Source organism: Primulina tabacum, chromosome 11 (assembly GCF_025594145.1).
Source record: "Primulina tabacum isolate GXHZ01 chromosome 11, ASM2559414v2, whole genome shotgun sequence".
In the NCBI taxonomy this organism is placed as follows: Eukaryota; Viridiplantae; Streptophyta; class Magnoliopsida; order Lamiales; family Gesneriaceae; genus Primulina; species Primulina tabacum.
In genome coordinates, this window is record NC_134560.1 from 33,444,232 (window position 1) to 33,588,410 (window position 144,179).

Genomic DNA, 144,179 nt, shown 5'->3' on the forward strand with positions numbered 1-144,179 from the left:
AAGGTGGTTATCCTCATTCATTCTCCTCCTCGGTTTGATGGGCTCTTGAGGGACATTTCGACTTCGACCTTCTCCTCTCTGCTCCCCAATCCTCTGATTTATCCATGGAGGGCCTCGATCATGCTTAAGGGACGGGCGAGACCTCAGTCGACTCCCGGATGAGGATCCTTCTTGTCTGTCCCGCGGAGGCAATCTAGCACTTCTCTCAACTCTTTGCGACTTCTCCCACCTCCCCTCGGGCTCCTTCACCTCCATCACCTTGTCACGATTCCTATTCAGAGAACATGTGATGAGAATTGTCCTCTACCTCTAGTTTTGTCATCCTCCTCACCTACACCCCTTTTCCTTCCTCATTTCTCCACTCCCTCAACTCTTCCTCCCCCAGGCCGCTGCTCCATCCTCTTGTGCCGCTGGGCATCCTCTAGATTTATATATTTTTTATCCGAGCTAACATATCATCATAGCTCGACAGAGGTTTCTTGACCAGCGATTTGAAAAATTCTCCTCCCCTCAGTCCTTGTGTGAATGCACTTATCATGATGTCGGGGATAGTTGCGGGTATCTCCAGCGTTGCACCATTGAAACGCTGGATAAATTTTCGCAAAGTTTCAACTTCTTGTTGTTTCATCACAAACAAGCTCAAATAGTTTTTCTGATGCCTCTTGCAGCTAGCGAATCGGTGCAAGAAAGCCGTAGAAAAATCCTCGAAAGACTGTATGTAATTGGGCAGCAAGTTGTTAAACCATTGTTGGGCTGATCTCACCAGCGTGCCCAAAAACACCCTGCACCTGACCGAGTTCTCAAACCTCCCCAAGTGTTCCTTGGGGTCAGTACGCCGGTCATACTCCCCTACGTTTGACTGTCGAAAACTTGGAGGAAGCCTTCTTCCAAAATGGCGAGGGAAAAAGGATTTTCTTTCTTGGGCGCTGTAGATATGTTCCCCAATCGCTGCCTTAACATCCATATCTCCCTCGACATCTCTTCCATCTCCGGATTCTCCTTCCTTGGAAGGGTCTGCGTCTCTTCAACCCTGCTCTGATAGCCCTCAACATTCTCCTCTCGCTCCTGGCGAGTGGCTTGTCCCTCAGCAAACATAGACTCTTGGTTCCTCTTCATAGTCTCGTCTACTGTCTTGGTGATGAACTGACCCATTTGTTCAAGGGTCAAGTTCCCCACATTCTCATCGGGGCGAAGCTGTTTGGCCCTCGTTTCAGGACGAGGTTGTTCGGCTCTCGTCTCAGGGCGAGGTTGTTCACGTCCCGTCTCATCAATAAGAGGCTGCTCGGGCCTCATAGGAGGACGCGACGACACTGAATTAGTTCTTCTGCTCCCTCTCCGACCTATCATCTCTACGTCTCAAATCAAGATCCCACAGACTGTACCAAGTGATGCTCACTGAAAATTTAGGGTCCGATTCAGCATGTGACATTAGTCCAGATGCACGCTTCGAATTTTCTCTGAGCCTGAAATCATGAAGAAGATCGTTAGAAGGGGGCCGGGAGGGTATCCTGGCGTAGCCCGTCTGATGCTCAAGTCAGAGACTGAGGATATAAGGGGAGAGCAGCTAAGAGTGCTGCTGAAAAAACAATATAATGAATGCCTGAATTAAACACTCAAACCTGATATTTATAGGAGAATACATGGGCCTGTCATGGGTTTTCCACCTGTGTTTGGGATAGGCCTGGAGTTTGGGCCTGATCTCTATGGGTCCATTCCTTGGGTATCAAATGAGGTAAGTGGTAATTAACAAAGAAAACATTTTTTGACAGTGACTTTGAAATATGCATTCAGACGAGGAATGAATTCCTTCATAATTTAAGTATCCCTTCATCGAGTTCTTTATGTCATCTTATAGCATTTTAGTGCTTAGTTTTATAATATTTGCGAAGATGTTTGTTCTCATGTATTAAAAAAGTGTGTGTTCTTTTTGAAACACGGTGAGTAATTGTACACCATAAAATATTATAGTGGAATTCTTTTTATCTTATCCGTGGTTTTTATCCTAATAATTTTTAGGGGGTTTCTACGTAAATCTCGATTTCCAGATTTATATTTTATTTTAATATTATTATTTCAAGTTGCTGCATGTGGGAGCAACAATGAAAAGGTTTAAAAAGGAGTGTCGATGTTTGGACGCTAAATGCAAAGAGAAGTCATCTTATTTCCAGACCAGGTTTGATGCTAAGACTGAAGAGTTCAGGGTCTTGAGACAGTATTTTAGGACGCTTGAGGGGAAGTATTCCACGAAGATATCTTCCAAGAATCGGTTTCTTAGCTCCTCTGCAGGAGCGGACTTTCTGATGACTGAGAAAGATAAGGACCTCGATTCTTTTCGAGCTTCGGAGGCTTTTTCTGATGAGGTGTATGAGGGCACCATTGTCTCTTCATGATTTTGAATTTTGCCATTTCTTGTTGTTTATGTATTTGATTGTGAGTGCTAGATGTTGATTTTTTTTTTTTTGTAGGTGAAAGAAAATTAATTAGCTTTGTAGTGGATTTTGAATCATATCAATTTTAAAACCATTTAAATTATGGGATTTTGGATTTTGGATGTTGAATTATATATGTTTTAGTGAATTTAAGTGCATTATGAGATATTTATATTATAATAAGACCATTTAAACTTTATTATTCAAATTATTTGTCTGAGTTGACATTTCCAAGATTTTCTTGATGATTTAAATTATTGTAGATGTACGTAGAGATAAGTTATTTTCACGATATCTGACAGAGACATATGATGATCATGTGTATGATTTATTTGTTGATTTATCTGATATTGTATGTTGACTTGCATATTATCAGTGGGTAATGCATATGCAAAATAAAATAAAATATTTTTTTGTAAACACATTTTTATTTTAGTTAGACACATCAGTATCACTGAACTTATCATGTTGAGCTTTTCGTCATTGAAATCTAATTATATTTCGGTTGAGATTCATTATATATATGATATGATATTGTGTCATGGGAATGTTTGACTACTGATAAACCCAAATCTTATAGAGATTTTAGGGATTTTATTTTATAATATTTGCGCTTATATAGAATTTTTATCTTTAATTTTGTGCTTATCTGAATTAATTTTATAATGATTGTAAATTTGAATAAAAGATGAAAAAAGCCTAATTTGGGAGATAAAATGATTTTAAAGACTTCAAATGTAACAAAATTGAAATGACCTCGATTTTTTTTTCTAATCTTAAATCATGAATTTAATAGAATAATTTACCATAATCATGAATCATAATAAATTAACAATTTAAATATCAAGTGCATAAAATAAAATCCTAAATCATCGACTAACCAAAATTCCTAAATCGACCTTTAAAAAGATCGGCTAACAATAAAATTAAGCATAAAAATATCTCTTATAAAAATCATTAACATAGTCTTTAAATCCTTAATCTATCTAGCTAGTGCGAAAACATAAAGGCCCTCGGGTGTGTATTACTGCACTCGATCTACTCAATTGTCAGCACCTCCCATAAATCATCAAATCATGCATCATACAAACCCAGTGAGTCTAAAGACTCAGCACGTTCTAAACATGGATAACAAATAATACATATACCAGCACATACATTTAAAAATCATATTTTTATTTAAAATAGCTTTTGGACATAAATATGTAGAGGCCCGAAATTCGTATTTGAAAAATTGCGAAAAATTTAAATTTTTTTTTAAAATAAATAAAATGCCTCATTCATGAAATAAACTGAATAAAAGTTTTAAGGTTTAATGTAACAGCGGAATAATAGTTTTAAATATCGAAATAGCAGCGGAAGTAAATGTTTGTTTCAAAGTAACAACTTAAAATAATTCAACAAAATAAAATATGAGTTTGAAATAAAAATGTAAGTGCTGAAAATGAGGTCCTCGGGTTCCTACTACTGCCGACCCAAGATGGCTCACTGGTCCCCGCCCTCGGTCCCGACCTCATCAGTACCTACAACAATCAAGTCTAGTGAGTCTAAAGACTCAGCATGCATATATCGTAAATAACAAGTAAATATATCATAAAAATTTCATGCCGTGTAAAGATATCATGTCGTAAAGCGTAACGTGAAAATATCTTGTCATGGGTAATTATAAATACGTGCATAATTGAACTGAAAATCATAAGTGAAATGTTGATCGATAGAGCCCTGTCATGAAATAGCATATAATAATTTTCTGTTGAGAATATGTTCTACGCTAGTGGCCCCTGAACTGAACTGAACTGAATCGCCTGATCAGACTAAACCACAGTATACTGGGCGGTAGAGATCTACCAATACATGAACATGAACTGAACCGGTCAGTGACCACCGGATGAAGTAATAATCCCATGATAAGCTGTTATCCCATGAACGTGAGGTGGCCACAAGCAATATCGCATATATCTAAAAAATAAACTTTTATATTTTTGCACGTACGATAATTAAATAACATAATTAAATATCCTATATTATTTTACCAAATGGGTTGGATCGTTTCCAGGCTCGCTGCGACCTAATTCTAACATGAAAAATATGCAAATGATTTTTCCTAGAAAATAACTTAGTCATTGAACCCAAAAATGGGGCTAACTAGACCAATGACTCAAATTATAACCATGACTCCGTACCAACCCGAACCAACATCGAACCATCATTTAGTCATGATTAAAATACACCTAAAATGATGAAATAATGCTCCTAAAATTTCAGTACTCGAAATTTGGTGAATGGAGGCCAAAAATGCGAAACGCTCTTTCGAGAGTCACTTTGGCACATTGCACCGTAAATTCTTGTACGAACTCTAAACTTAACCAAATCACGAACGGCCAAAAACATGACCTTCCTAACTTGATGAGGTACTATTCAGTCCAAGGCCATGGGCTAAAAGCCAACCAAGAACTCGAAACACATCTCTGAACCGCGGGTACAGTTGCTGTCAAAAATACAGCAGCTGTTGGTGCGTTTCCTTGTGTCGTTTGCAAGGCTAATGGCCATTGGGGCTTGAACCACCAACCAGAGCCTCTTCCCAACATCTTAAGGGTTGGCTTGAACCATGGCTAAGGGCCCTAGGCCAGCCACAATCCAAGCAACACCAGAAACAAATCACACGTTCCACCCGAGAGCCAAGCTGCACGCGTGGGACACCTTGCTTGTTCTTGCTGTCATGTGTCATTCCAGTGGCCATGTGATCAACCGTGACATGATCTAGACACCATGGGGTATTGAGTGAACCATGGCTAAGGGATAGAAGCCAACCAAGATCCACCCAACACCACAAAAACCGAACACCAACTCACACACCCGAAAATCTGAAGACAGAAGAAATCGAAGGGGATGTTCTTGTTTTATTTTAAAAACTGAGGGGGCCATGAACTAAGCCATGAAAGGCCAACTTGGTCATGTTCTAGACATGTCAAGGAGGGATTCTAACCGTGGCTACAGCCCCTAGGGCAACCAAGATCAGATCTCTCCCTTAGACAACCCAAACAAGCAAAAATCGAAACATAAAAAAATTACAGCATGGTGTGTTGCTGTCAAAGTGGTTTCTTTGGGGTGCATGGACCGCAACCAATGGACCAACATGATCCTAATACACCCTAGTATGTGTCTAGAAGCAGCCTTGAGCCCCTGGAATTCGATCCATACCCTGAACCATCAAAACAGTAGAAAACGTGAAGTGCACAAGGAAAGCCGAAAGAAATCTGTACATGTTTCGAATATGTTGCTGTCATGAAATTTTGGTTTTCTTGCATTTAAATCATGTACATGTGATGTTTAAAAATACCTATATGGCTTGATTGAAGAGTGAAAGAAAATATAAACATGCCTTGGATTTGTTTGAAACGAAAACAAATCGATTACGACGACACGGCGCGGAGGAGACGGAGTTGCTTTGCTTTTTCTACTTTTCTCTCTTGATTTTCCTTGAACTCTCACGATTTATCTCTACTGAAATGCTCTGAAATTTTCGAAATTATGGAGAGGGAAAATGGCTAGGAGAAATGAAGGGAAGTGTACTAATTAAATGAGGATAGAATGGCAAGGTCAAATCTTTCTATCCTAGAGTTTGAGAGATAAGAGAATTGATTTGATTTGAGGGAGATACAATGAGGTGGTGACCGATTTCTTGCTTACAAATATGGGTAGGAAAATTGCTTAATTAATAATTATTGAAGATTAAATGGTTAGGGAATTATCTCCCAAGAAAAGATAAGGAAATGAATTAAAGATGGAGGGTTGCCAAATATTTTAAATTCTATCCAAGGAATCGCCGATTTCTACAAAAAAAAATGAAGGGGAAATATTACTTAAATCATTAATTATTGTTGATTAAAAATGAAGGGATTATATACCAAGGATGGATAAGGAAAGAATCAAAGTTTGTGAGTTGTCAACTAAATTAAAATCTCCTACAAAGGGGTGACTGAAAATCTTTTAAATAAATGAGGTGAAATATTACTTAAATATTGTATTTTAAATCTTTAAAGTTTTATCTACCAATTAGGTATTTTAGCGAATTAATAAATTAGTTTAGGATGGTAATTATCTTGCATGCATGGCTAATTCTTTAAGTTAAATTACTAACATGTTAAGTTGAAATTCCTTAATTAAAATAAGCCTAGATTAACTTATCTCAATTGGTCACATATTTTAATTTAGGCTTTTAAATTAAATTATTGGACATAAAGGAATTTATTTACTACTTATCTCAAGTTAATTAAATAAATCCTTAAACATTCTTTTATTTTAAAATGACTTATTATTTATCTTAAATAAATTCTAGGAATGTTTTCTTAATATTAAATTTTATCTCAATACTCCAACTCCAGTCCGGCCTCGCTTATTTAACCGAAAATATAAGACTACACTTATGCGATTTAAAATAAATAATCATGACTAACAACTTTAAAAATGCTTTAAATAATAAAGAAATCATTTTTAATTTAAATACTAGAAATTATGCATGGCTTATACGTAGTCTGATTTAACGGGTTCTACAAAATATCATTAAATTCATTTAAGCATAATTAAATCATAAATCGTAAAATCATTTAAAAATAAGCTTGGAGCATAAATAAATCATTTTAAAAATCATTTAAAAATATCTTTAATCTTCATCATGAATCATATATCTTAAAATCATTTTAATCATAAGCTTTCAATCATATATCATTTTGGGTGAAGTTTGATCCTTGAAAGTGACTAGTGTTATCCTCGGTCGACTGATCAGTCTTCAGCTCCACATGGCCCAGTGTGCACTAGGCTCTACCATGAAAATACGATCGTCGAGGTCCATCTGCGGCCTTTTTCCATGCACAGGGTCCCTCTGGGCCTTGGCCCGTATATGGGTTCCCTCTAGTGCCTTGCCCTCACGTCATCCCCACAAAATCATTTATCATATATCATATATTTTGTCACAGTCAATTCACATCACTCAAAATATTTTTCTTTTTTAAAAAAAATCATAAAATAAGACATCTTTCCAAAAATAATATTTTAAACGATATAAATTGCACAGCTTTACCATAAATCATAAAAATACATATTATCATCAAAATCATCATTTTAAATCATAGAATATCATTTTACAAGCATTATGATACTTCGGGACGCTGCCAAGCGTTTACGTATTTCCTAGGTGTAAAATTACCGTTTTGCCCCTGGACGTAAAAATTCTCGATTTTATCTTTTTCTAACTTTTAAAGACATGGGATTATTATAAATAATTATTTAATATTTAATATAATTTTCCACGATTTTATGAAGCTTAAAACTAGGCGTTTCAATTAATTCTTTAATTAACGTTTCGTACGGCGATTAAATCACGGATAATTTCAAAACTCATTATTTTGATCCCAAATTTTAAACATAACATTTTTAGTATTTATTCTACCCTTCCAAGCTATGAGCCACACCCGTGGACCCATGGATTCAATTTTAGTTCTTTAATTTTCGAAATTGACACATAATCGAACACACCGAGCCATGTCTCAAAATACTCAAGCCACTCCCAAGCCACATCAAGCCAAACCCTTGACAACCCACATAGGGACCCTACTGACCAAGCCCATCCCAAATAACCAGCCCCTAAGTCGCTCAAACCCACCTGGACAGTAGACCAAATTCTGAACATAGAAGAGAACTCACGCTTATGGACTCCTAGCTAGACAGGGCTCTTCCAGCCGAGCCACAACCGAGCCCACCTGACCCTAACCATCCCTGGACCACACCCAGCCCCTACCCAGGCCATCCCAAGCCCTGGAACCCCAAGCACAAAGCTCTTAACCAAGAACCACCACCCTGCGCGCTAAGGCTCTCTCACGTTTCCATCTTTTCCCTCGAGCCAGCAGAAACCCAGCCGCACCAGACCCTGGCCCAGCCCTTTACCCAACTTCCTTAGACCCTATAGGACCCACCTGGCTTGCCCCCAGGCCATCCGCGAGCCCCCTTTATCAGCCACACCAGAAACATGCGCTTTGTGCTTCCCTCACGAGCTCTCGAGCCAGCGCCCAGCCCAACCACTCTAGCCCCTAGCCCGACCCCTGACCATCACCTTAGGATCCTGATGGACCTACCCTGAGCCACCCAGCCCCAGCAGCAAGCCCCCATGGCTGCTGTCAAACCCACAGCTCGCGTGAGGAGTCCATGCTCCACGGGACTCCTCCAAAGCTGCGAGCAAGGGGTCCTAGCCATACTAGGACCCTTCTTGACCCTGACCCACGCCTAGCCCAGGCCCCAACCCAAGCCTTGGCTAACCCTTGAGCCCCCATGCAAAGAAACGAGTCCATGAACCACAACATGCACACACCACCTACGATTCCTTCTTTCTGATTTTAGCCCACGATTCCAGCATGTTCCCTTGATTATTTTATCATGTTTTGTCCCTAATATATTCATATTTTTATCATGTATTGGCAGCTTAACCCTTGGATTCATAACGTTTTTCGAATAAATGCAAAATCGTCGCGCTTTGAAAATATACGATCTACCGTAAAAATAATTCAACAATCATATTTTTCATGCATAAACAATTAAATCAAGAATATTATGATTTATATGATGTTTTAAAAGAGTTTAGAAACGTGCCTTTGCATTTATAACGCTCGAATATACGATTTTCGGCGAGGGTGCGACGTTGGACGACCGGACAACGAAGAACACAAGCTTTTCTCTCCTCCTAAATTTCGAAAATTATGTTGTGTGTGTGAGTGTGTTTCAGCTGGTTTAGGTGAAGAATTATGAGGTTTGCAAACCTAGATAGCATATTTATAATTAATTAAGGCTTTGGTTTTGAGCTGGCAAACTTAAGGGTAATTGGGCCTACTTAAATTAATTAAATTGGGCCCAATAAAACTTAATTATTTAAATAATAAAAGTTTATAAAATTAATTTCCATAAAATAATATTTTTGATATTTTAAAAGTACTTGTTTGCCCAAAACCGGATTCCCGGGAAAAATCGATCTCGTCTTGTAAAATAATTCGAACTCCCACATTTTTAGAAAAATTAAATCATTTTTAATCATATTAGAAAGCCTTGCCATTATTTAAATAAAAATATATATTCTTGTCTTGGTCGTTCCCGGTCTCTTTTTTCCTGCCTATTATCGAATATTCGGGTAAAATCCTTAATTTCATGAAATCATGTATTTTTATCATTTAATTATGCAATCGTACATTTAATCATTAATAAATATCATGCTAGCATTTAAGAACAATTAAATAAAACAATTAAGCAATTAAAATAATTTTGCATGTATGCTGTTTACGCAGATTGGTTTTTCGAACGTTACAAAAATAAACGAAATAAAACATTCTTATATTTTATTCCTTGAGAATATTGAAGTTTTGTAAGAAAATATGTGCAGATCTTGATAAAATGAAGCGTCATATTTGAAAAACAAAATCTCTACAATTTTTGAACTTTACACGAGCTTTAAACATTTGGAGTAGTAAACCCATGAAGTGAAGAGAAAAAGAGACGTGAAAGGGGAGAACAGAAGTGAGGCAGAGAAGACTAGGGAGGAAACAGATAAGCAAAGGAAAAGAGAACACTACATGTGAACAACCATGAAAGAGAGGAGAGAGGAAGAAGACTTCATGCAGAAGATAGAAGCAGAGATGAAGAGTGATTTGGAGGAAAATGGAAGCTGCTAGGGTTTGACAGAGAAGAGAAAGACAACTTCAAAAGAGGAATAATGCCAAAATCTATGGGATTTTCTTATTTCTTCCTAAATTTTATTTTTATGAATTCAAAAATTGTCTTTGCTTTATTTTAATTTTATGAAATAAATTTCTTTATACTAAGATCATAATAGAGTCAAACAATATTTTGTTTGATATTTGATTTATTTTCAGTATATTATTTGATGGGAAAAGTTGACATTTTGAAGGAAAATTTGTTTGTAATCGTTGGCATTCAAGAATATTACTCGGGCATATCACAGCTTGGCTCTTGCAAGGCTTTTCTAACGTAATACACCGGTTTATGCTTGCACCCTTCTTACCACACTAACCGCCTCAACCAACACCGTTAGATAGAGTAACAAGGTATTGCCTTCCTGGGGTTTCAAAGTAATGGCGAAGTGGTTGTGTATTTGTTTAAGCTGTCAGAAGCTGCCTGAAACTCTTCGGTCCAGTTGAAACCTCTTCCTTATCTCAAAACTTTAAAAAATAATAACCCTTTATCCGCTGACCTCGAAATGAATCAATTTAGTGCGACCAATCTCCTTGTTAGCTTTCGGATTCCTTTTAAGCTTTTTGGAGGAGCCCATGTTCAAGACCGCTCTTATTTTTTTTGGGTACCCTTGAAACTTTCCTCCACGCACTCCGAAAGTACACTTTTATCAAAGTGTAGAAACATTCTTTGAGGTCCTTTGTGTGACTGATTACTAGCATGTAATCTATATGAACTTCCTTGTTTCGACCAACCATATTTTTAAAAAATTTATTTAATAATGGATGGTAAGTGGATCCCGAATTATTTAGCCCAACGACGTCAGTCCATATCAATAGATCCCTCGTTCAGTGATGAAACTCGCTTTCTCTTAATCTTCATGGACTAACCCTAATTGGTTATAGCCTTGATATGAATCCAAGAAACTCAACATCTTTCATCCTGCATTGGATTCGATCAATAGATTGATCTGAGGTAAGGGGAAGATATCCTTTAGACATGTCTTGTTCAGATCTGTAAAGTCAATGAACAAACACCATTTTCCTCTAGGTTTAGGCACCATGACTACATTGGCCAACCATTCTGGGTAGATACATGTCATACATATTTTCTACCAGTAATTTCTCCACTTCCTCTTCTATATATGTGTTAGCTTTTGTCTGGTCCATATGCCTTTTTATTTTGCTTAATCCCTCATATATTCGGATCCACGTGGAGGTCATGATGGAGATCATACTCCAGGGATATGTTGGACATCGAATTCTCACACTCAAGACACAATAGAAGTTTAAAATTTTGCGTTTCGACAATCAAAACAGTGCTTGGGTGTCGTGTGTTTTAAAAAAAACCATTCATAGGGTGTAATGAATTTTATACCTGCACGTATTATACGCTGAACTCCAAACTATTTCGGGTTTTAAGCGGAGATAGCCCTTCTTGTAATTTCCTACGAACAAATCTCTCCTTTGATCGTCTAATAAGGTCCACGATTAGAAACTGTCTTCCTTCGCTTGAATTCAACTAGTAATCACAAGTGATTTTGGATTGAGACTGTGACATCCGAATTTCTGAAATCTGGAGATGGTGCAGTGACGACGGCGCGAAGTTGGAATAAACAAAATTATCGATCAGATAATAAATCACAATTTTATTATTTTTCAAATTTCTTTAATTAATTAATAAATATAGATAAAATAGTGAGTAACAATATTGACACGTAATAAATAATTAACGATTTGACTGATTGTGATAAAATGATCAAGACATAAAAATGCGACCAAACATTTGATTGGATTAGATTATTAAAATAATATAATCCTATCAACATAACCAAGAATGACCTAAGAGGATATTTCTTAGAACTGTGAAAAATTAATATTAAAAGCAGTAATTATATTAAAAATATAAAAAAAATGTTTCAGCTTGAAAAATAAAATATTTATGTAACGCTCAACCGGTGAAATGACTTCTTCCCATGGTCCCAAATCATATCACATTAGATTAGATTATATTATATAAAGATTTATTTTTAAGAAAATCAAATATTATATTCTAAAACTGAGATGGAAAAAATAGGTGTATGTGTATGTGTATGTATAAAAACGTGTGCCTATTGGCAAGGGCAAAAATTTCTGTGAGACGGTCTCACGGGTCGTATTTTATAAGACTGATATCTTATTTGGGTCATTGATAAAAAAATATTAATTTTATGCTAAAGAATATTACTTTTTATTGTAAATACCGGTAGGGTTGACGTGTCTACAGATAAAAATTCGTGAGACCGTCTCACAAAAGACCTATTCATTGGCAAGTGGGTCTCTCCCAAGTTACACAACTTTGTTTGGTTTCCAGATTTGTCTCCACGATTATTAATTTCCTGTGTGTAAAATATTTTTTTTAATTAAATTGTTATATATTTAAATAAAAGTAATAGCATAGTTGTAAAAATTAATGAATGTTGATATTTTCATTTGAATTGATTATATTGATATAAGGGTCATATTATAATTTTAAAAATTATCGAATGACTAAAGTGCAATTTGAAATGTTAGATAACAAGTATGATATGTACATCGTATAAGGTGCGAACCATCGTTCTCTTCAATAGCATTTCGAGCATGCGAATGTATGTTCATTATCAATGGCAAACCAAATTTCTCACGAACGACACCAAGCTAATCTAGCCAAAATAATACGTCACTAGAAGTAGGATAAGTCTAGAGGACGCGGGATACCAGATCCACGTGTGCAAATGCCACTTGTGTGAACCCTAAAAAAAGAGTGGATCGTCATATGTGTCACGAACAGAACAGTTAGAGACATCAGAGACAGTTAGACGAAAACCTTTTGACGCTCAAGTCAGCGTTACCCGACCTAATATCTTAAAGTAAAGCTTTTAATAATTTTTATTTTATATAACAAACCCATTTTAATTTAATTCGATGTGTTCATACCTATCAAAGATAAAATTATTCCGATTCTAAAATATTATGAGCTAAAATTATGGATTAATGTACACATTATTCAATAAATAAAAAATATAAATAAATTCTCAATAATATATGTACATGTATATGTGTTTGTATATATTTGTAATTTTAATATGATGAGCGTTCAGGTAAACACCTACATAAGCACGATGAGATGTTATGTACCTCAAATAGATGGACACCACCTAAACCAACACAAATATTGATGTTCACAGTAGATACTTACAATATCAAAATTATATATATATTCATAATGGCGGGACATCGCTTGTGGATCCATTTAATCGAGTCTAACCCTACCCGACAAAACAGATTAATATCGAATCGGATTAGACTCGAGCTAAACTCGACCATTGCCATTGAACCATTCTTATAGTGCACTTGGGGATCATTACTCGACGGTTGACACGCACAACGATAATGTTGTTTTTTGATGGGCCTTGAAAATTAAATACCGGTCCAAAAGTAAATGATAGGTCAATTTAATTTAATAAAAACAAATAATATAAGAAAATTCTAAAACCCTAGATATCATCACGCGTAACTCACGTGACAAATAAATTTGGCGCCGCACTCACGAGAAATTCCCCTCCCCCATTTTTAAACCGTAAGATTATGCGCCACATCATCGATCCTCGTCGTTTCTAGATTCAACGGTCCAGATCAAACCTCAGCCCTCCCAGAGAAAACACACCTCCCACCAGTTACCACCCTTCTTCCCCCTTTGTCTCTCCACAATTTTTTTTTCCAAAAATAAAAATAAAAAATAAGTAAATTTCTGGAAAAAATGGCCTGTGTTTGAAGAGGCGAAGAAATTTGAGCAAGAAATTGACGGTGAAGACGATGATGAATTTGAGGGGAGTGACGAGGAGGAAGAGCAGGAAGAGGAAGAGGAGGAAGTGTTGAACAGTAGCGGCGGTGGCGGGGCTCCGGTGGCTGTGATAGACATCGACGATGATGATGACGAAGACGGAGAGAATGAAGATGACGAAGATGACGGTGACGACGACGACGATGACGACGACGACGATGACGAAGACGACGACGATGAAGGAGAAGAGGACGAGGTATTGATATAATTTTTAATATATTTCGCAAGTCTGTTGCTTTGGTGAGTTTACTTGTTTTTTTTCGATGATTTCTGTTACTTGCTCATTTTGGTGGAGTTTTTGGATTATTTGGTTAAAATGTTTTGTGGGTTTCTCGGATCTGGATTATTTTTCGGAAATCACCAAGGTCAAGCTAGTGTATTTTCCCTTTTCGATTTCTTTGTTTTCAGTGGTATCTACTTGTTGATTTGGTTGAATTTCCGTTGAAAACAGTCAGATCTAGAATTTTTGAAGAATTTTTTCAGGGTTGTTTAGCTTAACTCGAAATATATTTATTTACTTTTGTGAATTTTTATCTTGTTCTTGGAGTAACTTGAATAGATTTATCATACTTTTTTGCTGAAAAATGTTATATTGCAAGTTCGAGTCTTTTATATGTATATGATGTATGGTACGACAAAGTACTTGTATTCTCATGACATGGTTTTTTTCTCTCGTACTTCTAGATCCAATGTTAATTTCTTCTCTGGATTCATAGGTGTGTTTATGTAGGCATAAACGAAATTTTCTTAAATGTTTTTTTGTCCCTTGTGAAACTCCTGTGGACTACTTGTACTTGAATCCGTGTTTATATATTTTTTTTCTCAGTTTTCTTGTGACTTGAGTCGAGAGTGCTGCCAGTATCCATTGTTTGATCTTTTCTTGAAATTTGGTAGCCCGGAAAATGAGTTGCAGTTGACTTATTTTTTTGCGTTTTTTTTACGGGTTGATAAGCGCCACAGCGTGTGTTGATCTTTATATGTGAAACGGAAACAGCTGCGCTCTTCTCTGATTGATCTGTGTGTGTGGCCAGGATGATTTAGGCACTGAATACCTAGTTAGACCCATTGCTAATGCTGAGGATGAGGAAGATGCTAGCGACTTCGAACCACAAGAAAATGGCGCTGATGATTTTGACCATGAAGACGAGGAGGGAGATGACAAGGCTGGTGGTGGTAAAGTGGAGGCTCCGCCAAAGAGGAAGCGCTTGGGCAAAGATGATTCAGATGATAGCGATGATGGTGGAGAGGACGACGATAGACCATCAAAAAGGTAGTGGAATGGTTCGCCTGTCTCGATCCGGATCATCTCCATCTATCCCTTTTCCACCATATCTTCAATCCATCTTCTACATATAATGTTAGGGATGATAGTGGGGAATTTGGTTGCTTATCTTCTCCCTTCCTTTATCATCGTAGGGTTAATTTTCATTTTCAATCCATATATGAGTTGTCAGGGTAGAGTTTTCAGACTTTGTTGGTGAACTTTTAGTATCAGTGTAAGCTTATGGAGTTCTTAGTTTATTTCTGCTTGTTGAGTTTGTTACTTTGTTGCATCTTTGAATTTTCAGTCAATTGGACATCTTTTGGGATAATATCTCATTTCATTTTGATTGAAATATTTAAAAGTTTGTAACTTAAATGATAGCTATTTTAATCGACAAAACTTCTGATATAGTTTTGTATACGAATTTTTATTTTTTAAATTAAAAAAAAATATTACTCAATTTCTAAATATTGATCATATTAGCTGATTAGTTAAATTATTTCACATGAGACTTATTATAAATTTAAATTGATCGTATAAAATGAAGGTATACTGTCCTCTAAAATAAAGTTAATTTGAATAGGTATTTTGTGAGATGGTTTCACGAATTTTTATATGTGAGACGGATCAATTTTACCGATATTTACAGTAAAAAGTAATAATATTAACATAAAAAGTAATATTTTTTCATGAATGATCCAAATAAGAGATCTTTATCGAGAGAATACGAGTTTCACACGAATTTTTATCATCTTATATAGGGAATTTTCATATTTTAACTAGGTTTTTTAAACAGTGGTTGCCCGTAAATTGTGGACAAAATCCAAAATCCGGAAATAATTGTGGATAAACAAAACTTCTATCCGTTTTGGTACAGTTTGTTAAATCTATCCATATATAAACATCTATGTTACGTTATTTTTAGAAAACGATATAAAATACAGAAATTTCTACATGAATAAATAGTAAACCATAAATTTTCATCTTATTTTGAAGGTATTTTTTTTATGTTTCATTCGAACTTAATGATAATATTAATTTTGATATGAATTTCAAAGAATTTACAACTTCCATTTTCGTTCAATAATAATTTAAAGAATTGTTTTTTATTTTGCATATTTGATTTTTGAGATCTACTTTTATAGTTGTCATGAATATTGAACAATTCTTTGTTCAATAATAATTTAATTTTCTATTTAGGATGTTGTTGAATATTTAATTTTAAAATAATTTATTTCGTGAGATTTAAATTTAAATATTTAGATGTTATGTTTGATTATTTTATTTTAATAATTCATTTTGTATTCATTAACAGTAGTTAATTAATTATATAAGAGTTTATGTAGTTTATAAAACACAAATATATAATTGAAATGATATAAAAAAATATATGATAAAATTAATTTTAATTTTCAGTTTTTTAATACTGTGAATAATATCTTTTAAATATTGATTTATATAAAATATAATTAAAGTTATTTTAGTATAATTTTAATTTTCAAATTCAAATCTTATTTTTTCCAAACAAGAAATGAATTCTAAATACAATTTCTAAATTTCAAAACAAACACAAGATGATATTCCAAATCAAATTCCAAATCCAATTCTATTTCTAAATTTAAATCCAAAATTTTTAGCCTCCAAGCACACTATTAGGATTTGGATCGCATTTCAACCATAATCTTTCCACATATAATGTGGAATGCTTGCCCCAATTATATTTTTTTTTACGTGACTCTAATTGTATAATTCCACCTAAACAATTTCATGTAGAAACAACTAAAATTGCAAATCAAATGATCAAATTTACCAAATACATATATCGTGCATAGGAATACTAAAACTTAGCACCTCTCCTGTGAGAAAAAACACCGCCTCAAGGAAGTAGTTGAGTTGGTGGAGCAAGTGAACCTTTGACCAATAGTCAGTAGTTCGATTCCCAATGCAAAAACCTTATTGGGCGAATCCGTTGCATATGACGTGTCCTGTACGGTTTATCTGACTAGCATGACTAACAAACTATTACGTTATTCCAGAGATTTATCAAATACGCATCGAAAGATAACTACTATGAATTATCCTTTCATAAAAAAAGATACTGTGTAATCTAGCTAATTCTATTTCGAAGATACATAAATTAATGATTGGGTTTTTTTTAATAAATAATTTAAAAATATAAATTTATTTCAAATTAATTTAAAAAAAGTTCACATATACTTTAATCTATGCTTACGAAGCACAGACGCTGCTCAGCGGCGGTGATTCGTAAGCACGGACTATGCTCCACGTTGGAGTGTCCGCGCTTGAAAGCACGGACGCTCGACGTGTCCTCCCCTTACACCCCTTATCTCTCCGTCAATCCCTGTCTCTTCTCTTTTCATTCTCTCTTACTTCCTCTTTCTTTTGCCCTTCCATTTTCATTTCTTCATTTCTCTGTATATCGCAATTTCTCCCTTCGTCACCGAACAACTTTTGAGATCGTTGCTTACCGTAGAATGAAGTTTAGAAGATCGACAACTTATTTCAGAATGACAGATAATCGAGGTCCAGAAGATCTCAGCGTCCTCTATTTACAAGCGACACATATGTCATCAACAGTTTCTTCATTAATTGTTGATGATATTGTCAAAGTGAATAGGTCAAACAATTTGATTGATTTGGAAGTTATATACTGATAATTATATACACAATCATGTACTTGCATATTTAAATCATATGAGTTTCTATGGAGTTTTAGAATGTGGTTCACAAGTTTTTGATAATCATTTGATTACTGCTCTTGTTGAACGTTGGGGACGCGAGACACACATGTTTCATTTTACATGTGGTGAAGCAAAAGTCACGTTACAAGATGTTTCAATAATTTGGGGTCTAACAATTGATGGTGAAGCAGTCACTGGAATAGATGTGTCACATAAAGTTGAAGAATGACAACACATCTGTTTGGATTTGTTGGGATTTGTACCATCATCAAAACATTTGAAAGGTGGTCATTTGTTTATGACTGCACTACACGATCATTGAATGTCTAACCTTGTTAATGATGATACTTAAGAAGTAGATGTTGTGAAATATACCCGTTGTGTAGCGTTAATGATTATTGGAGGAATAATGTTTCCTAACTATTTGATATGAATCTGGCTGGGCATGACATGCTAAATCTTGCGATTCGAAGCTTCAAATAATTTGGCATGCATAGCAATGAAGTTGGGAGATATTTCAATGTTATTCGAGTGCTAAATTATGAAGATGAAGCCAAAACAAGACTCCTGACCTGAGAGCTCCGCGCTAGGACGGTAAAAAGTCGCGCCCGAGCGTGTGCCCCGCGCCCGAGCGGTAAAACATTACCGCCCGAGCGCGAACAGTCCAGAAGACCCCGCGCCCGAGCGGAAGAATCTCACGTCCGAGCGCGCCCTGCTGCGAGGAAAATATTCCTTTCCTTATTTTAGAGTCCTAATTGTTTAGATAATTAGATTTTCATATCTTTCTGATTTTGTAACAATATATGGACGAAAATTTATGTTTGTAAAGGAGATTAGAAAATTATTATTGAGTTTAATCAAATTGATTGAGTTTTTCTCTCAACTTTTCAAAGCTTGGCTTTGTATATACCTTGTGTGTTTCTCAAATCAAACTTATCAAAGTTTAACACTTTGTGGCGTTTGTTGATTGTCCTTCACTCGGATTGTCAAAGATGAGTTCTTTGAAGGTTCGCTTGAATTTCGATTGTTTATCTTTCGTTAATATTTGTTGCTAAATTCTTGTAATTTAGAGGTGAATATTACAACCTTACTTGTTCAAAAAGATCGGGACAACACAACCATTTCTTTGTTTCATCGAATCGAGGGCGTGACTCCGTTTTTGAGCGCGTTTGCTTTTCGTGGTTCGAAGGATCGCATCATTTGGTATCAGAGCTTTAGGTTCCTTTTGATTCAAGTAAGTTTATCTCTTTTATTATATGATATGTGTTTATCCTTCGTTTGTTATCAGATCTGTTTTATCTTGTCGTTATTTGTCTTTCGCGAATCTTTGATTCTCGAAATCTTGTGATTTTTTTCTTTTTTCGAGTGCACAAAAATATCCTTGTGCAATTCAAAAAAAAAAAAAAGATTACAAAAAAATCCGAAAATTTGCCATTATTTCTTTTTTATATTTTGTTCTATTTTCTTTGGAGAGTCATATCCAATTGTCTCTCACAATCAAAAAAAAATTATTGTGCTATTATTTAGCATTGTATCTTGTTCCCTTTTGTGAGTCATATTCAAGCAACTCTCACAGTCAAAAAAAATATTATTATTTCAAATTTCTTGTTTTACACAGTCCGTGTAAGTCATTTTGCAAGTGTCGTGAAGTTTGAACTTGTGGGTTTGATGCACACAAGCTACAGAGCTTGAAACTGTACCCTACGAGAGAACTCTCAAAATCGAGTGATATACTTGAGAGCGAGCATTTATTTCTTGGAGTGACGTGCGAGGTTTTGTAGTGAGGACAAAAAAAAAAGAGAAAAAAAAGAGAGAGCTGAGTGAATTTTCATTGGAGTGACTAGTGAGGATTTGTGGTGAAAAACTTTATTCTTTATTGTTTTATACTAACCTTTTCTTGCAGATATAATGATTGACGATCGCCAATTTCAAATAATGTTAGGAGGGTTGGATAGAATGTGGGAGAAGGAGTTTAAGCCTCTACGAAAAAAATATATGAGGTGTGAAGAAGATGAGACATGTAATGCGTATGTTGATGGGAATAGACGAGGTAGTAGATTTGGAAGGAATAGAGCGTCGCATTTGGATTGAGATGATGATAGGCGATGTGAGGAGGATAGAGGCGTTGGCAGAAAAAGTGAACGTGATGTGCCTAGGGAGTCTTTGACATCCACTTGGCGAAGGAGCGTGGGAGAGAAAATTAGTGCTAGGCCAAAGAAGGAGTCGAGATGTGAAGCTAGCATATATGAATATCAAGGTACATTTAAAAACTCAAATTCTAGTACTTGTGATATTATATGTTGTTGGTGTTTAGCCGTTGGGCGTGATATTAGCCAATGTCCACGTGAGGAGGTGACCGTAGTAAAATCACCAGTTGAGCTTAAATCTCAAATGATGGTTGAGGTTGAGATTGAGGTTGAGGTTGAGAGTGTAGTTAAAACTGAATCTCAAGTTGAGGCCGTAGTTGCACTTAAATCTGAAGTTGAGGCTAGATTTGATGATGATGGTATTCCACTAGTTGGCGAGTCGAATGATGTTGAACAATATATAGTGGAGGTTGAATCATTAGGTGGGGATGAAGTGCCTAATTTGTCTACTATGGAGGAGGAGAGTAGGCAAGAATAAACTTTGTTGATCAAAACATTTGAAGAAAAATATATTTCCTTTGATCAATTGAAACGAAAAGAACTTCTTGGTGATCAATTGAAAGTTATTGAAATGTGTGGAAAAAGATGTGATATGGTCGAAAGAATGTGTGAACAAAAGAGTGAGATGACTATAGAAAGAAAAAAAGAGGAGAATGATGAGATGAGAGAAAAAGAAAAGGAAAAAGAGGTCAAAGAAAAAAAAAATAAATTAAAGGATCCAAAAGAGTGACAAGAGTGAGATAGAGAGTTACTTGTTTTTGCATAAACATCTTCATGTACCTTTGTACAAAGTGGTTTATTCTCATTGTGATGATATAGCCGGTTCAATCCCGAGCATTGTTATTTCTCCTTTGCAGGATTCTGATGAAGTCATGATGAGGAGGCGAGCAAGTGTTGATGGTGTGAGAATGCAATGGGATAAACCATATGAATTCAAGAGCAATAGCGACGAGGTAAGGTTAGTTTCCAACGCAACATTTGAGAGATATGATTTGCTTCTTTACCTTAAGTCATTGTTGTTTTGTTTTCATGAATTGGGAGAACGCGTTGAAAATGTGATATTTAGGAGGTATGATTGTGATTTAACCTTGTTGCCTAAGTGTCATAGATTTGATAATGATGACATATTGAATAGATCAAATTTAAATGTTAGTCATTCTGAATTTTCAAGAGTTGTCAAATTGATGAGTTTTTGTCATGACAATGAATTGTATGCATTATGTTCAAATCTTTGTAATGAGTTAAATATTTACATGGGTAGTACATCTAGTTTGTTCTATTTCCATGATTTATATTTGATTGGTGATGGTTGTGAATATTACATGGATAGTATATTTAGTGTGTTCTATTTCCATGATTTATATTTGATTGGTGATGGTTGTGAAGATTACATGGATAGTACATTTAGTGTGTTTTATTTGCATGATTTATATTTGTGTGGGGATGGTTTTGAGAGATTGTTGGTTGAATGTGATAATTTCTTCATTAATGATGAATATATGTGCAAAGAGAGTAAATTTTTCATTCTATATTCATTACATGAGTTACGTGCTAGTAAGGCGTATTGTAGTGGTTTAATAATTGACATATTGCATGACTATATGTGTTGGTTGCATATGAAGAGGTATGTTAAGTGGTGTAGTCAAACGTGCATTGCATGTAGGGAGAGGGCACCTGAACTTGATTGCTATGAGTTGCATGAAGTAATTCATATTCCTAGTGAACTATGGTCGTACATTGGTATGGATTTTGTTATGCTGCTAACTAGGTCTAAGAAGGGGAGGAACTTAATCTTTGTGATACTTAATGGTATGTTATCATTTGGTGTCATTTCTTGTTTGGTGTATGTTGAGATTGATGAGTTGATAGTGAAGGCAACCAAGGAGTTGGGATTCCAAACAGTGATGGACCTCGCGGGTGACGGTGCCTACTACCTAGTGTTGAAAGGTAAGCATGTTGATAATTTAATTCTTTTTATTACTAACTTGCTTCGTTTTTGCGTAGGTAGCCAAGATTTGAGGACAAATATTTTTGAAGAAGGGGAGTATGATATGAATCTGGCTGGGCATGACGTGCTAAATCTTGCGATTCGAAGCTTCAAAGAATTTGGCAAGCATAGCAATGAAGTTGGGAGATATTTCAATGTTATTCGAGTGCTAAATTATGAAGAGAAAGCCAAAACAAGACTCCTGATCCGAGAGATCCGCGCTAGGGTGGTAAAAAGTCGCGCCCGAGCGGTAAAACATTACCGGCCGAGCACGAACAGTCCAGAAGACCCCGCGCCCGAGCGGTAGAATCTCGCGCCCGAGCGCGCCCTGCTGCGAGGAAAATATTCCTTTCCCTATTTTAGAGTCCTAATTGTTTAGGTAATTAGATTTTCATATCTTTCTGATTTTGTAACAATATATGGACGAAAATTTATGTTTGTAAAGGAGATTAGAACATTATTATTGAGTTTAATCAAATTGATTGAGTTTTTCTCTCAACTTTTCAAAGTTTGGTTTTGTATACACCTTGTGTGTTTCTCAAATCAAACTTATCAAAGTTTAACACTTTGTGGCGTTTGTCGATTGTCCTTCACTCGGATTGTCAAAGGCGAGTTCTTTGAAGGTTCGCTTGAATTTCGATTGTTTATCTTTCGTTAATATTTGTTGCTAAATTCTTGTAATTTAGAGGTGAATATTACAACCTTACTTGTTCAAAAAGATTGGGACAACACAACCGTTTCTTTGTTTCATCGAATCGAGGGCGTGACTCCGTTTTTGAGCGCGTTTGCTTTTCGTGGTTCGAAGGATCGCATCACTATCAAGGAGGGTCTGCTAGACTAATATTTTTGCAACTGCTACGGGATATTGATAATGTGAAGTTTTATAGTTGGGGTAGTGCAGTTTTAGCATTTCTATACCGTGAGTTGTGTAACGCGTCACGTATAGAGAAGACTACAATGGCTGGAACTTTTTATATCCTGCATGTATAATTAATGTAATGTGATTATTTCACGCAATGTTTTTGTTAATTTTGTTGATCTGTTTTTATTATTACAAGCAGATATGGGCATGGAGCAGAATTAAATGTGTTAACCCCGACCGAGATGAGTTAACATTAGTTGTACCTCACATTGATCCAGATGCTATTCTTCCAATTTCTCCATATGGTGAACGGTAATATTTAAAAATTATTGTGGTAATATCATATATATCTCTTACAAATTTTTGTTATGTAATTGTTTTTGCTAAATTGTAGGTGAAAAATTTGATTTAGTTACATACATTCGCCAACACATGCTGTAAGAATTATAAGTGATTCTCTGGATCGTATGAATTATAATGAGGTATTATAGAATTTTAATATTTAATAGTGATTAAATGAAGATTATTTTTGTTTTGATTAAATGAATTTTTAATTTGATCATTTCTATTTTTTACAGTTTAATTGGATCGTTTACCAGAAGAATGAAATAGATGTAAAGACGATTATTGATTCATACGACAACAAAATATGGCGATGTGTTTGTCCCCTTATTTGCTTTGACATCGTGGAGATGCATCGTCCTAATTGGATGATGTGACAATTCCGAAGACGACAATCAATTCCAGTGTCTGCCGTCGACAATGATGATATGCACAATATCACGAGAATAGATAATCGAAACACCAATTGGAGAGATTATCATAAAAATTCAATTGAGTTGTGGAATAATAGGTTGAGGTATGTTGCTAAAGGGGTACGACACGGGCGATCGATGCAAACTGACGAAGACTACTTCCAATGGTATAATCGAATAAATGTACGCATCATATCACCTACAGTTAATGTCGTTGGTTTTCAACCATACCCGTACAATGCTTTTGCTGGACACTTTAATGTCCAACAAAATTTCAGTACGCCTTCTCATTTTTCGCATCAGTCATCATTCAGGTGGGGAAGTGATATGGTTAGGCAACCAAGTGGGTTTGCAGGAACCTCTACTACTATTCCGTCAACTGATTTGAATATTGCAGGAACCTCTACTACTCAACCTAGTTTTTTCAGTGATTCAGGGATTGCTGACTTTCGTTTGTTTGGTCAGCAGGATTATCAAACTCCGTCTTGGTCGAACATACAAAGTTTTACAAATTTGCTTAATGTTGGTCCTCAGCATCTTGTGCATGACATTCGACCACAGAGGAATGTTATTTCACCTGTCACTTTTCCTAGGTTACTCGAATAAGGAAAATCCTGAAGATGTAGGATTGCGTAGAGGGACGAGAAGACGCAATCCACCTGATTGTGGAACATGGAGCCATTTGTATCATTGTAATTATGACGATGATTCTTCTATTTAATTATAACTATATCATTTCTATTGTTGTACCGTTTGCATTGTTGCATCGTCTAAATTGTATTATTTCTACAATATAGTGATCATAAGCGAAAGATAAGATGAAAAAAATCAGAAGTGCCGAATAAAAACAAAGATACACAATTAAACAAAGCTGAAATCAAACATATAAACAAACACGTCCAAAAAATGTTTTAACATTTACACATCTTAACACAAGAAAATACACAAGCGAAAGATAAGATGATAGGAGATGGAGGTGGTCAAGTGTGTTGGAGAAGATGACTGGAGAGTGGAAGGTTCTTGATTCTTAAGGAAGAGTGCGAGCCGTTGCTTGAATCGTGATTTGGAAGGGATTGCTGAAGAAAAAAGGAGAAGAGGGCGATTTTTGAGTTAGGGATTTGAGAGAAGGGGAAGGGGAATTTGTGTGCAGAATGAGAGAAGGGGAAGGGGAGGGGTGCGACTGCCGAGCGGTAATATTTTACCACTCGAGCGTGACCTGCACTGGAAAAATTTTCCTGTGTAGAAATGTTCGCGCTCGAGCGGTACAATTTGACCGCTCGGTCTCGACCATTTTCCGCCTTATTTTTATTAAAAAAAAACAACCAATTTAATTTTAAAAACACTTCAACAAATAAAAGAAAAAAACGAACAACGAGGTAAAGAAATTAGTTCTCAGTTAACATATCAAGCGTTATTACAATTTAACAAAAGACTTCATCGATGTTGTCTCTCTCTAAAAACCGATGTGTCCATATCATTTCTCAATTGAGTTGTTCTGTCTTTACCAACTCTTCTTCTTTCACGTCTAACCGGGTTGTGGTGCAACTCGAAAGTTGGAGGATCCCAGTATCGCTCATCTGCAAGAGGTTGAAATTTGTCCTCGTACGTTGCTAAGTACTCAGATATGTTATACCATGGCTGCACAAGTGTCGAGAGATCCAAGGAGTGCCACTTGGCGGTGCAAATAGCATGAGAACATGGGATGCCAAAAATCGTCCATTTACTACATGAACAATCACTCGTGGATAACTTGACCACCTGCATATGTTGGCCACGACTTGGTCTACCTACAGTTGCAACCGAAGCAGTTTGCTCACGTACATCATATTTGGCAACACAATGTTCAATAGATTTTCTCGCCCATTTCTCATACTTCCGACATGCATAATCTGACCACAGCTGATTTTCCTGAACCATACGACCACCTCTTGTCACACGTTCAATGAAATATTGTACGCACCTCAGAAGTGTCAAGTGTACTATGGCATATATAGGAAGTCTACGAGCACCCTTCAACACACTATTTAAACACTCCGACATTTTGGTTGTAATCAACCCACGATGCCAACCACCGTCATGAGCCAAACTCCATTTTTCTTTCGCAATTCCAGCCAAATATCGGTGCGTCATAATGTTTCTTTGCTTGATTGCCTCAATTATTGCTTCAAACTTACAAAATTGATTTTGTGTGCCTGCCGCCCAGCGTAAATCTTTCAAATGCACGTCTTTGAATTTAATGTTAAAGTTTGAACACACATGTCTCAAACAAAAACGATGCACACCATAAGGAAATTGAAAATATGGTAGATCTTTAATTACTCGCACGATTCCCTTATGCCTATCAGATATAAGACACATACAATTTTCACCACTAACAACATGTCTTCCTAGGTTCTCCAAGAACCATTTCCAAGAATATGATGTTTCTTCATCCACAATAGCAAATGCTAGCGGTAGAACCTGATTGTTCGCATCCAGAGTGACACCGATAAACATTTTGTGCTTGTATTTGGTATACAAGTGTGTACCATTGACACTAATTATTTTTCGACAATGCCGAAACCCATCAACACACGGTATGAATGCCCAGAAAACATAGTTCAGTGTCTTACTCATTTTAGTATTGGCTCTGAGATGCTTCCACTCCACAGCTGTTCCCGGATTATATTTGGACAAAGCACACATATATTTTGGAAGTAATTGAACGGAGCTCTCCCATGTACCATAAGCAATTTCCATAGCACGTTTCAAATTTCGCCATGCTTTCGTATATGAGATTTGATATCCATTTTTATCTTTCACATTTTCGATGATATACTTAATCTCGTATGAAGGATCACAACGAACAACTCCCAATAGCGTATGTGCCACCATATCATTGTTCAAATTCTTATGGTCTATACCAACATAGGTAGATATACATGTGTGAGGCCCGTCATATTTTGTTATTTTCCAATAACTAGTTTTGGCCTTCAAAGAAGCGCGAAGTCCCCATTGACAAATGACCATAGAAGAATTATTTCTGCAACGTAATTTCCACAAACTGCGTGTGCTATCCACGACACGGTACTTACGCCTGATCAGTCTAACTGAATAATCATTCACAGATGCAATAAGATCATTCTTATCTTTAAATAATATATTAACACATAATTCACTTCTATCCGGATTGTAATAGCTTGTTTGCATCAAGAAGGTACATCGACAGAATCAGGAGGCTCTTCCCCAAAAAATTTATTGAAAAATGATGGCATTTCAGAAGTGTTTAAATGAAATGGTACGGTCTGCCTCTGTAAAGTGTTACGAGGTGGTTGCCGAGATGATGTCCCCTCATCAAGATTTGAAAATGTATTCACTTCATCATCATCATCATTCACTTCTTCTTCTTCAGACTCGCTATATGACATATCGAGTTCAGAATCACTCCTCCAATATCATCATTAGTGGCCAGATCCGGACAACGAGCACTCGTATCTAATGTTGGATTCGGCCAATATGGAGTAAGATTTTGTTCCGACGAGACATTGATATATTGATCCCAAGACCCACTTACATCGTCGAAATTTATATTACCGAGTCTTTCAGTAACCTGTGGAACATAAGATTCTACATCCTAGAAACCACCATATGTAGAAGTACCGAGTTGGTTATTGAACCCTGAATCGGATGCATGTGGAACGTAAGATTCATGATCATCAAATCCAATATGATGCTCAATTGAATTTGCTTCTACGTATAAATGCAACATATGCATATTGTCACATTGCATTATAAACTGTAAAGTATCATCATCAACGAAATTGACTTGAACTTCATGCCAATATGATCTCTCCATGAATGAATATTTTGTTGACAATTTCAGAGAAAAATTCGTTGGATCGATTCCTAAAATTTTATGGACAACTTCAACCAACTCCAACAAATTAATAGATCGTAATATTCGTATCTGTTTAACAAATGGAATGCTATATTCAACCGATCCATTATCGATAACTACATGACCACCAAAATATAAGAATACATCGATGTTAGATATTTTGCCGATAAAATTTGAGAGAAAATTTATGTAGATTCAAAGAGGAAATTGATAACTCATTCGTCGAAGTTCAGAACAATTATATAGACGAAAAATGCTGAAGAATATTTAGATTTCAATTATTGAACTTCACGTGAACATTCAGAAATTCAAAATTCACGTGAAAGATTCAGGAAATGAACGGATAGAAAAGAAAAAAAAAAGGAAAAAGACAAAAAAAAAAGAAAATGGACAAAATAAAGTACGGGAAAAGAATATAATATACAGAGTCCGTGCATACAAAGCACGGACTCTCGCACACGTGGAGCGCACGGACGCCTCTACGTGTCAGCGCGGACGCTCCAACGTGGAGCATGGTCCGTGCTTACGAAGCACGGCCGCTGACATATTAAAATATATGTGAATTTTTTTTAAAATTAATTTTGAAATAAATTTATATTTTTAAATTATTTATAAAAAAACCCTTAATGATTGTATAGAAAATGTAAAATTAGATTAAAATATATTTTTGAAAAGAACTTATCGAATTGTATATTCTATATATTTTTAAAATAAAAATAATTACACAAAAATTTTTGTAAGACTTAAGTCAATTTTGTAAAATATATTTTAAATATCGTTATATTAGTTAGCATTTATTACAATAATTGCTATTAAATATAATTGTAAATTACTAACTCTAAATAACAAAAGGGACCCACTGGTGCCGACAATACTTTATTTCAAAAAAACTATTTTTTTTTTATATAAAAAACATAAATACAATCTGCCAACTATCTGAAGTCTTTTAATTATATATATATATATATATATATTATCAATTGCAAAAATCCCAAATCTCGTTTAAAGCTCCAAGCGGTTGCTTTGTCACCCACCGCCAAAAATTCACCCATTTTCCATTCAGATCTGATTTTTTCACCTTCAATTTCAACAATATCCCCTGTGTATGTGTGCATGCGCACATACATTCACGAATTCATAGCCGTGAACTGCGAAAAATGGTGATCTACGGGCCACTGTCTCCTGGTCAGGTCAGTCGGTGAATACTTGCTCACCTTTGCTAAGTTCTAGCTTATTGTTATAATATGAAGTGTGATTGTGTATTGGAAAGTTGTGCAAGTTTTGGCTTTTTGTTATAGTATTAAGTGTGATTAGTAGTGTTGTACAAGTTTTTGGTTCGATTGCATTGTGGGTTTTAAAAGTTGAGATTGGTTGTCTGTTAGTGATAATTTATAGTGTTTCTGTCGCAAACGACTACGGGATTTTGTATAATCTGTCAAATTGTACGTTTATATGTAAATTCAGTGTTGATCATTTAATTAATATAAAAATAATGACATGTGCGGTTGATGGCTTTATCTAATTATTATTATCTTATTGATGTTATCAATATCTTTATGTTATTTTAAATTTCGATTTGCAGGTGTCATTTTTCCTTGGAATAGTACCGGTGCTTGCTGCTTGGTTATACTCGGAATATTTGGAGCACAGGAAGCATTCATCATTTCCTAAACCGTAAGCCCATAGTTAAAACGTGCTAAGCAACTCTCTTTGACCTAAAGCAACAAACACTATTTGTTGAGAAACGCCTGAAATGTTGTTTCTCTAGTGATATGCGGTCGTTAACAAATATGCTTTCATTGAATCATATGAAAACGAGAATCTTGTTCAGGGAAACTGTTGGCTCTCAGACTTCACTTTGTTATGGAGATTTGTTTTTCTTTTGTTAGTAATAATGCATCAATAACACAAAACCATTAAGTGGTTCGGCTAGAAGATTTACACTGATACCAATCCTTAAGGCTAGAACTTTAATCGTTCCCTCTAAAACTTGGATTACAATCATCACACTTTATATTGGTAGGAAAAATAGGTGATGCATTTGCAATAATCTCAATAAAATTGTTTATAATATTAATTACTATGATACCGAATTTGGTTATATTATCTAACAATTAAACCCAACAATCTTGTTTTTTCATGTCGACTCTTATTTTACCAACAACATCCCCCTTATCATGAAGTGTTCTCTATCAGAAAATCTCTACATTTTTCGAGGGAACACATGAGGTTGCACAAGGAATTAGGAGTTCAATTTGTGTTTTTCAAACTTATAAATCCAGAGTGGCTCCGTCCTCCTCAGACGTTTTAATGGGGAAACTAATGATTCCATCAAGTTGATTGTCCGCAATTCAAACGATAAACATGTACATGGTGTGATTTGAGCTCATGTACTATGTTGGAAACACAAATTCTCCAATGAGTCTATTGGTAACAATGGGGATTGTGTTAACCAATTTGTCGTTGAGTGTTACCAAATCCACCAAACCATCTACACGTGTCTCTGATAACTGTACAAATATATGAAAAATCGAAATATATATCTGATTGATCCATTGAACTAGGCCCTGATTGCACTTGGTGGAAACTTGTTGGTTCTATGATCCCAATTTAACTTATTTTTTAAATCAAAGAATAAGAGAATGGAAAGGGAAATCAACAAAACATTTATTTTGTTGTGCCCAGAGGCCCCAGACCAACGTTTAATATCTGATCACTGATTTAACAAAAATCACTATGTAATAGAATTTGATTATATTATCGGAACTTCTGAACCCAACAAGACCCTTTGTCTTTTGTGATTATAAATCGTCACTGAATCGAATGAGCTATATTGCTCTCCATTGGCTTCAAATGACATGGAAACAATAGCAGAGGATAGTTCTAACCCTTAGTTGACCATTCTTCTACGGCTTCTTAAATCTGAATCATAATGTGTCATTATTGAGAAAAGGGATGCGTATATTGTCTGCCATTTTGAGTTTTTCTTCTCTAAAGGTTGTGCACTTTAGTGGCAGGAATTCTGATATCAATTTGGTTGAGTTGACTTTGACTGGTGCTGTTAAAGAAGATGACAGGGCTGTTCTTTTGGAAGGAGGTGTCCTACAGTCAGCCCCTTCAGGACTTCGAAATTCGTCCGTAGCATCCAATCTCATCAGGTTTGTGGAGAAATGAGGTCAAATAAAGTCAGACTTGCATTGTAGCATAATGCGTTTGGGCTCACTGTGTTATCAGGTTTCTTACATTGGACGAGTCATTCTTGCTGGAAAACCGGGCGACTTTGAGAGCCATGTACTGCAGTTTCTGTTTTTTCATCTGTAGTCATTTTGATTTAGGATGCATGTTTTTTTTTTTATATAATACCTTCTTTTGGCTTGTCTCAACTCTCATGTAGGTCAGAGTTTGGTGCCCTTTTGATCCACTTTTATATCTGTGACCGCACAAATCTTTTTGGTGAATCAAAAAAGGTTGGAATCAGGTTATTTTTGTTGGTACCGAGAGTTTGGTTTTTCTATCAGAGAAAGATGGTGATGCACAAATGGATTCAAATTGATGTCATTTTTATGTGCGAATGTAAGAATGGAAACTGTCAAACTAAAATAAGAAACATGCGATAGTCAGCCATTTAACATCACGGGATGTGCATATAGCAAAAAAACATCTGTGCCCATGCTTTCATGCGCACAAACACCAACGCACTTTGCTATAGTGCTTTACCATATGATATGACAGTGAAGGAAATGTTTTTGTTGGATTATGAAATTATATATTTTTCTTGGATTATTGAAATAAAATTAAAGAGCTTGGTATCTCACATGTTGGATGATACAAATCAAAGAACTGTAGATACTTTTTATTCCATTTGTGGGTTTGAATACATACGAAAACACAAAAAATGAATTGATTGAAATTACATGGAGAATACATGAATGACTCATTGTGATTTTGTTTGCAATATCGTTAACGTGCTGACATGGGTGTTTGATGTTTTTCCTGCTTGTGTACCGATTTACTTGATATAGTTTATGTATTTTTTGATAAACTTTTTGTTACATTACTGACAGAATTATAACCGGGATCTTTTCTTGTTCCTGTACTTCCTTCTCATCATGGTTTCGGCCATCACTTCTTTCAAGATACATAATGACAAATCACCATTCTCTGGGAAGACAATAATGTATCTGAACAGGCATCAGACTGAGGAGTGGAAGGGTTGGATGCAGGTGTCTTTCTAATCTCTTATTTCCACTGATTAAATGTTATATTTAACTTGTAGAGTTTAGTAGGGATATTATCTGTTTTCCTTCCTTTTTTTTCCTTTTATGAAAGTGGATTTGGATCATTATTTTTTCAATCTTGTATTTTTCGTCACCCTTTCATTTCTTGTCAAGTGACATTGAATTGATCTGCAGAATCATTGAAGAATTACAACTTCTCGTTTCAGTATAAATAGTTGGATCCTGATTGCTAATGGACCGCTGCAGGATGGAGACGAACTATGGATAGTGAGTTACATTAAGTGAGGTGTTGTGTGAACATCAAGGTGGACGCGGGGGATAGCTTGACTAATTAATTATATGGAGAGACTAGAAATGACTATAATCCAGGACTTATTATCTAGAATGATCTAAGCAAATTCATATTTCAATTTTCATGTTTTCGTCATAAAATTGGTATGCGATTGGGTAATTCCCTACCTGGCCAAAACTGAAGGTGAAGAAATTTGTCTTCTAACCTTAAACCCTTGCAGAAGTCCTAATTGCCTGATCTGAGCTCCTAAGAAATGATGGGGTTGGGCAAGCACTAAAATGATGACCTGTGGCAGGCCCATATGGTGCGACACACTTAGAACACTGTCTAACCAAAGCGAATGTTCCTCATACTACAATGTGTTGAGCTCCCCCTTACTGTATTTGGTACTTAATTGGCAATTTAATAACATGCTCATGGTTGAAGAATCAAAAACAATCTCATCAATCTTTTCTGACATGTTCAGGTCTTGTTTCTCATGTATCATTATTTCGCTGCGACCGAAATTTACAATGCCATAAGAGTCTTCATTGCTGCCTATGTGTGGATGACTGGATTTGGAAACTTCTCTTATTATTACATCCGCAAAGATTTTAGCCTTGCCAGGTTTATTCAGGTACACTCGTTTTTATATTTCAAGAAAATTAATATGTTGTCGCTCTGGTTCTGCTCCTAAAAGATTTACCTTGATTGGTAGATGATGTGGCGGCTTAATTTCTTGGTGTTATTTTGCTGCATTGTGCTTAATAACGACTACATGCTATACTACATATGCCCCATGCATACTCTTTTCACTCTCATGGTGTATGGAGCCCTTGGTATCTTCAGCAAACATAACGAGCAGGGCACCGTCATAGCTGCAAAAATACTTGCCTGCTTCTTGGTGGTCATTCTGATATGGGAAGTGCCTGGGGTATTTGATATGGTCTGGAGTCCATTCACTTTTGTGCTTGGTTAGTGGCTTGTTGAACTTAACGTTTGCCCTTGTCAATGCAAAGTCATGTCTCAACTTCCAAGTATACATTTGGATTTGTCTCAGGGTACACTGATCCAGCTTCAAAAGTGAAATTCCCTCTTCTGCGTGAATGGCATTTCCGTTCAGGCCTTGATCGATACATTTGGATTATTGGGATGATATATGCATATTACCATCCAATGGTAAATATTTCTTGCTTAATCATTTGTCTCATTCACCTATATTTTTTGATTTTATGTTGGTTTATTGGGTGGCCACCAGTTGTCTTTTCTGATCATTACAAATTTCTATTTTTGTTGATTTTTCTCCTTTAAACCAATGAAATTGTTTTTCAGGTTGAGAGATGGATGGAAAAGCTGGAGGAAGCTGAAACAAAGCGCAGGATTTTCATCAAATCAATTGTTGTCATAATTTCCTTGACAGTAAGCTTGTATCAGTCATCTCAGTTTTGAAAGAAACATTACTATCCAATGTAAATAAATTTGTGATTTCAGGTTGGGTATCTGTGGGTGGAATTTATATACAAGCTTCCAAAGATGACATACAACAAATATCATCCTTATACATCGTGGATTCCAATAACGTATTATCATTCCCAAGTCTTTGTTATACAAGCTAAGTAGAGATGTAATTTTTGCCAGTGAGATGGTGAATTTAGCTTTGATCAGGCTGTTTCTTCATGTGCTTTCTTCTTCGCAGTGTATACATATGCCTACGAAATGTCACCCAGCATTTACGCTGCTACTCATTGACACTTTTTGCGTAAGTATCCTTAAACTGGCCATGAATTATCATGTATTCCAGAGTTCGGAATTTATTAAATTAAGTTTGGAATTTATTAAATTACGTTACAGTTCTGCTTTAATATGATCACCTGACCCGACATTATTCTTCTTATCAATTAGTTGGCTTGGGAAAGTCACTTTGGAGACTTACATCTCACAGATCCACATATGGTTGAGGTAAGTAGATTCCCATCTTAGGGCTGTTTCTTGGAATGAAATTCTACAAGGTGGAAAATATCTGATTTAACTGATATTTATCCTCCAACATTTAGATATTAGGTGGAACAAATATGATATATCAATTCTTTGTAATAATATCAGTTGAATTTGAATCCAACTGGTTGAACACAGGTCTGGAGTGCCCGATGGTCAGCCAAAGTTGTTACTTTCTTTGATTCCAAATTACCCAATGTTAAACTTCATGCTCACCACTGCCATATACATAGCGGTGCTGTATATTTTTTCTCTCTCAATTGTTTCCATCCTAAATTAAAATTTCCTCGAAACCGAGATATTTTGGGTTTCAATTTATTTTTAATCTTGCAGGTGTCTTATAGGCTTTTTGAACTAACAAACACGTTGAAATCCACATTTATTCCGTCCAAGGACAACAAACGTCTTGGGAAGAACTTAGCTGCGGGCATGGCGATAGCAAGCGTTTTATACGTACTGGCACTTGTGTTATTGAAAGTTCCTCAAATGATGGTTAGTATACGTATCATTCGAACTCGTGAGCTACAATATTTGTCTGCCAACATGTGCTACAGTAAGAGTCTGCTTGGCTAAGATTATCTTTAAAAATGACGTAAGTTTTTAAAAATGCCGTGTTGCAGGTGTGAATCTTTGTAAAGGTATATAAAAAATACAAGTGTATCAAAGGAACCATCATCAGATCATTGAACTCAGGTAAGTTCCAAATGTAAAGGTGTGGTTTGTATAGCATTGACAATTTTGATTGTATTTCAGAAATTAGAAAATATGAAATTTAAATTCATTATTCATTGCTCCAATCAAGCTGTAGAGAATTTAAGATTGGGTTGAAGACCCCACGACGTCCAGAAGATTATACATACTGTTCCTTCGAACCGGTTACTTGTATTAATCAAGTTAAGAGCTCATACGCGAATTATTCTTTGTATAGTAAAGATGGGAACATCATATCATATGTATATGAGAACATCAACTAGTAGTCCTTGCACACCTAGGTTTCTATGAAATGTGGACCGTTTATTCACCGTATGAGAAGATAGACAAAAGACCAAAGTTATTGTCTCATAATTGCTTAAGCATGATTGAAGCGGTTTTGGGAAGTCGGATTTTAACATCCAACAACAGAACATAGAATGGGAATCACCCCTAGTTTGGACTAGGTATAGTGGCGCAGCCAGAAATATTTTCTTCGGTAGACAAAATGTTTTTAAATATTAATTTGAACTTCATATAATAGAAATAAAAGAAAATACAGAAACATACCGAATTTTTATAAATATTAGTTTAAACTTCACATAATAGAAATAAAAAAGAAGTTAAAAGGAATATATCAAATTCTTTTTTAAGCCGAATTTTGCGATTTTTCAATACATTAAACTTATTTATGATAAATTTTGTATCAATACCCAGATCAATATCATCTTCTATATAAACAACCATGAAAGGTCATTTTCCATTGTATTACGAAGTGATGTCTTAGTGAGTTTCTTTCCTGAAAAAGCTTTTTTTGTAGTTGCTGTAGAAACTGGAGGAGTCAAAACCAATCGAACCAACCTATCAATCAAAGGATAGATAATTGACTTCATTGTTCTGGCCAATGTTTGGCACAAATGATGCAAAGAATCAAACTTGCGCATGACGTGGTACATCAAACTTATAATGATATAATTCTCTCACCAAATCTTCTATTTCTTCTTGATTGAAATCATGGTAGTAAAAGTTATTAACAAGAGACTAAATGTCACATAGAGAATGATCTGAATCCATCAACAGGACTCAAAGCATTACTAAGAGTAAGAAGTTTCATTGTGCTCTCTGTAAATCTCTCGTTCAATTCCATCAACTGAAAATTTATTACTACGTTGAATATTTCAAAATGATAGTGATTATGGACTATTATATTTTTTTTCACTTGCAATATTTCACCTGTAAATTGTAATCAAAATGAAATTGACAAGTTATAATTCGATTTAAATTGCGAATTCTGTATTTTTTATTCATAAAATTTTAATCTTAAAATTTCAGCATAATTCAATAAATATAAAAAACATGTAGATTTTGAATATGAAGATAAAAAACTTCACAAATTTTTCTTCTTTGAACAAATAAAAAATAGATACTAATTTCAATGTTTATACATTTTCAACCCTAAATATTAGAAATCTTGAAATCCCCAATATTTTTTATTCACATATTAGCTCCAATCAAAGAGACACACAGAACATGTCCGACATTAAAATATATGCATATTGTTTGAAGTTTGCGTTATTATTTATTAAACTAATCTTGACATAATATTTACAAATCGTAGTCTATATCATTGATATATATAAATTTGAAATACAAACAAATTCTGTTTCTTCAATTTTTATCAAAGCTGTTTTCGTGTGTGCACCGCACCATTCTACTTCAATCTTCAGTAGTCGACTTGTTTTTTTTTTTTTTTTTTTTTTTAAGTAATGATCTTACAATCTACACATAATAACCTTTTGAATACATTGGTCTTTAAAATTCAATCCATTATTTTCTTGTTTTTTGTGAGATAATGTTCTACACATTTAATAATTACTTCTAAATAAATTGGGCTTTATATATGCATATCCAGGCCTAAAATTAAAAAAAAATATCTGCTGGGCTTATGCCCAGCTTTGCCCACATTGTTCTCAGCCCGACTGTGTAGTAGAAGAGGAGGTTGTGCCTCGTTATGGTAGCGCAGCTGAAGTGTCGTCATAACTAAGAAATAGGATATGAAACCCGTCAAGCTGCAGTCAATTACATCCCAAGTTTCTCGCAATGACCCATGGATGATGGACATAAATTTGTCTGAATAACAGAAAAAATTTCCACGTTTAGCACGATTCATAAATTTTAAATGAGGGATATTAACAAACATAATATCCTAGTATTAAGATACATAAACAGGATTATATCAAGTGATTATGTATTTTTTGAAGCTACTAATCAACATAAAATGCTGTAAACTAAAAATAAATGACTATCAAATTGCTGTTCGTGTTGAATTGTGTCTTTAATCTATAGTAATCTTAACATGGCCCGAGCCTTCGAAATCCCAAAATGGGTACCGCCGTGCCTCGACTCGTGGCCTGGTCGAAGGTCTAAGAGGCCTTGGTCCTTGAATCAAGGTGCACCTCATGGGCTTTTGGTAACTATGAATGTTCCAAATGATGAAAAACTGCTTATCAAGTTCTTGAAAGATTCATTCGCTAAATTTGTTTAAAAAGCTAATCTGGAATTGCTCAATGACCATTTCAATAATGACAGCAACAAAATTTTGGGAGATGACCTGTAATTGATGATTCTTGCGCGTTGTTCTCCATGTTTTCAATAACGAAAGTCGGTAACTTGGCCTATCCATATCCGCGATCCTGTGTTTGTGAAATGCCGTCGCCTTCTCTGGTTTTATTTTTAGCAACCCTTCTAAAGTTAGGAATCACAAAATGGAGTACAAATGGGTTCACAATATTAAAATTATTGTTCGAGGCCAAGTCCAAATTCAGTCTTCATATATACGTAACAACAACTAACGCCGAAATCTTTTTAGAAATTTAATCAAAAATTTGGATGATGAGGTTTTCTAGAAGGAGAGACTGGTAAGAATACGAGAATATGATGAATTCGCGATATGGATGATCGTCTTTTTATATTTAGAGATCTTGAGTTTTATAATGTATACACGGCTTTTATATTTTTGTAGGACTGAAATCTTTCTTCACTCTTCAGTGTTAACGGACATATGACATTGAACATTTGCAATGAAACGATGGAATGTCAATTCTCACTCCTTCAATTAGATATCTTTTATTAAATGTCAGGTTCTCTTGCACGCGATACATGTATATGTATTTAATTTTTTTTTTTATGTAAAATAATAGTTTTATGAAATATTTAGAGATTATATTAAAATTGAATTTTTTAAAAATATTTCTCTGTAATAGTATTTTATGTAAGATAGGGTGATATGATCATTTAAATTAAAAAATTCAAAATTAATTAATTTTTTTTAAAGATATATTAGTTATATACATAAAGTTTTTATGATATTTTTTCAATTAAATAGAGATGAAATATTTTTGGCATATCATAGGGACACTTTTGGTTTATAAAAAATAAATATGACACTTAAAAGTAATTACTCTAAGTATCTCATGTACCATAATGTAGTATGAAATTATATATATGAAATTTTTTATTTATATTTATTCAATATATTTATCTTTATTCAGTATTAATAATAATAGTGATAATAATATTTATCTTTATTTAATACACATTACTAACCTTGTAAATTAGTTAATCTTTTCATTAATATTTTTTTATTTTAAGTAATTTTTTTTTTTATTTTTTAAGTTGGAGATAATACGAAGACTAAGAACTTAAGAGATTTTGTTTATAATAGAATTTTGGTGATTAATCAGAATAATTATTTAAATAAAATATTTTTTTTATTTTTGAAATTTATAAAATTTTATAATAATGTTTTTAGATTGTTTAATATTAGATCATCTTGTTATCTGTCACACCGGACCATATATAACTCTGAATTTTATTAAAATCCCTTCATCATACAATTCCTATAGGATGCATAGTATCTAGAAGATTTTAACGTTGAAATCTCTATCAAATATTTGGCGTTATAAATTTATGTACATTTCACTTACATTGTTATTTATTATGTTATTTGATACGAATGATTCTGGATTTATATTTATGTTTGCATATGAATTAAATTTCTAACAATATATTTTTAATATGAGTTACTTGCCAACAAACATAAGTTGCGTGAATGTAATAGTTATACATATAAAATATTTTGTTATCACAATTTTTTAAATCATATATAATCAATTTCATTTGAAATGAAAGAAAAAATAATATAAATAAATAACAGTATCGAGCTGTTACAGGAAATCAACCACTGCATTGTTTTGTAATTTCAGGTTTTCGACTGCTGATAAAGAAGTCAAATCGCTCAAGTTATTTAATATTTTCAAGCTGAATATCACTCAAAATTCTGACAGGAACAAGCTTTTAAATAAGCATTCAATGTAGTGTCAGTATCCAACCATCGGTCTGAAATGTGCAAAGCATAGTGGATACTTGTTTTCAACCGTTCTGAAACTACCTGTTTGCTATAAGACTACAGTAAACCATCAACTCCCGATGTAACAGGAAGTTTTCTAGTATGTCTAAAGTCAAGTTACTTTTCACGGGCTATTCAAGCTAAAAAAGAAAAAACAAAATGAACATTAAATGACATTTATTGCAGTGTATGATGTCGGTAGAGACAAGGCCATTATGTCGGAAATTGCTACAAGTGATCGTTGAAAAGCATATCCGACCATTGGAACTTTTAAACTATATATAGATGTAGATTCAGATCAAAGAATGCATAGACGCTCTTGCTCTTGAACTCACATATTATCTTATTTGCATCTTAAAAATCTTTGAGCACTCTTAAAGCGTTACACTTTCAAGCCGCTCACTAAGCACACACTTGCACAGTTCATATCAGGTCTTCTAAGGATCATCATTGTGCTATTTCACCAACTCAAAGTGTTACAAGCTATCCGTTTGTTTTGTTACTAAGTATCTGGTGAATCAAAGATTCTCAATGTTGGAACATTTCATGTTCGCAATCTTGATTTGATGTTAACAAAACTTGTTATTTTGTTTCTAATGAATTTACCTAAGTGCGCAGAAAGCTACCGAGCCTAAACTGAAGCTATTGAGACGCAAACTGAAAGCGCCAACTGATTGTCCAAACTGAAACAGTTCAACTGATATATCAAAGACCAATTTAACTGATTGTCCAGCTGATAGGTAGTTCAGCAGAAGACCTTCAGAAGCCCGATCAATCTGATGAAAAGCTCAACTGATGAAGAGCCCAGCTGATCAATTCAACTGAAGCAGTGAAATCAATTCAATTGACGAGCCAACTGATTTCACCAAACCGGTTCTAGACCAGTTCAACTGAACAGTTCATGACATCAGTTAGGAGCTGACTAGTTTGCAGAACACGACAAGCTTATCTAAGTTGAATCCAGCTGTGCGCATTAAAGAAAGCAATTGTCCAGTTAAAGGACAATAATGAACGTTGCAGTAGAGTTTAAACTTAAGATGTTCCAGAATGACTGTCAGTAAGGACAAGACACAAATATCGAGGAACAGATTCAAACTGCAACAGACATATTTGATGAGTCTTGAAGAACGGTCACGAAACCTCTATAAAGACAAGATAAAGACCATCAAAAAACAAGTGTGTGTGAAAATCAGAAAACAAGAGAAAAATAGGGCATGCCATTAGCTTAATGTAGAAGCAAAATTCTCAGTGTGTGAGAACACTTTCGTGTTGTATTCATAAGATCAGTTCTCACACACGTACACACAATCACTCACATATACATAAAATTGAGCATATTGATAAGTTGAGTGAGTCTTGCACAAATACGTTAAACTTGTGTATGTAGTTTTTGACACATAGACGTTAAACAAGTGTTGGCTGAAAGGTGCTGCCTTCAGCCTAGGCTAAGAGTTCAGTTAGACAGTAGCGTAAATCCTAAGCTGAATATGTTTGTATAAGGTGTTGTATAAATCAAAATCTTCTAATGGAACCTACCCGAGGTGGTATAAGGGGTGATGTATGAGTAGTTGAAGTCTCCGAACATCCATAAACATATCTTGTGTACTTAACTGTTTAATTATTATTTTCAAATTGATTTGATCAGTTCGAGCTGATATCTGTTTAGTTCTCATCATAACTGAACTGATACAAGCAATAACTGACCCTTCATTTTAGTTATTCAGTTCACACAAGGTAAAAGGCTTTCAAATTAATCAGCTTTCTTAACGAAGAATTATTTCGAGTATTTTTCGCTTGGTTTAAAATCAAATTCAATCTAATTCATCGGTGTTTATATTTTTAGAACACGAGCTATTGCAGCTCATTGAGAATATTGTGTTTGAAGCACCATCAAAAGTGTAAGAACCGATCCATCACTTAAATAGTTAGAGTTGTAAAGTGATCACTAAGAGTTTCAACGTAAAGCCAAAGTTTTTAATAGAAGTCTTCCTAAGTGGAAGAAGAGGTGACGTAGGAGCTCGAGTCTCCGAGTATCCATAAATCATTTATATTATGCATTTACTTTCAATTATTTATATTTTCCAGTCGTTGGTCCATTGGTACTTATTGAGCTAATATTTTAAATATATATTTATCCACTAGCATTATTAGACAATTTTTGCATTTTTCACCTTTTAATGGTCCAGTAAACTACTGTTCAATGATAATTGTTTTAACAACCTGAAAGCTGTTGGAACAACCAACTTTTAAGAATTTTTTTTTACAAATTTTGTTCATACCCCTCTGAATTCTGTTCCGATCCCAACAAGTGGTGTCAGAGCGGGGTTTTTTTTAACTTTAATAACTATTTTTTTAAAATGACGTCATTTAACAATATTACTATGTTTTCCAAAGAAGAACATGATGACTGAAAAATACGTATGCATGCACAATTAACAACTCAAGATGATGACATGTGGTATGTTATCACAGACTGTCTAATGAAGATCTTAAAAGCCAATCCAGTCGTTGCAGTATCTGAAGGTTCTCCACAGATGGTGGAAAAGCACCGGTCCGAATGGACGACTGAGGATAAAAAGAAGACCAACATACAAGAATTTGGACAAGGACATGTCTAGAAAATCAGGACTTGTTCTACAACCAAAGATACTTGGGAAAAGGTGACCCAACTCTCTGAGGACAATGATCAGACGCAGGAGAACAAGCTAACTGGTAATGCCAAAATGAAGCTCGACAAAACTCTGAATTAGTTTGATGAATGGTTTAATAGTATCATTATTGAACTTTCATATATCGGTAATGAATATTCTAATGGTGAGATTTATTCGAAGGTACTGAGAGCACTTTCCAGAGAGTGAGATGTTAAGACGGTGGCCATGAGGGAGTCCAAAGATCTTAACAAACTAGACCTACCTGATTTATTTGCTGACCTGAAAGCTTACAAGTTTGAGCTGGGGATCAGGACAGAAGAAGAGCCATCCACTCCTCAATCCACAAAATCTCTGGTGGTCACAATATCAACTTCAACCATTAGTGAAGAAGTCTCTAGCAGAAAATATGATGACCAGATAAGTAATGAGACTATATCTTTAATTGTTAAGAAATTTGGCAAATTTATGAAGAAGAATCAATCCAAATTCAATTCTTATCGATGACATGGTATTTAATTTTGATTCAATTGAATCACACAACACTGCACGACATGATAGATGAGAACAGAAGAATCATAATTATTATATGAAGCCAATTCAGAAAAACCTGAAGGATAAGTCAACCAATTCTAGCTGTTTACAGCGAAAAGTGGCTGACAGTCTGAAAGTAAAAGTTAATATGTTAGTGGTTGAGGGACCAAGGAAGAAGCACCACACAAGAAGTTTTGAAGGAGGGGTGAGAAAGCAACCAATAGAACAAGTCAAGAACAAGAATTTCATAGCGTTTTTCTCTTTTTCTTTTCTTTTAGTTAGGATTTAGGGGATCCTACCCTCCAAATATTTATGTTTTGATTTATTTTTAAAAATTGAATTTTTTTTCTTGAGCATTCTTGATTAAATTATTGATTTTTATTGCATCTTTGGAGCATGATCAACTTCGAAGCAATTCTTTGTGTTATAATTGAGATCGAAAGGAGATTTTATAACGTAACATGACAACATAATCCATGAATACCACAACTTGTATAGATATATGAGATTGGATACATGTCGATAGCCATATTATTCAAAGTCATGTTTAGTCGAGGAGACGAGCTTACAATGTGTACATTTAGCCAGACTTGAGGGCACAGAGTGAAAGGGGATCGGTTACGGTGACCGTATGCGCAACGGAAGTTAAAAATTTTAAATTTTACAAGAAAATTTCGGTCACCTTGCATTGTGTGTAGCAAATACAATAAAACACCAAAATGTCATACATAAGGTGTTTAGAAATAGTTATCTATCAATCTTAAAAGATTGATGATGACTCCAACTAAGGTGTAAACACCTTAGCTCTTTAATGGCAAGACAATCTTCAAGCTTCCCTTTGAGCCCACTTTGCTCAAATATTAAGCCCACCACCAACAAGCTAGAACCATTCTAATTTTGCACTAGAAAAATTAGAGCATTTTTCTTTTGAGAAGTGTTTTCTTTCCTTAACTATTGAAGAAGAAAAATGAGAGAAAAACTTGGAGAGAATCCCTTTGCAATTTTCGGCCATGCCCTTCAAAAATAGGAGGAGAGAAGACTAGTCTTGGTTGTGGGAAAATGTATGAATTCCAAAGGCATGCCATGCCTTGGATGTTGCAAAAGTTGTCTCCCAACTTTTCACCTCCCATGCATGCAAGTCTTATTTGATTTTTAACAATTAAAAATCCATGGACTTATTTTAATTATCTCAAACATATTTGAGACTAATTAAACATTACTTGAATTCACTCAAGTCACTAGTTGAATAATTATTTCTAATTGGGCTCTACAAGGCCCAATATTGTTTAACTAATCCAACACTTGAATTAATTTAATTATTTGGACTCTACTAGGTCCACTAGTGTTTAATTAATTCAACACTTGAATTAATTTAATTTAGTCCATAATAATGTTTATGAAAATCACAATTTTCAAATACATTATTTATTTGGCCAACTTTTAATCTAGGAACACTTCCACAAATTAAAAGTCACATTTCTCTCATAGAAGTCATACTTCTATTTTATTTATGATCCCGAATAATGATTCCGAATAATATCAGCCAATCACAATTAGCGAATTATGATCCCGAATAATATCAGCCAATCACAATTCCTAAAAGGTAGTTTCCAATTGCATCACAATGCAACCCTCTACGTAAACTTTTGTCTCACGTTTGATTAGGACCCAATAATATGACGTCGTTCATCTTCACGTGTCAAGCCTTACCCATCGATGTTGAACCTTAATGGACGGTCGTCATGAGTTCCCCCAATAATATGAGCCGAAATCATGGGAGTTCCACGTAGTTCACATCACCATGTCAATGGATGTCACAGCTTTCCGGCACCCAAGGCCCCCCCAATAATATGAGCCGAGCCCCGAGTATGGGTAGCGTTCATCATTCACCCATTGTCGATGGAAGACATGAAAATTATAAACAAATTTATAATTCCCCTTTTCGGGCTTGATATTAATTTTGAATCTTATTCAAAAATGAGGGTTTTTAATTTTGAAAGGTCTCATCATTAATTTTATTTAAAAGCTCGCCATGTTTGATCGTATGTTTGCCGGATTCATGCAACTTTGTTATTATCATAATAATAACGCACATACTCATTATTTATAACATATCATGCATATATTATAAACAGTAAACAAAACAAGGATGATCAATCGCCCCAATACTAATGGCCCTTGTGAGCTAAACACGGGCCTAGGTCCAATCCTAGGGAAATGCATGGATGCAAATGCAACTATTACATTAGCTTCCAATATTTACATGTCTTCGATCTTCATAATCATCATGGCCACCATCTTCCAATCTTGATCATCCACTATACTAATATTTACAAATAAATATCCATGGCAAATAGGGATACATCTCATGGGGTGGGAACGGGCCATAAACCAAGCCCACTTTATAAATTGATAATTATTACAATCATTCAACACAAAATATCCTAGCATACACCTAGCAAATTGGGCTTGGGCTTTTGATCATCCTTCATGCACAATATCACATATCATACACCATCAATTAATTATCACAATAATTAACTGATCCAATATTATATATCTTGATTCAATCACTAACCGCCACGATTATAAACTAAATTAACAAAGTATACAAACACCTTTTGTCTACTTTCAAATTAATTTATTTATAACCGAATTTCTTGTAAATAACCATTTACTATAAATATTTAAAGTCCAACTCAAAATATTTATTTCATGAGAAAATATTTGCAACTTTTGTAATTTTAAACTTAAGGGCCCAAAAACTTATTTTTCACCAAAAACATTTTGACCCATTTAAAATTCACAAATATGTTAGCCATCCAATGGCCCAACAACTCAAGGCCCATGGCACTTTGATAATCCAAAACACTTTTTGAAACCCTAGTCGTCATCGCCGTCGCTAGAGCTCCGTCGTCGGATTCCGCAACAAAATTTTTTTTATTTTATTTTTAAAGGGGGTTTCGGGCAGCCCCTTGGGCTGCCCTTGCTGCCCGTTTCGGGAAGTCCATCGGGCAGCTTGGGCTGCCCGAAATGGGCAGCAACAAGCTGCCGAAATATGCCCCAAAAAGGCCTTGACATTGTTGCAAAATTTTGTTCTCATGCGGTTAGAAATCAATCTCAATATAATATCTTGTAATTGCTACACAAAATCGTAACTTTAGCTCGGATACCACTTGAAAGGGGATCGGTTACGGTGACCGTATGCGCAACGGAAGTTAAAAATTTTAAATTTTACAAGAAAATTTCGGTCACCTTGCATTGTGTGTAGCAAATACAATAAAACACCAAAATGTCATACATAAGGTGTTTAGAAATAGTTACATATCAATCTTAAAAGATTGATGATGACTCCAACTAAGGTGTAAACACCTTAGCTCTTGAATGACAAGACAATCTTCAAGCTTCCCTTTGAGCCCACCTTGCTCAAATATTAAGCCCACCACCAACAAGCTAGAACAACTCTAATTTTGCACTAGAAAAATTAGAGCATTTTTCTTTTGAGAAGTGTTTTCTTTCCTTAACTATTGAAGAAGAAAAATGAGAGAAAAACTTGGAGAGAATGCCTTTGCAATTTTCGGCCATGCCCTTCAAAAATAGGAGGAGAGAAGACTAGTCTTGGTTGTGGGAAAATGTATGAATTCCAAAGGCATGCCATGCCTTGGATGTTGCAAAAGTTGTCTCCCAACTTTTCACCTCCCATGCATGCAAGTCTTATTTGATTTTTAACAATTAAAAATCCATGGACTTATTTTAATTATCTCAAACATATTTGAGACTAATTAAACATTACTTGAATTCACTCAAGTCACTAGTTGAATAATTATTTCTAATTAGGCTCTACAAGGCCCAATATTGTTTAACTAATCCAACACTTGAATTAATTTAATTATTTGGACTCTACTAGGTCCACTAGTGTTTAATTAATTCAACACTTGAATTAATTTAATTTAGTCCATAATAATGTTTATGAAAATCACAATTTTCAAATACATTATTTATTTGGCCAACTTTTAATCTAGGAACACTTCCACAAATTAAAAGTCACATTTCTCTCATAGAAGTCATACTTCTATTTTATTTATGCTTATAAACTCATTTACAAGCCGTTCAACACATTGAACAATTTTACTTCTCAACGGGATCTAGAAAGCTAGTACTTGTGTGGCCCTCAATGGTTCATTGATACAACTAGCCGTGGGTTCACATCTCCATGTGATTCGGACTAAACATGTCCTTATATGAGCATACCCCAATTGCTCCATTCTTAATTATCAACTCTTTTGATAATAAGAACGTCAGAACTCAAGTCTGATAGTACCCAACGAATCATGTTAAACGCCTAGCAGCATCGCTTACATGATTCCCTAGGTATCAAATGATAGTGCCTGCAAGAACCATTCAATTATGGTTAGCGTACAGTACGGTCCCTTCAACTCATATATCACGACCGATTCGACAACCATTGGTTTATCGAGAGTTGTCAATGAATCGATACTATGTGTCATGTCGTAGTTGCATCGATGGTGTAATCTATGAAACCCTTTTCATAATTACCACCATACTCTGATCAGAGATTTCAACCTACATACACACGAGAACACATAGGATATCCATACCCGAAGGTAAGCGGTGAATCCCCGACTACAATGCATCGACTCCTATATGTTTCGACAGAACACCCAACCTTGTCACCTGATGACCCCATGAGAGTCGGTAAACAAGTCAAAGTGTAATTCTAGCACATAGAGTCTCAATGTTGTCCCGGGTCATAAGGACTAATGGTGTACAACTATAAACTAGGACTTTTGCACTCGATAAGTGAGAACCACTTGGAAAGTACTTTATGGAGGGTTGTTCAGTGCATTCTACCAGGAGCACCTATCTGCATGCTCGGACATCACAATGTCCCCTACCAATGAAACATGGTACTCACATCGCAGATACTAGTCTCTAACTCGAGCGGCCTATATCCTTCTTAGCGGCGGCTGAATCGACTAGGAACTGTTTAGAATATACAGTATTCCAAATATGAGTTTCATGATACTCATCATATGAGCATCTCATATTCTTTCTACTATTTATATATTCAAGGACGTTATCTATGCAACTAGCATGGGTATACAGATAAAGAAGTGCCAAAATAATAATTTCAAATATTATTAAAATAAAGATCGTTTACACACAGAGTTTCATTGTGAACACTCGGCCAACACTTGGCTCGACGGGCACCTACTCTAACACAGAGAACCAAGACCCATACGTGGTGTCATATGACACTTAATTTGGGCATCAACTGTCCTTTGATGAGTTCTTCTGAGGTCAAGAAGAAGACTAAAAATCAGACGCTACTTGAAAGACATACCAAATGTTTTATTTTTGTTTATTTATTTAAATAAAATTTAGTTTTTGCATTGAGTTCTTATTTCTTATTGCTTGATCATATTTAATCCCTAAAAATATTTGTGCAAGGTGTGCATAATGGAAGAAATGAAAAATGGGTGGCCTTTGTAGAAGAAGATCGATGTCCATTGATAGTCTTCAAGCCCATTGCCTTACAATCAACCGAGGAGTCTTCTTATTTTTCTTTATTTTGTTTAATTTTTGTTCAATTATTATTTTCAATATTTTGCATTGTGTGATTAGTTTTATTGTATATATATATATATATATATATATATATTCCCAATAAAAATTATTGAAAAGTTCAAGCTAAAAATGATTGCAAGTGCACGATGTCATTTATAGTATATTGTATAAAAAAACAAATGTTGATCTGTATTACACGAATATTATTTTCAGTTATGTATTTCTTTAGCCAACGATATTGTGAATGGATTTGATGACTACTAGATTGAAATAACTAAATGTTCAAGTATCAAATAAATTATGCAAATCAATATTAAAAATCAAGCAAGATTGAAATTACTCCATTAGGAATGACGCCCAACTCTTGGACGAAATTCCTTATCTAAACAGCCTCCTTTGCTGCAGCTGATGCAGCAATGTATTCTGCTTCAGTGGTGGAATCCGTTGTACTGTCTTGCTTGGAACTCTTCCAAGAGACAGCAGCACCATTGAGCATGAATATGAATCAAGAGGTTGACTTTGAGTCATCAATATCGCTTTGGAAGCTAGAGTCGCTATAGCCTTCCAATTTCAGATCTCCACCCCCATAGACCAAGAACAATTTATCGGTCCTCCTCAAATACTTGAGGATGTCTTTCACAGCTTTCCAATGTGGAGGACCAGGGTTCGATTGATATCTACTCACTACACTTAGTGCGAAAGCCACGTCAGGACGTGTAGATATTATCCCATACATGATGCTACCAATTGTAGATGCATATGGATTGCGTGTCATCGCCGCTATCTCTGCATCAGTCTTGGGAGACATAGACTTGGATAGGGACACGCCATGACACATTGGTAGATGTCCTCTCTTGGACTCATCCATCGAGAACCGCTTCACGATGGTATCAATGTATGTGGACTGGGTGAGATCATGCAATCTTTTTGATCTATCTCTATAGATCTGTATTCCCAATACAAAAGATGCTTCACCCAAGTCCTGCATCGAGAAATTACTCGCTAACCATATCTTAGTTGATTGCAACATCCCTACATCATTCCCAATGAGTAGAATGTCATCAACATAAAGCACAAGGAATGTCACAGCACTCCCACTGACCTTCTTATACACACAGGATTCCTCAGGATTCTTAGTGAAACCAAACTCTTTGATTGTACTATCGAATCTAAGGTTCCAACTCCTAGATGCCTGATTTAGACCATAAATAGATCTATGAAGTTTGCATACCATATGCTCACTTCCGACAGATGTAAACCCTTCAGGTTGAGACATGTAAATCTCTTCCTTAATATCCCTATTAAGAAAACCTGTCTTGACATCCATCTGCCATATCTCATAGTCATACCATGCAGCTATGGCTAGCAATATCCTTATGGACTTGAACATTGCAACTGGAGAAAAGGTTTCCTCAAAATCAACTCCTTGTCTTTGAGTATATCCTTTTGCCACCAATTGCGCCTTGAAGGTCAATACCTTCCCATCCACCCCAAGTTTCCTCTTGTAAATCCATTTACACCCTATGGGAACAATTCCATCAGGTGGATCCACAAGATTCCACACTTGGTTCGAATGCATGGAATTCATCTCAGATTCCATTGCTTCAAGCCACTTGGATGAATTGGCATCAGATAACGCTTCCTTGAAGGTCCTTGGATCACATCCATGGTTAGGCTCATCATGACCCTCTTCAAGAAGCAGACCATACCTCATAGGTGGTCTCGAGACTCTCTCGGATCTTCTAGGAGCTTGTATCTCCTCTCTTGGCTCCTCGGGTGTGGGTTCTACAACTGTGGGTGTCTCTTGAACCTCTTCGAGTTCTATCATCTCGCCTTTTCTATCTAATAGAAATTTCTTTTCCAAAAAGGTTGCATTCCTAGAAACAAACACATTTGTTTCTTGGGGATGATAGAAATGATATCCAACTGAATTCCTTGGATATCCCACAAAGTAACATAAAATGGATCGACAATCCAATTTATCTCCTACTACCTGCTTCACATAAGCAGGGCACCCCCATATTCTTAAGACAAGAATATTTGGGTGACTTACCCATCCATATCTCATATGGTGTCTGCCTTTGAATGGACATTTAATGGAATATCTTTCAATTTTAAGTTATAGAGATCGTTTTCAAGTTCACCAGTACCAATCAAACATTCATTCATGTAAATGTTGCAAACACCTTTGCAAAATAAACAAGAATATTCATTTTTATCAGCATAGAAATGAAACAATGTTTTTCACAAAATTACGTACAAACAAAACATCTCATAAAATTAACTTAAAACTATTGTTCAACAATAAGTAAACATCGTCAACAGCCTTGGCAGCAACTCTTGCCCCATTGCCCATCCTTAAGAAGGTCATACCTTCCCTAAGCTTTCTACTTCTTTCCATCGCCTGCAAATCATTACAGAGATGTGAGCCACATCCGGTATCCAATACCCAAGAAGTAGAGTTAATTGAAATGTTTACTTCGATATAGAACATACCGTTTCCAGAACTCTTCTGGACCAGATATTCCTTGCAATTTCGCCTCCAATGTCCAGGCTTCTTGCAGTGATGACAAACATCACTAGTCTTGTCAGCCTTAACTGGTGTGGCTGCCACAACGGGATTCGGAGATTGCCTCAACAAGGGCATGTTCTTCTTGGGACGTTGGAAAGAACGCTTCTTTCCCTTCCCATGTGGATCAATCTTCGTACCAGATGAAGAACCCACATAAAGAACCAACTTCTCTTTCTTGATGGTTGATTCAAACGTAACAAGCATATTCACCAACTCCTCAAGGGTCGGCTCCATCTTGTTCATGTTGAAGTTCAACACAAAAGGATCAAATGAGCTAGGCAATGATAACAGCAACACGTCGGTGGTCAACTCCGAAGGCAAGATCAGATCCATGCCAACGAGCTTGTCCACGAGCCCAATCAACTTCAGGCCATGCTCATGGACCGAGGCCCCATCTCGCATGCGCAAAGTGATCAGCTCCTTGACGGTAGCATGCCTAAGAGGCCGTGTTTGCTCACCAAAGAGCTCCTTGAGATGCAAATGAATGTCAGCAGCACTCTTTGCATCCTCAAAACGCCTCTGCAGCTCATCATTCATAGAAGTCAGCAAATAACACCTGGCTATCAAGTCATGGTCACACCATTCCTTGTAAGCCTGCAATTCCTCAGGAGTGCAGTCAGTCGGAGCCTCAACAGGGGACGACTCAGTCAGTGTATATGCTACCCTTTCCGAATTCAAGACGATTTTCAGGTTTCTTAGCCAAGTGAGGTAATTAGGTCCAATTAATATGTGTTTGTCGAGTATTGCAGATATCGGATTGCGAATCGAAGACATTGTCAATTTGTACTGAAAAGTAAAAACAGATAAATGTTGATGACTATTTTAAAATATTTAGTAAGATATGAAGTTTGGACTTTTACTTCATAAATATTTGCTCCCACTGTTTTGACATCTTTCACTACCCTCTAGTGAAAACGGGAAACTCCTTTCCTCAGTAGGTACGCAAGGTCCAATTAGCGAATCATGATCCCGAATAATATCAGCCAATCACAATTCCTAAAAGGTAGTTTCCAATTGCATCACAATGCAACCCTCTACGTAAACTTTTGTCTCACGTTTGATTAGGACCCAATAATATGACGTCGTTCATCTTCACGTGTCAAGCCTTACCCATCGATGTTGAACCTTAATGGACGGTCGTCATGAGTTCCCCCAATAATATGAGCCGAAATCATGGGAGTTCCACGTAGTTCACATCACCATGTCAATGGATGTCACAGCTTTCCGGCACCCAGGGTCCCCCGAATAATATGAGCCGAGCCCCGAGTACGGGTAGCGTTCATCATGCACCCATTGTCGATGGAAGACATGAAAATTATAAACAAATTTATAATTCCCTTTTCGGGCTTGATATTAATTTTGAATCTTATTCAAAATGAGGGTTTTTAATTTTGAAAGGTCTCATCATTAATTTTATTTAAAAGCTCGCCATGTTTGATCGTATGTTTGCCGGATTCATGCAACTTTGTTATTATCATAATAATAACGCACATACTCATTATTTATAACATATCATGCATATATTATAAACAGTAAACAAAACAAGGATGATCAATCGCCCCAATACTAATGGCCCTTGTGAGCTAAACACGGGCCTAGGTCCAATCCTAGGGAAATGCATGGATGCAAATGCAACTATTACATTAGCTTCCAATATTTACATGTCTTCGATCTTCATAATCATCATGGCCACCATCTTCCAATCTTGATCATCCACTATACTAATATTTACAAATAAATATCCATGGCAAATAGGGATACATCTCATGGGGTGGGAACGGGCCATAAACCAAGCCCACTTTATAAATTGATAATTATTACAATCATTCAACACAAAATATCCTAGCATACACCTAGCAAATTGGGCTTGGGCTTTTGATCATCCTTCATGCACAATATCACATATCATACACCATCAATTAATTATCACAATAATTAACTGATCCAATATTATATATCTTGATCCAATCACTAACCGCCACGATTATAAACTAAATTAACAAAGTATACAAACACCTTTTGTCTACTTTCAAATTAATTTATTTATAACCGAATTTCTTGTAAATAACCATTTACTATAAATATTTAAAGTCCAACTCAAAATATTTATTTCATGAGAAAATATTTGCAACTTTTGTAATTTTAAACTTAAGGGCCCAAAAACTTATTTTTCACCAAAAACATTTTGACCCATTTAAAATTCACAAATATGTTCTGCGTATGTGTTCTTTGTGTATCTGATTCACAAATATGTTAGCCATCCAATGGCCCAACAACTCAAGGCCCATGACACTTTGATAATCCAAAACACTTTTTGAAACCCTAGTCGTCATCGCCGTCGCTAGAGCTCCGTCGTCGGATTCCGCAACAAAATTTTTTTTATTTTATTTTTAAAGGGGGTTTCGGGCAGCCCCTTGGGCTGCCCTTGCTGCCCGTTTCGGGCAGTCCCTCGGGTAGCTTGGGCTGCCCGAAATGGGCAGCAACAAGATGCCGAAATATGCCCCAAAAAGGCCTTGACATTGTTGCAAAATTTTGTTCTCATGCGGTTAGAAATCAATCTCAATATAATATCTTGTAATTGCTACACAAAATCGTAACTTTAGCTCGGATACCACTTGAAAGGGGATCGGTTACGGTGACCGTATGCGCAACGGAAGTTAAAAATTTTAAATTTTACAAGAAAATTTCGGTCACCTTGCATTGTGTGTAGCAAATACAATAAAACATCAAAATGACATACATAAGGTGTTTAGAAATAGTTACATATCAATCTTAAAAGATTGATGATGGCTCCAACTAAGGTGTAAACACCTTAGCTCTTGAATGGCAAGACAATCTTCAAGCTTCCCTTTGAGCCCACCTTGCTCAAATATTAAGCCCACCACCAACAAGCTAGAACCACTCTAATTTTGCACTAGAAAAATTAGAGCATTTTTCTTTTGAGAAGTGTTTTCTTTCCTTAACTATTGAAGAAGAAAAATGAGGAGAAAAACTTGGAGAGAATCCCTTTGCAATTTTCGGCCATGCCCTTCAAAAATAGGAGGAGAGAAGACTAGTCTTGGTTGTGGGAAAAGGTATGAATTCCAAAGGCATGCCATGCCTTGGATGTTGCAAAAGTTGTCTCCCAACTTTTCACCTCCCATGCATGCAAGTCTTATTTGATTTTTAACAATTAAAAATCCATGGACTTATTTTAATTATCTCAAACATATTTGAGACTAATTAAACATTACTTGAATTCACTCAAGTCACTAGTTGAATAATTATTTCTAATTGGGCTCTACAAGGCCCAATATTGTTTAACTAATCCAACACTTGAATTAATTTAATTATTTGGACTCTACTAGGTCCACTAGTGTTTAATTAATTCAACACTTGAATTAATTTAATTTAGTCCATAATAATGTTTATGAAAATCACAATTTTCAAATACGTTATTTATTTGGCCAACTTTTAATCCAGGAACACTTCCACAAATTAAAAGTCACATTTCTCTCATAGAAGTCATACTTCTATTTTATTTATGCTTATAAACTCATTTACAAGCCGTTCAACACATTGAACAATTTTACTTCTCAACGGGATCTAGAAAGCTAGTACTTGTGTGGCCCTCAATGGTTCACTGATACAACTAGCCGTGGGTTCACATCTCCATGTGATTCGGACTAAACATGTCCTTATATGAGCATACCCCAATTGCTCCATTCTTAATTATCAACTCTTTTGATAATAAGAACGTCAGAACTCAAGTCTGATAGTACCCAACGAATCATGTTAAACGCCTAGCAGCATCGCTTACATGATTCCCTAGGTATCAAATGATAGTGCCTGCAAGAACCATTCAATTATGGTTAGCGTACAGTACGGTCCCTTCAACTCATATATCCCGACCGATTCGACAACCATTGGTTTATCGAGAGTTGTCAATGAATCGATACTATGTGTCATGTCGTAGTTGCATCGATGGTGTAATCTATGAAACCCTTTTCATAATTACCACCATACTCTGATCAGAGATTTCAACCTACATACACACGAGAACACATAGGATATCCATACCCGAAGGTAAGCGGTGAATCCCCGACTACAATGCATCGACTCCTATATGTTTCGACAGAACACCCAACCTTGTCACCTGATGACCCCATGAGAGTCGGTAAACAAGTCAAAGTGTAATTCTAGCACATAGAGTCTCAATGTTGTCCCGGATCATAAGGACTAATGGTGTACAACCATAAACTAGGACTTTTGCACTCGATAAGTGAGAACCACTTGGAAAGTCCTTTATGGAGGGTTGTTCAGTGCATTCTACCAGGAGCACCTATCTGCATGCTCGGACATCACAATGTCCCCTACCAATGAAACATGGTACTCACATCGCAGATACTAGTCTCTAACTCGAGCGGCCTATATCCTTCTTAGCGGCGGCTGAATCGACTAGGAACTGTTTAGAATATACAGTATTCCAAATATGAGTTTCATGATACTCATCATATGAGCATCTCATATTCTTTCTACTATTTATATATTCAAGGACGTTATCTATGCAACTAGCATGGGTATACAGATAAAGAAGTGCCAAAATAATAATTTCAAATATTATTAAAATAAAGATCGTTTATACATAGAGTTTCATTGTGAACACTCGGCCAACATTTGGCTCGACGGGCACCTACTCTAACACAGAGAACCAAGACCCATACGTGGTGTCATATGACACTTAATTTGGGCATCAACTGTCCTTTGATGGGTTCTTCTGAGGTCAAGAAGAAGACTAAAAATCAGACGCTACTTGAAAGACATACCAAATGTTTTATTTTTGTTTATTTATTTAAATAAAATTTAGTTTTTGCATTGAGTTCTTATTTCTTATTGCTTGATCATATTTAATCCCTAAAAATATTTGTGCAAGGTGTGCATAATGGAAGAAATGAAAAATGGGTGGCCTTTGTAGAAGAAGATCGATGTCCATTGATAGTCTTCAAGCCCATTGCCTTACAATCAACCGAGGAGTCTTCTTATTTTTCTTTATTTTGTTTAATTTTTGTTCAATTATTATTTTCAATATTTTGCATTGTGTGATTAGTTTTATTGTTATATATATATATACATATATATATATATACACACATATATATATATATTCCCAATAAAAATTGTTGAAAAGTTCAAGCTAAAAATGATTGCAAGTGCACGATGTCATTTATAGTATATTGTATAAAAAAAAAATGTTGATCTGTATTACACGAATATTATTTTCAGTTATGTATTTCTTTAGCCAACGATATTGTGAATGGATTTGTTGACTACTAGATTGAAATAACTAAATGTTCAAGTATCAAATAAATTATGCAAATCAATATTAAAAATCAAGCAAGATGTTAAGTTGTTGGGAATCTCGGTTCACCTATCTCTCGTTATCTTCAATAATTAATCTCGACTGTTTTTCGTTTCCTTTGACAAGACTCCCCAAATCATTAACATAATTTCTCAATCTATGTTAAACTAATTCGATACGCTGAAACAATTAAATGTCTTTAATCATTTATCAAAGATGAATTGCATGCACGATCTATGGAATCTCCTAACTTTCGATCTATTAGACTATGGTTATCAACATGTATTCAATTTCATATATCTATGAAAATTATAAATCCACGGATTATATAATAGTTCTATTGCAAATCATTCGTTCGAACTCACTCACAATATGAAATATTATAAAAGTTAGCTAGACTTCGATAATTAAAGTAAAAGTGATAATATAATCAAGAACGAAACACAATCGAATATTAAATTAGTTCAAACAACCGTTCGGGTCGGATCCCCTTGAATCCAAAAAAGCACAAAGTTTAGCTGCTTGAATTCATAATAATAAATGCAACACACAATTAACTAAAAGTTCGTAAACTAAATAGACTAGCGTAGATGAAAAATGGTCGACACACTACTCGAAAATCCCGAGTCTTCAAGTTTCTTTTACTCCAGCTTTGTCACCTTGCGTGTAGCAGTTCCTCCTCTTCTCTAAAACTGATGTTTCTCCCCCAAAATACGTGTGCTAGGGTTTCTATGTAGGCATCATTTAGAAAACATGGAAGGAAATCAAGGGAATTTTTTTCTTTCTATATCGCGCTAGGGCGTGTGAAATTTTCCGCCCCAATGCGAGTCTTGAACAAAGATTTTTACCCGGACGTGCTAGGGCGGGGAAATTCTTCCGCCCCAGTGAGCCTGCCTCAATATTTTTTCATTCGGGCGTGCTAGGGCGGGGAAATTCTTCCGGCTCAGCGTGCTACCTCGGTTCCGATGCATTTTTCTTCATGTGCACGCTGAGGCGGACTTTTTGACCAGTCCTAGCGCGTTTCTCTCGACTTTCGTCTTCAATCCCTCGTTTTTCCTCAATATCCCACAAATCAACACACACACACATGCAAAACACTTATTAGACATAACAAATAAGACAACAACGAAATATAAATGAAATCTCACTAAACATGCATGAATGTTTCTCGAAATGACACAATAAAAATACGCAAGAACGATACTTATCAACCCCACACACTGACCTGCAAAATATGTTGAACGATAGAACAAAACAAGAAGAAGCTCAACGGTGCGTTCATGGTTCTGATTTACCTCAGTGAAATTCCAACACATCCTTTGTGATAAACTGTGTCTTAAAATACTACTACTTTAATATTTGCGAAATTTTTTGAAAATTTCTTATTAAATAATTTATTATAAACATAAATTGTAAAATAAATAACAGTCATTACGCATACCAAAAAAAAGTTAAAATTAAAACTCCATCATTTTTAAATACCACAACCATAAAAATCCCAAGTTAAAACATCCACCATAATTTGAAAAGGTCGAACATAATATAAAAAGTTTCAATCTGCTAGTCGCCAAAACCAATGCAATAAAGTCAGAGTAAATAGTTTTAAAATGTGTATAATAACTCTTGTGAAATACAAGGTCATCGGGTTTGCAACCACTGACCCGACCCTGCTCACTGGTCACCACCTCCCGTCTCCTCAACTACATCATCTCCATAGATTAAGTATAGTGAGTCTAATGACTCAGCATGCATAAACCGTGAATAACAAGTAATACGTAATAAAATTCATGCAGTTTAAACATATCTCATACATAGCATAATATAAGCATAAATATGTATCATGCAACTTCGCTGCATAAACATTTTCATAAAAATCATATTTTCATGTTCATCATAGTAATCGTAATAGAAAATCATTTTGCGTAGAGTTTTGTTCAATGCAAGTAGCCCATAACATAAATCATTTGATCAAACTAACCACAGTACTAGGCCGACAGGGATCACCTCAGCCCTTGGACTGAATATCCATTCCCTAACATAACATAATTCCTCCGAAGAGGTTGGAGAGGTCCCAAAAACATTCTCTGGCTTCCAAACCCGTAACATAATTTGGCCACAAGACAAATCGCATACCTCAAAAAATAAATATTTTGCACGTCACACATAGTTACGAACATCGTTAAACTCGTTGAATCGTCCCTGGACATACTGATACCACATCCTAAAATAATACCCCAAAACAGCCCCTTAAAGTGCATTCGGACACGTACTACTCCCGAATTAAATAGAACCACTTAGGACGTACCAATCGACTCGAGACTCGACCCACACATAAAATACTTCCTAACCTAGTGCCCAAGGCCCTAAACCAGCATCGAACCATGCCCGAATCCCATACCATACACAACAAGCCATGAAGACACAAGCTGCACAAAGAGTGACGCTATGGCACTTACGTGTACCGTACAACTTCCTATCAATTTCAACTCGAACCAAGACGTAGACTCGACCCTTAGATATAACTTAAGACCCTGGTTCAGTCTGTTCCAGTCTATACACATGCACAACCCCTTATCCTCACAAAACCGCAAGCCCTAAGTCGCGCCCCTCTTTCATGCACGTAACCTATACTCACGGTTCCAGCAGCTTTGCCACCCAACCATACCCTAACCAACCCATACCAGGCCTATCCTGGGACTCTAAGACCCCGCCTAGACCCTAGCCATGAGCCCTGGTCCAGCCTACAACCAAAACCCGACGCCCATGCCGCGGCCCTGGCCTTATGCGCGTCCATGCACTCTATTCGTCAACTGAACCAGTTGACCAGTTTAAGCTCGGAAAAATATCCAGCAAGGTGAATTTGACCGTTGCAATATCAGAAACAATACAAAAATTTCCAAATGGTCATATTCTTGTGTCTAACATATATATCATTGTTGGGACCTATAAATACAACATCTTGAAGATCAAACAAAAGTTTTTGAAAATGATTCAAAGCATGGGCACTTAGCTGTGAGAATACATTTGAGATGTACATTGTAAAGGATAAATTCATCACATATATACAAGAGAGTTGAACTTCAATGTTTAGTTGAGTGAGTCTTCACACAAAGAAATTAAATATTGTGTTTGTAGTCTTGGTATAAGAGACGTTAAAAATTATATGGATTGTGAGGTTGCGGCGTACAATCGATGTGTGCTAGGAGTTTCAATTAGGCAAGAGATAAGTCCTAAGTTGAAATATGTTTGTACAATGTGTTGTATAAATCAAAGTCTTTTAGTGGATCCTTCAAAAGGGGAATAAGTGGTGACGTAGGAGCTGTTAATCTCCAAACATCCAAAACAAATTTATGCTTATTTATTTATTGCATTTCCTTATCATTTCCATTGTTTTTAAAGATGCATTGTTGAAGCATTTTATGCGTTCTTCAAATACAAAAATATTGCATGCCAAGTGTTTGATAAAATGCTTCAACCAAATTATTTTTACTCATTCAACTTGCATATATTTGAAATGCATTACAAAATATATAATCGGTTTCTACGAAGGATTATTTTGTGAGTTTTCGCTTGATTTGAAAACCAAACTCGATTTAATTAATCGGTGTTCAATATTTCAAGAACCGAGCCATTATAGCTCAATGATGATCTCACTAATCGATCATGTCTTAAATGTAAAACTTGAGAGAGGAAATTCATGGCGGAAGCAATAAAAATTTTTTAACAAAAAAACTAAATACACATGTATGTCAGAAATTGAAAATGTAGTAAAACAATTATTTAGCAAAATAATACTAATTGATCAAATATATTTTGATTCAATTATTTATTTTTATTTAAACCCACTGATAGTGGATAAAGGTGTGAAACATATATATTGCATCAACTATTTATTTGGATATAGTAGAATACCTTGATGAACAAAATCGGCAATGGTAGACACGTGCTAGTACTTCCACACTCGAAATTTGATGTCAAAGTATGAAAAGATATTGGCTCTGAGCGACATGTTTGTCGCACTGTAGTCGCATCAACAAATATCATGAACAATAGATGTGGAGCTTTTTTTAACTTGGTAGTTGTAGTAGTACTTGAGAATGAGAAATATTTAGGATGTTTTGTACAATACATCAAATTAAATAAATGATTGTTTTGCCAATAAAAGTATTGTTTGACATTACATTGTGGATATAAATCATAATATTATAGAAGATACTTACGATTTTCACCGATGTTATGAGTTGATTCTTGAATCATTGTAGTTGGTGCAACAAAATTACTATTACCAAGATTAGACTCATCTGAAATTGATGATCTCTCATTATCTTGTTTCCTTCGATAATTTGCACGATGGAGAGCCATTTCCATGCTCCTTGCATCCTCATTCATTTATCGTCGTCTGGTACGTTGGGCCAATCTCCAATTTATTTGTTGATCTGTTGAACAATATATGCATATTGTACGTGTGTTGTGCATTTAGCACACAATAAAAGTATCACTATGTAAATATTTTTTGAACTACGTATTAAACAATGCTAGTTTGAAGTAGAAATGGAGGAATTCAAATCCATTCTTCTAATTTGGTAATTTGATCGACGTTGAGAAAAGTAAGATTTTCATCGTTGTTGGGTCATAGAATGTATTTTTTCACGTTTGTTATGCGTTAACATTTGTCGCCTTTCAATGATGTAAGAGCTGAAGTAAGAATTTGTCTTGTCCTACATAAAATTATAGACCAATAGTTGTGCTCATGAAAATGAGAAAATAATAGTGAAATACATTTCAGGAAAATTTAAATGATTATTTTTGCATGTACGTACATGACATTGTCATCAACTATTTGAGGCTATATTTGACCTATATATTATCGTTTTTGTCTAAATATGAAAGATATAAAAAAATATATTATTAATGCTATTGTATTATGTTGATTGATCATGAATATAATTATTCTTAAAATAGAAACACATTTTTATTTTTTTATAATTTTCGACGACACAATATTAAAATGTTTACTTGAAATTTAGAATGAAAAAAATGACATATCTGTGGAGACCTTTGTCGTGATTTGCGACGTCATTTTGAATAGAAAACATGTTATCGACATTGTTGTTTGGTATGTGTTCTTCCCGAACCCATGGATTCCATTTTTCAATGTTTAGGTATATGCAAGAGAAATATATTATCATTCCATCAAAGTCAACCTAAAGCATCACCTAACATACTGAATTAAAAACCCACTGGCTAACTATTTAAAGAAATTTGAAAATTTTGACACAAAATATGATAAATTTATTGCAAGTTGTGAAAAAGTAGTAATAAATAAACAGTTAGAGAAGCAGAAGATTAAAGTACAAATATATTTTTTTAAAAAAATATGTAAACGACATATGCGAGGCACATCATGGAAAATGGTCCAAAATTCGGGTAGCTTTGACTTTACTCGTGTCTAATTAAAACAGAGATGACACGAAAAGTTAGTTACCATAAGTATCTCAAACTTAATAATATAACATATTATTATTATTATTGTAGTACACCGACACACGCGTTGTGTGCTTGAATAATATTTTTTTATAATTTATTTAATTTATATTTAAATGGTGAACAAAATGTAATTATAAAAAATAGTGAGGAATTATACTGTAATTTGACATATGATAAAAATAGGAAAAAAACTTAAGTAAGAATTGAACTTGAAACTTGATGCTTAAGAAACAAAGACTATATTAGCTTAGTTACAGATGACTTGAATTAAAATTTTAACACTTTATTAATATATATAATTATTAAAATAGATCATCACTTCAAAAGTTATTATTTTAAGTGTCTCAAACTATATAATATAATATAGATTAAAAGATATATATTTACAATTCCAAATATCATCAAATTTAATTCTATATTATCAAATACCGTTCAGTACACTTATATTGTGGGTTTCACACAAATTACTCACACTTGTCAAGAGAAAGGTTGAAGCTTTAGTTGCACGAGTCAAGAAATAGAGTAGGTGTTCTTGTTTGTAACGGATCATAAAAAGTGGGATGACAATTTTTGAGAAACCTAATAATTAATTGGAAAAAATTTTCCATTAATTTATCCGATTTAAATCATTAAATTTTCAAAGTTTAATTTCATTATACTAATTTTCAACTTTCATATTTTTGTCCAACTGGTAACATGACGCTAGAAAAATCAGCAATTTTCAGTCTCATTAACAGTTTTCAGTACCATGACAGTATTTTTCGGTGTCATACCAACGGTACATAGAAATAAAACTCAAAGCAAAAAAGAAAATTAAAATTAATGCGTCTTAACCAAAAATAAGTGGACCAAACCAAAATAGACAAATTAGTGGAAAAAAGTTATTTTTCCGAACTAATTTAACAAAGTTTTTTTACAGCTAATTGCTGATATACAAATTATCTCAACTTATTTTTTTAAGAACAACCTTATCTAAATTACAAAAAAGCATTACACAACGTAGTAAATTTTAAAAATAAATAAAAAATATTATATTTTGAAATATTTGTTCTAATTAATTTAAGGAAATATTAGAAAAATATTCTGTAAAAATTTTAGTTTCACTATGATTTCTAGATTAATTTTTACAAAAATCACCTAATAACAAAACCATTTAATTCATACGAATACCTATAGCTTTGCTTGCAGGTGCCAAGTGCTTTTCAGAGTTGAGCAGATTGATATTTGGCGATAGATTTAAGAAAAAAAATGAAAAAAATTAAAATAAATTCAATTTTCTTCGAACTTGAAAACTTTACGAGAAATATAACATGGATTGTAACTTGAATATGGCGAAGAACTAATCTAGTATCATTCTTGCTACAGTGGCATCGCTCAGAATCACGATATTGAGGCATCTTTTCATGTGAAAGATATGTCGTGTTTGACTCGAGTTTTAAAATAATTATAATATCGTCTATCAAATGTATCATTCGTCATCTCGTCCGACAGAGTAAGAAAATTTTGGAAGCAATCACCACTAGTGGTGGCATCCAATTTCATTTTTCACCAAAACTTGGGTTGATTTTCATAGGAGAATCATCCCCCAAATAGGATCTTGGGAAAACCCATTACTTTCAAGGATGAAATCTCAAGGGTTTAAATGTTCTCAATATACAGTTAGTTCGCAATAGTTAAATTACCCTTAGGCATTAAGTTTGGATCCCATATTTTGCTAACAAATATTTCTATTTTGTATCTGCAGGCAACCGCTTGCCACTAGGCTCTATATATGCTCACCTTTGCTTCTTTCCCTTCTTCCTCTTGTTATTATTGTTGCTACTGCTTCCACCGGCACCGTTGGGGCTAAATCCAGATGGGTTCTCGGATGTGGCGCCGGAGACATTTTCGAACATGCCACTTTGCATAGCATTTTGTAACCATTCGAAAAATTCCTCCTCGGATATTCGTCTCTTCTGTATGGGGTCCGGGAATCCCACCCCTTTGCCCTGAGTTAGTTCCCCTTGTGCGTCCATTTCTTGTAACCGCGTTGGTGTTCACTTGAAATGTGGGCTTGTGGGTATTGGCGGTACACCTCATTCCCTGAATCAATACGGAACAAAATGCTGAATAGAGATGAATCACATGAACTGAATAATAGTTCAAATATCATTAGTGAGCTTCCAAATTCGATTAGAACAGGGACGTGAATGAAAACACGCCCTCAAATTTGATAGATTTACAAGTTCTTTATTCCCGTTTAGAAACCATACACTTTAACGACACAGAAAAAGTGTGATATGTACCTTTTTACAGCCAATAGAAAATAGTTACCTGACAATGGTACCATTCAGTAGCATCATACACCTTTCCAGCAGCACATACATAAGCAGAGGGATTGTCTACCTGAGAATTTTAATATATAAGTTGATAGCAAGAAAAGAGAATTATTTTCTGGGCGTTGTTACTAAAAAATGCAGCATCAAAATCTCTTCTTTCAGTGCATACCTTCTGCAGCATTCCGAAGAACAAGGGCTGTGAAGACTGCTCGACCCATCCATCCCCATCTTTAGCTGGATGAAAATCTTGGCATTCCTTAAATCGAGTATAGCAGAACCAAAATCAGAATCCCCATAACAGATATCATCATTGACAAAAAGAAAAAGTCCATAACAAAAAGAAAGACCAAGTCTCTCTTCGAAGTTCGAACACTTTTCACCTTGAAACAGTTTTTATTTGACATTCAAAAGACGAGTGAAAAACCTGGCACCATCTTGCTCTGGATTTTAATTTCTTGGTATGAACCCAGATGTGGAAAAGGCCACATTTTTTGCATGCAATTCGTCTCGACTCTCCCATTGGGTCCTCATCATCTTCAGTACGCGCAAAGTTTGAGGTAAACAGGCCACGCCTTTTATTCTGAAAAAAAAAATTCAAAGATCAATCAAAGTAATAAGCTAGTAGCATTACTTATAGCCTATATTTAGTAAGCTGGACGACTATGTGTTAGGGACTTGGGTGTATTGAGCCTTAATGAACTGGGCCAACGTATACGTCTAGTTAGTAAGAGAATTCTAGAGGTATTAACTTGGGGAAATGGGGAAGGGAATATAAGAGGAAGTTGGTTTGAGTGGGGAAGGCAGTTTTTTCTTTGTCTTGAGTGTGTTACTAGCTTAGGCTAGGGAAAATACTAGCATTAGGGTAGGGTTTGTATACATAGTTTATCTTTGGGAATAGTTTACATTCTAATTGCAATATAATTCCATTTCTTTTCACACAAAATAGATATAAACCACCGAAGTAATAAATAGTAATTACAGTGTAACTGTAAGAATGCGAGAACTAGACATTCTTGGAGGATCCTAATCACCACAAAATATTTGATGTGCCAAGCAGTGAATAAATGGAGATTTCCAATAGAAGTTGCATGTGAATAAAAGCGAAGGGGAAAGCTCAAACCTCATGAGAAGCATTTTGAAATTTGCGGAAATAATTAAGCAGCTCTTCCCTTCTTAACTCATCATCATATTCTTTACGCTTGAAGGAATCGAGCAAAACCTAAGAAAAAAGTCGTACCCAAAATATTTATTAATCAGCATCATCAAAGCTCTGTATATAGAAAAATAGAACAGACAGATTAAAAGAATGGAGACAGAGAGAAATACCTCATAAGCATTCTGAAGTTTCTTGAAAGCTTCAGCAGACTTTTCATCACCCATATTTTTATCGGGATGAACAAGCATTGCCTGAACCAAAAAATGTAGTCAACTGAAAAACATTTGTATCAGTTATTAGCCTTTAAGCCTAACATATTCTAGTTCATCACTAATATACAGTAATACGCACATCATAACTGGTTAATACTCTAAACTGCTTACAAGATTATAATGATGAAAAACTATCACACACTACAGATATCTAGTATTTACCTTTTTCCTATATTCCTTCTTTATAGCCAAAACATCTATATTTTCAAATCGTGACAATCCCAATGCTGAGTAATGATCTGTACATTTCAGCAACCTTACAACTTCATCTTCCGATGTCATTTCAAAATCGGATCCACTGGTTGAAGGTACCCCTGGGCTACGATCAGGCGGACCAGTAGTATTGGTTTCGGAGTATGAAGCATGTTGGAACTCGTTCGGATGAAAGCTTGGTTGTCCTCGCATCCCGGTAGCCTGCTCTGGTGAGCTGTTTGGTGTTCTTTGCTCATTTATGATACTCCTCAGGAAAAATAGCAGAGCATCACTTGATATAAATGATAAGTTCATAGCCAAAACTAACCCCAGCCATCCAACATAAGTGAAGGCACAATACACGGAATACACAGTCATAATAAAAAGTGCGATCCGATCATGACTTAGTATGAATGCCAATCCTGCATTTTCATGATTCACCAATCTCAATTCTCAGTGTCATGATACTAAAAATCAGAAGCTTTCTAAAGAGAAATATACTGATAATTACGAAAACGGTCACCTCCAAGGAAGATGACAAGTCCTGTAGTCCAAAAGCTTCCATAAAACCACAGGATAACCGTTCCAACAATGCCGATAAAAACAACAGCGAGCATGAGGCCGAGAAATAATCCAGTAGCCGCAGCTACAGCCTGCAATAAAAATTTAAATAAGAAAGTTTACAACTTAAAAAAAATACTGCTTTATAATTAGAGAAATGTGGGGATGCTTTGCTAGGATATCTGGGGATGGAAATCAAGGTAAACATGATCGTAACAACAAGAAAAATCTGGCTTGAATATAAAAAACTCCATAAATAGTTAATTGCTTGATGAAAAATGGAAATTGCCCATAAACTTGGTGTTTCAATAAGACCAAGTGTATGAAAAACTACGGACGACGATAATGATGTCAGATATTTTAAATTGCATAGCTACCAAAAAAATATGTCTCTGAATTGTGGGGCCTCATAGGTAGCTACACAAGGTACCGGGTTACAGCCCAATAGTTACATTCCAAAGCAACAACATACATCACCGATGAGGTACGCCCTATGATTAGGGTAACTTATAGAGATGAAATGGAAGCGGAAGTTACACACAGATCATTCTCAGATACACATGAAATAATATATGTTGTACACAAGAGACAGCTTTAGAAGGTCAATTTTGAAATCACTTAGCTACACTATCGCATGACAAAAAGGCATACAATTACGAAGAAGGGGAGATCATGACTCACCAGTACCATCAGAAACTTGCCAATTCCAGCCATTGCAATTACTGAAAGTGCGCTACACCAAACAATTGAGAAAAATGATGTTGTCCCCATGCGCAGGAAGGAATCAAAGCCCCTTAATGTACAGTCCAACCAAACCATAAACAGGAGAAGTATTATCTTTCCAAAATGTTTAATCCACCTGAACACAACAGGTTGTGCATGCTGAATCTTCACTTGGACATGATCACGAGCTTTTAGGATATTAGCTTTAAGAATGACAAAAGAAGGCTTGCTCCTCTCTAACCATTCCGCAGATTTCCTTGCGACAGAAAAGACGACTGTCCTCAGAAATTTAAAAATGACTGTTTGGGGAAATTCCGCATTGTCCAGTCCACCATTCATATGGAGTCCATTAGGTAAGTTACCCGAACTATTCGTACCATTCGAATGGCAAATATCGTCAGGAGACATGTATTTGTCTCTTGTTTTTGAAGTATCCTCTATGTTTTCATCAGTCTTGCCTGCTTCAGTACTCTCTTTAGAAGGTAGACTTTGGTCTCTCACCGTCTCGTCTGCATCCTTTCTTTCTTTTCTTTGAGATTTCTTAGATTTTTTTTTACTTGTTTTCCCAAATTGTGTACGATCAGGGTCGTCGATGCTGTCCGTACAAGATTCTAAATGGCATTCATTTGTAGGTCCTTCGCCCAGAGTAACCTTTTCCCCTTTGGCGTCACCACTTTCTTCCGTTGTCAAAGGCACAGTTCCAGGACCTGAAACTGCTCTCTTATAATTTGTCGAGCGCTGATCAAACCCATTCCTTTGTTGGCTTCCCTTTTTAGCCATCACGTGCAGTCTGCTCTCTTATGGTAAATCAAGCTTCGCTCATGGATAATGTTGTGCTAACACGACCTGTCCTGAGACAAAAATAAAATTTTTATACATACAAAAAAGTAAGCTATAAAGAATAGCTGAAATAAATAATCGACCTAGCGTTCAGCCAAATATGTAAAACACGCGATTGCCAACCAAAATGATAACTTGTAGTAATTTCCCAACAGAAAATCGGGTGACGCCATGGACATAAAATATACAAGCCGATATTCATTGAGAAAAAAGGTTGAATAACTTTGATATCTGATCATAACTAATTACTGGAGCACGGGTAATGCTAAATCAAATGTACTTTGTAAGGGTTATGACAACACCACAAAGCGAACACTCAATCACTGACCATAACAAAAGAAAACAATTTTTCTACCAAGAATTGCACAAAATGCTGGTTCCTTGCTCATGAAGCAGTCCATGTTTTCTTCCAGATGTCACAATTAACCCAGAACAATTACGACAATGGTATTCAGAAATACATGGATAAAACTGATAAAATCATTTTGGTTGATTTTATAATTAGTTGTGATATCTAATATTCTAAATAACAGGCAAAGAGATCAAAATATTGATGAGACATCAAATCTGGAGAACAAACACAAAAACAATCAAATGTTAAGGCCTAAATCCACCTCAGTCACAAGGGTGTTAAAATCAGCCAATCGCAAACACCAAAATGGTTCATGTACCTCTCTTACGCCAACACATTTCATTACAGCAACAAAGATAAAACTTTCATAGTTCGCCAGCATGTGCAATATCCAGACAACTCATTATTTCCCCCTCAATTTACCATGTTCATCACATAAGTTCTTCGAATTTTCCATAGATATTAACGTCAACAAAATTTACTCCAGTGAAATTTCTTGGGCAGGCTTCAAGTTACAGCAGTAGACACGAAAAAAAGGAATGAATACACATAATTAATCTCAGTTTCAGAACTCCAAAACCCAAATATTTGGGGATTCTTCGAAATCCTAAAATCCTCAACAGCACCACCGATTGTTAAGCGACAAAATAACAAAAACTAAAACCCCATGAGCCTGAAGCTGTTATCAACCACGAAGTATTGAAAATCTAGGCGACATCAAACAAGGAAAATAATAGAAAGATTCAGAGAAAAAGAAAAACCCACCAACAGAAGATGAAGAAAATGGTCGCCACGAAATAGACGAAAGCAGGAGAATCATACGATGGGGAAAATAGGCCAAATCAATACACTTTTTACAGTGTCCAATGAGAAAAAACGCAACCCACGAGCAACCATAGGCAGAAGCCCTCCATCTCTCTAGAGAAATGGTTTCTCTCTCTTCCGGTTCTTGGTGGGACCCACGCAAAGACGAAAACCTCAGCAAACCCTCCAGCAAATCAGCCAGCCATCCAAAGATTTCCTTCAAAACCTAGCCACTACAATTTCTTGTGTTTTATTTTCTTCTCGTTCACCTTTCTGTCTCACTTATCCTAATTATCCATTCCAATGTATTGTAAGAGAACAGAATATATATCAATTATATGGTTATAAAATTCAATTATACCTTATATCATTCCGTCAGAGTAACAAATTTGATATCTTGATATATTGAATTTTCTTTATTAAAAAACTTTCCTCGCACTATTATATTTTGCGATAAAATCATAAAATGCTCTTATCGTTTGTCAAACAAATTGCAAAATGTTATTTTTTGAAAGAAAAAATATTCGGTTTGATTTAATTGGTTTTAATAAGAAAATTCGTTCAACTTCATTGATCGTAAAAAAAAATTCGGTCGATTCTATTATAATCCATTGCATGCACCTTAAAATATTGCACGGAAGAGTGGATGGCTAGGAGGAGCTTTGTCCTGTTGTATTCTCATGTATGACATTGTCACAACTTTTGATGTTTCAGACCTCATACAAAAGTCTACGCTGTAAAACCTTATAAAATTAATGTTCTTTTGTTTTAATATTCTTGATGCTCTCACTCAAAAAAAAAAAGATTCTGCTACATTTTCAAACTATATTCTGGTGTGAAGTAAATATTTTCAGCTACAGTTAGCGATAAAAAATGTGTTGTTTTTAGTTGAATAATGAGTTAATGTATATCCTTGACCCGTGAAAATAAATTTAATTCTATCTATGTGACTTGTTACGATAAGATAATATGTGATCCGTGACAAAAGAGTGAGTAATCGTAACACCAACCCTATCAATGGATGTAGTCTGAGATGAATATTCATGATACATTCACTTATACGACAAATCTTTTGGCTCAATTTTAATTTTCTCTGGTTTTGGATTGTTTTCATGTTCCACATGAAGGGGTGAAAGCGGTGTTGGGATGATTTTTCTTCTGGGAAAATGATAGGATCTTATCTTTTGGTATAAGGTTATGAGGTATTACAACAGCCAATAGTCGATTTTTAAAAAAATAAAAAAAAATCATTTATAAATAATCATTAATTTTTACAAATTATTTCATTTATACCAACACATTATTATATATCAACTCACTCCTAGAATATCTTTTCTACTATATTTATCATCTAAATTTTATTTTTAATATTTATTTCTATAATCTTATTTTTTTTTATCCGAATGGATGAAAATAACAGATAATTTTTTAGAAATTTTTGAAATCTCCAAACATGTCAGAAGAAAATTCCCAAAATTCAAAAATTTCACAAAATTATCAATATTCTCAATTTGATTGTTCTACACAATATTCACCTCAATTTCTAATTTTTCCGTTTATTCCACAATATAGTCTAAATTCCACGGGTTTTAGAAATTCTTTGAATCATTCGAATAACACCCCCAAGCTCCATAGCAAATGCTCGTTAGAATATTTCTAAAAATTCTAATTTCTACACATTTATAAACACGATAAACAATATGCGGAATGTTGGAAACTGAATTTCGGAAGTTTGACAAACTGAGCATTTAATAGATTGAACTAACTGATCAAGAAGACTGACAATAACTGATCTAATATACGCAAACTATCGGTTTCCTACAACTGAAGATTAATGCGAAGACAATCGAAGGCAAATGAACCAGCTGACTGAACTACGCAGACAAGTGACTAATCAGTTGGAAACTGATCAGTTGCTACAAACAGTTGTGAGCTTATAAGCTATAGCCTATCAGCTGTACACGTCATCATTGAAAAGGACGCAGCTCAACCACCGACAGATTGTACAAAGAACAGCAGGAACGCCGCATTTCAGAAATGCTACAGTGTACGATTGTCAGATGAACGTTGACGTGGCAAACAACGGATAAAAAGTTTCAAATCGGATTTAATATTACCGTTGGAGGCAAAGTCTATAAATAGCAGAGAAGAGAAGCTGAGAAAAAGCAACAATCTGAATCTCAACTCCGAATATGAATCAACCCGATTGATAAACTGTTACTTTGCTGAAATCTTTGCAAACATCAAAGCTCACTCGTATTGTTCATAGCATTCAAGGCTATACTTCGAGCTTACAAGCACAAACTATTATTTTTTTTATACTTAACCTTGAAGAGATCAGTTGTGCTAGATTATTTCAGTTCAGTTGAGTACTGTTAACTGTTTTGTAACTAAGAGTTTCAGTTTGACATTGTTAAGTCCATAACTGAAGTGGGCATGTACAACTGTTTGTATATATCAAAGTTCTTTAGTGAATATCCTATTTTCGAGATAGAAGGAGTGACGTATGAGTGATTGAAATCTCCGAACATCCGTAAAATCTTGTGTGTTCTGATTTCAGTTTTTATTCTATCTATGAGTCAATTTATTTCCGCACTATTACTGTTAACCGATTGATATCGATTGACAAAATTCTCGAGTTTCAGTTTATCACTAAACTGACTCATCAATATTCGAAAAGGTTGTGAAAATCGTCAGTGTTTATTCAACACCCCCTTCTAAACACTTTTTCATCTCCTAACCGATCCTATCAAGTGGTATCAGAGCGGTTGAATCTTGTCCCTGAATACTCCTATATACAAAATGATTATCCCGTGTCTTAATTCAAAAAAATTCCAATGTTCTCAAGAGAGGATTTCAATGATTGGAAAATCAGAATGCAAGCTCATCTAGCTGCTCAAGACAATGACATGTGGTACGTGATTACAGACGGACCCATGAGAATATTGAAGGCAAACACTGCTGTTGCAATAACTGATGGGGCACCACACCGCATTTAGAAACCCCGAGATGAATGGACAACTGAAGACAAGAGAAAAGCCAACTTAGACAACGTATCTAAAGATATCTTATACAAAACGCTGGATAAAGTCACTTTCAGCAAGATAAAAATGTGCGAAACTGGCAAGAAAATTTGGGAGAAACTGATTCAGCTCTGCGAAGGCAATGAGGAAACCAAGGAGAATAAAATATATGTTGCTGTTCAAAAGTTCGACAATATCAATATGAAGATCGGAGAATCCATGCATGAATATGATGAAAGGATTAGCAGCCTAGTAAACGAACTGAATGCACTCGGAAATGTGTATTCAAATAAAGAGGTGACACTGAAAATAGTCAGAGGTCTTCTCAAGGAATGGGATGTTAAGACCATGGCGATGCGAGAATCAAAGGATCTGAAAAAGGTCGAACTCCATGATTTATTTGCTGACTTAAAAGCCTACGAACTTGAGTTGCAAACCAAAGAAGGGGAACCTTCTACACCAGCTGCTACAACTGCCTTAACTGCTGTCAAACTGGAACCAACTGGTTCAATTGACAAATCTGCTGATCAGTGAAGTAATAATGCAATGTCATTATTTGTCAAGAAGTTTGGAAGATTTATGAGAAGAAGTCAAGGAAACTTTCAAATACAATACCAGAGAAGTAACTCCAAGGAAAAACCTAATGCTTGCTACAACTGTGGCAAAACTGGTCACTTTATTGCTGATTGTCCTAAGCTAAAGAAGGACAGTCGAGGCTCAACTGAAAAGGGAAAGAAATCTTATTAGCACAAGAGAAGGACTAAGGATGATAAGAAATCTTACAAAAAGAAACATGATGTGCTTCTAGCAGAGGAAAGCAAGTCCAAATAGGCAGAATCTGACAGTGATTCAAAATCTGAAAGCTTGAGCTGCTCCAGTGATGATGATGAGGAAGTAAAGTGTCTAATGACTGATGACACAGAACTGGAGTTAACCAGTCAACATGTATTTGACTTTAGCTCAACTGACATCACACCAGATGAACTTATTTCTACACTTCATGACATGGTCAATGAGCACCATATGCTTGCCCTATCTTTTGAAAAGGCCAGAGCAAAGCAAACTGATCCCAAAGATGATAAAACTGAAACTGATGAATCGGTTGATCTGTTGAATCTTAAACGGGAGATTGATGAGCTAAAAAATGAAAGAAGCAAGAATCAATCTATGCTTCAGCAGTTGATGCTTGAGAATTCAAAGCAAACTGAGCTTATTAAGGCATGGAACAAATCATCTGTTGCATTAGCTGAAATACAAGATAAGCAAAAATCAGTTACTGATAAAACTGGCTTAGGGTTTGTCAACCAAGATGAAACTTTCACCAGTGATACTCAGCTAAAACTGAACATGAACAAAGGAAAATATATTCACTTTGTAAAATCAGTTGTGGTACAAGAACAACCAGAGCCAAGTAGACCAATTGTACAGCCTATTAAAAATAAGAACAAGGCTAGAAGGTATAGTATTGGTTATTGCTCAAAGATTTCAACTGACCCACAAAGTCAGTCACCAAAAAGGTTAAGCAATAAATACCTGAACTATTCAAATAGCTACTCCAATTACTGTAACAGCAAGCCAGTTCAAAAAAATATCGGCTGAACAACCAGTTGAAAAAGACTAAAACTTGTATTGCTTCATATACATACTACACATCAAGCACACACAAGCCGAGTAAAACTATCTGGAACACAGCAACTGGAAATTCAGTTAAACTGGTCCAAGTTTGTGTTCCTAAAGGACTGATCAGTTTAGGACCCAAATAGATATGGGTACCAAGATCATATATTGTGTGTGATTGCAGGTGACAGGTACAAACAAAGAATCCACCTGGTATCTGGACAGTGGTTGCTCGCGTCATATGACAGGGGATGCAAATTTGCTATCCCAACCGATCAAATACATTGGTCCTAAAATTAGTTTTGGAGACAACTTCAAAAGTATAACTGTGGGTAAGGGTAAGCTTATCCATGAAAATTTTACTATCAATGATGTTTTACTAGTTGAGAATTTGAAGTATAATTTGATTATCATTAGTTAGTTATACGACAATAAATTCTCATTTTAGTTCGACAGACACACTTGATCAGTTAGAGACTCAATTGATGAGGTCATCCTAACTGATAATCGTTGTGGGAATACCTACAAAGTCAATTGGACTGATCAACCTTATGCACCAGTTTGTTTTTTTGCTTCCAAATCTTCTAAGAACTGGTTGTGGCATAAGAGGTTGAACCACCTAAACTTTAAATCTATTTTTTATCTGAATAATCATGATCTTGTAACTGGTTTGCCCAAAATAGATTTTTCAAAAGATGAAATTTGTTCAGCATGTCAGTTTGGTAAGCAAGTAAGATCTTCATTTAAAAAAAATGGTTGTAAATCATCTTCCCGATGCTTAGAACTACTATATATTAACCTTTTTGGTCATATATCAGTCATGAACTTAGGGGGAATGAAATACACCTTAGTAGTTGCGGATGATTTTTCAAGATTTACTTGAGTTATCTTTCTTAAATCCAAAGATCAAACTGCTGCACAACTGATTAAGCTTTTCAAAAGATTATTAAATAAAAAATCAGTTGTGATTGATCGAATAAGGTCTGATCGAGGGACTGAATTCATCAATCAAAATCTTTCACTATTTTTAGAAAATACTGGGATCAAGCATGAGCTCTCAGCAGCAAGAACTCCTCAGCAAAAAGGTGTAGCTGAGAGAAGAAATCGGACCCTTAAAGAAGCTGCTAGAACAATGTTTACTGATTCTGGTATTTCTCAAAGGTTTTGGGCAGAAGTATGTTACACTCAGAACAGATCAATGATTAATAAGAATCATTTGAAAACTCCGTATGAGATCTGAAATGGACGCAAAAGTGTGGTTTCTTATTTCAAAATATTCGGCTGCAGATGTTTTATTCTTGATAATGGCAAAAATCATTTAAAAGATTTTTATGCTAAATCCGCAGAGGAAATATTTCTTGGGTATTCATCAGTTAGTAAAGCTTACAGAGTTTTTAATGAATACACTTTGAATGTAGAAGAGTCTATTTATATTGTATTTGATGAATCTATGCTAACTGATAAGCCAACTGATCCATTTGAGCAAGTTGATCGCTTTACAGATATTAGTTTGGAAGATGATACTGAATAAGAGAATCACATTAACCGAAATATTGTTCAAACACCAGAACCAGAAGTGCTGAATCAATCAGTTGAACAAGAAATTGTTACTGATAATCAGTTGGTGGAGCAAAATGATAATACTCAGTTACCAACTGATACAACAGCAACTGAAACTGAAGAAAATATTCAGTTGTCAATAGAAGCAGTTGCTGAGATGGATGCAACAAATGCGGAGTACAGATGTAAGAAATCACATCCACCAGAATTGGTAATAGGTAATCCATCTGATTCGGTAAGAACTCAGAATCAAATGTTTAATTTATTTATTCATTCAGCTTTCGTTTCCCAACTAGAACCTAAGAAAACCAATGAAGCTCTTACTGATCCTAACTGGATAAATGTCATGCATGAAGAGCTAAATCAGTTTACCTATAACAATGTCTGGAACTTAGTTCCAAGACCAGTTTCTAAAACCATTATAGGTACAAAGTGGGTATATAGAAACAAACTGAACGAAGATGGTTCAGTTGTGCGCAACAAAGCGAGGCTTGCAGCACAATGATATAGGCAAGAAGAAGGAATATATTACGATGAAAACTCATGCACCAGTTGCAAGACTGGAAGCAATCAGAATGTTCCTTGCTTATGCCTCCTCATTCATGAACTTTAAAGTCTACCAGATGGATGTGAAGAGTACATTTCTGAACGGTCAGTTGCAGGAAGAAGTATATGTTGAACAACCACCAGGTTTTGTTAATCACTTTCTTTCTGATCATGTTTATCATTTGAACTAAAGCCCTATATGGTCTTAAACAAGCTCCAAGAGCTTGGTATGAAACCCTTTCAAAATTCCTAACTGATCATGATTTTATTGTTGGATCAGTTGATAAGACTCTGTTCAAATTTTCAAAGAATGATCACATTTTACTTATGAAAATATATGTTAATGATATTATTTTTGGGTCAACTAACCCCAAATTATGTGAGAAATTTTCCAAGTTAATGCAGAAAAAATTTGAGATGAGTATAATGAGCGAATTGACATTTTTCCTCGGTCTGCAAGTGAAGCAACTAGAAACTGGTATTTTTATCAGTCAGACTAAATATACTATGGAATTTTTAAGAAATTTGGCATGTAAACATGTTTACCTGCAAGTACTCCCATGAGTTCATCAATCAAACTAGACAATGATCAAGATATCAGTTGAGACGACACTTTACAGAGGTTTAATAGGTTCATTATTGTACCTAACTGCTAGTCGTCCTGATATTGTATTTTCTGTTTGTACGTGTGCTAGATTTCTATCAGATCCTAAGAAATCGCATTTTTCGGCTGCCAAACGAATTTTAAAATATCTTAAAGACACACAAAATGTGGACTTATGGTATGCTAAGGATTCTTCTTTCAATTTAATTGGATATTCAGATGCAGATTATGCAGGATGTAAGCTAGATCGAAAAAAGCACCAGTGGATCATGTCAGTTTCTAGGAGACAGACTTATTTCATAGTTCAGCAAGAAGCAAACATCCATAGCAACTTCCACAACTGAAACAGAATACCTTGCTGCTGGAAGCTGCTGTGCACAACTGATCTAGATTCAGCAACTGCTGAAAGACTATGGAGTCATTGCAAAAGAATCACCAATCTTTTGTGATAATACAAGCACGATTGCAATAAAATACAATACAGTTCTTCACTCAAGGACCAAGCATATCAATGTCGCATCACTTCATCAGAGATCATGCTCTCAAGAAAGCAATCAGACTGGAATACATACCAACTGAACAACAAGCAGCAAAGCCATTACCCGAGACTAAGTTTTCTCACTTTCGCAACATTCTTGGCTTAATCGACTTGTCTTAATATAATTCATTTTATGTTATTATCTTGTTGTTTATTCAGTTGTCACTAGTTAGGATGCAGAAAATAAAAAGGCAGTAAGAGTAAGACAACATTAAAACATAATAATAATTTTATTTCTTGAAGGAGGAGCGTACATGGATGATTTTTTTTACTGCGGACCTCCAGAAGGTCAACTACATGGTTAATCCTCCAGTAGAGGTCCTTAGGAAGTCCTCTGAGGAAGCGATCTTCCTTAGAGTCCTCCGCTCCTTGAGGAGAAACAGAAGGTAGACACCTTCATCTATGAAGATTTCCACATTATCAGCGACAAGAAGGCGCCGCCGATACTTCTTCAGTGTTGCCACCCTTTCCTCAAAGGAGGTTTGGAGCTCCTGGATTTTCATCCAGAGCTTCAGTATCTTTTCAGAGATACTATCCTCCATCACAGCCTTCCTAGCAGCAACAACAGACTTCATGAACTTCTCCGCGAGGTCTGGCTGTGTGGAACTCCCTGCTTTGTCCATTGCTATTCATTTGTCTTGCTTTATCTTCTGATACTTGATGTCTAACTCTTTCACTCTTATTTATAGCTGAGACGTGAGGCATCTGAAGAGACGCAATCATTATTCCGGACGATTCATCTTCTAAGAATAAGAATTCTTTTATTTTTACGCATCATTATTATAACCGTCATTTTATTTTTAAGATTAAAATATGCATTTATTTAAGAGGAATGATGAATTTAAAGGGTTAACTGATAAGACAATAGTCAGTTGATCTTCGACTGAACTGACTCAGTTTTCAACTGATCACTCAGCTACTGATCGAACTGATCTTATCCAATAATTTAACTGATTATTCGATATATATTCCAAATTAAGTGATGTGACTGATAATTACGCATTTAATTGATGTCTTTCAATGAATATTAATTTGAAACGTGGTCCCTTGTAGTCCATTTAACTCTTACACACGCTTTCATTACACAAACACACGTTTTAACTCAATTTTTTTACTGAACTGACACATGTCCAAAAATTTAAACAGTCACATACATAAGTACATCAACCCGCCTCACTTCAGTTTTTTCATTACGCACATTTCACTTCACAGAGCAAATCTATACACAGAATTTTCTCTCACAGATAATCAATCCTTCAGCAATGGCAAATCAGATTCCAGCATACATGTTGAACGCTATGGCAATCGACTTTGATTCAGTCCTGTCTGTCCAGGATGAGGACATCAACAATAAGTTTCTAAAACTGGAAGATGTTGGACTAAAGACATTTCTGGGACTTTCTTCCCAAGAAATCTACCCAAAAGAGATTCAAGATCTCTATGCAAATGGATTTTCGCTGATGGCAATATCACAACCACCATCAACAATCAGTTGCTGATAATAGAAGAAGACTCTTTCAGCAACTTCTTTTATCTGCAAACTAATGGTCTGGCCAACATCTCTGTTGTGAAAACTTCTGATGTAGAGGATATGTAGACTCTCCTATCAGCTGATGGGCGAAAAATAAAAGTTTCTGATCCCAAAAAAGAACTGAAGCCAGAAATCAAGTTGCTGGTTGACATCGTGGCCAAAGGGCTACTTGCCAAAGCTGGATCCTTTGCTGCTCTCATTATAGAGAAATTTCAAGTCATGACTGCTATCATGGCTTGAACGAGACTGCAATGGAAAGATATTATTTTCAATCTTCTGAAAAACATGTTTTAGTCTTCAAAGCAATCAAAGGGATTTGCAGTGCAGCTCAGCTATCTGCTGAAAACCAAGGAGACAACCAAACGCAAACTGATTGTCAGTGAAAATGACTCTGAGAAGACCCCCTCTCCCAAAATCGCCAAGAAGCCCAGAACTCTGAAGACCAAACCAACAATTGTTCTGAGAACGATCCCTAACTGAAAAGCTGAACAGCCTATCAAGGCCACTCCATTGAGAGCAATACCAGTTGCTTCATCAACTGAAGTTCAGTTACCTCTTGCTGCTGCTCAACAAAATAAGACCATAACCGAATCTGGTGATAAAAAGAAACTTGCTGGAGTCAAGGCTCCACTGATCACTATCCCTGGCCCAAATTTTTTGCCATTTGCAAGACCTAAGGGGATAGTGATTCGAGAAAATATTGATGCAACTGAGTCAGGTCTGAGGATTCATCACGTTCTGACTGACTCAAAGGGCAAAGACAAGATGACCGAAGAGCCCAGACCCACTAATGTGATTCAAACTCATATTTACCTAATTTGGAAAGAGGTCAATGAGTTCTCTGAGACTAAGCTGCAGGCTTATGATGAATGGGTCGGATTTAGGACTGTAGAGTTTTCCAGGCAACTGCAAAAGGAATCAGTTTTGAAAAAGTTTATAGCCCTGGAAACCATAGTCCTGAAGATAGTCAAAGCTGCTTCAGTTGTTCAGGCTTTGCAGAGGAAAAAGTACTTCTTTGATAAGGTACGGGCAAAGAAGCTAAGACAAATGGTTGTTCAGCTGCGCCAAAACTATGATCCAACCAGTCCAACTGCCTTTAATGACAAAGCAGTTCATGATCAGTTGGACTCAGATCTTATATTGCTGTACATGGAGATTAAGCATTGGGAACTGGATCAAGAACTGACTATTCCAGCAGAGTCCCAAGATATTTCATCAGACGAGCAAGCTGAACAATCAGCTCAACCGCTAAAGCCATCCCAAGAACCAGTTGCTGAATCTTCTGTGCAAGTAACTGATTTTTCTTCAAAGGATGCGCAACCGTCATCTACTGCTCATCAATACTCAATTGCAGAACTGCAACTTTATACTGATGCATAATTATCAATGGGCAAATATAGACGAAGTGATTAAATCAATTGCCACTGAAGTTCAGCTGATTTCTACAAAGGCAGTTGAAGAGCAAATACCAATTGAAGAACCAGTCTCACATGCCATTCTTTAAACAACTGAAGAGCCAGTTCAGTCGACTGCCATGACTGAACATGCAATTATCTCAAGAATTTAAGACCCAGTTCAATCATCTGCCATGAATAAACAAGTTGTTTTCACAATAATTGAATAGGCTCAGCTGCAATCTGAAGAGGTGCCAGCTGAAAAGCCAACCATGGGTTCAGTTGTGCAACAAACTGAAGAACTTATTTCTGGATCAGCTGTTCAACAAACTGAATAACCATCTGCTGTTTCAGGTGATCAACAATCTACAGAGCCGTCAAGTTATACTGTTGTTCCTAACCTTTCTTCTTCTCCGCAGCTTCAACAGGAAGCTATACCAAAGGATACTTCAGAAATGGTCAATCTTGAAACTGGAACAACTAACAGGGCGATGGTGATCTTCAATCGAGAGAACCAGGAGCAAGAACCAGAAGCTTCTGAGGCCATGTATCCTGGAATTTCAATAGAGACTGAATCTTTGTTTGAAGAAATTCAAGCTATTCATACCAACCTTGTCGGAGTAATGACTTCCATTTCTGATATCAAGTCAACCAATTTTTGCACACTATGAGGTTCGACTCTATAAAGGATAATACCATGGGAAGACTACATCAAATCCAAAAGGATGTAACATCATTAGTTTTCCAAATAGAAGAACTTCGGAAAGACAGACCGTCATCTGAAGCTCACTTCCAAACTCATGCCTTGGTCACAAGACGCCTTGACTTTTTGGAAAGCACTATCTCTAAAAGAATGGATTTGCTACAAGAAATCCTGTTGAATGCAATATCAACCCTCTCCTCGGAAGTCCGTATGTTATCCAAAAAGGTAGATGAGTTTGACAAAAAGGGGGAAGAAGAAGGAAAAGAAGATCAGCTGAAGTAATCTACATAAAGACCTACTCAACCAACTGAAGTATTTGGCATAATCTGTACATTGAAAGAGTCATCAATAAAAGATTATTTTATCTACAATGATTTCAGTTGATCAGTTCATCTTTTCTAAGTTTTGTCAAATGTCAAAAAGGGAGAAATTGTTGGAAACTGAATTTCGAAATTTTGACAAATTGAGCATTTAATAGATTGAACTAACTGATCAAGAAGACTGACAATAACTGATCTAATATACGCAAACTATCGGTTGCCCACAACTGAAGATTAATGCGAAGACAATCGAAGACAACAGAACCAGCTGACTGAACTACGCAGACAACTGACTGATCAGTTGGAAACTGTTCAGTTGCTACAAATAGTTGTGAGCTTATAAGCTATAGCCTATCAGCTGTACACCTCATCAGTGAAAAGGACGCAGCTCAACCACCGACAGATTGTACAAAGAATAGCAGGAACGCCGCATTTCAGAAATGCTACAGTGTACGATTGTCAGATGAACGTTGACGTGGCAAACAACGGATAAAAAGTTTCAAATCGGATTTAATATTATCGTTGGAGGCAAAGTCTATAAATAGCAGAGAAGAGAAGCTGAGAAAAAGGAACACTCTGAATCTCAACTCCGAATATGAATCAACCCGATTGATAAACTGTTACTCTGCTGAAATCTTTGCAAACATCAAAGCTCACTCTCATTGTATACATTCATAACATTCAAGGCTATACTTCGAGCTTACAAGCACAAACTATTATTGTTTTTATACTTGATCTTGAAGAGATCAGTTGTGCTAGATTATTTCAGTTCAGTTGAGTACTGTTAACTGTTTTGTAACTAAGAGTTTCAGTTTGACATTGTTAAGTCCATAACTGAAGTGGGCATGTACAACTGTTTGTATATATCAAAGTTCTTTAGTGAATATCCTATTTTCGAGATAGAAGGGGTGACGTAGGAGTGATTGAAATCTCCGAACATCCGTAAAATCTTGTGTGTTCTGATTTCAGTTTTTGTTCTATCTATGAGTCAGTTTATTTCTGCACTATTACTATTAAACGATTGATATCGACTGACAAGATTCCCGAGTTTCAGTTTATCACTAAACTGATTCATCGATATTCGAAAAGGTTGTGAAAATCATCAGTGTTTATTCAACACCCCCCCTTTTCTAAACACTCTTTCAGCCCTTAACCGATCCTATCACGGAAGCAGATCGAACATTACCTCCGACAATTGAATAATTTGTAGGTTCTCTTCTTTCTTTCCGATTGAAGCCTTCTAAGCACTCCAACGCTCTCTGTAGATGGTGTAATTTGTTCTTATGAGGTGTGTGCTTAGGGACCTCAATCGCTGGTATTTATAGGCCTCCCATACCATCAATGAGTGATTGCGGGAGCTTGATTGTGAGAAAGAAGATGAGCATGTGTGTCTCAATTTTCTAAAGTTGAGGCGGCGTACGCGTATTTTGTCAAAAGGTGTAGACATTGGCTGTCGCCATTGTCGACACATTTAATAATTCTTCTTTTGAATTGATATGTGCCATGTTTTTCTTACATTCTCCCACTTGGCTCATATCTCATTTTCCACAGGAGAAAAAAAATACATCAATCATGGCGATAGGTCATCTTAAAACGAGTATTATCTTCCATGTATTACAATGCATTATGTCTCTCAAATCTATATAAATTAATGAATAAACCTTATGTTTATTGCAAGCTTGGTTTAAAAAAACGTTATATGCATGTTTAATTTTTATAAGTGATGAAAATACGAAATGTTGAAGGAAGTGAAGTAATTTTGTGACTAATACGCTGATACGATGATATGTTAATACGTAGGACAATGCTCAGTTGACGGGTGAGAGTGTCGCTGATGTCCCCGCCGTCCAGTACTGTGGTTACACATAGATGGATCCATCGCCCCAATACGAATAAGAAAGTCACAATTAACGATCTGGATTCAACGAAAATGAATACGTATATGAATATGATGAATACAAATATGTTTATGATGAATATGAATAAGTTTAAGATAATATGAAAATGTTTATGTTTAAGGTTATGCATGATCATGAAAATGTTATTTTATGTAAAAGTCTTTTCACTGTTGCATTCGATCGGTATACGTATTATTTGTTATCAAGAATATGATGTGTTGAGTTTTTAGACTCACTAGGTGTGATCGATGTAGGTGAATATGATAATATTTATAATGGATGTCTTGATGGTTGATCTGACTGGACTGAAGATGCACATTACTCGAGGATCATCGCTTGTTCTTCCACACTTATGTTTAATATTTAGAATTTTAAGTTTATGCTAAAGATATTTTTATGACTTCGATTATGATTTTGAGTGGTTTTTGAGAGGTTGTTAGTTTTAGCAATTTTTATTAGTTAGGATATGCAAACGATTGACGATTTTATGTTCTTAAATTATTTCCTTTGATTTTCAGATATAGTTGGTTGTTTTATTTTTAAAATGGTACAACTCATATTTTAAAGTATATATATATATATATATATATATGTATTATTTCGGCCGAATCCTGTAGGATATGGGAAAAAAAATTTATAGTACTTTTTAAGAAAACAAGTAGTGGACTTTTCAAAAACCGTCATCAATAGCCTTCAGTAATAATTTGACATTATTATGATGATCGACGGAACCACGCATGACAGCAGAGATTTCGGTCTTTATGAACATAACGCAGAGTCGATTACATCGCTCCCATTTTTCATAAAGATCAACATCATCTAGAATACTGTTTTCAGTAATAGCAGATGGTTTATCTTTCGTATAGCATAATCACTATCCATCCACCCCAATTGAAGAAGAATTCTATCTTTCCAAATTTTATAATTATCATCTTTCAGTTAGGGAATGTCACATTTCATATCAGAAAAACTCGTAGGTCGCATGACTGCATAAAAATATAATATGCTCATTATTTTTTAAAATTTTGAGGTAATATCATATTTTACCGATGTAAATAATTAAAAATCTAGTGACAAAAATTTTTTTTCGTGGGCCAAAATTTAATTTAATAAAATTTTTCTGTAACTTTATGATAAAACTATTAAAATATATTTTTCCTTAACTTCTGAGGGTAATTTAAGAAAAATATAATTTTGATATTTTAACCTAATTAGTTATATAAATATAACAAAAATCTATGTGTGTGTAAAATTTATTATGTTTATATAATTAATTACAATTGATATCCATTATGTGATCCAAATCCATTTAATGCAAAATTTTCATAATTAAGGATAATGTGATTATTCATCAATTATTTAAAATTATACGGTTCACTGAACAAAATTTTGTTTTTACTCAATGTTTTATATAATAATTATTTAGTAACACAATCAATACTTTCCAAGAGTGCTCACATGAAAGATAGGTAGGGCTAAGGCCCTTTAAATATCTAACTCCGAAGAATTTTTTCGGTAAAATTTCTTAGTATATTTTATCCGATCTTCAAGCTCAAGTTTCCTATTCAAATTTCCAGAAATAAATTTTTCCAAAGTTTCACGATATCTAATTTTCAAAAAATGAAAACAAAATATTTTCAAGTCAGAGGTATTACGACTTGATACGAAATGTTAGAATTTTTCTAAAAATTCATGTTTCTACACATTTATAAACATGATAAAAAATATGTGGAAGCAGATCGAGCATTACTTCCCGTCATTAAATAATTTGTAAGTTCTCTGCTTTTCCTCCGATTGAAGTCTTCTAAGCACTCCAACACTCTCTGTAGATGATGTATTTTGTTCTTATGAGTCGTGTGCTTAGGAACCTCAATCATTGGTATTTATAGGCTTCTCATACCATCAATGAGTGATTGTGGGAGCTTGATTGTCAAAAAGAGGATGAACATGTCTGTCCCAATTTTCTAAAGTTGAGGTGGTGGCGTACACATATTTTGTCAAAAGATGTAGGAAATTTTCGTCGCCATTGTCGATAAGTTTAATAATTCTGCCTTTTGAATTGATATGTGTCATTTTTTCTTATATCGCCTACACCTGAATGTTGGCAATAAACTTCAATAATATGTTTTCAAATTTAAAACAGTATAGAAACCAAAAAAAAAGTCGAAGTTGAAGTCAAATGAAAACAACTCGAAGTAGATGAGATTAAAACAAAATATGCCTGGGCCAAATCTGAAGCTAAAAATCGCCAACTCAAGAATAAGGGATACACAATATTTTCCAAGGGCACTTCACAAATGACATAGGAGTAGCAACAACTTATGTTTCATGAATGTCTATGTGAGGAGACTAGAGGGAGATGAAATATCTAAAATGTTATACTAAACCTTCAATTTTTAGTATTGTTTTATTTTCAGTTAACGCAATTTTTAAGGAACGTAATTCTCCTTTCAATTAATGTAATGTAGTAATTGCAAAACAATCGTTGGAAACTAGCCGTTCCAAATAGAACTTGTTGCATGACAAGAACAATATATAAAAACATCTTTTGCTTTGCAATTCTTCATTCTAGGAGCATATCATTTGACAAATACATATATTTAAATTCCTTTTATCCAAAATGTCTCAATATTCCAGCTCCAGCTCCAGCTCTAGCTCTAGCTCCACAAGTGAAAATGAAGTCCAAGTTGAAGATGATGCCGAGGTTATGATCAAGTAGAAGAACTAATGTTATTGATACTTCAACAAAGCCGATAAATACTTGAAGCATATCTAAGTAATAATGTGATGAGACGGATAAGAAGGTTCATCCAAAGAAATTGTGAAGCTGGGCACGTGACGCTGGTCAATGATTATTTCTCCACAAACCAGGTGTATCCAGATCAAATATTTCAAAAATGATTTCTAATGTTAAGAGAGTTACTCATTCGAATAGTGAATGTGAAACGTCTTCTACTTTTTAACTTTAAAATAATACTATTTTTTTTCTTTTCTTCGAGCCACCGTGAACCAGCAGCCCAGGAACCCAACTATGACTCTATTGGACCCTACTGACCAACCCTAGCCAGCCCCCAACCAAGCCGTGAGCCCCCTTTCCCGTAGCTTCAACAAGCGCGCATGGGGAAGAGTCCTAGTTCACGTGAACTCTTTCCTAGCTGCTGCACTCAAATCCTAGCCATGCTAGGACTCTTCCAAACCCTTGACCACGTCCAACACGACCCTCTGCCCAAGCCCAGGTCGAGCCGCAGGTCTTCCTTCCCTTAGCCGTACCCTTACATGCCAAAATTCCATGAAAACCCTAGGACACTACGCCTCACCATGCACGGCCCCTTCTAGCTCTTGTCCAGCCCTTGTCTCGCGCCTAAACGGCACTTGTTCCATTTCTTAGATGTCTTATGTTGGCAGAGTACACGTTGGAAATCATGACACGTTCATATATGCATAAGAATCTTCAAAACTTTGAAAATAATCGTCAAAACGATAAGAAATTTGAAGTCAAATATTTTTCATGTGAAAATACATACAACATGCATATTATGATTCAAATGATGCGTGAAAAAATTTAGAAAAGTGCCTTTGTGTTTTAGAACGCTCGAATATACAATCGTCGATGTGGGGTGCGAAAAAGAACGAACGGACGACGAAGAACTCCTTGTTTTCTCCTCCTCCTAATTTTCAAAACTTGTGTGTGTAGTGTGTGTGTTTTCGGCTGATAGCCCTCAAAAGACCTCGGATTTGTATTTTATATATTTCAATTGATAATGGGCTTTGGGGTTTAGGAGCAATTGGGCCTACTAATCCTAGGTAAATTAGGCCCAATAACACCTTTTTAATTGAAAAATAAAAATTAGTTTTCAAAAATAATACTTTTGATCTTTTAAAAGTCATTCGTTTGTCCAAAACCGGCTTGCCGGATAAAATCAAGCTCGTCTCGTAAAATAATTTGAACTCTACCATTTTTAGAAAAATTTAATCATATTTAATCACATTAATACGCCTTGAAAATATTTATTGAAAAATATTTATTTTATCTTGGTCGTCTCCGGTCTCTTTTCCCAGCCTATTATCGAATATTCGGGTAAAATCTACAGTTTTTTATAAACCATGCAATTAGACCCTTAACCATATAATATGCATCATGTATGTAACGTCTACTCATTTTAAAAGTTCGGAAATACATATTTTATAAAAGCTCGCAATTACAAAATAACATTTAAAATAATCATATTTATTTTACAATAAAAGTAGCGCGGTTTAAAAAAAACCAACATCATCCAAGATCAAACGTAAACACAAACGAGTAAAAATCGTAATATCACCAACGTATAAAAATGTCCAACTCCTCTAAAAAACTCATGAATTAATATGCGGAAAATCGCGCGGTCCTCGGGTCATGTCACCGTACCAGTGCTGCCTATTCAGAGTTCAGCACCTCCAGTCTCCTCAGCTACAAACTCACTTGCATTATACACGCCTACTGAGTCAAAAGGCTCAACACACCTGTACCAGGAATAACGAGTACATATACGTAGCACACATCAGTGAAAAATAGCATAATCAACATACATTTCATGACTGTAGTAAAAATCGTATGCGTAATCGTGACCTTTCAAATCATGGTAATAATCATAGCATGCATCCTCGTATCAACATATACGTGTTAATTTTTTTAATTTGAATTCCGTTCATTAGCTTTGACTTTTGTATCATCATGTCAGTTGATGGATCCATCTACGTGTAACCGCGGTACCTAGCGGCGAGGACATTAGCGACAGCATTACCCGCCCACCGAGTCCCGGCTTTACATGTCATCGTGTCATCGTGTTAGTCAAAACTATATCACTTCCTTCCAAAATGTGTCATCATATTCATCACTTAAAAAAAGCTTGCATATACGTAATTTTTCCTTTAAACCAAACATGCAACGTATTTATCGTAATTATGTAAAAATCATAAAAATGATGCATAAACATTTAAAATGTCATAAATTTGTGCTCAGAGTGCTGCCATGACCAAAATCTCACCCGGGTGCAAAATGACCATTTTGACCCTAGAAACCCAAAATTATCATTTTACCCCTGGACCTCTAAATTTGACCTGAAGCTTACCAAACTCCTTAAAATGTCCCAAAACATATTTAAGAGCATTCTTAGACGTAAACTAGAGCCCTATACAAAACTTAACCGATTCGTTTTAAAACTTGGACCGGGGTCCCGGTTTTATCCTAAATTGACTCGAAATTTCTCCCAAATTTTTATCATATCTTAAAAACACTTAAAAGTCCTAAAATCCAACGATTTAGGCCCCTAAACGCACAAAACTAGCCCCCTACAGCTGCTGGAAAGTTGTTGGAAAAAATGCAACTTCCTTACCCACACCCGAAGGCACCACTCGCACTTTCACACTCCTAGGTTCGCACCAACTCGCACCAACCACGACTCAAGTCATCTAGGACCTAGACCAGACCCTAAGGAGCCTACCAAAACCGCACACCCTGCCCCATGCAGTCTACAACACCAACACGATCGCTAGGAACCAAAATGTCTCGCCGAGCTCTTCCCCCCTTTGCCGTTCAGCCGTTAACACCGACGGTTCCAGCGGTGGTTGGGCCACCCTGGGACGTGACTCAGACCCACCAGGGTCTGGTCCACGCCCAAGTTCCTCCCTTGCACCACCGGCACCGCCCCCATCATGATCTGTCACGCACACACAACACACCACTGAAAGCACTCCCTGATCCGTCCACCTACAGCAACTCTACTCAGATTTGAACACTAAGACCACGCCTCAGAAATGTTTTCAGCCTCCTAACAACTTGAACCTACAACCCCTTGCATATAAATACATGAAAACGTGAGTGGTGATCGTGGGAATGTAAGAAACATAAACAAACGATAATTCTTCATGCACAGATGCTGGATCGAAAGTTTTTACATGTTTTATCACACATTTAACATAAATATGGAGTGAATGATACATAAAAGAGAATACATGCGTGCCTTTGATGTTTGATGATAAAAAACGAGACGAGGGAGACACTAGGAGGATTTTCTTTGCAAGAACAAGTGGAAACCGATGCTTCTCAGCTGGTGTTTGCTGAAACCGAGAGGAAAAGGCTGAGGAGAGGGTGTCGGCTGGTTGGGGAGCTTAGGTTTAAGTTTAGGGGTAATTATGTATTATTTAAATAGTTAAAAATTTAACTAATGGACCCTTATTTGTTAATTAAAGGTTTTAAAAAGATATTTAAGCCCAATAAGCTTATAATTAGGCCCATTAAGTCCAAACCTAACCTCGAAAAATATTTCATGTTGGAAAGTTTTTGAAAATATTAGCCGAATCCTCATAAAGTCCCCCGATTCGATAAAATTTACGTACCGTTAAAAATAAAATCATGAGGATAAAAATGCCTAATAAAATCTCATTTTTGAAAAACATCATTAAAAACACCTTATATTAGTTGGTAAAAATTAATCATGTAGTAAAATAATTTTCCTGAAAATTCTCCGGTCTCTGTTCCTCGTTCGAGCGTGAAATGCACCTAGAAACCCTAATGCATGAACTTATAAAATTTCATGAACTAAATCCTATCATACATGAATTATGCATAAAATGCATAAAAATAATTGAACCCATAATTTAAAATAAAATCCTAGATTGCATGCATTCAGGTTACGTGATTTAAATTCCTGGACCTTACAATGTAAGCATATAAAATCAATTAAATAAAACAATTAAGCAATTTAATTCATTCGCATACATGTGGTTTATGTAAATTATCTTTTGGACGTTACAGAATGAACTTGAGAATCCTTCATCATATTTTGAAGTAGAGTGCCGATGTTGTGAGAAGAAAAATCTCATCACCATTACAAAAATTCACGACTATGATTCTTCAATTGGCTAATGGACTCCCTGCCGACCATCTTGACGAGTACCCGCGTATGGATGAATCAACTGCAATCAAGTTTCTTTTCAAGTTCTGCGAATATGTGGTTGAACTATTTGGTGATCAATACTTGAGAAGAACGAATGTTGATACTTGAGAAGAACGAATGTTGATGATGTTTAACATCTTCTTCAAATGCATGATGAGAGGCAAAACTTCCCTACATGTTATACAACCTTGATTATATGCACCAGGAATGAAAAGTTGTCTAGTTTCTTGGAAAGACCAGTTTACAAGAGGCCACGAGTCAAAAAAAATTGTGCATGAAGCGGTCGTGTCTCAAGAATTTTGGATGTGGTATGCATTCATTGGGGTCGTAGGTTCACATAATGATATTAACATGTTGTACGAATATCTCATATTCAATAACATCTTGCAATCTAATGTCCCGGAGATTAATTTCACAGTGAACGACACTCAATATGCGAAGGTGAATTATCTAACAGATGAAATATATCCGGAATGAACTACTTTCGTGAAGGTTTTTCCTTGCTTGGAGGATCTTAAGAGTAAGTTTTTTAAGTAAAGACAAGAGACTGTAAGAAAAGATGTTGAAAAGGCATTTTGGGTGCTCCAATCTCGATAAAAGTTGTCAGAGGTCCAGCTCGTTATTGGTACACGAAAATGTTAAAATATATTATGTTAACATATATTATTTTGCACAACATGATTGTTGAAAACGAGGAGATCATGTGACAAATTGATACAACGATGAAAGTGATGAGCTTGCACAACTAGTCCAAGGCTCAAACCGAGGATTTAATTATTGTCTTCAGAAAAATTCCAAACGACGTGATAACCAAGTGCATCATCAACTATGTGCCGACTTATTTGAGCATATTTGGGCATAATACAACAAAAATCCATGAATTAGTGTTTTACATATTTCAAAATGTTTAATTTATATGTTTATAATTTCATGCAAATGTGCTTTTTTCCGATGTTGTACTCAAATTTATAATAAAAGTTAGCTTTAAATAAACGACTATCGTAAAATAAGAAGAAATCATTTTAAGTAATAAATATATTTAAAATAATATTAGTATTTATTTTAAATAATAATAATTTAAATATTGTAAATAAAATTTAGAAAATATCTTACTTGATTTTGATGTTAACAAAATTTTTTTATTTGTTTCTAATGTGTTTACCTAAGTGCGCAGAAACTGAAACTGATCAGTTACCAAGCTTAAACTGAAGCTATCGAGACGCAAACTGAAAGTGCCAACTGATTGATCGAACTGAACTAGCACAACTGAAGTATCAAGAGCAGTTCAACTGATTGTCCAGTTGATAGGTAGTTCAGCAGAAGACTTTCAGAAGCCCGACCAGCTGATGAAGTGTTCAACTGATGAAGAGCCCAACTGACCAGTTCAACTGAATCAGTGAAATCAATTCAGCTGACGAGTCAACTGATTTCACCTCACCAGTTCAAGACCAGTTCAACTGATCAGTTCAGAACATCAGTTAGGAGCGAACCAGTTTGCAGATACGACAAGCTTAATCTAGTTGTGCAAAAAGGTACAAAAGCTATTCTACGATCAAGGTACAATAAGAAACGTTGCAGCAGCACTTAAAGCCAAATGTTCCAGATATCTATTCGGGGGAACAAATTCAAACTGCAACAGATTCATTCACTGAGTCTAACTGTACGTTCAGCCAAACGCCTATAAATAGAAGTCGAAGCTCAGTGAAGAAGACGATGAAAATGAAGTGGGATGAGAGTTGATGAGTAAAAAGATCAAATACAGAGAAGGGCACGCATAATGCTTATCAGCTTTGAAGAAGCAATCAGCCCAGAGAGAACACTTCAACGTGTTATCAGCTTAGTTCAGAAGCTTATTTTCCTCAGTGTGTGAGAAGACTTTCGGGTAGTCTTCAGAGATTAGTTCTCAAATACGCACACACCACTACTCAAATTCGTCTTGCACAAAGACGTAAAACATGTGTATGTAGTATTTGACACAAAGACGTTAAATGAGTGTTGGCTGGAAGGTGCTGCCTTCAGTCTAGACTAGGGTTCAGTTAGGCAATGGGTAAGTTCTAAGCTGGGAGGGTTATTACACTTGTTGTAATTAATCAAAGTCTTCTAGTGAATCATACCCGAGGTGGTAGAAGGGGTGACATAGGAGCAGTTCAGTCTCCGAACATCCATAAATATCTTGTGTTATTTCTGTTTAACTGCTTATTTTTGTTCTTAACTAATTTGATCAGTTTAGCTAATATCAGTAGCCAGAACTGATCCCATGTAATTTCCAGTTATTCAGTTGAACAAGTTATAAACCGATCAACTTTCTTAACGACGGATTACTTCAAGTATTTTCCGCTTGGTTTGTAACGAAATTAGATCTAATTCATAGATATACACATTCTTAGAACACGAGCTATTGCAGCTCATTGTAGAATATCGTGTTGAAAGCATCTCAAAGATGCCGAGCACACGTTCCAACAATTGGTGTAACGCCCCGAAAATTTAAAAGTCCATGCGAACCACATGCACGAGTTATTAAATTCCTTTGTATTTTAATTAAATGTTTTAATTGCATAAATTAATTATGTTGTGCATTTTAACATGTTTAAAATATATTTTTCTACATGGTTGCATTAAAATATATTTTTAAAAGATTATTCGAGTTGCGATCGAGGAACGGAGACCGATGGCTGAAAAATAGAAATTGTTTTTATTAAACAATTGTTTTTAATTATTTAAAATATGAGTGATGCTTTTTCATATTTTTGAAAATAAGGGGTTTTGAGGTGATTTTATACGTCGGGACGTAATTTTTATCGGTGTTGGATTTTCAACAAAAATACGAACGTTTTGACAACCCGGCTAATAAATTCACAAACTTTATTAAACAAAACTATTTTAATATTTTAATTAAAATCTAATTAAGCATTAATGGGTCCTAATTTGTATGTTTAATGTACCTAAGCTTAATTAAGGATTTATTTTATATTTAAAGCACAAAACCCACCCTACCCCATGCCATAAACCCACGCCCCACTCCCCTTCACAACTAAAACTCTCCCCCTACCAGCAAAACACACGACACACACAATCAAATTGAAGGAAAAAGTTGAAGGTTTCAAGAGAGTTTCAAGCCAAGGTCGTTCGTCGCCGTTCTTCGCAGTCATCAACGTAAATTTGTGCGTAAATTACGCAAAGGCACGCCATATTTCTTCCTTCAAACAGTCTATCACATCATATTAATTATCTAAGCATATTTTGAAGGAAAACATGGCACTCAAAGTTGTTATTTTTGTAACTATTTGTATACGTGTTCTAAATTTGTGCTTTTTTGATTCCAAATTCATGTTATTATGTGGTTAAGGGGGCTGCCATGTTAGGAGTATAATTAATGATGTTTACACGGAGCTTTAGGTTCATAAAACACAACCTAAACGTTGCACAAACATGAATAATACAAGCAGGAACCGAAACATGTGGTGGGGTGTTTTGAGGGCTCGGTTTTGGAGAATAAGAGGCTAGGCCTTGCATGGCTCGTCTGGCGTCAGGGCTGGGTCATGGTCTGAGTCAAGGAAAAGTCCTAGCCACGCTAGGACTCGAGTTAAGTGGGCTGGAAGGAGTCTTAGCCAACAAGGACTCCTACCCGAGAGCTTGAAGGGAATAGTGCAGGTGTTGCTATTGTGAAGGAAGAAGGGGCTCGGCCTGGGGGCTTTGGGTTGGGCTGGGCTTAACTAGGTCCTTAGGGTCCTAGGAGGGTGCACAAGGGCTGGGCTAGGGGCTGGTGCGGCTGCTGGCTCGACCAAAACATGACGAAGCACAAGGAAGAATGTTTACGCGCGAGGCTGGTGGGCTGGTTTAGTGACTCGCTGCGTGGCGTCTCGGTATGGTTTGGGCGTGGCCTAGGGTCAGTTAGGGTTATGGTGGTTCGGTGGCGGCTCGGCTGGATGAGCCCTATGCTAGCTATGAGTCCTAGTACAACTAGAACACAAGACACACACACATGCAGAAACGTGGGGCTAGTTCCAGCAGGGTTTGGGCGAGTTAACGGCTAGGTCCAGGGGTCAGGGCTGGTCAGTAGGGTGCCTAGGTGGGTTGGCTCGGGTTTGGCTTGAGGTGGCGCGACCGTGGCTCGAGTAAACTGGGAGATGGCTCGGGTGGTTCGTAAAGGTGTCAATTTCGAGATTTTAAGAACTAAGGTGTGGCTCATGACTTGGAAGGGTATAATAAATAATAAAAATGCTATGTTTAAAGTTTGGGATCAAAATAACGAGTTTTGGATTTATCCGGGATTTAATCGCCTCACGAAACACTAATTAAGGAATTAATTGAAAAGTCTAGTTTTATGCTTTATAAAATTATGGAAAATTATATTTAAGCTCAAATAATTATTAGAAGTCTAAATTTTTAATTTGGGAATTTTATATTAAGGTTTGGTTTAATTCCGGATTAAAATGCAGTAATACGTCTTAGTTAAAGAATAAATTAAAAGTCCTCGATTATGCTAAATAAAAATATGAGAAAATTCATGTAAATTTAAATAATTATTTTGGACATGTTAGAGACAATGAAATTAAGAAAAAGTCAAAAACGTAAAATTTTACGTCTAGGGGTAAAACAATCATTTTACACCTAGAAATTTGCAAACATCATGGAAGTGTCCTGAATGCTGTTTTATATGCTAATATTATTATTCTCAATGATTATGGATGTTTATGAATTTTTATATGTTAATATATCAATTTTAAATGTTTATGAATTTTTATAATGTTAATATGTCAATTTTAAATGTTTATGAATTTTTATAATGTTAATATGTTTATTTTTAATGTTTATGTTTTAATATGTTAAAATGTTATTTTAAATGTTATGATATGTTAAAATGTTGGTTCTAAATGTTTATGGATGTTTTTATGATTTAATATTCTAAAACGTTTATTTTAAATATTTATGATTTAATATGTCAAAACGTTTATTTTAAATGTTAATGATGTTAAAATGTTTATTTTAAAATGTTCATGGATGTTTATGATTTTTAATATGTTAAATTATGATTTTTAAATGTGTATGGATTTTTATGATTTAACGTGGACATTTAAAAGACATGTTGCATGCTTGGTTTTAAAAGAAAAACGATATTATATGCATGCTTTAATTAAGTGGTAAAAATACGAAATGTTGAAGGACGTGAAGGATTGTGATAAATATGTTGGAAATATCGTGAGGGTTATGGTCCCAGTGGGAGCCCAACGATCGTGTCTTCGTTGATACGAATACGAATACGTTAATATGTTAATACGTTGGCCAATGCCCAGTTGACCGGTGAGAGTGTCGCAAGTGTCCCTGCCGCCCAGTACTGTGGTTTTCTCTAGATGGATCCATCGCCCAATACGATTAAGAATACGAGTCACAATCACGATCTGAATTCAACAAACACGAACATGAATATGAATATGAATATGATGATATGAATATGTTAATATGAATATGGATACGAATATGAATATGTTTATGTTTATATGAAAATGTTTATGCAAAAGTTTATGGAAATGTTTATGTTTAAAGTTTATGCATCTTCATTAAAACGATATTTTAAGTACAAGTATTTTCACTGTTGTAATGCCCGAGAATTTGACTATTGTAATCTGAGATGATTTATTGATTATGAACTGAGGTGATTATAGTTGGGCCATTTCGAGACCAAACTGGGCAAAACATATGAAAAGTACAATGTTTGGAAAGAACTGTTGGCGCCCGAGCGGTAGGATGACCGCCCGAGCGCCAGTGTTCAATAAGAATACCATTCGGGCAGAACCTGTGGCGCCCGAGCGGTAGAAATTTACCGCCCGAGCGCCAATGGATAACAAGCAGAGTACCGGGCAGAGTGTTCGGCGCCTGAGCGGTAGTTTATAGCCGCCCGAGCGCCGACTGAAAATCAAGGAGAAGGGTACACGTATCTTTACATGCATGAGATACATATATATAAGTTTCCTTCTTCAGAATTTATCAGGAAGAGTCGAGGATTATGAAATAATCCTTACGCCTTTTACCTTATAGATTTGTGATCTGCGAAAGATCCGTCCGTCTGATTTTCAATCCGACTTCAGTATTGTGTTCCTATCAACGCAAGCTACAACTGGACGTAAGTTTTGTTACGTTTAGACATGATTTGAAATTATGATATTGTCAGAATTGAATATGAATCAGATATGATGTTTCTGCTACAGTAGGCATTGTAAAATTGAAGTTAGATTAAAGAATACACTGAATATACAATTGTTATGATTTTCAGAGTTGAATTGATTGAGATTTGATATCAGAGTTGAGTTATTACTGATCTTAAGTGTACCGATATAGAGATTAGGAATTGTATTGGTACTGATTATGAATTCTGGTAGTATCTCTGTGATGTTGAGATTGACGGGGTTAACGAGACTATATCATTATGCCGTCGAAACATCAGTTGATTTAAATTGATCAGATTCAGTAATGATTTCGATTGTATCGTGATATCATTGATATGAATTAGATTGGGCCTTGTGCATATATGGATCAGATTATGTACTGATTTGAGTATTGATCAGAACAGATTTTGAATTGAGTTATATACTGATATTGTATTTATGCGATTGTCATTGCCAGACTGGGTATGGACAGATTGGAATATGAGACTTCGTCTTCATCAGATCGTGAAGATAAAGGTATAAATAAATGTGGATTCGGGATTGCACAACTCGAGTTAGGTTTGACTTGAGTTTCCCAAAATCACATACTTTATTTTATTGCATTGATATTTGCAGATTATCAGATTGATATGTTTAGTCTATTGAATTATAGCAGAGCCAGAGTTGAGTCTAGGGCAGATCAGCCTAGCTAAGGAAAACCGCCGAGTCTTTGTCAGAACCGCGTAGACTCTAGACTTACGGTGTATCGATGAGCTTAGATGTAGATTGACGTCTATTGTAGACATTCGATACAGCATACCAAAGTCTAAATTAGATCGGGATCCCTAGATTAAAATGAGAGATGAGTCGAGTCTTAGATATCGAGACTAGAACTTGATTTACAGATCCGTATTGATTTATGTTTCGTAGATTACGATTCATGTTTTATTTACAGACTGGTATTGATACATGTTGTTTGATTATGCTACATGTGATAAGATATAATTCATGCTTATATGTGAATTCAGTTAACTGCATGTATACATTGTTTATACTGGGATTTATTCTCACCGGAGTTATCCGGCTGTTGTCTTATTTTGTATCTGCGCATGACTACAGGTGGGACAAGATCAGGGTCAAGAGGATGATGAGAGATCGAGATTAGAGTGGTGATTCCGGACTTGGATTAGAGATAGGGTTGGACACTTGATATTAGCTGTTAAACCTTAGTTGAATAAATGTATGTAGTACAGGACTTGTACTTTTATACTGAGATGTATATATGTTTTATTTTACTACGTTCCGCACTTGCATTTTAAAAAAAAAAATTTTAGACCCTGTTTATCTTAATTGATAATTAAATCCCAAAGATGATTAAGATGATGATTAGCGTCCGGGTCCCCACAACTGTTGTATGTGATATGTATATATATTACTTGTTATCAAGATTATGGTGTGTTGAGTTTTTAGACTCACTAGGTGTGATTGATGTAGGTGATATTGATAATAATGATAATAAAGGTCTTAAAGGTTGACCTGACTGGACTGAAGGTCCACATAACCCGAGGACCGACGCTAGTTTTCCGTACTAGTTTATGATTTATGACTTTAAGATTATTTTAAAGATATTTTTACGAATTTTTATTTATGTTATGAGAGGTTATAGTATGAGCTATACTTTTCAAAAAATATTTTTAGGTTTGGTAAAACATTGGACGATTTTACGATTTAAACTATTGATTTTCACATGTTAGTTGGATGTTTATTTTTAAAATGGTGTCAAGGTATTTTAAAGTATATGTATATTTATATTTTGAATTATGGAGGTTAAGGAGAAAAAAAAAATTCTCGTACTTTTTAAGAAAACGAATAGCAGACATTTCAATTGGTATAAGAGCTAGCTATTCTAAGAAGGACATTTTAAGACTGATTTTCTTCTCAATGTGTTTTAAAATGTTTTCAAAACCCTCTGATAATATTTTATATGTTTGATGTGCTATTTTTTTTGTTTAGCTGTTTGCAGGATTTTTGAGTTCAACTGACAGCAGGATAGCTAGACTAGGGGTGTCAATTCGGGTGGGTTGTGTCGCGTTAAGCAATAGTATTATTCAAAAATTGCTCAACCCAAACCCGAGCCAACCCAAAAACTTTCAACCCGAACCTGCTCTCGCTATTATCAAACTAATAGCTTTGATGAATTGATGGGAGCTTCCATCAGGGTCGAAAATGACACCAAGAGTGAAGGTGAGAACAAGCTCAAACGTCCCCAATCTAACCAGGCCAACAATTCAAGAAGCCTAGTATTTTGGGCAATCAACATATTAGAGGCCAAGCCAAAGGAACCACTTCCTCTCAATCAAAAAAAGAGGGAGTCGAGTGTCAACTTGTCGATCCTCTCACACCGGTGAATAGCGTAAGAGTACTTGAGCTTGTTTATTTCCGTTGTGGAACGATGGACCACTGCATTGTTCAATGCCATTTTCCAAATCCAAGGAATGGTCCAGCAGGAGGCACAACTCCAACTAAGAAAAAAAATATGCCAAATGCTCGAATCTATGCTCCCCAATAGGAGGCTGATAATTCAAATGAAGTTGTGGCATGTATCATTCTAATAAAAAAATTTTTTGCTTGTGTGCTATTTAATTGTAGTGTTACACATTCGTTCATATCCAAGACATTTGTTAAGAAATTAGGAGCGAAACTTGATAGCTTAGAAGAACTGTATAGAGTAACAGCTCACACAAATCAAACATAAGAAACTTGTACTCTATATCGGGACATCATCATTCTTATAAGAAATCGGAGTTTCAAGGCAAACATAATCAAATTACACATGGTAGAATTGGATGTTATTCTAGGGATGAATTTGTTAGCAAAGAATCATGCTTTAATAAAACATCGTCGAAAAATAGTGACTATGAAAGCTCCAAGCCAAGAGAAACTCTTATTCCATGGCAAGAGCAAATAGCAGAAGACTCTTCTATAGACTTATCAAATATGGAAATTCATGAAATGAGGTGAATATTTTACCTTGCAATGATAAGTGAGGTTAAGGAAGGAGTTGAGGTCAGAATAGAAGACATTCTAGCCGTTAGAGAATTTGCATATGTTTTTCCTGAAATTTTTTCTAGAGCAACCCAGACCGAGAAATTGAATTCGAAATTAACTTGGCGCCCTGGACATCACCTGTTTGAAGGCACCATATTGGATGATGCCAGCGAAACTCGAGTAACAACTGCAAGAGTTATTAGATAAGAAACAAATACAGTCAAATGCATTACCTTGGGAAGCACATCTTATTCTTCAAGAAGAATGATGAAAGCATGAGATTGTGCATCAATTACCGAGATTTGAACAAGATTACAATCAAGAATAAGTATCCATTCTCAATCTATTTGACCAGCTGAAATGAGCTAAAGTATTTTCCAAACTTGACTTGTGGTCATGTTACCACCATCTGAAGATTAAGGCTGAAGATATTTCTAAAATTTCCATCCGAAAAAGATATGAGCATTAAGAATTCATAGTGATGTCTTTAGCTTAACGAATGCCCCCGTCGCTTTTATGGATCTCATGAATCGGGTATTCAAGCTATTTCGTGAAAAATTTGTGGTAGTATTTATTGAATACATCATTGTCTACTCTCCAAGAAAGGAAGACCATGAAGAGAACCTTCAAATTACTCTCTAAACCTTAAGAGAGAAATAACTTTATGCCAAGTTCAAAAATTGCAAATTTTGGCTATATAGTTTGACATTTCCGGGTCACATAATATCTGTTCGGGGTGTATCAGTTGACCCTGCAAAAGTAGAAGCAATTATGGAGTAGCCAAGGCCGAAGAATGTAACCGAGATTCGAAGTTTCCTGGGTTGGCAGGCTACTATCAGAAGTTCGATGAAGGATTTTCCTCGATAGGAGTATCACTCACAAAGATCATTTAAAAGAACTCCAAATTTAGTTGGGGCGAAGAGTGTGAAAGAAGCTTTGGAATATTGAAGAAAAATTTAGCTTCTACTGCATTTTTTGTATTGCCCATGAATGACAGGAGTTTCATCATCTACAGCGACATATCAAAATAAGGACTCAGATGTGTACTCATGCAAGGACTGAAGGGTGATTGCATAGGCATCAAGACTATTGAAGTGAACAGAGCTACCCTACACATTATCTTGGGTTAGCTGTAATAGTGTTAACCTTCATGATTTGGAAGCATTACCTGAACGAGGCAAAATGCAGAGTCTTCATTGACCACCAGAGTCTCAAATATTTGTTCACACAAAATGAATTTAATATGAGACTACGAACTTCGGGACGATTTTTGGGCAGAGTTTGGCTATGGAGAGCTGCTGAATTTTCGAGATTTCAGCAAGGGGATTTTCGAAATTTGTGGTGGTTTGTGGAGTGGGGGTGATGGCCTATTTATAGGTGGAAGGATAGGAGCTAAATTTGGTACTCAAATCCTACCAAAAACATGCCAAATCTCATAAATTTGACTCCAATCTTCCTTGCTATTTTCGAAAATCTTGGTACCTAAGTTGAGAGATGCTCGAAAATCTAGGTGCAAGGGATGGGATGATTTTTGAGCAATTTAGTTGATTTGCTTCTAATTACCTTGAAAGCTTCCTTGTATTCAAGCATCACACCCATTAGGCATAGGATATCATAATATTTCGAAAATTTGATCACCATCAAGCTTTAATCCTTGAGATTCTTGTAGGATATCTCAATCTTGCAATATTTCCTACCTAATTTTCGAAAATATGCTTGCCTTGATGTATTATTATTGACTTGGCAAAACTATATCCAACAATTGACTCCCCAAAGTGCATATCTTATTATTGCAAAATCAGTATTTGTGATCAGACTTTTAGTGCCGACTTGATACAGTTGTTCATGGTCGACTTCGACATCATCTTAGGGATGGATTGGTTAGCCAGAAACAGTGTGATAGTAGATTGTAAGGGAAAGAGAGTTAAACTCCGAACCCCAGATCAGGAAAAAGTCGTGTTTCACGGCAAATCCAAGGAACGGAAGTCGCTGCTCTCCGCATCTCAAGCTTGGAGAGCCATGAAATCCGGAGAAGACATTTACCTAGCAATGGTCAGTGAAATAAAAGAATAAGTTGAGCGAAAATTGGAGGACATCCCGATAGTGAGAGAGTTCCCAGATGTTTTTCCAGAAGAACTCTCGGGGACGGTCCCGAACCGCGAAGTGGAGTTCGAAATCAACCTGGTTCCCGGTGCTGCACCAATCTCCAAAGCACCTTACAGAATGGCACTAGCCGAACTCAAGGAGCTGAATGAACAACTCCAAGAATTGCTAGATAAAAGGCAAATTCGACCGAGTGTGTCCCCCTGGGGAGCTCCAGTACTCTTCGTCAAGAAGAAAGACGGGAGTATGAGATTGTGCATCGACTTCAGAGAATTGAACAAGATCACAATCAAGAACATGTACTCTTTGCCTCGGATAGACGATCTGTTTGATCAGCTTAAAGGAGCCGCCGTCTTTTCTAAACTGCATCTGAGGACAGGTTACCATCAGTTAAAGGTCAGGGCTGAAGATATCCCCAAAACAGCCTTTCGAACTAGATATGGACATTATGAATTCACAGTGATGCCTTTTGGTCTGACCAATGCACCGGCAGCATTCATGGATCTGATGAATAGAGTATTCAAACCATTCCTTGGATCAGTTCATAGTGGTATTCATCGACGATATCATCATCTATTCTCCTGACAAGACGAGCCATGAAGAACACCTTCACCTTGCTCTGCAGACCTTAAGAGAGAATAAGCTCTATGCTAAGTTCAGCAAGTGTGAATTCTGGCTAAGGAGTGTGTCATTTCTGGGACACGTGATCTCAAGAGAAGGAGTGTCAGTGGATCCACGAAAGGCAGAGGCGATTACTGAGTGGCCGAGATCGAAGAACGCCACCGATATCAGAAGCTTTCTTGGATTGGCAGGTTACTACCGGAAGTTTGTCGAAGGGTTCTCCTCGATAGCCGTGCCACTGACGAAGCTCAGACAAAAGAATTCTAAATTCACCTGGAATGAGGATTGTGAGAAGAGTTTCGAGACACTGAAGGAGAAACTCGCATCCACGCCAGTATTGATCCTGCCCGCAGAGAATAAAGATTTCACTATTTACAGTGACGCCTCTAAGGACGGTCTAGGATGCGTACTAATGCAAGAAGGAAGGATGATCGCCTACGCATCAAGACAGTTGAAACCGCACGAGCAGAACTACCCTACTCATGATCTGGAACTAGCAGCAGTTGTCTTCGCCTTAAAGATTTGGAGACACTACCTTTATGGTGCCAAATGTGAAATCTTCACAGACCATCAGAGCCTCAAGTACCTGTTCACCCAAAAAAAACTTAACATGAGGCAAAGGCGATGGATCGAACTTCTGAAGGACTATGACTTGACCATAAGCTACCATCCGGGTAAAGCAAACAAAGTGGCTGATGCGCTAAGTCGGAAGAGTCCAGGCAAGGTAACTCTAGCTTCCCTCTCGGCCCAGCCATGTCTGCAGGAGACCGTCAAGTTAAACCAAGATAGAGACCCAGTACTGCTTAAACTTAAGGATCAAATCAGAGAAGGAAAGTCTCAAGATCATCAGATTGATGACAAGGGAATCTTATGGCTGAAAAGAAGACTGTGTGTGCCCGACAGCGATAACCTCCGCCAAGAGATAATGGCAGAGGCGCACAAGTCAAAATTCTCAGTCCATCCAGGCAGTACGAAAATGTACAGGGATCTCAAGAATAATTTCTGGTGGAATGGCATGAAAAGAGATGTAGCTGAATTCGTCTCCAGATGTCAGGTATGTCAGCAAGTTAAAGTAGAACACCAGCGACCTGGAGGATTACTGCAACCTCTGGAAATTCTCGAGTGGAAATGGGAGCATATTTCAATGGACTTTCTGGTAGGATTGCCAAAGTCTAGGCAAAGCCACGACGGTATATGGGTGATCGTGGACAGGCTCACCAAGACTGCACACTTCCTAACCGTCCGCATGAATTACAATCTCGACAAGTTGGCTTCACTATACATGGACAACATCGTAAGGCTGCATGGAGTGCCAGTGAGCATCTTATCTGATAGAGACCCGAGGTTTTTCTCGTGCTTTTGGAAGAGCTTTCAAGAGGTCATGGGAACAAAAGTGACCCTAAGTACGGCCTATCATCCTCAAACTGATGGGCAAACGGAGAGAACCATCCAAACCTTAGAAGATATGCTGCGAGCATGCGCTCTTGAATTCAGTAGCAACTGGAGCACTCATCTACCCTTAATTGAGTTTTCTTACAACAACAGCTATCATAGCAGCATCGGAATGGCTCCATACGAAGCCCTTTATGGAAGGAAATGTCGGTCACCACTTTACTGGGATGAAGTGGGAGAGAAAGCCGTGGTGGGACCCGAGCTAGTACAGATGACAGTGGACAAGGTTAAAATTGTCTGAGAAAAGCTCAAGGCAGCTCAAGACCGACAAAAGAGTTGGGCAGATCTTAAAAGAAGGCCTGTAGAGTTCATTGTGGGCGAGAAGACTTATGTGAAAGTCTCGCCTATGAGGGGAGTTGTCCGATTCAGTAAAACCGGGAAACTGAACCCTCGTTATGTTGGACCATTCGAAATCTTGGAAAATGTGGGCACGCTAGCATGCAGGCTGGCACTGCCACCAAACATGTCAAGGATCCACAACGTGTTCCATGTGTCCCAACTGAGAAGGTACATTCCAGACCCGAGTCACGTGTTAGAGGTAGAACCGCTCTTGGTCGAAGGGAACTTGGGAGAAGGACTGAGATACGAAGAAGTCCCTATCAGAATCATGGACACCAAGGAGCAAGTTCTTAGGCGACGTATCATTCCCTACGTCAAGGTATAGTGGTCCAACCACTCAGAGCGAGAAGCAACTTGGGAAGTTGAAGAGAAGATGCGAAAGGAATATCTCTACCTATTTGGAGACCAGACCAACTCAAGTTTCGAGGACGAAACTCCTCTTAAGGAGGGAGGGATGTGAGAACCAAAAATTTTCAATAATATATTTAATAATTTGTAAGGCATTTGTAGGATTTGATTCTTTGTATGAAATAATAATAAGATATGCACTTTGGGGAGTCAATTGTTGGATATAGTTTTGCCAAGTCAATAATAATACATCAAGGCAAGCATATTTTCGAAAATTAGGTAGGAAATATTGCAAGATTGAGATATGCTACAAGAATCTAAAGAATTAAAGCTTGATGGTGATAAAAGATTTTCTAAATATTATGATATCCTATGCCTAATGGGTGTGATGCTTGAATACAAGGAAGCTTTCAAGGTAATTAGAAGCAAATCAACTAAATTGCTCAAAAATCATCCCATCCCTTGAACCTAGATTTTCGAGCCAATCAAGGAGGAAGGAATCAAGGATTAAATCTCTCAACTTATGTAGCAAGATTTTCGAAAATGGCAAGGAAGATTGGAGTCAAATTTATGAGATTTGGCATGTTTTTGGTAGGATTTGAGTACCAAATTTAGCTCCTATCCTTCCACCTATAAATAGGCCATCACCCCCACTCCACAAACCACCACAAATTTCGAAAATCCCCTTGCTGAAATCTCGAAAATTCAGCAGCTCTCCATAGCCAAAATCTGCCCGAAAATCATCCCGAAGTTAGCTTAGAAGTCAAACCGAAGCGCTGCCCAGACGAGGAACGAGGAGCGACCCAATCCCCGAAGTTGTGCACCACGTTTTTAGCATCAATTATACTGTAAGTGGGCTGTTTTTAAATCTTAAAATTTCGGTTATGTATATGTGACTTTTTTCAGTTTTGGATGAAAACTTCGGTCGAGTACAATTCTTTTCCTACTCCTTCTTGTGTTGTGTCATTTGGTTTTAAGCACTGTGAGGAGTCGACTGTATATGGGTGGGAATCCCAACCATGACGTACCCTTACGCGGTTGGGGATATAACCGCTATACGGCCTCGCCCCCTTAGAGGAGTAAAAATTAGGGACTGACGTCAGTAAACCATAGAAAGTTAGATAAATCACAGTGGCTGGTAAAGATTATGCATGTGTGATGAAGTATGTATGCAACTCATGTTTATTGTTTTGAAATTTATGCATGTTGTTTAAGTGTACTCGATATTTCCCCCACTTGCTGAGTATTCCTAAATACTCACCCCCTTACAACCCTTCCCAGTTAAGCTTGAAGAAGAAATCAAAGAGGAAGAGTCGGAACAATTCTGGGGATGGTGAATGTTCGAGAATTAGATTAAGTTTAAGTTATTATTATTCAGTTTACGTTTCCGCATTTAAATCTGTCGTCTTTTTGAGATTTCGGTTTTGTAAAGACAATGTTTATTTCATTGAAATTATGAATTATAAATTGGTTTCGGTTTACACTATACTACAAAGGCTTGTTGTTTCGATTGTGTGATTGTTAAACAACGCCGGTGTCAATCCCGAGTCTCGGGGCGTGACATTTAAGTGGTATCAGAGCCGACCTCTCTTAGTACGGTGTGATTTGGGGACGAACCAAGTGGAAGCTGGTGGGCATGTGAGGTCCGGGGCCAAAGAGGGCGGGGGGTGATCGCCGGTGCTATGAGGTTGCACGGACAATGAGCGGCTCTTGGCTGGCTTCTAGGTGGAGGGAACATGAATGAACCGATCCCACACCGGAATGAGAGGGATTCCAAGACTGTTCAATGTAATGGACTGTACAGTTGAAGAGGGCTTAAAAGATTTGATTTGTACTACTCATATCACGAAAGTGCATCTTCTTTTCGGTAGCTCACCACATAAGAACTCCAAAGTTTAGCGTGCTTGACTTGGGGAAATTTTGAGATGGGTGACCTCTTGGGAAGTTTCCTAGGGTGCGTGTGAGTGAGGATATAAGCACGCTGGAAAGACTAGTCTTGGTACAGTGAGAACAGTCGTCGAATCTTGGGTATTACATTATCTCTAATGGAGACCCAAGGTTTGCATCAAGATTATGGAAAATTTTCCAAGAAGTGATGGGTACCAATATAACACTTAGAACAACATACCACCCGCAAACTAGTGTGCACACCAAGAGGACTGTTCAGACACTTGAGCTCAAAATGGAGTGATCACCTACCTTTGGTAGAATTTTTCTACAACAACAGCTTTCACAACAGCTTGGGAATGACATCCTACGAAGCTCTTTATGGGGAGAAGTTTCAGTCATCTTTATACTGGGATGAAGTGGGTGATTAAACCATCACTGGACATGAGTTAATTCAGGTCATTGTGAAGAAAGTCAAGATAATAAGAGAACGACTCAAGGTAACACAAGACCGTCAGAAAAATTTGGAAAAATCTAAAAAGAAGGCCGTTAGCGTTTGAAGTTGGAGAAAAAGTGTACGTGAAAATTTCTCCAATGAAAGGGATGATTCGGTTCGACAAGTCAGAAAGTTGAATCCAAGGTACTTGGGATCGTTCAAATTACTGAAGAAGGTGGGTACACTGGCTTATCAATTGGCTCTACCCCCTAACTTGTCTAGCATACATCCAGTTTTCCACGTATCGCAAATGAGAAGATACATACCTGATCCAAGTCATGTATTTGAGATGGGACTCTTAGTGTTCCAAGATAATATGAAAAAAATTTGCAGTAATACGAAGGAGTTTCAATTTGAATAATTGACACCATGGATCGAGTTTTGAGATGAAGGTCTATATCATACGTCAAAGTCCAGTGGTCCAACCATACTGTACGTGAAACAACATGGGAACTAAAATAAGACACGCGCAAGCAATACACTTATCTCTTCAAACCGCTAGAAGAATCATGTTTCGAGGACGAAATGTCTTATAAGAAGGTAGAGATGTGAGAAACCGTATTTCAGTAGCAAGCACTTCCAACATAACTACTGAAATCAACAGACAATTTTAGCATTACCAAGTTCAGCAGCCAAGATTCAGCAGCCAATGCTCAACACTGCGAACTCAGCAGTTGGGGAATTCAGCAGCGTGAGATTCTAGCAGGACAATTCAACAGTCAGCTGTTGATTTTGATCCAAACTCGTAACTGAAGCATTAAACTCGACATCATGGTAGACAATTACCATTAATTTAGAGGCTAACAGTCATGTTTTTACATATAAATATCCATGAATCTCTAAGTTGGTAATCCGGTTAAGGAACATCTGTACTTTTGAGCAAAATTAGTAGCAAGGAAAGATTATTTTTCAGATTTCCACTGAAACTTTGTTAGCAATTTATGGTAAGTGGGCTTTTGTTTTAACTTGTTATTTATGATTTAAAACCGACCAACATGGATATTATATGTTTAGAGTCTAATTCTTGAAAATTATATATTTGAAGCATTATATGAACAAGTAATAAGAATACATATTCTGAACATTACTGATCATCGATTACTGACTCACCCATTAGATGATTAAAATATAGGATTAGCCATGAAATTTTTAATATGTTATTTGCGTAAAACGATTATTGTTTTTCTGAAATTTATGTTCTAAATATTTCTTGTCTTGCTTCTGTTTAAAATGATTTAAAGACTGGGAATGATTCTTCCATTTAGTGAGTCGTGAGTCTCGTGACCATATCATACACCCACTCAAATCCCTACAAAATAAGAATTTGGAAGAAATCGAGGAAGATGAGCAGATCCAGTTATGGAGATGTTGAATCGTGGCAAGTCTTAATGGTCTACTATCTGTGTCAAATGCTAAACCAGACAAACAACAATCTTCAACTAAATTCAAAACACCTATCGTCGATAAGGATAGGGCACAAACCTTTCGACTCAAGGCATCTGCTGCTGCATTTGACTTCCCTGGATAGTACTTGATCTCGCAATCAAAATCTTTCAGTAGATCAAGCCATCTACGCTGCCTCATGTTCAACTCTGACTGAGAAAACAGATACTTCAGGCTTTTATGGTCAGAGTAAATCTCAAATTTCTCACCATAAAGATAATGATGCCAAATCTTTAAGGCAAATACGATAGCCGCCAATTCAAGATCATGAATGGGGTATCGAATCTCGTGTGGCTTCAGCTGTCTAGAGGCATATGCGATCACATGACCCCGCTGCATAAGAACACATCCCAGCCCTCTGTGAGATGCATCACAATATACAACGAAATCGCCAGTACCTGAAGGAATCATCAAGACAGGTGCACTGGTCAGCCTCTTCTTCAACTCTAGGAAGCTGGATTCACAATCTTCAGACCACACAAACGGCACATTTTTCTGTGTCAACTGGGTAATCGGCTTCGCAATACTGGAGAAATCTTTGATGAATCGTCTATAGTACCCTGCTAGACCCATGAAACTGCGTATCTCAGGCACCGAAGTCGGTCTCGGCCAACTGATCACAGCTTCCACTTTACTCGGATCCACAGAAATACCATCTCCAGATATGATATGACCCAAGAAGACAACCTGTCTCAGCCAAAACTCACACTTTGACAGTTTCGCATATAATCTTTCATTTCTCAATGTTTGCAACACAATTCTCAAATGATTGGCATGCTCATTCAAATTCTTTGAATACACCAAAATATCATCAATAAAAACAATCACAAACTCATCTAAATATCTCTGAAATATGCGGTTCATCAGTCCCATAAACACCGCTGGAGCATTCATTAAACCAAAAGGCATGACAATAAATTCGTAATGTCCATACCTGGTTCGGAATGTTGTCTTTGGTATATCAATATCTCGTACTCGCAGCTGGTGACATCCCGATCTCAGATCGATCTTGGAATAGATAGATGATCCCTGTAACTGATCAAATAAGTCGTCGATACGAGGCAAATGATATTTGTTCTTTATCGTTGCGTTGTTCAGTTGCCTGTAATCTATACACAATCTCATAGAACCGTCTTTCTTTCGCACAAATAGCACTGGTGCGCCCCAAGGAGATACACTAGGTCTGATATATCCCTTGGCTAGAAGATCTTCTAATTGTGCTTTCAATTCTTTCAATTCTATTGGCGCCATCCTATATGGAGCTCTCGAAATAGGAACGGTACCTGGAATAAGATCAATGCTAAAATCTACCTCTCGGGCTGGAGGTAACCCTTGAATCTCGTCAGGAAATATATCTGCAAACTCCCTTACTACTGGCAAATCTGCCAATGCCGGGCTCGATTTCAGTAAATCTACTGAATAAATAAGGAACCCTTCTGCTCCTTGTTGCAACAATCTACTCATAGTCAGAGCAGATACTAAGGGAATCCGAGATCTGGAACCCTTACCGTAGAATTTCCACTCCTCTGTCATTTCAGGTCTGAATCTGACAATCTTGTGAAAACAGTCTACGGTGGCTCTGTACTTAGTCAACATGTCAATCCCGACAATACAATCAAAATAAGATAAACCAAGTACAACACATTCTAATTCGATCTCATGCCCTTCAAACTGTAGTATACAATGTCTAACTGAAGTTACAGATATCAGACCACTCCCCAACGGAGAAGAAATAGACACTACAAGTAACAATGACTTTACAGGCAATGCATGTGTCAATGCAAAACGTTCTGATATGAATGTATGTAATGCACCTGTATCTATCAATACATATGTAGGATAACTACAAAGAAAACAGTTACCTGCAATCACATCGTCTGGTGCATCTTGGGCTTGCTCTTCCGTCAATGCAAACACCTGAGCTTGTTGTCTGGGAGGTTGGCTCACTGTCTGGCCACCTCTGGCTCTAGGTTGGGACTGTGTAGGCGGCGGCTGGAAGGAATGAACAGACGAAGCTTGACTTTCAGGCTGAGTCACTGATGCTGATGACCCTGCACTCTGAAATCTCTGTGCACCTCTCTGGGGACAGACTCTGGCGAAATGTCCATGTTGCTTACATATGTTACATCTGTCCATCACTCCCTGACACTGCTCTGTGGCATGTCGGCCTCCACAAGTAGAACAATATACACCTGTCACATCTGTACTCTAGCCAGGACCTCTCTGTCTTGACCCACTGGAGCTCGATGAACTGCTCCCTGCTCTCTTGAACTGCTTACCCTTAGCTTTCAAAGAATCTTTCTTCCCACTACTACTGATTCCACTATCAAATCGAGGAGGAGGTGGTGGAAACTGTGTGGCGAACGGTGGCGGTCTCTGACCCTGAACACTATAGGAAGCTCCTCGCTGCCTAATCAAGCCAGCCTCTGCTCCCTTCGCTCGATTCAGCGCCTCAGAAAAAGTGTTGGGTCGCCCCGTGTTCACTAGGGTAAAGATATCCGGATTCAAACCATATATGAACTGATCGGCAACTGCCTCATCATTCCCTGCTACATGAGGTGCAAATCGAAGCAAGGACGAGAATTTGGCAACATACTCCTCTATGTTCCACTGGCCCTGTCTCAAGTTGGCGAATTCTGCCCCTTTATCTTTTCGGTAAGACACTGGAAAGAAACGTTGATAAAATTCATCTTTAAAAACTTTCCAAGTAATATCAATACCTCGATGTTCTAAGGCTCGTTTCGCCGTTAGCCACCAACTCTTGGCCACTTCTTGCAATTGATGCCCAACCAGCTTCACTCTACGTTCATCTGTATAGGCAAGTGATTCAAATAACATCTCTATATCATCCAACCAGCTTTCACAATCCACTGCATTTTCTGTGCCCTTCAAGGTAGGTGGATGGAATGATTGAAATCTCTTCAACAAAGTCTCCATCGGTGTCGCAGTAACATCCATCTGAGTACCTGACGTACTACCTTGTTCTAGCACTTGACCTACAGCTGGTTGTGGTATTCTTCTAGGCGGCATATCTGATTATCAAACAGATTAGGATACAATCTGTACAATCTGTCTCAGCCCTCCTCTGATCATATACCTCTGATCCAGAATCGGTTCTGATTCAGTCTTTACAAGTATATGCTGTAAATCAACTCAGATACAATACAACATATAATAGGGAAAGCATTAAATCATGCTAGCACATCAAAAGCAAGGAAGAAGACTCGATCTACCCCGCTCATTCTATTCTATCTCAGTCTACAGAACCTACTGCTCTGATACCACCTGTTGTGGGGACCCGGGCTCTAACTCAATTTTTTTCGGGATTAATCGGATCCTTGTTCAAAAATACGGGTCAAAATTTTGCTTTTAACATTAAATCAAATGTTTATAACTCAAGCACAAGATAATTCTATATTCATTTCATTACAACAAACATAATATACATGCCTCGTTTTATTCATATTCTACAAACCAGTGATTAAATACAGTACATATCAAAAGTACAACTACTAGTTCATCTGCTACGCCCGTGATCACCACGCTATGTCCATCTCTCATCTCTGTCGCGACCCTGATCCTGCCCCACCTGTTGTTATGGACACATACAGACATAACAACAGCCGGAAACTCCGGTGAGAACAAATCCCAGTATAAAACATGTATACATGCTGATATATAATCATAAATCATGAATCAAAGCAATAATAATGGGCTCCATAGTCTATGAAACCAATCTATATAAACATGCAATTCAAATCAAATCATGTCTTGACTCGACTCGACTCTACTCTAGGGATCCCGGTGTGAATAAGACGTCACTCTCTGTCACCTACCCTCCCAATCGGGGTAACTGTATGTCTTATTCCTAGACTTTGGTCATGTCTGTATCGAATGTCGACAATCGGAGTGAATCTGATCCGAAGCGTCGATACCACCGAACATCTAGTTTGGAAAGTCTGCCAATGACTCTCCTATCTCAAAGGCTTGAATATAAATCTATAAACAAGACAGCATCCTATCAAGAGATTTGAATATAAATCTATAAACAAATCAAATTCATATCAAAGGATAAACAACAATTCTAGTATGTGATTTGGTTGGAAACTCAAATTGAATCTAATTTGAGTTGTACCTTCCCCAAACAAAACATGAATTATACCTTTCGTCGCACAATCTGTGTCGTAGTCAAAGTCTCGAAGACGAATCTGTCAATACCAAATCTGAAATGGAAATGTTGATACATATTCTATCAATCTCTAATCTCAATCAACACATATCCAATTCAATACTTGACCTCGGTACTATTTGACGGCATAACAACGTAATTTCTCGATACCGGTCAATCCATCTCTCAACATATATCACCAATTCATAATTCTCAACTCATAATCATCATCATAAGCACATGATAGTACTCAAAATCTGCATATTTAATTCTAAACATGCTGGAAAATAATAACTATAGCATACAACGTCCGTTCTTCGATCCGGTTGCGTTTCTACGATATCAATAACCTCAAGAACATATTATAGAACTCAATTCATCCTTCTCCTAACACATATATATCAAAATGTGCTGGAATTGAATGAAACTTACATCTTCTTGTAGCTAGTGATGAGAGGAACTCAAATCTATGCTTGTATTGAAGTTTGGATGAGTATATTTTGCACAACTTCAAGTCTAAATGAAAGAAATCTTTCACTTCTTTTGGAATAGCTCTCGATTCTCTCCAGCAAGTCTGAAGAAAGAATGACTCAACCCAAGTGTATATATATATATGCCATGTGTCAACATAAGAATCAAGGGTGGCTTTCTCGCACAGGGTACCGCGGGTGCGCCTCTCCCGGACTGCGGGTGCGCCTAACTCTCGGCAACCCTATCAATATCCTAGCATCGCCGACCGCGGGTGCGGTCTGGTTTGCACCGCGGGTGCGGTAGTACTACTGTAGCAGCATCGCGGGTGCGCTGCTTCTGGACCGCGGGTGCGGTGACCCTACTGTAAAAATGGCCAACTTTCTGCCTATCCACCGCGGGTGCGGTGCTTCTCTAGGCGCGGGTGCGGTCTCTTTCTTCAAGCAACACTTCATCTTTTCATTTTATCCACATACAATCTAGGGCATTACAGAATATGTATCCGACAATGTTATTTCGAAATTTATGAATAAAAGACTGATTTTTGAGTTTTTGAAATCTGTAACTTTTGAAGCTGGTTGCATTCGATTATAATGTTTGAATGCAACATCGATGTCAGCAGAGCATTAGTTATGGGGCTTGAAAATAGTTTTTACATAATTTCTCAAAATAATATATAGATAATATTCTCACCCAAAATTTACTCTTTTAAAATAATTTTATCCAAAGACTTTTTACTTTATTTGATCAAAAATAACAATCTCATCCCATAAATACTAATATATATCATTAAAAATAAGAATGTCAATACACATGAAACGCCACCAAATTGATCTCTTTATTTAGAAAATAATAATAATACACAAAAATTCATATGAGAATGTCTCACAGATCAATTTTGTGAGACAAATATCCGATCTGATCCGGCTCATGAAAACAATTACTATTAAATGTAAATATAGAGCAGGTCGACTCGTATTACGGATATACATGCATGAGACCGTCTTACAAGATACATACTAATAATAATAATAATAATAATAATAAAATACAGTTGAAACTTAGTAACACCTAATTTAACAAGTAAAACACGTATACACTAATCAATTCCAAGTAAAGGTTGGGCTCGCTTTGAGCCATTCCTTTGTTAAAAACTAACAAAAGATGAAACAAAAATTGGTTTGATCACAAAAAAAGTTATGGAGAATGTACATCATTATCTTTCAACAATGAATAAACATTGAAAATTAATAAATTCAAGAGGAAATTAATTTTTTTAGTCTTGCAAGTCATGCGTTTTTTAATTTTTGGGTAATTTCTAGCCATTTTTGCCATTTTATTATCTTCATCCACTTTTTTCTTTCTTCTTCTAGTATTTCAATTTATTTTTTTACCAAAAAGTTTTCAACAATTTCGATATTGTTATGAAAAAGTAAAAATTTATGGTAAAAAGTAAAAATCTCAAACTCTCAAAATTATCAAACTACACACTTTATAATATTTTTCTCTCAACTCAATTGTGAATTTCTTCACAAATGGTGAGCCTATTTATAGAATTTCTTTACAAATAATCCAAAAATAAATTCATCATTACCTACATCATCACACACTAATTTTCAATATTTACAACTCTTATTTTCAACATTCAAATATTCAATACACACATTTTAAATATTATTTTTCAACACTCCCCCTTGTGATGATCATCATAATGATTGTCTTCATTACGTGTTTTTATACTACCTCGTTAAAAACCTTACTAGGAAAAACCCATTGGGATAAAAACCATAGTAAGGGAAAAAGAGTGCAGTCACGTAAACTCCCCCTCATGTTAACATGAACAATTCTTCACAAATTTCGTAGATTGCGCATCCCAATATTATATATGTGCTTTCTGAATATTGTCGTAGGAAGTGCCTTTGTGAAGAGATCTGATGAGTTTTCACTTGATTGAATGTGACGAACATCAATACATTTATTCTTCTCAAACTCCTTGGTGAATGCAAAGAATTTAGGAGGAATATGTTTAGTTCTGTCGCTTTTTATGTATCATTCTTTCATTTGAGCAACACATGCAGCATTATCTTCATATAGTATCACAGGCTTCTCGTCGAATGATAATCCGCATGATATTTGGGTATGTTGGGTCATTGATTTTAACCACACACATTCACGACTTGCTTCATGTAGTGCAATAATCTCGGCATGATTTGATGAAGTTGTTACGATCGTTTGTTTCTGTCAACGCCAAGAAATTGCAGTGCCTCCACGAGTAAATACATAGCTAGTTTGGGAACGTGCCTTGTGTGGATCAGATAAGTATCCAGCATCGGCATAACCAATTATACTTGGATTAGCATCTTTTGAATACAAAAGTCCCAAGTCTGTTGTTCCTCGTAGATAACGGAATATATGTTTAATTTTGTTCCAGTGTCTCTTTGTTGGATATGTGCTAAATCTTGCCAACAAATTTACGGCAAAAGATATATCAGGCCTTGTACAATTTGTAAGATACATAAGGGCACCGATAGCACTTAGATATGGTACTTCTGGACCAAGAATATCTTCCTCATCTTCACATGGACGGAATGGATCCTTTTCTATGTTTAATGATCTAACAACCATTGGAGTACTTAAAAGATTTGATTTATCCATATTAAAACGATTAAGGATCTTTTCTGTATAATTTGTCTGGTGAACAAACATTCCACATTCTTTTTGTTCAATTTGTAAACCCAGACAATACTTGGTTTTTCCAAGATCTTTCATTTCAAATTCTTCCTTCAAGTATGACACAACTTCTTGAATTTCCTTATTTATTCCAATGATGTTTAAATCATCAACATATACAGCAATAATTACGCATCCGAATGTTGTTTTCTTAATGAAAACACAAGGGCATATTGAATTATTTACATATCCCTTTTTCATCAAGTAATCACTTAGTCGATTATACCACATTCGACCGGATTGTTTTAACCCATATAATGATCTTTGTAATTTCACAGAATAACATTCTCTGTGTTTTGAACTTTGTGCTTCAGGCATCTTAAATCCTTCAGGGATTTTCATATATATATTACTATCAAGTGATCCATATAAGTAAGCTGTAACAACATCCATAAGACGCATTTCTAAATTTTCAGATACCGCGAAGCTAATCAAATACCGAAACGTAATTGCATCCATCACGGGAGAATACGTTTTTTCATAATCAATTCCAAGTCTTTGAGAAAAACCTTGTGCAACAAGTCGAGCTTTATATCTTACTATTTCATTTTTCTCATTTCGCTTTCGAATAAAAATCCATTTGTATCCAACAAGTTTTACACCTTCAGGTGTAAGGACTATAGGTCCAAAAACATTACGTTTATTTAGCGAATCCAATTCAATCTGGATGGTTTCTTGCTATTTTATTCAATTCTGCCGATTTTTACATTCATCAAAAGATTTTGGTTCATGATCTTCATTATCATTTATGATGTCGATTGTCACATTATAAGAAAATATATCATCAATTTCTTCTATATCTTTTCGATTCCATATTTTTTCAGTATTAATGTAATTGATAGATATTTCACGATTCTCGTCAGTTTGTGTTTCTAACAGAATATTTTCATCATCATGTGTTTCTTCAGGAACATCATTCTCTATTTTGTGATTATCATGTGTTTCTTCAGGAACATCATTTTCTCTTTTGTGATCATCGTGTTTCTCTATGAATTTTCTTTTTCGAGGATTTTTATCCTTGGAACCGACTGGCCTTCCACGCTTCAGGCGTTTAATTACATCATGAGTATCTTCAATTTGTTTCTTCGAAATTTCAATTCTAGCAGGGGCATTTGCAGCATGTATATATGATTTAGTTACCTCTTTTGTGTCTGCAAATACATCTGGTATTTGATTTGCTATTCTTTGCAAGTGCACAATTTGCTGTATATCTTTTTCACATTGTTTTGTTCTTGGATCCAGATGTAACAATGATGATACATACCATGTAATTTCCTTTTCAGTATGTTTCTGTTCTCCTCCTAACATTGGGAAGATTTCCTCATTAACATGACAATCAGCAAAACGTGCTGTGAACACGTCGCCTGTCTGAGGTTCAAGATATCGAATGATTGATGGACTATCATAACCGATATAAATTCCAATCTTTCTTTGAGGTCCCATTTTCTTTCGTTGCGGTGGTGCAATAGGCACATACACCACACCATACATCCAAAAATTCTCAGATGAGAAATGTTTGGTTATTTACCAAATGCAAGCTGCAATGGGGAGTATTTATGATATGCACTTGGTCTGATGCGAATTAATGTAGCAGCATGTAAAATTGCATGTTCCCATATAGAAATAGGGAGCTTTGTTTTCATAATCATTGGTCTAGCAATCATTTGCAGACGTTTAATCAATGATTCAGCCAATTCATTATGTGTATGTACATGAGCAACAGGATGCTCAACAATGATTCCCACAGACATACAATAATCATTGAAAGTCTGGGAAGTAAATTCACCAGCATTATCAAGTCTAATTTTCTTGATTGTTGATAAGTGCAAGATTTGCACTTAATTTATATTAGAATCCATTTTGCAATTATGCTGGTTTCGAACAGAATTATGCGATTTTGGTTGTTTTTGTTGTCATTTCAGGAATGGAGAAAATAGTGGATGCGCAACCTAGTGAACCGAGAAAACAGAACCGAGCCGCGAGTTCAGCCATTACCATGACCAGAGAGGCGCGCGCCACTGCGCAGCATCTCGCGCTACCGCGCGCACATGAAAGCAAGAGGATCGACAGAAGCTAGCGCGCTGCAGCGCCACTTCTCGTGCTACCGCGCGAACAGATGCAGCAGGAAGACCCGATAGCAGCGCGCGTCAGCGCGAATTCACGCGCAACCGCGCGCGCGCAAGTACGACTCAACAAGCAGAAGCTCGCGTGCCACCGCGCGCGTGCCGCTTTCCAGATTATTATAAATTGCGCGAATTAGGTCATACTCGGGGACACGCCGTTTTGGACGAAAATACAGAGGGAAGACTCGGAGCGAAGGCGAGACGGAGGCAAGACACGCAAAGATCGATTACAAAGACGAAGAGCGACGAATCTGGGGACAGAGACGACACTTCGGATTTGTTATCTGTCTTTGCATTTCTATTTTCTCATATGTCAATGTCTAAAACTTTGAATATGCGTCGTTTTTATTTCGATTTCGTGATGAACTAATCTCCCATTCTAGAGAATGATGTAGCTTAGTGGACACGATGATTTGACGTTGTTATTTTATAAGATTGAATTCCATTTCATGTTTACTTGTGTTTCTCTGTGTTTATTGCACTGCAATTTACTGGCCATAAATTGTTTGTTGTTTGATTAATTCTACAACTTGGGAGAGAGACTAGGATTATAGATCATTAGAACACATCGTTAAATGTTTATAGCGTTCGGAAGGCGTATAACTTTAGCGAGGCTTAGTAAGAACATTGTTTGCATTTATCTATGAAACTTAGATTCTAATTAGGAATAATTGAATCGAAGTTGATAGATACAGTATTCGTCACTTGGGAAAGGGGGAATAAAATAATCTAAGTGTTCTTGGCCATTAAATAATTGGAATTCAGGAATATAAATTCAACTGTGAATATTTATCGTGGAAACTTTGTGAAATCATTTCTCTAGATATTTTCTCTCATTATTATTTCTCAATTCGGTGATTTAATTAATTCATTGTTTTCAATTAATTCGTTCAAACAACCCAACCTTTTATTTGATTCTTCTAAATAAAGTTGAGACTATTTTAATTACGAGCACTGATATACATTTTTTATACACACTCCTCGTGGGATCGATATCTGTACTCTAACCAGTACTAAAACTTGACACTGTACACTTGCGGTAGTGAAAACACGCAACAAGTTTTTGGCGCTGTTGCCGGGGACCGTCAAATTTGATTTTATATCAGTATCGTTATCAATTAGTCTAGATTTTAATTTAGAGCTTTTATTTTTATTTTATTTTAAATTGATTGAGTTTTTCATTTTTTCTGCTTGACAGTGCATGCTAAGATTGCAAACCCAGACTCGCTTATTTTGGATCCGGAGATCGAACGAACTGCAAGAAGATTAAGAAAAGCGAGAAGGGAAGAAATCAAAGCGATGGCTGATAACAGAGAAAACGACAGACAGATGCCGCCTGAGCCTATACCAATCAGAGATCACTTTCGACCAGTGATCAACACGCACTATTCTGGCATTGCTCGAGGAACCATCAACGCCAACAATTTCGAGCTTAAGCCCGCATTGATAAACATGGTTCAACAGAACCAGTTTGGGGGAGCCACTACTGCAGATCCTCATCTACATCTCAGAACTTTCTTGGAGATTACGGACACGGTAAAAATAAATGATGTTTCTGATGATATTATTCGACTGCGCTTGTTTCCTTTTTCTCTTAGGGACCAAGCTAGAGGATGGCTCCAAACATTGCCACTGGGGAGCATCACGACATGGCAGGAGCTGGCGACGAAGTTCCTTTCTAAATATTTTCCCCCTGCGAAGTCTGCACAATTAAAGATTGAGATCAGCACTTTTAGACAGACTGACTTCGAGCAATTGTATGAAGCTTGGGAAAGGTATAAGGAGTTGTTGAGGAGGTGCCCAAATCATGGTTTTGAAGAGTGGGTACAAATCGAACTTTTCTATAATGGATTGAATGGTCAAACGCGTACAACTGTGGATGCAGCGGCAGGTGGCACGATCTTTGCCAAATCTCCTACTCAAGCCTACGACTTGCTTGAGCAGATGACTATTAATAGCTACCAATGGCCATCTGAGAGGTCAGGAATACAAAGGACTGCTGGAGTTTATGCTGTGGATCCTATCACATCACTCACTGCGCAAGTATCAGCATTGACTATACAGTTAGCAACCATGAATAAAGTGAGTACATCAAACACAGAGGGACAACCGGTTGTTGTTGAAGAATCACATTTCCCTGAAGAAGTCCAATACATCAACAACAAGAACTTCGGAGGCTATGGAGCATATCGAGGTAACCCCCCCCCTAATACTTATCATCCTGGTTTGAGAAACTATGAAAATTTTTCTTACGCAAATAACAAGAATGTATTGAATCCTCCACCGGGGTTCAATACATCAAATGGGGAAGGGAAGCCATCATTTGAGGACTTGGTTGGGACATTCTTTTCTGAATCTGGTAAGAGGATGTCTAGGACTGAGTCTAGGCTTGACAACCTTGAGACACACATGGCGAGTATTGGTGCTACCTTGAAAATCCTTGAATCTCAAGTGGGGCAGATAACGAAGCAACTCACGTCTCAACAGTCAGGCGCTGTACAAAAGAATGCAGACCCAAATCTGAGAGAGGTGAATGCTATTTTTATGCAGCATGAGGAGATTGGAGTGGTAAGCAAAGAAGAGAAAGTTGATCAGCCGTCTCCAAGAAAAAGGAACCGAGGTAAGAAAGGTAAGAGTTATGATTTTGATCAACGCATTGATATTTCTTTACTTCCCTACCCCCAAAGATTTTTACAATTGAAGGCTGAGTTTCAAAAGAAAAAAGGTCTTGAAGATCTCAAGAACCTACACTCTAACATTCAGTCTGCAGAGCAGGAAGAGGTGGCATTTACTGGAGGAGATGATAAGGGCAGGAAAGAAAATCTTCTTCAGAAGCTACAAGACCCTGGGGAATTTGTTGTAACATGTGAAATTGGAAGTCAATCAGTGAAAAAAGCTATATGTGATTCAGGAGCGAGTGTGAACATAATGCCAAGTTTCCTTTACGAGAAACTTGGATTGAGTAGGATAAAGCCCACAGGACTAAGCTTGCAGATGGCGGATAAATCGGTTAGGACACCGCTGGGTATTGTGGAAGATGTTGAACTTAAGATTGATAAAATAAGGCTTCTAGCAGATTTTGTGGTGCTTGACATGGGGAACAGTCAGAATGTTCGTGCTATTTTAGGACGACCATTTTTGGCTACTGCTGGAGCCGTCATTGATTTGAGACAAGGAAAACTGTCCATGGCGGTTGATGGTCAAAACATAGAACTCAAGGCTTCCAAGATATCATACGATCCACCACGAACAAGATTGGTATAGTCGGGCTGATGACGTTAAACCAAGCGCTGTGTGGAAGGCAACCCACAATTTATTTTCTTTAGCATTCATTTTGTTTTTATTATTTTATTTTATTTTATTTTACGTCCTTAGTTGTTAATTTTACCCACCACCAGATCTATCACCACCGCAGCCCATGGACATGGATGACACAGATGCTGCGGACAACAACTCGAGCGCCCGAGTTTTGACACTCGTTCGCGAGGTATGTGTTGTCGTGTTCTTTATTTCTATACATTGAGGACAATGCATACTTTAAGTTTGGGGGAGGGTAAAATTGCGTTGCTTGTTAGAATTTTTAGAATTTTTCTGCAAATTTTTTGTTTTATCGCTCAGTAGTTAGTTTGATTTTTTTTATTTATTGCATGCTAGATTTGTTAGGTAGAGTCATGGATAAGAAAAATGTGTGGCCGATGATGAAAATTGAATTGTGGTCCTGAAGTTTATATGTGTTCATGATAACTTAGGAGTCACAAATATTTTGCACTGTCGTGTTTATTGATACTATTGTTGCTCAGAGACAAGTTGTATGCCTATGATGCTAAATAGACGACGGATATCTGATTCTTGGTAATTCTTGCATGACATTGATTGACACTTTCACAAAACTAGAAATGATCTAGGCAGTTTTTCACAATATCTTTGGGTCTTTGTTCTTTGTTTACTGTCAATTGCAGCCCTTTGAGCCTCGAAGTTTTTGAGATGCTTAAGAGTTCTTTTGTGCATGCCTTGTATATCAATTTTTGTTGAACAAATGCATATGATTAGTTGGTATGAGATGATTAATGGATTGACGGTAATCTAGAACTTGTTTGAGTACTTTTCGAGGCGAAATACGGATAATATGTGACATAGGAATGATTTAGGCGATCTTTGAAACCGTTGAGCCTTCGAGCCTACCAAATGAACATGAAATATCCCTAGTGTCCCATTTTGAGCCTACAAAAAAAAATCAAGTGGTGTGTGTCAATGACATACAATTAGCCCCCACTTGTATCTATTCTATATCTCACAGCAACTACCAAATGAAGCTTATACACTTATTTTCCTACCTGATTTTTGAGAGAAATAAATTCATTGGTGTTGTAGTGATTCAAATGCTCCTTGAAAAAAAAAAGAAAAAAAAAGAAATAGTTAAAGTGTGCAAAAAGGAGTTCAAAAAGAAGAAAAACAATGAAAAGAATGAATCAAAAGTGGTGAGAAAGAAAGCATTTGGGAAATGAAAGATATGAATGAAAAGAAAACAATAAAGTGGGTGGTGGTTGAAAAGAAAATGAAAATGAGTGAAGTTGATGAAGTTCAAATATTTCTCTCAAATTTTGATTTCCATACCTTTATTGTAGCCGTGAGCTGTGGCCTAACGTTACAAGCTTACAAGACCTATTAACCTTGTCACATTTATCCAATATACTAGTGGAGAAAAGTTGTTCAAGTCAAGCCTATGGATACCTGAAAAACATTGTCAACGAGTATAGACTTTAATCACTTGCATGCAAGCATCTCATGGTGTGATTTCATCTTTGGTACATTTTTGTTGAATAGTTATTGAGCCAATTAATCACCGATAAAGTCCTTTGTGATCTATGAATGTGAATTTGTATTTTAATGAAGTGTGAGCTGCACTGAGCTGATGATTTCTTGAGTTTATAAGGCGAGTGGGTATGACAACTCTATTTGAGCATTCGATTGGGTAAATAAACATTGACATATCACACACGCACGGGACTCTTGGGAAATCATGAATTACATGAAATAAGATAAGTCGGAGGCCAATATCACTTTTCGCATATCCATGACTGTAGTAGTTTGCGTTATTTTTTTCCCTTCTTTATTAGCTTTTATTCTATTTTGCTCGGGACTAGCAAAAGTTCAAGTTTGGGGGGTTTGATAAGTGCGAGATTTGCACTTAATTTATATTAGAATTCATTTTGAATTATGCTGGTTTCGAACAGAATTATGCGTTTTTGGTTGTTTTTGTTGTCATTTCAGGAATGGAGAAAATAGTGGATGCGCAACCTAGTGAACCGAGAAAACAGAACCGAGCCGCGAGTTCAGCCATTACCATGACCAGAGAGGCGCGCGCCACTGCGCAGCATCTCGCGCTACCGCGCGCACATGAAAGCAAGAGGATCGACAGAAGCTAGCGCGCTGCAGCGCCACTTCTCGCGCTACCGCGCGAACAGATGCAGCAGGAAGACCCGAGAGCAGCGCGCGTCAGCGCGAATTCACGCGCAACCGCGCGCGCGCAAGTACGACTCAACAAGCAGAAGCTCGCGTGCCACCACGCGCGCGCCGCGTCCAGATTATTATAAATTGTGCGAATTAGGTCATACTCGGGGACACGCCGTTTTGAACAAAAATACAGAGGGAAGACTCGGAGCGAAGGCGAGACGGAGGCAAGACACGCAAAGATCGATTACAAAGATGAAGAGCGACGAATCTGGGGACAGAGACGACACTTCGGATTTGTTATCTGTCTTTGCATTTCTATTTTCTCATATGTCAATGTCTAAAACTTTGAATATGCATCGTTTTTATTTCGATTTCGTGATGAACTAATCTCCCATTCTAGAGAATGATGTAGCTTAGTGGACACGATGATTTGACGTTGTTATTTTATAAGATTGAATTCCATTTCATGTTTACTTGTGTTTATTGTATTGGAATTTACTGGCCATAAATTGTTTGTTGTTTGATTAATTCTACAACTTGGGAGAGGGACTAGGATTATAGATCATTAGAACACATCGTTAAATGTTTATAGCGTTCGGAAGGCGTATAACTTTAGCGAGGTTTAGTAAGAACATTGTTTGCATTTATCTATGAAACTTAGATTCTAATTAGGAATAATTGAATCGAAGTTGATAGATACAGTATTCGTCACTTGGGAAAGGGGGAATAAAATAATCTAAGTGTTCTTGGCCATTAAATAATTGGAATTCAGGAATATAAATTCAACTGTGAATATTTATCGTGGAAACTTTGTGAAATCATTTCTCTAGATATTTTCTCTCATTATTATTTCTCAATTCGGTGATTTAATTAATTCATTGTTTTCAATTAATTCGTTCAAACAACCCAACCTTTTATTTGATTCTTCTAAATAAAGTTGAGACTATTTTAATTACGAGCACTGATATACATTTTTTATACACACTCCTCGTGGGATCGATATCTGTACTCTAACCAGTACTAAAACTTGACACCGTACACTTGCGGTAGTGAAAACACGCAACAATTGTATAATCGGGAAATTGATTCCTCAATTTTATTATTTGAGCAAGTAATCTTGCAAATGCAACATTTCGAGTTGACAATAAACATACATGTGACCATCTGCTGGAGGCATCAATCAATACCATAAAGTATCTGAATGGTCCACATGGTGGATGGATTGGTCCACAAATATCACCCTGAATACGTTCAAGAAACATTGGTGATTCAGTTTGAATTTTGACTGGTGATGGTCTTATAATAAATTTTTCAAGAGAACATGATTTACATTGAAACTTATTATTCTTAAAGATCTTCTGGTCTTTCAGTGGATGACCATGTGTATTTTCTATGATTCTTCGCATCATTGTTGAACCAGGATGTCCCAATCGGTCATGCCAATTTGTTAATATTGAAGAATTATCAACTACCACGTTTGATTCAATGGTATGTGGTAAGACACATATATTTCTCATTCCCTTCATTCATTGTTTGAGTATCATACCCATGGGAATATATATCATTAAAACTCAACAAATTTCTTTTCGATTGTGGTGAATATAAAGCATCATTGATCAAAAATTTTGTACCATTAGGTAACAAAAATTGTGCTTTACCACATCCTTTAATCAAGTCTACAGGACCTGATATTGTATTCACCATTGTTTTTGTTGGTTTTAGTTCCAAGAAATATCTTTTATCTCGGAGGATAGTGTGCGTTGTACCACTATCGGGTATGCAAACTTCAGCTTTGTTCATAGCATTTTCCATGTTTGAGCTTCAAAAAAATATGCAGTGAAATACAATTACTGACAATACATTTAATACAATACAATACATATGTAAAAAATATAGCACACGATAAAATATTAATCATACGGCTACATAAAATATTTTACATATTTATTCCACCAGCAAATTGATCATTGTCTGAGAAATCAATCAGAAAATCTCCAGCATCAAAATGAGTTGAATCACTCAAAGATTCACTTTGTTCAGTGAAGTTGGTCTCCTTTTCTTTCCCCTTTATTGATTCTTTATAAAGTTTACAAATGTGCTCAGGGGCTCGACAAATACGGGACCAATGTCCTGGAGTACCACATCTGAAACAAGAACTTTCAAATCTTTTTGAGTGATTCTCATTAACACTCATATTTTCATGATGCCTTTTCTGTGGATGGTTTGGGACGTTATTTTGAGATGAGTTATAAAAGTAACTATCTCGATTATTTTCAAAACTACGGCCGCGTCCACGACCACGACCATTTCCACGTCCACGTCCACATCCACGACCACGACCTCGATTTCGTCCTCGACCAAAATCTTGTCTATAGCTTTGATTTTGGTTTCCAGATTTAAATTTATTTTTGTTTACGACATTTACTTCAGGAAATGCCGTTGAACCAGTGGGTTGTGCCTGATGATTTCTCATTAGCAGCTCATTATTCTTTTCCGCCACCAGGAGACAGGCGATAAGTTCAGAATATCTCGAAAATCCACGCACTCTATATTGTTGTTGTAGAGTTATATTCGATGCGTGAAAAGTGGAAAATGTTTTTTCAAGCATTTCCATTTCAGTAATCTCATGCCCACAGAATTTCAATTGCGAGATTATTTTATACATCGCCGAGTTATAATCACTGACTTTTTTAAAATCTTGGAAACTCAACGTATTCCATTCATCTCGGGCGGTCGGAAGTATAACTTCCCTTATATGTTCGAATCTTTCTTTTAATCCCTTCCACAAAGCCATGTGATCTTTTTCAATTAGATATTCACATTTCAATCCCTCGTCGAGATGTCGACGCAAAAATATCATGGCTTTTGCCTTTTCTTGGGATGTCGATATGCCATTTTCTTTTATGGTGTCATTTAGACCCAATGACTCAAGATGCATTTCTACATCGAGAGTCCATGGCATATAATTTTTTCCCGTGATATCAAGAGCAATGAATTCGAGCTTTGCCAAGTTTGACATGGTGGTACTAAAAAAATTACGATGCATTTTATTAGTTAATGAATATTGCAATACAAAGTAATGGATAAACAACAAGTACAAGCATTTGTAAAAATAAAGAAAATACATAAGGAGGATATTCACCGATAAATACAAGATTCGTGAGTATGATAACCAAAATAATTAAAAATAACCTTGAGAAAGTCATATTCTTTTTTCTTCAAAAATTTGATGAAGAATAATTTTTAGAGAAGAAGTGAAAGTTGGAGTGATTGAATGTGTTTGTGAGATCATATTTATAGGGCAAAAACTAGCCGTTTTGTTACCATTTATGACCGTTGGTATAAAAAAAATAAATGTATGCATTTGTATAATTTTATGGTAATAATATGATGTATATCATATTAGTCATGTTTAAATAATTATGTATATCATATCACATTATTATATTGCGGTGTCACAAGTTATTTTGTTTAAAAACCTTATAGGCTTTTATACTTGTCGTATCCCTTACCGGGAGTGTGGGATGTCGTCTTAACATCCTCCCAGGATTTATAAAAAGTTTTTGAAAAATTTATTTTTTTATTTCTGAATAACATTATATTAAATATTGAATAGATACACAATAAATAAATAAACAGTAAAATAAATATTATTACTTTTGTTACCTTTTTCTTCTGTTTTGGAGCTTGGAAAAATATGGAGGACTTTTAGAGCTTCGTGCTGATAACGTGTTATGAAAAAGTAAAAATTTATGGTAAAAAGTAAAAATCTCAAACTCTCAAAATTATCAAACTACACACTTTATAATATTTTTCTCTCAACTCAATTGTGAATTTCTTCACAAATGGTGAGCCTATTTATAGAATTTATTTACAAATAATCCAAAAATAAATTTATCATTACCTACATCATCACACACTAATTTTCAATATTTACAACTCTTATTTTCAACATTCAAATATTCAATACACACATTTTAAATATTATTTTTCAACGGATATTTCGTATTTTTTCGTTTATCACATGCCCCGTCACCAGAGGGCCCTTTTTTTCAGTGGTTTTCTCGATATTGTTGATGTAAGTTGCCCAATCATAGCTCAAAAAAAGCTTCCTTCTTTAAACGGTGTGATGGGTTTTTACAACAGAGATCACAATATCTTCGCTGCATCTCTGACATTTTCAAGAAAAATCCACCGTACCGGCTTCATCTTCGATTCAGAAAGTCCACACTTTATATTCTGGAAAAACGCCGATTCTCAAGGAAGAGGAGGTTCAAGGAGGTTCGTTTTTCTGAATATTTTTCGAGTTTCTTTAACAAAACCGTGTGTATATATATGTTGTGATTAACACAGTTTCCTGCATGTATAAACTTCTTCTCAGTGCAATTTTGATTATTTTAGGCATTTTCATGTTCCGGGATTTAAAGATAAGGTTGCGTATGTGAACAAGGTTCTGAAAAGTGCTGAGCTTTAGAAAACTCGTCATAAAATTTGAAGCTTCACAGAATAGACAGAATAATAAAAACACCATAAATTTGAAATTAAATAAATAATTAATGATTTTAAGTCAAACAAATAGATAGAATAATAAAAGCACCATAAATTTGAAATTAAATAAACCGATTTTCAGTTCTGAAAAACATAAAGTGGGGGGTGTATTCAATGTAGAGATTTAATGACTTTCAATAACTTTTTTTAAATGATAGATTTCCGTGGATTTGGTAGATTTTTATTGACTCTTGTAGAATCTCACAGATTTGTAATCAGAAATCCATAGACTTTTTGCAAGATTTTGATAGATAACTGTTAATATTTTGCCCATACACTGTTGGAATATGAGTGTCATCAATAGCCCCAAAAGAAACAAATAATAAATAAGTCTTCGACACAAAATAAAATCAATGAATAGTGATATGGATCAAACTCCTACAAAAACTTTCATAAGAAGCTAACAAGCATATACATTTTTTAAACATATTTTGTTAAATTATCTCCAATTTGTTCATCTCGGTACAATATACAATGGCCGACTGTTGATAATTTCTTAACTTCAACATATGAAATATAGAAATTGAAACATATTTTTTTTTAAGAAACTGATAGACCGAAGCCTTCATGTACACTACTGATGAATTCTATATATATTGGACATTAAAAAGTTACTAAATTTGAATAAAATATAATTATTTAAGTATAATAATATTTTTCAATTCAATTGATTATTATTATAAGGTTATCAATAAATTAGATTCATACCGTGCCCAACTTCTTCAAATTTTTTCTCCTTTTTTGTTAATAAAAACAATAAAATTTAATATTACAAAATTGTGGGGACCCGGACGCTAATCATCTTCTTAATCATCTTTGGGATTAATTATCAATTAAGATAAACAGGGTCTAAAAATTTTTCTTTTTAAAATGTAAGTGCGGAACGTTGTAAAATAAAACATATATACATCTCAGTATAAAAGTACAAGTCCTGTACTACATACATTTATTCAACTAAGGTTTAACAGCTAATATCAAGTGTCCAACCCTGTCTCTAATCCAAGTCCGGAATCACCACTCTAATCTCGATCTCTCATCATCCTCTTGACCCTGATCTTGTCCCACCTATAGTCATGCACACATACAAAACAAGACAACAGCCGGATAACTCCGGTGAGAATAAAGTAAAGTATGTGATTTTGGGAAACTCAAGTCAAACCTAACTCGAGTTGTGCAATCCCGAATCAACATTTATTTATACCTTTATCTTCTCGGTCCGACGAAGACGAAGTATTGAAGTCAACTCTGTCCATATCCAATCTGATAATGACAATCGAATAGATACAATATCAGTACATGACTCAGTTCAAAACCTGTTCTAATTAATAATCAAATCAAAACATAATCGGATCAATGCCAGTTGACATATGATACTACAATACCATCTCAACCAATACCGAGTCTGATTAATATCAATCAACTGATGTTTCGACGGCATACCAATACAGTCTCGATAACCCCGTCAGTCCCAACATCACAGATATAATACCAGAACTCATAATCACTATCGATATAACTCATAATTCCAACGATAATATAAATCTGATATCGATTCTCAATCAAATCGACTCCAAAATTCATAACAATTACATAACCAGTCCGTTTCTTAATCTGACTTCGATTCTATGATGTCTACCATGTCAAGAACATCATATATGACGTGTATTCAATTCCAACAACATCATAATTTCAGAACCTGTCTAAACGTAACGAAACTTACGTCCAGTTGTAGCCTGCGTTGATAGGAACACAGTACTGAAGTCGGATTACAATTCAGACGGGCGGATCTTTCACAAAAGGCGTAAGGATTTTTGGCAAACTTCCTCGACCCTTTTCTCGTTTCTTCTTGCCAAATTCTGAAGGGAATTGCATTGTATATATATATATATATATACATCAACGATGCATGCTGAAGCCAAGTGGATCATCCTTCATAAAACACGTCTCGCGCATATGCGCGACATCAACCGGCGCATATGCGCGAGACCTACTGGTCATCGCACATCACTTCTCGTCAGCTCGCGCATATGCGCGACGCCTTCCGCGCATATGCGCGAGGCTCTCTGGACGTTGGTAACATATGCTCGCGCATATGCGCGCACTCACTTCGCGCATATGCGCGGGGCCTTTTGTCCATCTTGCGCATTTGCGCGCATTATGACGCGCATGTGCGCGAGAGCTACGGTCCTCGCACAACAAATCTCACACGCGACCTCATTTCGTGTCTCGGTTAGCCCTTTCATAATTATCTCGATTAAAAATCAATAATCGTAATTTAACACGGTATAAAATCTCGGGCATTACAAAAATGGTGAGACATGAGATAATAAATAATAATGAGATAGTAGTAACAATGGATGTCCCGTCCTGTTTTCTATGATATTTTTAGAGCTGGATTTTTTAGCTTGTCCTCGCGGAATTTTTTTATCTTGTTATTGTTTTCTTAGGTTATAATTTATAAGTGTAGTGATAATCTCGAGGACAATTTGAATGAGGAAGAGAGATATATGAGTGAGAAAGATATTTTATTTGATTAAAAGTCTACCAAAATCTCTAAGGTGAGTAAAAAACAATTTTTGAGTTTTTATAGTTGTAACTAGAGTCTTAAGGTTTGTACATAGAGAATTATATTAGAATCATGGTAAATCTATGGAAATATTGGATACCTATAGATTTTTATAGATTTTTAAAAATTCAAGTTTGAATATGACTATACTTTTTAAGACTCTATAAAAATCTAATTTGGATACCATAAAACTTTTATAGAGTTTATAAAAGTTTATGTTCAATACCTCTAGACTTTTAAACTCTACAAAGTCTATAAAAATAATTAAATTTCCAAGATTGAATACACCCCCAAAGTTTCAGAATAGCAATAATTAATAGTTTCTTATAAATCCTACAAAACTCTACTATATAATACAAATGATAGTATGATAAAAATTAATTCATTATGAAATAATGTGTCATATTTTTAAATAAAATATTGATGACTTTTTATTTGATATTTATATATTTTCATTCAAAAACATAAATAAAACCTTGTGAATTGGTTGAAACTATAATAGAAACGTTAGAACTCACTGTTCAGTTTGGTTCACAGATAATTGTTTATTATTATTATTTTTTTGAAAGAGGCAGAAACAGTTTGTGTATAGATACTCCATTGGGAAAGAGCTTTTCTTTGAAGTCTATATTCCATATTTTTAGCTTTTGGAGAAATATTTTCTAAAGACATTGAACTTCTCCATCCAAATGTTAGTGTTTCCGAAATAGTGCTTTTTCCATAGTATTTTTTCATATTTAGAAGAGAATCAGAAATTAAAAGCCATATCTCTAGTTTTTGGCTTCATTTTTGTAAAAGCATTTTTGCTTTTTTTTTAAAAAAAAGGAGAAAATAAACGTTATTCGCTACAAAAGCTTTTGTAAACCAAACACACACAATATAGTACTTGTGTTGAGGTTTTTGGAAAAGTGAATTTTAATTATTTTCTAGCCTTCAGAAGGGTGTTCTTTTTATGCATAAATTGTATGTTATTGAGAATTTTGGATTATTTGTTTGGAAGAGATTACAACTGCTCACCTGAAAGATGTACTTATAGTTTTAGAAGTTCAAGGATTAAAATTCTGTTCAACTCTATGCTATCTGTTGTTGTTATTAATTTCTGGCATTGACTGCCTAGCTATTATGTTAAACTTTAATTATAAAATTTGTTTTGCATTATTTACAGTAAAGTAGTCATACATTGAGTTACAATTATATAGATAAAAGATTCAGTCATTTGTGTATGATTGAACTTGAGTTTTATTTTTTCGTGTTAGAGCTCGATCCCGTAAAAAAGTGCAGGCTCTTTTTATCCCTTGATCTTTGTTATCTACGTGATATATTAGTTCTAAGCATGTTAATCATTCGAAAGTTGATCTGCTGCATCACTTCATCTTTCATGATTTGTTCAATTCTTACGAATTCTTGATGTACATCTTATATGTGGTGGTGGCAAGTGTTGTGTAATGATTTTATTCATTTACTACACTGGTTCATTTTTGGTGTCAGCTTGTTCTTTGACAAAGAAGTGCATGATAATTTTAGTAGTTGTTACTTTGCTGCTTTATTTAGTCTGAAGCATGAGTTTTATGGTCCATTCTGTTTTCTAGCCTAATGTAGGAACATATCGTTGGATTACAGTTTTCTCGCATCTAAAACACATAAGAAGTTTTAAAATTTTTGTTTTGACGTTCTAAACATTTTTATGTGTCGTATGATTTAAAGTCATTCATAGGACGCTTAGAATATTTATATTTGTGTTCTAAATACTGGACACCGAACTATTTCGGATTTTAAGCGAAGATAATTATTCTTGTATTTTTCCTACAAACGATATATTAGAATCAACCATCTTCTTCAAATCTCCTGAATCAAGTCCACGATCAGAAATTGGGTTCTTCATATAGATCGCACTAGAGATCTAAACAAAATTTGCATTGAGTTTGGATCGCTGGAATTTCAGAAATCTGGCGGTGGCGCAGTGGAAGAAAGTGGCCTTTTTTCCTTCAAAAATATTTAGGGTGGCCGAAAATTGTGACGGAAAGATAGAGAGTGTACAAAAATTTTGTCCACAAAAGGTTATGTATGTTATTTAGCTATTGAATACACATATTTTAAAAGGCTTTATCTGATAATCAGGAGTCTCAATTTTTCAGGATACTTTATTTTCATTAATTAAAATTATCATATAGGATTTTTCTTTCTTGAAAATATCATGAAAAGTTAACTCTTGATAATACATGATATAAAATGAAAATGTGATTGCATATAACACGGCTGACGAGTAAGGATGTATAGTTTGAGTGAACACATGATTGTGAAAATATTTTCAACTGCGCCAACGTTTGACAACTACACCAGTTTTAGCTCTGGCATCTGGATAAAGAGGGTACACATTGTGTACACTAATGTATCACTTCAAGGACTCGGGTGTTTTAACACATAATGGTCATGTGATTGCATATGCATCCAGACAGTTGAAGAATCATGAAGAGAATTATCCCATTCATGATCTTGAATTGATAGCGATTGGGTTTATTTTGAAGATTTGGCGAAATTACTTGTAAGGAGAGATATTTTAAATTTATGCAGATCACAAGAGCTTCAAGTATATCTTCACTCTGGCAGAATTTAATAGACGCCAATGAAGATGGATGAATTTGTTAAAGGATTATGATTGCGAAATCAAGTACCATACATGATCAGCAAATCTCACAGCTGACGGTCTTAGTCGCAAGGTGAGATTATCTCTACTTCAAACAAGTCTCATCTCAAGTGTAATCCAAGATTGTTGTTATATAGGATTTCAGTTCCGTCATAAGAAAGGAATGAAAAACATTTGAGTAACGAGCATTTTGTCTGAACCGAAGTTGTATGCCAGAATCAGAGAAGCTCGGTTTTCTCACCCGGAGGTGAAAAAGTAAGTAGTGTTAGCTAACAGAGACAAGACATCTGGATTTGTGTTTCAAATAGATGAAACATTGTGTCTATCAGGGAGAATCGTAGTTCCAGAAGATTTTGATTTGAGAGACGGGATTTTATCTCAAGCCCATAAGAGTAAGTTCACTATCCGCTGTGGAAGCATGGAAATTTATAAGGATTTTAAGACCAAGTTTTGGTGGAAAGGTACGAAGTGAAGTGTTTACAAGTATGTAGTCAAGTGTTTGGTTTGTCAGCAAGTGAAAGCTGAAATCGACGACCATGATGATTACTTTAGAATCTTCCTATCCCTGAATGGAAGTGGGAGCATGTGAGGACGGATTTTGTCACCCACTTGCCGTTGTCTTCCAAGAATTGTGATTCCATTGGGGTTTTTGTAAACCGACTGACTAAGTCATCACATTTCATTCTGTATAGTGGGGAACATAGTTTCGATCGTATGACAAGACTATATATCAAATATTTATAAATACCATGGTGTGCCAACAAGCATAGTCAATGACAGAGACCCATGCTTTTTACCTCAAGGTTCTGGGGAAGTTTTCAGAAATCGTGGGGAACGACATTGAATCTGAATATTGCCTATCATCCAGAGACTGATGATAAATCTAAGAGGGCTATTGCAGACACTCGATGACATGATACATCATTGTGCAATGGATTTTGGACCAGCATGACATGATCATCTGCCACTTGTGGAGTTTGCATATAACAATAGCTATCATTGCAGCATCGGTATGCCTCCATTCGATTCATTTTACTTTAGACATCTTCATACTCCACTGTCAAGTGGAGTTTGCGTATAACAATAGCTACCATTGCAGCATTGGTATGCCTCCATTCGATTCATTTTACTTTAGACATCTCCATACTCCATTGTTTAAGGACGAAGTAGGAGAACAATAAGTGCAAAGACCTGGATTAGTGTAACAAACAATTATTGATCAATAAAAGAATTAAAATGGCAAAAGATTATCAAGGGAGTTAAGTGAGTATCAAGCGTAGACCCCTACAATTTCAGTTAGGGGAAAAGTATTACTTAAAGTTTCACCATTCTGCATGGTGATGAGATTTGGACTGAAGAGAAAATTAGCTCCAAGATTCATAGTACCTTTCGAGATCTTGGAATGTGTTGGAAATTTGGCGTAACGATTAGCTTTACCGTCGTATCTGTCCAGCATTCACAATGTTTTTTATGTATTGTTGCTATGAAAGTACGTAGAAGATGAATTGCACATTCTTGACCTAACTGATGTTCAACTTGAATAAGACTTGACTTATATTGAGCAGCCGCTCTTAATTATGTGTAGGAAAGAGAAGAAGCTAAGAAACCAAACCATTTAACTTGTTCTAGTGCAATGGCAACGCCGAAGTACCGGAGAGGCAAATTGGGAGTTAGAGAGCCGTATGCGCTCAGAATATCCGCATTTTTTTGAGTTATATCATTGTAATCATGAGTTATATTTTATTCAGTTGTACTTCAGTTCCGATTTCGTTCGAGGACGAAATCTTTCTAAGGAGGGGATGATGCAATAACTCGAATCCTTATTTAAATGAAATACTAATTAAAACATGATTAAAGAAATGTTAATTAAGAATTACTAAGAAATTGATTAATTGAGGATCAACATATTGAAATACATCGAATTTAAAATGGATCATTCAATCTAATTCAGATTACATCATCCCAAGAAGTTCAACTAGACGAATGAAATTCTGACACATGTCAGATAAGATTGAGTTCGAATCTTCTGAACTAGTCTGGATGTTTTAACCAGTTTCTATGGAAGTTTAGTGTCGGGAAGCTTTGGAACTAGTGTCGATTCGAGGAGGGGTCGGTGAACCAAGACACGTAGATCGAGACATGACGGATGCATGCGTAATCCTAAAGCCTTGATTTAAGTATCATTGGGAATAATTTTGACGGTGTCAGCTGTCACCAACCCAAGTGAGGATCCGAGGTATACTAGAATCCAACCTTTTGAATTCTTGAAGCTGATGGATGGAATCGGAAAGACAAAACTATACCATGGCGAATAAAATTGCTCATAACATGGCTAAATTTTCTTCCTTATCCTCAAATCTTTTCATCTGGGAGGGTGGAACTTTTCCTATTTGGTCGAAATATCTTTTACTTGACGATTTAAAGCAATAAAAGTTCAAGATTTCTATTTAAAAAAATAATAATAAAAGGAAGAAGTGAACCGAAAGTAACTCTTGAACTAAAGATATTAGTGATCTTAAAAAAAATTAAAACTAAAGATATTATTAGAGAACAAAGTGTGGGTTTTTGAGGTAACACATATTACAAAAGGAAACAGGATTTTCTGGGCAAATTAAGCAGATAGAAATTTATAACGACTACGGTGCAAAATAAATGTGTGTGATTAGTTTGAAAAATGATCTCAGCCGATTTTTTTTATAATCTTCATCGACTAAAATCACGTAATACAAGGTATTCTTCAATATTATTTCTGGTAGCGGATGTCAGTTTACATAAAATAATAATTATGATAATAACAATTTAACCGAAAATATTTAAATAATTTCATGAATATAAACATGTTATTTAATTTATTTCAGAAAATGATTACACGTTTCTTAAGCTTGATTTGTTGTTAAATCGGAGTATATTTTAAAGTGAAACCAAGAAAGTATAAGATTATATCTTAAAAGTTGGAAGATTCGTTGCATTTTGTCCATTTATGGTGTCACGCCCCGAGACCGGGGTTGGTCGACACCGGCGTTGTTCATCAATCACACAATCGAAAAACAACCAGCCTCGTAGCACAGTATAAACCGAAACCAGTTTATTTCATAAATTCGCAAAAAAACAACCATTGTCTTTACAACTGACAAATGAAATAACTAAAACGACAAAGTTTATAATGCGGAAACGAAAAAAAAATAACTTGAACTAAATTCCTTTAGTGTTCACCATCCCCAAAACTGTTCGGACTCCTCATCCTCGAGTTCTTCTTCGGGCTTATCTGGGAAGGTTGTAAGGGGGGTGAGTATTTGGGGAAAACTCAGCAAGTGGAGGAATATCGAGCACAATAAAACAACATGCATAAATTTCAAAAGAAAACACATACTGGCATAATAATGTTCACATGCATAACCTTTACCAAGCACTGCGATTTATCTATCCTTCTATGGTTTACTGACGTCAGTCCCTAATTTTTACTCCTTTAAGGGGGCGAGGCCGTATAGCGGTTATGTCCCCCACCGCGTAAGGGTACGTCATAGTTGGGACTCCCACCCATATACGGTTGACTCCTCACAGTGCTAAAAACGTATGACAATACAAGAACGGGGTAGAAGAAAGATTGTACTCGATTCTTAAATTTTCTTTCAAAATTTCGAAAAATCCCATATGCATAACCTAAATTTTAAACATTAAAAATAGCCCACTTACTTTAAACTTCTTGAAGAAAACGTGAAAACCACGGTGGCTGGACTGCGGCAGCGCTTCGCTGTGCTCGAAAAATCTTAAGAAAACTAGAGGGGATTTCGAAAATATGGTGAGATATGAGGTGTGAAATTTTGAGTCAGGTGGCCCTCCTATTTATAGAGGTTGACTGCTATCGTGATCAAGAATTTTAGTGTGTTTGAATTATAAATCAAATCCTCATCTAATCTCTGTGATTTTCGAAATCTACACCCTCCTCCTTATGAAATTTTCGAAATTTGTATAATATGTGTACCGATAATTTCGAATTCTAGGGATTTTTATTCTCTCTTGCTTGATTTTTATCCCGGTATCTCAATATCAATTAAACTCTTGGATTTTTCTCCTGCTCAAATTTTAAATAATATACACGATATTATTATTCACTCAATCTTGGTACAATCTTGCAAAAAATCTCACATCTTAAAATCAGACAAATTCTGGTATCCAAGATATACTACCCTGATAATAGGATAACTCCAAATCTTGGGTTTTACATCCCTCCCTCCTTATGAGAAGTTTCGTCCTCGAAACTTGGGTTGGCTTGGTCTATGAAGATGTACGGGTATTGGTCCCTCATTCTTTCTTCTAGCTCCCACGTGGCTTCTCTTTCCGTGTGGTTAGACCATTGCACCTTGACGTAGGAAATGATTCGTCGTCTTAGTACTTGGTCCTTGGTGTCCACAATTTTAATGGGAACTTCTTCGTACTTCAGCTCTTCTCCCAATTTACTTTCGATCATGAGCGGTTCTGCTTCTAACACGTGGTTTGGGTCCGAGATGTATTTCCGTAGTTGGGACACGTGGAAAACGTTGTGAATTCTAGACATGCTTGGTGGCAGGGCCAATCTGTATGCTAGTGTGCCCACCTTTTCCTAAAATCTCAAAGGGTCCTACGTAACGAGGGTTTAGCTTCCCAGCTTTACTGAATCGGATAACTCCTTTCATAGGCGATACTTTTACGTAGGCCTTCTCACCAACGTTGAACTCCACTGGCCTTCTTTTCAGATCTGCCCAACTCTTTTGTCGGTCTTGAGCTGCCTTGAGTTTTTCTCTGACAACTGTAACCTTGTCTACTGTTATCTGTACGAGCTCGGGTCCTACTACTGCTTTTTCTCCCACTTCATCCCAATAAAGTGGTGATCGACATTTCCTTCCATAAAGAGCTTCGTATGGGGCCATTCCGATGCTGCTGTGATAGCTGTTGTTGTAAGCAAACTCAATTAAAGGTAGATGAGTGCTCCAATTGCTACTGAATTCAAGAGTGCATGATCGCAGCATATCTTCCAAAGTTTGGATGGTTCTCTCCGTTTGTCCATCGGTTTGAGGATGATAGGCCGTACTTAGGGTTACTTTCGTTCCCATGGCCTCTTGAAAGCTCTTCCAACCTTGGGTCTCTGTCAGACAGGATGCTCACTGGTACTCCATGAAGTCTTATAATATTGTCCATGTACAGTGTAGCTAATTTGCCCAGATTGTAGTTCATACGGACGGGTAGGAAGTGTGCAGATTTTGTAAGTCTATCTACAATTACCCATATTCCGTCCTGACCTTGCCTTGACTTTGGTAATCCTACCACAAAGTCCATGGAGATATGGTCCCACTTCCACTCAGGTTATCTCCAACGGTTGTAATAATCCTCCGGGTCGCTGGTGCTCTGCTTTGACCTGTTGACAAACCTGACACTTAGAGACGAATACTGCCACATCTCTTTTCATTCCGTTCCACCAAAAATTCCTCTTAAGGTCTCTGTACATTTTTGTACTGCCTGGATGGACTGAAAACTTGGAATTGTGTGCTTCTGATAATATTTCTTGGCGGAGGTTATCGCTGTCTGGTACCCACAGCCGTCCTTTCATCCAAACGACTCCCTTGTCATCAATTTGTAGATCTTGAGACTTCCCGTTTTCGACTTGTTCCTTAAGTTTCTTTAGTTCAGGGTCTCGATCCTGGTTTATCTTGACGGTCTCTTGCAGACATGGCCGAGCGGAGAGTGAAGCCAGAGTGATCTTGTTTCCACTTTTCCGACTCAGAGCATCGGCCACTTTGTTCGCTTTACCTGGGTGGTAACTTATAGTCAAGTCGTAATCTTTCAATAGTTCGATCCACCGCCTTTGCCTCATGTTCAGTTCTTTCTGGGTGAACAGGTACTTGAGACTCTGGTGATCTGTGAAAATTTCGCACTTGGCACCATAGAGATAGTGCCTCCAAATTTTTAAGGCAAAGACAACTGCTGCTAGCTCCAGATCGTGCGTAGGATAATTCTGCTCGTGCGGTTTCAACTGCCTTGATGCGTAGGCGATCACTCTTCTCTCTTGCATGAGTACGCATCCCAGACCTTCCTTAGAAGCGTCACTGTAGATGGTGAATTCCTTGTCTTCAGTGGGTACGGCTAGTACTGGCGTGGATGCGAGCTTTTCTTTTAATGTCTGAAAATTTTTCTCGCAACCTTCGTCCCAGACGAACTTGGAATTCTTCTGAGTGAGTTTAGTCAGTGGTATGGCGATTGAAGAGAACCCTTCAACGAACTTTCTGTAATAACCTGCTAGTCCAAGGAAGCTTCTGATGTCGGTGGCGTTCTTAGGTTTTGGCCACTCTGTAATTGCTTCCACTTTCTTGGGATCCACTGATACTCCTGCTTCAGAGATTATGTGTCCCAAAAAGGATACACTCTTAAGCCAGAACTCACATTTCTTAAACTTAGCATATAGCTCTTTCTCCCTCAGTGTCTGTAGTGCAAGGCGGAGGTGCTCTTCATGTTCTTCCTTGTTGGGAGAATAAATGAGGATGTCATCAATAAATACCACTACGAACCGGTCCAGAAATGGTTTGAACACTCTGTTTATTAGGTCCATAAAGGCTGCAGGCGCATTGGTCAACCCAAAAGGCATCACTGTGAACTCATAATGCCCATATCTTGTCCGAAAAGCTGTTTTGGAGATATCTTCAGCCCTGACCTTCAGTTGGTGGTATCCAGTCCTCAGATCCAATTTAGAAAAGACTGCGGCTCCCTTGAGCTGGTCAAATAGATCGTCTATTCTCGGAAGAGGGTACTTGTTCTTGATAGTGATCTTGTTCAGTTCCCTATAGTCGATGCACAATCTCATACTCCCATCTTTCTTCTTCACAAAGAGTACTGGCGCTCCCCATGGGGACACACTAGGTCGAATTTGCTTTTTGTCCTGCAATTCTTGGAGTTGCTCTTTTAGCTCCTTGAGTTCAGCTGGCGCCATCCTGTAAGGTGCTTTAGTGATTGGTGCTGCACCAGGAACCAGATTAATTTCGAACTCAACTTCGCGGTCCGGAACTGTCCCTGGGAGTTCTTCTGGGAAAACATCCGGGAACTCACATACTATTGGGATGTCTTCTATCCTCATTTCGACTTCTCCTTGCACTTCGTTGACCATTGCTAGGTAGATATCGTCTCCGGATTTCATGGCCTTCCATGCCTGGGAAGCGGAAAGGAGTGATTTTCGTTCCTTGGATTTACCATGATACACGATCTCTGCCTGATTTGGGGTTCGGAGCTTAACTCTTTTCCCTTTACAGTCCACTATGGCATTATTACTGGCTAACCAATCCATCCCTAGAATGATGTCGAAATCGACCATAACCAATTGTATTAAGTCGGCACTGAAAGTCTGATTAGCAATACCGATCTTACAATCCTTGTGAATTTCATGAGTTTCTATAGTCTTACTCGTAGGTGTGGCTATCCGAAAAGGTTCAGTTAGAGATTCGGGCTTAAGTCCTACTTTCTTAGCAAACCTCTTAGACACAAAAGAGTGCGTAGCACCACAGTCAAACAATGCATAGGCAGGTACTTTTTGAAGTAAGATGGTACCTGATACGACTTCATTGGCGTCGTCCGCCTCTTCCTGATTCATAGCGAATACCCTGGCATTAGGCTTATTCTCATTTGGTTTGTTGGGGTTAGCTCCCACCTTCGACCCAGTTCCTTTGTTGGGCCCGGCTGCTTGATTGGCGGCAGTAGGACATTCTGCGATTCGGTGCCCTGATTTCCCACATCCGAAGCACACACCACTAGCTCTTCGGCACTCCCCTGTGTGTCTGAAATTGCATGTTGGGCACAGCTTGAGTCCTTGGTGGTTTGCCGTGGAGGGTTGCCCTGGAGAAGGTCCGCCTGATTGACTGGGCTTCCTCAACTTTTGTCCACTCAGTGAAGACTGACCAGTAAGAGGGCGCTTGTTCTTATATTCCCCCTCTCTTCGGCGAATGTCGGTTTCAGCTCGAATAGCTGCGCCCATAAGATCTGCAAAATTGGCGGGCTGATAAACTGCTAAGGCTGACTGGATTCGACGTGTTCAATCCTCTCTTAAACCGGTGCAGCTTCAAAACTTCGTCCGCCATGATTGACGGAGCATACGACCCAAGGGCATTAAACTGAGATGTGTATTCCACTACGGACATATCTGGAGCTTGAGTGAGATTTTCAAATTCACTCACCTTCTGCAATCTGACTTCCGCTGGGTAGTACTGTTTCAGAAATGTCTCTCGGAAGTTCTGCCATGTGACTCGCCCGGTAGCGATCATGGCTGGTGAGACTGCTTCCCACCACTTAGCTGCTCTGTCCTCTAAGAAAGGCACAACCACATCTACTTTGAGTGCCTCGGGGACTTCCAATAGTCGCAGTTGAGTCTCGACGCTCTTTAGCCAAATCTGGCCAATTTCAGGATCGGCATCCCCTCTGAAAGTCGGACACCTGTTCTTACGAAGGGATTCGTAATGGAATTTTATTCCATTTGGTGGTGGTGGTGGAGGTGGTTGATTGGCGTTCGGATTTCCCAATCCTTGCAGTGTTGTCGCCACTATGGTGGCTATGGCCATAAGATCGGCTTGGCTTAGATTGATGGCAGGCGGGGGTCCATTCTCCTGTCGATCCTCCTGCCTGTTTTCCTTTCTATTTTCTTGCATGTTTTCGCGATCGGTATTAGCGTAACGCGGGTTGCGGTTCTGTCTTGGGGGTATGCCGGCCATTTCCTACAATCACAAGATCTAAGAATTTGTACTGGTAGGATTCATTCAATAAATTGCGTAGAAGTAAATTGAAATCAATGGAACAAATAAAATATTTTATTGATTTCTCAAACAGGAAAAATAAGTGAACATGACCAATCTAGATAAAATAAAAATGTACTGAACAAAAGAAAATGTAGCAACAACGGAAAGAAACTACTAAAAAAAAAAAATTGTCCACTAAACGTTCTAATCTGCTATCTCGCCATTTCCCTTTGCCACATCAGGTGGGGCTTCTTCCTCTTCGGGGTCATCAGGCATCTCTGGGTCTAAGAAATCTGCCAGCTGCATCTGAAGACTATGATTTTCCGATTCAAACTCAGCAATCTGTTCCCTGTGGGTCAGAATCTTTCCTATCGCGTCATTCAATTCATTTCTTGCATGTATACCATTTGCCTTATTTTTCTCGAGGAGCTCTTTTTTCTTCATTTTACCTTTGTCCACTTCCTTGGATAGCCTTTGATTACTCTCAGACAACTTCATCTTCATGCCCCATGACTCATCAATCCTCTTCTTGTCCTTTAGTCGTGCTTCAGTTAACTCCACGGTGCGCCTATCCATTTCTTCCCTAGCCCGCTTGGCTTGACCCATTGCTATGGTTAACGAGTCTCGAAGCTCGGAATTTTGCTCCTTAGTGAGCTCGAACATTTGGAAGACTTCGTCAATCCTTTTCTCGGCTGCCTCTAGTTTGGTAGTCAGATTTTCCACTTGCTGCCTCCTCTCGAGATTACTAGCTCTCAGCCTCTTGATAGTCGCATCCTGGTTCATGAGGGCCAATTCTTTTAAACGTATAGCAGCATGAGCGCGCGTGCGAGGTCGGTGATTATCCAGCTGGGTCGTCTCCCTAAGAGTAATCGGGGTCACTTTCTTACGAGCGGTGACACGGAATCGAGCCATTTCCTGAAACAATAAAGAAAGGAAATGGTCAGAATATCAAAAATAGGATAAAATAAATATCAAGAACTAATAGAGCAGGGTATCGAAATATATATGCATTTTTCGAAAAATTTCCGAAAATAGGAGGTTAAAGCTGGCGGGTTGACTCGATGATTCGGCCGAGTTGATCCGCCAGGTTGACTCGCCGGAGTACGGTCCGAGCAGAGGCGTATGTCGGCGACGGGGTAAGGGTTACGGAACCGGTGACGGCATGGCCAGAATCGGTCGGAAAACTGCCTAATTTGGCCGGAACTCGCTCAAAATCGGTCAACTCCCTTGAAATTGGGCGTTTTTGATTTCTTGATCCGATCCCAAAATTTATTGTTGGGAAAAGTTACCCATGGATCGTAGGTTGTTTGGGTAAAATTAATTGAAAATCGGAGTAAGACTGATAGGGTAATTGGACAAAATGATTTTCGGGTTAGTGTTCATACGCCAAATTCGTAGATCTGAAATTCCCGTTTCATCCGAACGCGAAATATGAAATTGTTTGGAGGCTTTTGTTCGTCTCATCGAGACTGGTTCTAGATCTGGTCTCCGATCAAAGAAACACTACCGGAAGCGGCCGGAATCGGCGAAAAACGCGGCGGCGCGCGTCGGGGCTGTTTGGCCGAATTTTTTTTTTTTTTTCGAAATTTGATTTTTTTTTTTTGAAACTCGATTTTTTTCCCACTCGGATTATGAACCTGGCGGCTCTAGTACCACTAAAATGTCACGCCCCGAGACCGGGGTTGGTCGACACCGGCGTTGTTCATCAATCACACAATCGAAAAACAACCAGCCTCGTAGCACAGTATAAACCGAAACCAGTTTATTTCATAAATTCGCAAAAAAACAACCATTGTCTTTACAACTGACAAATGAAATAACTAAAACGACAGAGTTTATAATGCGGAAACGAAAAAAAAATAACTTGAACTAAATTCCTTTAGTGTTCACCATCCCCGAAACTGTTCGGACTCTTCATCCTCGAGTTCTTCTTCGGGCTTATCTGGGAAGGTTGTAAGGGGTGTGAGTATTTGGGGAATACTCAGCAAGTGGGAGAATATCGAGCACAATAAAACAACATGCATAAATTTCAAAAGAAAACACATACTGGCATAATAATGTTCACATGCATAACCTTTACCAAGCACTGCGATTTATCTACCTTCTATGGTTTACTGACGTCAGTCCCTAATTTTTACTCCTCTAAGGGGGCGATGCCGTATAGCGGTTATGTCCCCCACCGCGTAAGGGTACGTCATAGTTGGGATTCCCACCCATATACGGTTGACTCCTCACAGTGCTAAAAACGTATGACAATACAAGAACGGGGTAGAAGAAAGATTGTACTCGATTCTTAAATTTTCTTTCAAAATTTCGAAAAATCCCATATGCATAACCTAAATTTTAAACATTAAAAATAGCCCACTTACTTTAAACTTCTTGAAGAAAACGTGAAAACCACGGTGGCTGGACTGCGGCAGCGCTTCGCTGTGCTCGAAAAATCTTAAGAAAACTAGAGGGGATTTCGAAAATATGGTGAGATATGAGGTGTGAAATTTTGAGTCAGGTGGCCCTCCTATTTATAGAGGTTGACTGCTATCGTGATCAAGAATTTTAGTGTGTTTGAATTATAAATCAAATCCTCATCTAATCTCTGTGATTTTCGAAATCTACACCCTCCTCCTTATGAAATTTTCGAAATTTGTATAATATGTGTACCGATAATTTCGAATTCTAGGGATTTTTATTCTCTCTTGCTTGATTTTTATCCCGGTATCTCAATATCAATTAAACTCTTGGATTTTTCTCCTGCTCAAATTTTAAATAATATACACGATATTATTATTCACTCAATCTTGGTACAATCTTGCAAAAAATCTCACATCTTAAAATCAGACAAATTCTGGTATCCAAGATATACTACCCTGATAACAGGATAACTCCAAATCTTGGGTTTTACATATGGTGTACGGATCCAATAGAAAATCTTTCAATAAAAATTATTCATTTTCATAGGATCCAAAGTGGCCATTAATGAAGATGATCAAGACATTCAACCAAACACAAAAAAGAACGACCAAAACTGTTGACCAAATAAACTTCCTCCAAATATTGCAAAATTGACGTGATTTTTCTACTATTTATAATTTTATTGAATATAGCAGCTTGCTTTGATTTAAAGCACGATAGATTGGATAAATAAGAAGTGGTTCAAGGTTTGCCATGAATTTCCGGAGCTCGGAGAGCTTTCTTCCTAACGGATCCAACCAACTTGATTTTGGATTAGTTTGAGTCGAATGTGGCTTCAGGAATTGAGAAACGTAAAGCAAAATAATATATAAATAAGTGAATATCACTCAAATATTAGAGTAGGCGTCCAGCGAGTCAACTTGTGACTTAGACTTTATTCACTCTTATATAAAAACAATCTTTTTTTAATAATATTTTATCTGTATACCGATGCAAATTGCGTAGATAAAGTTTGAATATATTCAAGATGCCACGAGGTCTGCAACGTAAGATCATGAAACTCATTAAGATGTGCCGTATATTCTAAACATGTTTTTAGTCAAATCAGTTGTCTAAAATAAATATAAAGGTCGTTTGAGCTTGAGACTAGCATGCATGTCGTAAACTTGT

General features: G+C 36.4%; 5 protein-coding genes, 1 long non-coding RNA gene and 1 pseudogene across 7 annotated transcripts; 4 read left to right on the forward strand and 3 right to left on the reverse strand.

The window, feature by feature from the left end:
* Positions 1-13,920: 13,920 nt before the first annotated feature.
* Positions 13,921-15,542, forward strand: LOC142518821 (uncharacterized; the record flags this gene model as incomplete). The annotated part of the gene is made up of 2 exons (XM_075621639.1): positions 13,921-14,217; positions 15,053-15,542. Coding segments are annotated over 2 exons (540 nt in total), but the record flags the coding sequence as incomplete, so codon positions are not given.
* A 9,630-nt stretch (positions 15,543-25,172) lies between these two features.
* On the reverse strand, positions 25,173-26,747 carry LOC142519770 (uncharacterized). Its single transcript, XM_075622800.1, has one exon. It carries the CDS (start codon positions 26,745-26,747, stop codon positions 25,173-25,175), a length of 1,575 nt encoding a protein of 524 aa, XP_075478915.1.
* A 1,848-nt stretch (positions 26,748-28,595) lies between these two features.
* On the forward strand, positions 28,596-34,916 carry LOC142518336 (protein REDUCED WALL ACETYLATION 4-like). 2 transcript variants are annotated; one of them, XM_075621096.1, is made up of 16 exons: positions 28,596-28,805; positions 29,198-29,289; positions 30,627-30,773; positions 30,850-30,906; positions 31,010-31,082; positions 31,680-31,838; positions 32,612-32,761; positions 32,843-33,098; positions 33,185-33,303; positions 33,457-33,543; positions 33,616-33,704; positions 33,821-33,883; positions 34,027-34,083; positions 34,258-34,354; positions 34,453-34,617; positions 34,740-34,916. In XM_075621096.1, the coding sequence occupies exons 1-16, from the start codon at positions 28,773-28,775 to the stop codon at positions 34,743-34,745; spliced, it is 1,650 nt and encodes a 549-aa protein (XP_075477211.1). In that variant the 5' UTR covers positions 28,596-28,772; the 3' UTR covers positions 34,746-34,916. The 2 variants fall into 2 exon arrangements, with proteins under 2 accessions (XP_075477211.1, XP_075477212.1); XM_075621097.1 differs by having other exon boundaries at positions 30,633-30,773.
* A 24,905-nt stretch (positions 34,917-59,821) lies between these two features.
* On the reverse strand, positions 59,822-60,617 carry LOC142519664 (uncharacterized). Its single transcript, XR_012813794.1, has 3 exons — positions 60,430-60,617; positions 60,119-60,334; positions 59,822-59,917 (listed from the first exon to the last, which is right to left on the reverse strand). It is a non-coding gene; the product is annotated as an uncharacterized LOC142519664 (long non-coding RNA).
* A 2,365-nt stretch (positions 60,618-62,982) lies between these two features.
* Positions 62,983-68,532, reverse strand: LOC142517885 (uncharacterized). Its single transcript, XM_075620383.1, is given in 11 exon segments — positions 62,983-63,331; positions 63,333-63,467; positions 63,699-63,770; positions 63,873-63,959; positions 64,128-64,283; positions 64,824-64,922; positions 65,030-65,110; positions 65,294-65,745; positions 65,847-65,976; positions 66,566-67,458; positions 68,119-68,532. Coding segments are annotated over 10 exon segments (2,205 nt in total). The 5' UTR covers positions 67,388-67,458; positions 68,119-68,532; the 3' UTR covers positions 62,983-63,160.
* Positions 68,533-117,940: 49,408 nt separating this feature from the next.
* LOC142519771 (uncharacterized) lies at positions 117,941-119,905 on the forward strand. Its single transcript, XM_075622801.1, has 4 exons — positions 117,941-118,096; positions 118,298-118,835; positions 118,953-119,261; positions 119,376-119,905. Exons 1-4 carry the CDS (start codon positions 117,941-117,943, stop codon positions 119,903-119,905), a joined length of 1,533 nt encoding a protein of 510 aa, XP_075478916.1.
* A 6,230-nt stretch (positions 119,906-126,135) lies between these two features.
* The window catches only part of LOC142519002 (uncharacterized), a 21,309-nt pseudogene continuing 3,265 nt past the window's right edge, over positions 126,136-144,179 (forward strand).

Bases quoted from the DNA above. Each gene is read 5' to 3' on its own strand.
- LOC142518336 (XM_075621096.1), top strand. From the start codon at position 28,773: ATGGTGATCTACGGGCCACTGTCTCCTGGTCAG. The intron at 31,839-32,611 runs GTGTCTTTCTAA...TGACATGTTCAG, and splicing joins AGTGGAAGGGTTGGATGCAG to GTCTTGTTTCTCATGTATCA. The intron at 33,884-34,026 runs GTAAGTATCCTT...CTTATCAATTAG, and splicing joins TACTCATTGACACTTTTTGC to TTGGCTTGGGAAAGTCACTT.
- LOC142519770 (XM_075622800.1), bottom strand. From the start codon at position 26,747: ATGGTCATTTGTCAATGGGGACTTCGCGCTTCTTTGAAGGCCAAAACT.
- LOC142519771 (XM_075622801.1), top strand. From the start codon at position 117,941: ATGGCTGATAACAGAGAAAACGACAGACAGATGCCGCCTGAGCCTATA. The intron at 118,097-118,297 runs GTTCAACAGAAC...ACGACATGGCAG, and splicing joins AGCCCGCATTGATAAACATG to GAGCTGGCGACGAAGTTCCT. The intron at 118,836-118,952 runs GTAACCCCCCCC...CAAATGGGGAAG, and splicing joins AGGCTATGGAGCATATCGAG to GGAAGCCATCATTTGAGGAC.